The sequence below is a fragment of the Sapajus apella genome, unplaced genomic scaffold (assembly GCF_009761245.1).
Source record: "Sapajus apella isolate SASKATOON/1434 unplaced genomic scaffold, GSC_monkey_1.0 scaffold77, whole genome shotgun sequence".
Classification (NCBI taxonomy): Eukaryota; Metazoa; Chordata; class Mammalia; order Primates; family Cebidae; genus Sapajus; species Sapajus apella.
The window spans coordinates 625,685-741,184 of NW_022437017.1; the positions used below are offsets into that span (position 1 = coordinate 625,685).

Here is a 115,500-nt window from a genome sequence, read left to right on the forward strand (position 1 = left end):
AAAAAAAAAAAAAAAAAAAAAAAAAAAAAAATCAGCTAGGCATGGTAGTAGGACCCGTAGTCCCAGCTACTTGGGAAGCTAAGGCAGGAGAACGTCCTGAACCCAGGAGGCGGAGTTTGCAGTGAGCTGAGATGGCACCATTGCACTCCAGCCTGGGCGACAGAGTAAGACTCCGTCTCTTAAAAAAAAATGTTTTATAGAGGTGGAGTCTCACTCTGTCACCCAGGCTGGAGTGCAGTGGTGTGAACATAGTTCACTGAAGCCTTCGCCTTCTGGGCTCAAGTGATCCTCCCACCTCAGCCTCCAGAGTAGCTAGGACCACAGACGCCTGCCACCTCATCTGGCTTACTTAAAAAAAAAAAATTTTATAGAGACGAGGTCTCACCATGTCACCCAGAGTATCTTCCACACTTTATCCATGAAGAACTGAGACTAAAGAGGGTTAAGTAACTTACTCAAGGCCCCATGGTAGGTGGGTGGTCAAATATTGATCAAACTCCAGAAAACATGCACTTAACTCTGGGGCCAAATTTGCCATTCGTAATCACAGTTTATTGTGACCAAAGTTATGAAACAGGTGTCTGTCTTGTTTGTCTACCTCTCTCTCACACACTCGAACAGTCCAAATATCAATTTCCTAGGAAGAGATTGGCATGGAGTTCTTTTTTTTTTTTTTTTTTTTTTTTTTGACAGATTTTTGTACTGTCACCCAGGCTGGAGTGCAATGGTGCGATCCCGGCTCACTGCAACCTCCGCGCATCCCCACCCCGGGCTCATTCGATTCTCCTGCCTCAGCCTCCCAAGTAGCTGTGATTACAGGCGGGCACCGCCACACCCAGCTAGTTTTTTATATTTTTAGTAGAGACCCAGGTTTCACTATGTGGGCCACCTCATTGCTATTAAGCAGGTGGTGTTTTGGTTTTGTTTCAGTCAGTATGCTTATTGTCACCTGACATGTATTTGATGTTTTGTTATTGATTTGCTGCCTTTACTACTCCGTGAAAGCAGGGATTTTTTTTTTTTTTTTTGAGACAGCATCTGCCTCTGTTGCCTAGGGAGTGCAGTGGTGCAATCTCGTCTTACTGCAGCCTCTGCCTCCCGGGTTCAAGCAATTTCCTTCCTCAGCCTCCAGAGTAGCTGGGACTACAGGCACCTGTTACCACGCCCAACTAATTCTGTGTTTTTAGTAGAGATGGAGTTTCATCATGTTGGCCGGGATGGTCTCCATCTCTTTACCTCATGATCCGCCTGCCTAGGCCTCCCAAAGTGCTGGGATTACATGCGTGAGCCACCACTTCCGACCTTAATTTTTTTTTTTTTTTTTAAGACGGGGTTTCGCCATGTTGGTCAGGTTGGTCTTGAACTCCCTACCTCAGGGGATCCGTCCGCCTTGGCCTCCAAAGTGCTTGGATTACAGACGTGAGCCACTACGCCCAGCCCATACGACCTTAATTTTTGTATTGTTAGTTGAAATGGGATTTTGCTGTGTTGGCCAGGCTTGTCTTGAACTCTGACCTCAAATGATCCCCTGCCTCAGCCTCCCAAAGTGCTGGGATTACTGGCCTGAGTCACTGCAGTTGCCCAGGCAGGGATTTTTTTTTTTTTTTTTTTTTTTTTTTTTGAGATGGAGTTTCACTCTTGTTACCCAGGCTGGAGTGCAATGGCGCGATCTCGGCTCACCGCAACCTCCGCCTCCTGGGTTCAGGCAATTCTCCTGCCTCAACCTCCTGGGTAGCTGGGATTACAGGCACGCGCCACCATGCCCAGCTAATGTTTTGTATTTTTAGTAGAGACGGGGTTTCACCATGTTGACCAGGATGGTCTTGATCTCTTGACCTCATGATCCACCTGCCTTGACCTCCCAAAGTGCTGGGATTACAGGCTTGAGCCACCACGCCCGGCCCCCTTTTTTTTTTTTTTTAATAGAGTCTCACTCTGTCACCCAGGCTGGAGTGCAGTGGCACAGTCTTCGCTCACTACAACCTCCACCTCCCAGATTCAGGCAATTCCTCTGCCTCAGCCTCCCACTGGATTACAGGCGTGTGCCACCATACTGGATTAATTTTTGTATTTTTAGTAGAGATGGGATTTCACTATGTTGGCCAGGCTGGTCTTGAACTCCTGACCTCAAGTGATCCACTTGCCTCAGCCTCCCAAAGTTCCGGGATTACTGGTGTGAGCCACCGGGCCCAGCTCAAGAGAATAAAAATGTACACAGTGAATTTATTTTCCAAAAATTCATAAATGAAATATTACACATACACTCCAGCAGCACGGTCTAGCACTGTGCAAACACTCAACTGCTGATCGTTATAAGGATTATTATTGGTCAGCTTCAGTGGCTCGTCCTGGTAATCCCAGCACATTGGTGATACTTGAGGCTGGAGGATAGCTTAAGGACAGGAGTTCGAGACCAGCCTGGACAACATAGTGGGATCCTGCCTCTACAAAGAATTTTAAAAATTAGCCGGGTGCTGTGGGAAGACTGCTTCAGTACAGAGGCTGCAATGAGCTATGATTGTGCCCCTGCACTCCAGCCTGGGTGACAGGACAACACCCTGACTCAAAGAGAGAGAAAGAAAATAAAAATGTTTATTTCCAGGCTGGGAAAAGATGCTGATTTCCGCGATAAAATCAGTAGCTTACATTTTTTTGGAATGTTCGCTATGTGCCAGGCTAGATTTTACAGATGAGAAGTCTGAAGCTCAGATAAGGTAAGTCACCTGTCCAGGGCCACATAGCAAAAAAAAGTGTGTCTGATGCCAGAACGCGAGCCGTTCCAGCCCAGCTCCCTCCCCGGCCCCCAAGAGGCCTCAGACCCGGGGAGGGCCCCTGCCCCCTCCCGCCAGGCACTTATCTCTGCCGAAGCTGACTGCTGGCCCCGCCCCCTCGGGGGATCTGCCTCTTAGAGGCGCCTGGTGGGGAAGGGCCTGGTCAGCTGCGTCCGGTGGAGGCAGCTGCTGACCCAGCTGTGGACTGTGCCAAGGGCAGGAGACGGAGAGTCAGGAGTCCTGGGCTCTCGCGGAGGGGTATCATGGGCCACCTCGTGGCATCCCTGTGGCCCCAGGTCGGCTCCCTTTGTCTCCTGCTTGCTGGGGCCGCCTGTGCGTCCCCGCCCAACCTCCCGGACTCCAAGTTCGAGAACAAAGGTAAGGATGGAGCTGTGTGTGGAGCCCCCCCCCCCGCACCCCGCCACCAACCACTGGAGCCTGCAGGACCATGCTGGGATCTGAACTCTCACCCTAGGTCCTGGGGGCCAAGGACTGTTCCTGGACTTCCAGACCGGGTCCTGGGGGCCAAGCGGGCAGCTGGACCCTTAGACTGGGTCCTGGATGAATGGGAGCGGGGGTGAGGCATGCCAGCATCCAAAACTCCTGATCGCTTCCTGGGGGAGAGAGAGAGTGGGCTTAAGGTTCCCGTTTTACCTTTTCAGGGAGTCTGGGACATGCTACATCTTAAGGGGTAGACTTGGTGCTAAGGTCCCTGGGAGTTTGGGAACAAAGTCGACCCTCCGTAGGGGAGGAAGGACAAAGCCGGGGTCTGAGTTAGAGGGGCCGAGCCGCAGGTTACTGTAAACACGGTTTGCGTGAGGGCGCCAGATCACTTGCCCGGCCCAGTGGAGGGAGGGAGGCGGGGGACACGGTTGGCGCTATCGGTCGGCGGGGAGCCTGCTGGGGCCGATAGGGGGCCCGCCTCTCCGCACACACCCACCGGCGCGCGCACGTCCTGGGCTGGGGCGGGGCTGGCAGCGCCGAGCTCGAGGTCTTGAACGCCGCGCGCAGATCAGCTGGCCGCTGGATGGGCAGGTGTGCGCGAGTGGTGTTAGCGGGGGGCAGTGAGGCGAGCGACGCGCACCTGGGAATTAGGGCGGGCATCACCTCTGCAGACCCTTCCAGGGGCCCGCTTAGGGAGATGGCGGGGCAGGGCTTTTTTCTTATCAGGTCCGCCCAGGCAGCTGGAGGGCAGAGGAGGGGGCTGTCGCCCGAGGACAGAGCTCAGACCCCCATGCCTTCCCTTTGCTTCCCCTCCCCAGCGGCCTTGCTGGCGGCTCGCGGGTCCGAAGAGTTTCTGTGCTTCACCGAGCGGTTGGAGGACTTAGTGTGTTTCTGGGAGGAAGCGGCGAGCGCCGGGATGGGCCCGGACAACTACAGCTTCTCCTACCAGCTCGAGTGAGTCCGATCCCGAGGGCGCCTCCACGGGCGGAGGGAGCGGGTGGGGCAGAGCTCCCTGGAAGTCCTAGCCTCGAAGGTCGCCTGCTGTTTGAGGCCCGAAGGCGCCTCCAGTCGGGTTACTGGAGGGAGCCCTGTGGGTCCAGGGGTGGCACGCCCCCTATGGGCTGGGACGCGAACACTCCCGCGATCACCGCTGGAACGCGACCCCAAACATCAGGCTGGGATAACAACGCCTCCAAATCGAGGCTAAGGGGTTGCTTTGTCGGGGCTGGGACACCTCCTCGAGGTACTATCCAAAAGGAGGCCAGCAGTAGCTCATGCCTGTAATCCCAGCTCTTTGGGAGATCGACATGGGAGGATTGCTTGAGCCCAGGAGTTCAAGACTAGCCTGGGCAACATAGCGAGATCCCCATATCTTAAAAAAAAAAAAAAAAAAAAAAAAAAAAAGGCTGGGCACGGTGGCTCACGCTTGCTATTCCTGCATTTTGGGAGGCCTAGGCGGGCAGATCACCTGAGGTCTGGAATTCGAGACCAGCCTCACCAACATGGACAGACCTTGTCTCTACTAAAAATACAAAATAAGCCGGGTGTGGCGGCGCATGCCTGTAATCCCAGCTATTCGGGAGAGTGAGGCAGAAGACTCACTTGAACCCGGGAGGCGGAGGTTGCAGTGAGCCGAGATCACACCATTGCACTCCAGCCTGGGCAACAAGAGTGAAACTCCATCTCAAAAAAAAAAAAAAAAAAATCCGAGTCACAGCACCAAAAAAATGAATTAGCCGGGTGAGGTGGAGTATGCCTATGGTCCCAACTACTTGGGAGGCTGAGGTGGAAGGATCCCTTGAGCCCCAGAATTTGAGGTTGCAGTGAGCAGTAATCACACCACTGCACTCCAGCCTGGGCAACAAATCAAGACCTTGTCTCACACACAGACACACGGCCTCCCACAGGCCGGGCAACACAAACTTCCCGGTCCCCCCTTTCAACTTGTTCCCTTCTCTCCCGGGTCCCTGGGCGTACAGCAATGAGCCATGGAAGTGGTGTCGCCTGCACCAGGCTCCCACTGCACGAGGCACGGTGCGCTTCTGGTGTTCGCTGCCTAGAGCCGACACGTCGAGCTTCGTGCCTCTAGAATTGCGCGTCACAGTAGCCTCCTCCGGCGCTCTGCGATATCACCGTATCATCCACGTCAATGAAGTAGGTAAGTGCTCTGGGAATGGAGAAGTGGTCGGAGGAGAGGGGTCTGAATCCTCACCCACCTGACCAACCCCCATGCCTGCAGTGCTCCTGGATGCCCCCGTGGAGCTGGCAGCGCGGCTGGCTGATGAGGGCGGCCACGTGGTGTTGCGCTGGCTCCCGCCGCCTGGGGCACCCATGCCGTACCACATCCGCTACGAGGTGGACGTCTCGGCTGGCAGTGGCGCAGGGAGCGCGCAGAGGGTGAGGCCCACCCCTACGGCCCAGCCCCCAAAGCGCCTCTGACTACAGCCTGGCCCCGCCACTCCTCTCCTCCTCTCCGGATCGTGCCCAGTCTCCAAGGTGTCCCCTCCCGGGCCGGTCCCTGACATCCCACATCCCATTACCCTGGCGCTGAAGACCGTTCCAGGTCCACAGAAACTCCCCGTTTCCTAATATCCTCGCGATCCTGCTGAACCCCAACCCCTCTCGCCCTCCTGCCGGTAACCTTAGACCCCTTAGTAGCTCCCAGCTTTCTCTACGCACGCTAGCCCAGTTATTGAACAGCCCGAGTCCTGCCCTTGGTATCGGAGACCTCTCTGTCCCTGAGCTTTCTTGGGCTCCTCCCCGTACTCTTACTGGCCGCATTGCAATTCTTGGCCCCGTTTTGTCTTTCGCTGATTGGCTCGGTTCCACCAGGGCCCGCCCCCATGTTGTCTTTTCTGTCTGCCCCGCCCCGCTCTACCTGGCCCCGTCCCCAGGTGGAGATTTTGGAGGGCCGCACCGAGTGCGTGCTGAGCAATCTGCGGCGCCTGACGCGCTACACGTTTGCTGTCCGCGCGCGTATGGCTGAGCCGAGCTTCGGCGGCTTCTGGAGCGCCTGGTCCGAGCCTGTGTCGCTGCTGACGCCTACTGGTGAGGCTCCAGACCGGGGTGTAGGAGGAGGCAGGCGAACCACCGAGCAAGCCCTCCGCTCTGACCTCCTCCCTGCCTCTCAGACCTGGACCCCCTCATCCTGACGCTCTCCGTCATCCTCGTGCTCATCCTGGTGCTGCTGACAGTGCTCGCCCTGCTCTCCCACCGCCGGTGAGCTACCCATGCGGGCACCTGGCCCAGACTCCTCCCCACCCAGCAATCTTCTTTCACTATGGAAACCTAGGCCCAGAGAGAGAAACGCACTTGCCCAAGGTCAGGCAGTGACGTGAGAAGACACGTCAGTGGCAGGGCTGGGATGCATGCCAGACTAGACCCAGACTCTTCGTTAACATTTTCTGCTCTTGGGGACTTTCACCTCGTTTTCCTTCTACATCAGGAGCTGCCATTTCTTGGATACCTTTGCTAGTTCCTACCCCCATTGTCGTCACCTTTGTAAAATCAACTAGATGGATTTAGTGGAAGAATGTAAGCCCCTGAACGCCTCCCCACCCCTGTGGTCAAGCTCCTCAGCCACTACAATCAGACCAGCCATTCTGAGGTATTTGTAATTCCAAGCACATAAGGTGGTTTCACACCCCCAAGCTTTTGCCCATGCTGCTCCCTCTGGCTGGAATGCCCTTCTTGCCTTGTCTGCTAAGCAATCTTCTTTTTTTTTTTTTTGAGATGAAGTTTTGCTCTTGTTGCCCAGGCCGGAGTGCAATGGCATGATCTGGGCTCATTGTAACCTCTGCCTCCTGGGTTCAAGCGATTATCCTGTCTCAGCCTCCTGAGTAGCTGGGATTACAGGCGCTCGCCACCATGCTCAGCTTATTTTTGTATTCTTGATAGAGATGGGGTTTCACCATGTCGGCCAGACTGGTCTTGAACTCCTGACCTCAGGTGATCTGCCCACATCGGCCTCCCAAAGTGCTGAGATTACAGGGATGAGCCGCCTCACTCAGCCTCGCTAAGCAATCTCTATTTGTCTTTCATGGAACTGGTTATTTACTTGGTTGGAAAATACATACTGAGTGCCAAACATGTGCCAGGCACTGGAGAGAGAATGGAGAACAAGCCAGACCCTGACCACAAGCCCCTGACTTTGTGGATCACAGTCAACAAACAAGGGACCCAAAATATTTGATTGCAAATTGTAATGAGTGATATCACAGAAACAAACAGGGTGTGGGTCCATGACAGGATGGTCAGGGAAGGCCTCCAGGAGGAGGTAACATCAGAACAGAAGCCTGAAGGTTGGAAGGAAGCAGCCGCTTGAAAAGTGTGGAGGAAAAACAGCAAGTGCAAAGGCCCTGAGGTGGGAATGAGATTGGACATTGAGCCAGCTTCGAGAATTGCCATGTGGCTAGAGCAGTATGTAAGGGGGTGTGGCAGATGTTGAGATGAGGGAGGTGACAGGGGTCATATCATACAAGGCCTTCTGCAGGCATGTAGGGAGGAGTTTGGATTTTTTTTTTTTAGACAAAGTCTTGCACTGTCACTCAGATTGTAGTGCAGTGGTGCCATCTTGGCTCACTACAATCTCCACCTCCCGGGTTCAAGCAATTCTCCTGCCTCAACCTCCTGAGTAGCTGGGATTACAGGCATACGCCACCATGCCCAGCTAATTTTTTTGTATTTTTAGTAGAGATGGGGTTTCACCATGTTGGCCAGGATGGTCTGAATCTCCTGACCTCGTGATCCACCCACCTTGGCCTCCCAAAGTGCTGGGATTACAGGCGTGAGCCACCAAGCCTAGCCCTTTTTTTTTTTTTTTTTTTTTTTTTTTTTTTGAAACAGTTTTGCTCTTGTTGCCCAGGCTGGAGTGTAATGCCTGTCTCAGCAACCTCTACCTCCCAGGTTCAAGTGATTCTCCTGCCTCAACCACCTGAGTGGCTGGGATTACAGCCATGCATGCTTGGCTAATTTTGTAGTGTTAGTAGAGATGGGGGTTTCACCATGTTGGCCAGGCTGGTCTTGAACTCCTGACCTCTGGTGATGTGCCCACATCGGCCTCCCAAAGTGCTAGGATTACAGGTGTGAGCCACCGCACCCGCCTTGGATTTTATTCTGAATGCCTTCTCTTATTATCCCAGAAGGTAACATAATATTTATCCATAAAGTGACCTTGCGGACCTCCTAGAAAAGTCTGGGCCAGGGTTTTAGTTTATTTATTTATTTTAGAGATCGGGTCTCACTATGTTTCCCAGGCTGGTCTTGAATTCCTGGATTTAAGTGATCCTTCGGCCTTAACTTCCCAAAGTGATGGGATTACAGGTGTAAGCCATCACAGCTGGCCATGGCCAGGATTAAAGGGAGAATGATGTATACTGAATTCCTATGTACCCTTCAATACCCTGTTCCAGTTACCCTTTTGTAGGGTCTTGTTGATGATTTAGTCAAAACCGATGTCCCCCGGCCCTGATACACTCCTCTGCCTCCATTGTGATCACAAAGACCGGGAGTATCTATGCCCCTATGATTGGGAGTGGAGGGGGTATTGGTGAGTATTCAGTGAGTCATATCATGTAACTATTTCTTTGGCTTCAACAGGGCTTTGAAGCAGAAGATCTGGCCTGGCATCCCAAGCCCAGAGAGCGAGTTTGAAGGCCTCTTTACCACCCACAAGGGTAATTTCCAGGTAGGTGGCCTGGCTGTCCCCTCAGTGCCTGGGCTTCCCTGCTTCTTGCAGCCAAACTGCAGGCCTCTCTGAGCAGGTTGGTGCTATTTCTTCAGCTGTGGCTGTACCAGAATGACGGCTGTCTGTGGTGGAGCCCCTGCACCCCCTTCACAGAGGACCCACCTGTCTCCCTGGAAGTCCTCTCTGAGCGCTGCTGGGGGACCATGCAGCCAGTGGAGCCAGGGACAGATGATGAGGGTCCCCAGCTGGAGCCGGTGGGCAGTGAGCATGCCCAGGATACCTATCTGGTGCTGGACAAGTGGTTGCTGCCCCAGAGTCCTCCCAGTGAGGACCTCCCACGGCCTGATAGCAGTATGGATATAGTGGCCATGGATGAAAACTCAGAAGCATCCTCCTGCACATCTGCTTTACCCTTGAAGCCCAGCCCAGAGGGAGCTTCTGCTGCCAGTTTTGAGTACACCATCCTGGACCCCAGCTCCCAGCTCTTGCGTCCATGGGAACTGTGCCTTGAGCTGCCCCCTACCCCACCCCACCTAAAGTACCTCTACCTTGTGGTATCTGATTCTGGCATCTCAACTGACTATAGCTCAGGGGATTCCCAGGGAGCTCAAGGGGGCTCATCCGAGGGCCCCTCCTCCAACCCTTATGAGAACAGCCTCATCCCAGCCTCTGAGCCTCTGCCCCCCAGCTATGTGACTTGCTCTTAGGACACCAGCCTGCAGATGATCGGGGATCCACTATGATCCAGAGAGCCAGTGCAGACTCAAGACTTACTGAACAGGGATAGCAAGGCCTCTCTTAAGAGTAGGGGCATTGCTGATTTTGTCTGCCCAACCCATCCTGCTCAGGAAATCACAACCTTGCAGTATTTTCATTGTATTTTATTTTTTTGATACAGAGTCTTACTCTGTCTCCCAGGCTGGAGTGCAGTGGCGAAATCTCAGCTCACTACTACCTCTGACTCCTGGGTCAAGTGATTCTCCTGTGTCAGCCTCTCGAGCTGGGATTACAGGTGCCTGCTACCATGCCCGACTCATTTATTTTTTATTTTTTATTTTTTTTGAGATGGAGTTTTGCTCTTGTTACCCAGGCTGGAGTGCAATGGCGCGATCTCGGCTCACCGCAACCTCCGCCTCCTGGGTTCAGGCAATTCTCCTGACTCAGCCTCCTGAGTAGCTGGGATTACAGGCACGCGCCACCATGCCCAGCTGATTTTTTGTATTTTTAGTAGAGATGGGGTTTCACCATGTTGACCAGGATGGTCTCGATCTCTTGACCTCATGATCCACCCGCCTCGGCCTCCCAAAGTACTGGGATTACAGGCTTGAGCCACCGCGCCCGGCTTAATTTTTTTATTTTTAATAGAGATGAGGTTTCGCCATCTTGGCCAGGCTGGTCTTGAACTCCTTACCTTGGGATCAACCCGCCTCGGCCTACCAAAGTGCTGGGATTACAGGTATAAGCCACTGTGCCCAGCTGCAGTATTTTTAAATATGTATAGTTTTTTTTAAAAAAAATCTATCTATCTATCTATCTATACATATGTATGTAAGTTTTTCTACCATGATTTCTACAAATACCCTGTACACCCCATTTCCCCTGGGCATAGGCCATAGGGGTAGAAGTTAAAGTTCTTGAGCTTATTCTGAAGCTCTGGACCTGCAATCTGAATACTAATCATAACGTTAATAAAACAGTATGTTAAACAGCTCCTAAATCTTAGTGGCTTACCACATTAAGTGATTTCTCTCTCCTAACTCAGCTCAAATTGGCAGCCATCCATGGGATGAGTCAGAGGTTCAGACTCTTCTGGTCTGTGGCTCTACCTTCTCTTAGGGTATTTAGATGGATACCCTATTCTACATCCTGACAGTCAGCAAGGGAAGAGAAAGGGCAGCAATGACCCTCCATGGGCCATTTAAGGGATCTGGCCTGAAAATGGTCTTCCTCTTCTCCCACCTCATTGGCTGGAAACAGTCACACGACCACAATCACATGAAAGGCTGGGAAATGTAGTTTAGTTTTACACCCAGGAAGAGCAAAGCTGTTTAAGGGGCCTCTAGCTAGTCTCTGCCACTAATAATAATAACAATAATTCTGAATCAGGCCATGTACTCTGATGACACTTGGTGTCAACAAGTAACTCAATGGGAGTTTTGGTTTAATTTTTTTTTTTCTTCTGAGACAGGGTCTCCCTCTGTTGCATAGGCTGAAGCCCAGTGGCTCAAGCATGGTTCACTGCATCCTCGACTTCTTGGGCTTAGGCGATCCTTCTGCCTCAGCTTTTCAAGTAGCTAGGACTACTGGCATGTACCACTAAGCCTGGCTGATTTTTTTTTAGATGGAATCTCGTCTGTGTCACCCAGGCTGGAATGCAGTGGCTCAATCTCGGCTCACTGCAACCTCTACTTCCCAGGTTCAAGCAATTCTCTTGTCTCAGCCTCCAGAGTAGCTGGGATTACAGGCAGCTGCCACCATGTATGGCTAATTTTTGTATTTTTAGTAGAGACAGGGGTTCATCATGTTGGCCATGCTGGTCTCAAACTCCTGACCTCAGGTGATCTGCCTGCCATGGCCTCCCATAGTGCTGGGATTACAGGCGTGATTACAGGCACCTGGCTGATTTATTTTTAGACGGAGTCTCACTTTGTCGACCAGGCTGGAGTGCAGTGGCATGATCTCAGCTCACTGCAACCTCTGGCTCCCAGGTTGAAGCAATTCTCCTGCCCCAGCCTCCCGAGTAGCTGGGACTACAGGCGCGCACCAACACACCCAGCTAATTTTCTGTATTTTTAGTAGAGGTGGGTTTCGCCATGTTGGCCAGGCTGGTCTTGAGCTCTTGACCTCAGGTAATCTGCCTACCTCCGCCTCCCAAAGTGCTGGGATTACAGGTGTGAGCCACCGCACCCGGCTGATTTTTAAATTTTTTTATAGAGATGAGGCCTCACCATGTTTGTCTCAAACTCATGGGTTCAAATGATTCTCCTGCCTCGGCCTCCTAAAATGCTGGGATTACAGGCATGAGCCACCGCACCCAGCCTGAAACTCTTTTTATAAAGTTTAAAGTAACAAAACTAAACAATATATTGATTGGGTGCAATACGTAAAAGATAGTGCTATATTTTTAAAAGAGAAAAAGCATTTTACATTCTTTAGGTCTTTGGATCTGCACATGGCCATGGGAAACTGAAGCATAGAAACGTGGTCACCCACCAAAGCTCAGAGCTGGCCTGCAGAGCTTGAACCCTTGCCTGAGCTGGGGTCACCAGTCTGGGTGGGCCACGGAGCAATCATCATTTCTCCATCTGATCGGAAAGTCACCCACCACTCTGTTCTGGGGCCCAGTCCCCCTGGCTCCAGGCAGGCTCGGAGGCCATGCTCTCCTGGACCTGGTGCATCTGGCTGCAACCAGCACTGAGCAGGAAAATACCGCCGGAGCAGTGACAGGTGCAGGATGTCCCCACTATCTGCCTCCTGGGTCTGGAGGGCCACCATGAGCCCACAGTCCCGCCCAAGCCCAAGCCGGTGGCTGAAGTGGGCAGCTGTATCTAGAAGTAAGGCAGTGAGGTAGGCGGCTTTCTGGGGCTCCGGGTCTTCTGCTAGGTACTCTTCTAGTCCATCTAGTAGCAGAAGGGAGGGGGCTGGCCCCGGGGCCTCATGGGCAGAGCACAGGAGCCAGAAAAGCTCTCGGGTTGAGGATGGGTACTGGAAGCGGATCTTCTAGAAGGAGAAACAGAAGGGCCAGATTCAGCACAGGAAGCCAGACTCCCCGCAAGAGTAACCCTGCCTCCTCACATGCTTTTCCTTGCCTCCAGGATGAACCCGTTCAGAGCGGTTAAATATTCTTGTACTCGTCCCTTTTTCCAGCATTCATCACTGCCGAATATTAACTGAGGGCAAGACAATTTTGTTTGGTTTTGGCCAAATCTCTAGGGCAGTTTTTCCATGGAAAACCGCCTCCCAGCATACTCGGTCCGAGCCCATCCTTGATCCCAGCAGTAACCAACTCTGGTACAGAATGAACCCAGGCTTAGCTCCGCCCCTCAATCTAAAGCTCCCCATGGTCCCACCTCCCTTACGCACGCCTGACTCCGCCCCATCATGGCTGCCCCCGGCTCGCCTTTCCACGGTCCCCTCCATTGGCTTGTCTACCTGTCACTAAACGTTCCGGATCGACTCTACCATTGGCTAGAACACCTCTGCTCCCACCCCCACGGTTACTTGGAGTCGCATTGGGTCCAGAGCCGTTCCGGTCCCGCGAGGTAGGCTTTGAAACGGTCTCCGTGTCAGGAAGAGGACTGGGCCTTGGCCCTCCCCCGCCGCCTCTAGGGCCGCAGCAAATAGCAGCGTTGTTTTTCCAGATCCTGGTGCGCCGAGCAGCAGCAAAGGTGGTCCGGCGGCAGGCGTGTTCTCCTCCCTGGACCAGGCCGCGCCGCCCCTGCTTAGCACCCGCTTCAGCGTCTCCGCCATTCGCCGCGTACTCTGTCCAATTGATGGCGTGTTCCCAGCCTTAGTCCCGCCCAAGCCGAGGCCGCATCGGTTATCGTTTCTCTATTGGTCTAGGAGTCTGTCCATCAAAACTTGATTGACCTTGGCTAGCTCCGCCCCGGGTGAATGGGCAAATGGTTAGAACCTAGTGCTGAGGAATGGGTGCTTTCGAGGGAAATATGACCCTTCCCTGCGGGAGGCTGCTAGGGAAAGCAGCACGAACACTATTATTTTCAGCTAATCAGACAAATATAAGGGTTGAGGGTTGGAGGAGTAGACCGTAATGATTGACGTATTAAAGTCTCCTAGCCTCAGTTTGCTCTCCTGTAAAATGGGGCTTAGGATATCTCAGAGGAATATTGTGATTGGCAGGTATCTGTGTGTGGTTTTGATGATGCCATCCAATGACAGCTGAGTTGGAGAGGGGAATGAGCTGTGTGCTTGTCTTTCTGTGCAGCTGAGTATGGGCAGGAGTGTGTGTCTGGGGACACGGGCTCAGGGACACTCGTGTGCAAAACATCAGCAGCCATCCCTGAAAGTCTGTGAAATGAGGACTCTCAACTTACTTCCTCCCTGGCTAAGGGGTTTTGTGGGGCCTTCCTTGTGGTACGGGGGGAAGGCAGGACCGCCGGCCAAAGTAGAGGGCAGGAGAGACAAAAAGACAGGAGCTGGAAGACTGAGGGAGAGATACATACAGCAGGGACATTGTTGGTCTTGTTCACTTCTGTCTCTCCAGTAACCAGAATAGCACCTAGCACATTTGTAGGTTCTCAAATACACTGTCGTTAAATCAATGAAGAAAGGGAGGTGGGATTGATGAGAAACAGGAGAAAGGGAGGAACAAAGTGAATGATCGTGATCCCTGGCTGGATCTTCTCACCCAGACTTTGCCCCAGAGCTGCCACTCACGCCTGTGTTGCCCTGGCAACCTTGTCTCCTGGTAACTTCAAAGTGGTGCTGTTGCCTGGAGACCCAGGGGCAGGGAGAAAGTGAGATTTCCTGGGCTTTCTCTCTCCCTCTGGGACCAGAAAACAGCTCCACGACATCCCCCAACACACCCACTCACACAGCTGGGCACCCTCACACCCCTCTACACACACACACACACACACCATGGCATCTCTGAATATATTCTACTTTCAGAATCCTCATCACTCACATGCTCCAACCTTGCCCTATCCTGACACAAAGCATCCCATACAAACTATCACACATTCATCCCCCACACCCTTTCTCCTGCTCACACACACAACTATGCCATTGCCACTAACACACACACACACACACACACACACACACACACAGTGAGGCACACAGTGAGGCACACAGTGCGCTGTCAAACACACCACCTCAGCCCCCAGATATACAACCCATGAATCACCTCACATTGCAACACTCCAAATGCACAAACAGGCCAGGTATGGTGGCTCATGTCTATAATCCCAATGCTTTGGGAGGCCAAGGCAGGAGGATTGCTTGAGACCAAGAGTTCAAGACCAGCCTGGGCAATGTAGTGAGACCCCATCTCTACAAAAGACTTAAAAATTAGCCAGGTGTGGTGTCATGCACCTATAGTCCCAGCTACTCGGGAGACTGAGGTGGGAGGATTGCTTGAGCCCAAGGAAGTCAAAGCTGCCATGAGCCATGATTGCGCCACTGCACTCCAGCCTAGGTAACAGAGCAAAACCCTATCTCAACAGGAGCTCAAGACCAGCCTGGGCAAGATGGTGACACCCCATCTCTACTAAAAATACAAAAATTAGCCAGATGTGGAAGTGGGTGCCTGTAATCCTGGCTACTCGGGAGGCTGAGGCAGGAGAATCGCTTGAACCCAGGAGGCGGAGGTTGCAGTGAGCTGAGATTGTGCCACTGTACTCCAGCTTGGCAACAGAGCGAGGCTCCATCTCAGAAAAAAACAAAACAAACAACAACAACAACAAATGCACAAATACTCAGTAGTGACACCCACATCACAGAGTCCGGCACAGTTACACACATGGGAGCATGCCGAACATTGCCTCACTGCAAGTCCTTCGCACTTGAAGTTCTGGTGTGCATAGCAGTTAGCTTCCAGATATCCCTCTGGCTCTTTTTTTCCCCCCACTCTATTTAGGTCTTTGGTCAAATTATCACCTACTCAGGATTTCCCTGTCCACCTGCCCCAATTTGTCCACATTTCACTCTTTAACTGATTATCTGTTTTTGCCATTGCTGTTGTGTGGTTTTGTTTTTTTGAGACAGAGTCTCACTGTTCTGCCCAGGCTGGAGTGCAGCAGCAGTCTTGGCTCACTGCAACCTCTGCCTCCCAGGTTCAAGTGATTCTCCTGTCTCAACCTCCTGAGTAGCTGGGATTACAGGCACATGCCATCATGCCCAGCTAATTTTATTTTTAATTTTTTTTATTTTTATTTTTTTTTTGAGACGGAGTTTCGCTCTTGTTACCTAGGCTGGAGTGCAATGGCGCGATCTCGGCTCACCGCAACCTCCGCCTCCTGGGTTCAGGCAATTCTCCTGCCTCAGCCTCCTGAGTAGCTGGGATTACAGGCACGCGCCACCATGCCCAGCTAATTTTTTGTAGTTTTAGTAGAGACGGGGTTTCACCGTGTTGACCAGGATGGTCTCGATCTCTTGACCTCGTGATCCACCCGCCTCGGCCTCCCAAAGTACTGGGATTACAGGCGTGAGCCACCGCGCCTGGCTTTATTTTGTATTTTTAATAGAGATGGGGTTTCACCATGCTGACAGGCTGGTCTTGAACTCCTGACTTCAGGTGATCCTCCTGCCTTGGCCTCCCTAAATGCTTGGATTACAGGCGTGAGCCACCACGCCCAGCCTAAATGTTTTATATTTTAGAGACGGGGTTCTTGCTACATTGCCCAGGCTGATCTTAAACTCCTGGGTTGAAGCAATCCTCCTACCTTGACCTCCCATAGTGTTGGGATTACAGGTGTAAGCCACAGCGCCCTGCCGAGAAGCCTTTCTTTTCTTTGTTTGAGACAGAGTTTTGCTCTTGTTGCCCATGTTGGAGTGCAATGTTGCGAGCTCAGCTCACTGCAACCTCTGCCACCTGGTTCAAGCGATTCTCCTGCCTCAGTCTCCTGAGTAGCTGTGATTATAGGCATGCGCCATCACGTCCGGCTAATTTTTTGTATTTTTAGTAGGAACGGGGTTTTACCAGATTAGCCAGGCTGGTCTCGAACCCCTGACCTCAGGTGATCCGCCCAGCTTGGCCTCCCAGAGTGCTAGGATTACAGGCGTGAGCCACCGCGCCCGGCCGAGAAGTCTTTCGAATAAGCAAGTACAAGCCAGCCTGTGCTGTCTACCCAAGATTATCTGTATCACCATAGGAGTCGGTGCAAGGCCAGGACTGTTGTCACCACCCTCCTGAGCGGAACTGATTCTTCCCCCGCCTTTCCTATTCTTGGCCTGCCCTCCGCATCAGCTGCGCGGACAGGGCCCGCTGGTTCGGGTGGTGGCGCTGTCCATTGTGCTGAAGCTTCGCTTTCTTCCACTGCTCGCAGTGGAGGCAGCTTTTGTGTCAGGAGAGACCACGAGTCTCACGTGTAAGAGCTCTGGAAACAGGCGCCTTGGTCAATCAGGGGGCCCCATGGTGCTGTCTTTCCTCTGCCATTAGCTCTCTGATGCTCTTATCTCATCCCCCAGTAGCCCACTATCAGCTCCACCATCTCCCCAACCTCCCCACCATCTCCCCGACCTCTCCTGTCACCTCTTCACTCACCTTGTTTCCAGATACTACCCAGGCCACTTTGCTGTTCCCTGAACACAGAAAGCACGTTCCAACCTCAAGGACTTCGAACTTGCTCTCCCCTTTGCCTGGAAGACTCCCCACCCGACCTCCACCACATATTTGCATGGCTGCTTCCCTCGCTCCACTCCGAGTGTCATCTCAGAGAGAACTTTGATCACTTTCTTTAAATTGCAAACCATAGCCCATGCTTGGTGGCTCACGCCTGTAATCCCAGCATTTTGGGAGGCCAAAGTGGGAGGATTGCTTGAGCCCAGAAGTTCAAGACCAGCCTGGGGAACATAGCAAGATACTGTCTCTACTAACATTTTTTTTAAAACTAGCAGGCATGGTGGTGTGTGCCTGTAGTCCCAGCTGCTTGGGAGGATCGCTGGACTGTTGGATCACAGACGTTTAAGGCTGCAGTGAGCTGTGATTGTGTTGCTGTGCTCCACCGTTGCTCAGCCTGAGCAACAGAGCGAGACTCTCCCTATCTCTTAAAAAAAATTGCAAACCATGTCCCTATCCCTCAGTTGTCACATTGCCTTCCTTAGCTTGACTTTTCTCCTTATCATATATCAATATCTAACATATCAGTGATCCCTTACCTAAATCTATGATCCTGGAGTTTGAAATTCATAATTTTTCAGATTTTACAAAAGTAATATGGTGTAAATACTATGTGTTTCATATCCCTAGTGGGACCAGGAGTAACATTCCCAAATCACTGTATCTTCAGCAAAACACAAGAATATTCACATCCAGTGAAATAAATAAAAACTGTACATAATCTCAGGTCAGTTCAGTTTCGGTTTTGCCATAAATGAGTTGTGAAAATATTTTGGTTTTCAGACTTTATTTTGAGTTGGAGTCTCACTCTGTCACCCAGGCTGGAGTGCAGTGGCGTGATCTCAGCTCACTGCAACCTCCAACTCCTGGGTTCAAGCAATCCTCCTGCCTCAGCCTCCCGAGTACCTGGGATTACAGATGTGCGTCACCACGCCTAGCTAATTTTTGTATTTTCAGTAGAGATGGGGTTTCACCATGTTGGCTAGGCTGGTCTCGAACTCCTGACCTCAGGTGATCCACCCACCTTGGCCTCCCAAAGTGTTGGGATTACCGGCGTGAGCCACCTCGCCCAGCCTGGTTTTCAGACTTCTATAAAAATTTGGAATTGTGAATCTGTATATGGTTCATTTATTTTTATATTTATTTACTTAGAGACAGGGTCTCACTCTGTTGCCCAGACTACAGTGCAGTGGCATGATCACGGCTCACCATAGTCTCGAATTCCTGTGCTCACGTGATTCCCACCTCAGCCTCCTGAGTAGCTGAGACTACAGGTGCATGTCGCCATGCCCAGCTAATTTACATATATATATATTTGTACAGATGGGGGTCTCACTATGTTTCCCAGGTTGTTCTCCCACTCCTAAGCTCAAGCAGTCCTCCGGCCTTGGCCTCCCAAAGCATTGGGATTACAGGTGTGGCGACCTTGCTTATTGTCTTAATATTAGAATGCTCACATCCATGACAGCAGAGGTTTCTGACTGTTCTGTTTGCTGCTGTAACCTCCCACCTCCACAACCCCCACCCTGTGCCTAACTAAACAGCACCTATGCTTTGGTCTGAACCTTTGTGCCCCATTCCCATTCATATGTTGAAATCCTAGCCCACAGTCAAAGGAGGTGGGGGCCTTTTAAAGGTGATTAGGTCAAGCGTGGAGTCCTCATGAATGGGATTAGTGTTCTTATAGAAGAGGCCCCAGAGAGCTCCTCCAGCTTCTGCCATGTGAGACTAGAGTGAGTCTATGAGAAAGCAGGCCCTCACTGGCCACGGAATCTGCTGGGGCCTTGATCTTGTACTTCCCAGCCTCCAGAACTGTGAGCAGTAAACTTCTGTTAGGCCAGGCATGGTGGCTCATGCCTGTGTAATCCCAACACTTTGGGAGGCTGAAGTGGGTGAATTGCTTGAGCCCAGGAGTTCAAGACCAGCCTGGGCAACATGGCAAAACCCCATCTCTATTAAAAAAAATAAAAATAAATAAGAAATTTCTAGCCGGGTGTGGTGGCTCACGCCTGTAATCCCAGCACTTTGGGAGGCTGAGGCGGGTGGATCACGAGGTCAAGAGATCAAGACCATCCTGGTCAACATGGTGAAACCCCGTCTCTACTAAAAATACAAAAAATTAGCTGGGCATGGTGGTGCGTGCCTGTAGTCCCAGGTACTCAGGAGGCTGAGGCAGGAGAATTGCCTGAACCCAGGAGGCGGAGGTTGCGGTGAGCCAAGATCGTGCCATTGCACTCCAGCCTGGGTAACAAGAGCGAAACTCCGTCTCAAAAAAAAAAAAAAAAAGAAATTTCTGTTGTTTCGGCCGGACACGGTGGCTCACGCCTGTAATTCTAGCACTTTGGGAGGCTGAGGTGGGTGTATCACCTGAGGTCAGGAGGTCAAGACCAGCCTGGCCATTATGGTGAAACCCCATCTTTAAACAAAAAAAAAAAAAAGAAAGAAATTTCTAAGCCATCCTGTCCATGGCATTTTGTTACGGCAGCTGGAAAAGACTAAGACCATCTGGCACACAGTGGGGGTTCCACAGTGTTTGTGGAATGAATGAATGGGTTAATTAGTGAGAAGGGAAACAGACTCCCTTTTCCTGGGTGACTCTGGGTCCCAAATGCCCTGTCTGAAGCCCCCTCAGAGCCACGATTGTGGGAGGGGTCCTGTGGCTCTCTGACCCTTTGACCCTTTGAACATTCCCAGTATCTGCTGAGTTCTCAGGAGGGAATGGGTCTTGGGGTAATCTCATACTCAGCACCCCTGCTTTCATTCACGCAGTCAGGTGTTCAGTTTGGAGGTTTTTTTTTTTTTTTTTTTTTTTTTTGGAGACAGAGTCTCACTCTGTTGCCCAGGCAGTACAGTGGCCTGATCTTGGCTCATTGCAATCTCTGCCTCCCGGGTTCAAGCAATTCTCCTGCCTCAGCCTCCTGAGTAGCTAGGATTACAGGCATGCACCACCACACCCAGCTAATTTTTACATTCTTAGTAGAAATGGGATTTCATTTCATTACATTGGCCAGGCTGGTCTCAAACTCCTGACATCGTGATCCGCCCACCTGAGCCTCCCAAGTGCTGGAATTACAGTGGTGAGCCACCACACCTGGCCCTTGGCTTGGAGGTTATAAGTGCCCCTCAGCATCCCCCATCCCTCTCACGACCCCCAGGTCTCCTCACCCCATTCCCTGTGCCCTCTGTGCCCTGGCCTGAGACAAACAGCTCCTGACGTAGGTTTGTGTGCCTTGGTGGCTTGAGCAACTGTTTGCCTTTGACAGATGAAGACGCAAGGGCACAGAGAGGTGAATGAACTTTCCTGAGGCCACAGAGCCCAGAATGCTGAGCCAGGATTTCAGCCCAAGTTTGGAGCCCCATGAAACCATACTGCCTCTCCACAATCGTCCTTAGATACACTGCAGCAATACACCCACACCCAGCTCCACAGACATCTAGACCCACGATGAAAGTCCTCCGCACCCTCCCCCCACCACCCGGGGGAGGAAGGCAGGTGGCCAAACTTCTGTTACAAACAGGTCTTTATTAAAGAGGAGGAGGGGCAGGAAAGGGGGGCAGTGCCTCCTCTACCCACTGCCTTTGCCTGCCCAGGGTGAGGGAGCCCCTCTGCTCCACCCATGCCCCCCATGATGGCACATCTGTAATGAGGCTGAGGCATGGGGGACAGTGTGAAGAACAGGGGCAGGTTCCAAGAAAAAAAAGAAAAAACCCTTCCCACAGCCCTAATAAATAACAGAAGGGTTTCGGATGACCTGGGCATGGGCAAGGGGAGACACAGCACCCTGAACCCCAAAACCTCTGAAGTGGGGCAAGCCCTACTTAAGTAGGGGATTAGGAGGGACTGGGTGAGAGGTGGAGAGGCTGCACACATGGGAGGGACTAAGAGGAGAAGGGGTACCCCAAGGACCCTGCCATGGGGGAACCTGCCCCCCACCCTACAGCTGGGCTCGCTGATTCTGAGAGAAGACTCAGTGACAAACAATGACCTCATCTCCCTCCTCTCCTTTGCACATGCTCAGACACGGGCGGTCCCCCATTGACTGGAATCATGCCCACCCACTCTAGAAATTCCGGAAACCAAGTGCTCTTATTGGCTGTTCAAGTCGCTGAACACTGACTGCAGTTGCCCTCTTGCAGAAGGATTCTAAGAAGTGAGGGGAAGGCTCCCACTGGCTGGAGCCAACTCCTTTTGGTTGAAATTCTGAGTACCAGGGGTTCTCATTAGCCAGGCAATGGCCAATGGGGTCAGGCTTTGGCCCTTAAAAGAACAATAGTAGGGGCAAGGGCCCACCCTGCATTTCTGCCCCATCGGGATGTCCCAGAGGGCCAGAGAGGCAGGTGTCTCCCAAATGTCCTTCCAGCCATCTTCTAATGTCCGAGTCTGGCTGGCTTGGGGGGCAGGGGACTTTGGCACTCACGTGGCACACCCACACACACGCGTGGCAGGAAAGAAGGGACTGGGCAGATTCTGGGTGGGTGGTGGGGCCTCACAGCAGGTGGTCACGGCTGGCAAACAGGTAAGGGCTGAAGTTGTCCCGGTGGAACGGGGAGGGATAGAGTCCACTCAGGGTGTACAGGTCCCGCAGCAGGGGCGTGGGCAGCAGCAGCTTCCGGCCACGTCCACCACCCCCGCCTGGCCCCCCAGGTCCAGGGGAGGAAGGCGAGGGTCCCTGGCTGGGGGTGGGCGCTGGCAGGGGTAGGGGCAGGGGCAAGGGCGTCGGCTCAGACCTCAATCGAGGGCGGGGCACACGGGGCGACGAACACATGGCTGGGGCCCTGGAGGACACACAGCTGGGGATCAGGTGGCCACGGCGGGCGCAGTTCTGCGACTCTAGTGATCAGAAGTCAGAGATCAGGGGATCAAAAAACTTAGGAGGCGGTATAAAATCCTAGGTGAGACCTCCATCGCAGTGGCTGCCCACCTGGAAGTCCTCCTGTTTATCCCCCCACTTCCCCTATACTCACTGGATGGGGTGAGCCGTGCCGGTGTCGAATGTGGCCTGCAGACCTCGGGTTCCTGAGACAAAGAGACAGAGGGAAGGGGCTAGTGGCCCCCTGGGCCCTACCGGCCACAGTCACAAGGAGCTCATCAGGTGAAGACCCCCATGGAAAAGACAACCACAGTTCCCATGATTAACTGTGTCCCCTTGGGAAGAAGACAGGGGTGTACCCTTTCATTCTTTGAGGCTGTTCCTCCAGGACCATTTCCATAGAGATGGGCGATCCCTCCACTTCCTCATGGTTCGGAGACCCCCCCACCTCTTGCCTGACTCCCTTCCTGCCTCCTTGGGCCTCCTCCACCCAGCACCCTCTCCAGCCGGGAGCAGTCCCCGGCCCCCCTTACCTGGGCCACACTTAACTTTTCGAGGGGGCTGTCCATGGTGGGGGCTTGGCCCAGGTCCTCCCAGGGAGAGAGCCTTCTGCCAGAGGGTGGCCGGCTCTGAAAGTTGTGCACAACGCAGGTGACCTGGAACAGAGGGAGGGGAGTGCGTTGAGGCCTGGGGCCAGTCACATAGGAGCTATGTAAATACCATCCCCACTTTTCAGATATGGAAACTGAGGCTCAGGTTTTCAAAAACAGCTAATGCATAGTATGTGTCAGGCACTGCTCATTCCACTTTACTATGAGGTCAGTGCCATTATTTATCCCACAGAGCCCGGACTAGGGTAAAACAAGTGAGACCAAGTTGTGCGGGGCCAGGATTTCATTTCTTTCTTTTTTTCTTTCTTTCTTTCTTCTTTTCTTTTCTTTCTTTTCTTTTTGGAGACAGAGTCTCACTTCGTCACCAAGGCTAGAATACAATGGCATGATCTCAGCTAACTGCAACCTCCAACTCCCATGTTCAATCGATTCTCCTGCCTCTGCCTCCCAAGTAGCTGGGACTACAGGTGTGCCCCATGATGCCTGGCTATTTTTTTTTTTTTTTTTTTTTTTTTTTTTTTGAGACAGAGTCTCACTCTTTCACCCAGGCTGGAGTGAAGTGGCACGATCTTGGCTCACTGCAACCTCCCCCCGACAGGTTCAGGCAATTCTTCTGCCTCAGCCTTTCAAGCAGCTGGGACTACAGGCATGCACCACCATGCCCAGCTAATTTTTGTATTTTTAGTAGAGATGGGGTTTTGCCAGGTTGACCAGGCTGGTCTCGAACTCCTGGCCTCAAGGGATCCACCCACATCGGCCTCCCAGAGTGCTAGGATTACCGGCATGAGCTTCGAATAGTCTTTATTTAGAATTTTTGTATTCGTATATTGTGATAGTTTTTTATTAACTTTGATTTTTAAAAATGTTTTGTTAAAATATTATTAATCTTGATTTCTACGTGTTTGGGCACCCTCTTAAAATCTGCATTCAAGGCCTTGATCTTGGTATCTCATCTCACAGATGAGACTATCCAGGAAGGGTCAGGCTAAGGGACTGGCCCAAGGTCACATAGAATCCACACCCTTCTCCATCATGTCTTCCTGACTCTTGGGTTAGAGAACTGATGAAGGTCTTTTTTTTTTTTTCTGAGACAGAGTCTCACTCTGTTGCCCAGGCTGGAGTGCAGTGGTGCAATCTCGGCTCACTGCAACCTCTGCCTCCCGGGTTCAAGCGATTCTTCTGCCTCAGCCTCCTGAGTAGCTGGGATTACAGGCGCGAGCCACCACGCCCGGCTAATTTTTGTATTTTAAGTAGAGACAGGGTTTCACCATCTTGGCCAGGCTGGTCTAGAACTCCTGACCTCGTGATCTGCCCGCCTCAGCCTCCTAAAGTGCTGGGATTACAGGCGTGAGCCACCGCGCCCAGCTGATGAGGGTCTTTTGTGCTGGAAAGGTTGGGGAGGGGACTCACCAAAAAGGTGGCGATGGCCGCTCCTGTCAGGAAGCCAGCCAGCACGTCCGACCAGTGGTTTCGGTACTCGGCTACACGGACCACGCCCACCAGGAAGGCCGGGCACAGCAGGGCCAGGCAGAGCGAGGGTTTGACCAGGCGGGAGCCCTTCACGCGGAACACGAGAGTCACGTACATCTGCGGGGAGCCGGACTGGTCAGGGGACAAGCGGAGGCAAGTCGCCGAACTCAAGAGGAGGCTCCTTTCTGAGCTAGGGTGCATGGTCAGAGCGTTGGGGGGCTGGAGAGTGTGGCCAGGGGCTCCAGGGATGGAGTCATGGACCCTCAGTGGGCTTTTCCAGAAGTGTGACCAAAACGTTAAAGACGGGGGTCAGGGACTGAGGATGTAGCCTGCAGGGCTAGAAGGTGTGGCCAGAGCTCCCAAGGGCAGAGGACAAGGTCTGGGGCCTAGGTGACCCTGGTCCGGGGTCACAGATGGGAACAGACGCTTGCTAGGTTAGAGCGTGGCCACAGAACCAGAAGGTGGAGTCGGGGCTAAGGGGGCAGGTACAGGAGCTCTGGGAGGTGGAGCCCCTGACCGCCAGGGGACCACTAACAGGGTGGGAGCATCAACCCGGATGACAGATGAAGCAACAGGGGATGTGACCAGGAAAAAGCAGGGGACAGAGTTAGAAATCCCAGAGCAGTCAAAAGCAAGGAGCGTGGCCAGAGCTACAGGGGGCAGGAACAAGGCCCCCAGGAGAGGGGCAAGGACTCCAGGGGGCCGTCCCATCCACCTAGTCTCCCAGCTAATATATCTAGCGCCTGTAGCATCCTGAGGGCCTGGCTAGGCTCTAGGACTTCCGAGTCTTGCACATCAGGGACAGTGTCTCGATCCCATAGGGTGAAGCCAACAGCCTCCCTCACCAGCTCATTATTGGCTCAGGAGGCGGGACCAGAGGGGCGGGGTCAATAGACTGGCTGGGGGCGTGGCTAAGATCTGGGAGGAGGAGGAGCGAGAGCTTTCAAAAGGTCGGCTCCCGCGAGGGGGCGTGGAGGAACACAGGCTCCTGCCCTGGGGGCTTCCTGGCCCCCGGTAGCCATCCAGCCCGCACCCTCATTTCCGATCCCGAAGCTCCCAAGACTCACCGCCGTATAGGTGACCGCGTAGGCGCAGAGGGCCGCGTCCTTGCAGGGGAAGGCGCGGCGAGCAGCGGCCACGAGGCTGGGGCTGCCAGCACAGGCACCCTGGTCAGTGACAAAGCGGTCGGGACCTGGGCGATCCGGCGAAGGTGGCAGGCAGCCCAGGGCCGTGTAGTTGGGGCGGCACACGGACAGGAAGTGCGGCGTGGGGTTGCCGGTCACCACCTGCCCAGCGTTGGCGAAGATGGTTGTGGTGAAGAGGCCGAACGAGTAGACTCCTGGGGGTGGGATAGTGGAAGGGTTTATGCGCCGGGCCCTGATGCCCCCACTGGTTCCATTGGACCTCTTATCTCCCTTTTCCTGTAACTGCCATGAAAGCACACTTGGGACCCCGTAGCTGGGCCAACGTCCCCCTTCCTTTAGGACCACCAGGAAGGCACTCTGAGGCCTCCTTCCCCCAGGTACCCTCATTATCTGGCCCCTGTCTTTCTATGATTACAACTACGTCAGAGGCGGGTCTTTCCTTGTAGCCCCATTATAGCTGGGCTTGGACCTCCCCGCCAACACCATTACATCAGGATCCAGCCCGTGCCCGGGACGGCCAGGGAAAACCCTAATGGCATATCTGGGCCTCTTCCTGCCTGCCCCTAAACTGGCTACTACTGAGTTCATCACTCTCCTGGGGCCACTGAGAAGTTAGAGCTGGGTCTCCCACCCTCTGCCCCTGGGACCACAATTATGGGTAAGCTCTGCCCCTCCCCCTTTCCCGCAGCCACCACTTGTGTTTGGGACCCCATTTAAAGGAGTCAGAGTCTCATCTCCCTACCCAGGGGCCCGAGGGTGTTTGTCCTGTGCCTGTGTCTCTCTTTTGTGCCTGAGACTCTCCTTGTGGCATTTTGGGACCCTCTTCCCACAGTTGCCATCATGGTCGGGTTGGGCCCCACCCCCACCCCCACCCCCACCCATGTCCCTAGAACCTCTACTACATCTGGCCTGAGCCTAAGTCCCTCATGGCTTCCTGACATCTCCATCACGGCAATTCTAGGTCCTCTTCCTTCCCCCTGGAATTCCTTTTTTTTTTAACAGGTGGGGTCTTGCTCAGTCTCCCAAGTAACTGGGACCCCAAGCAACTGAGTCTGCATCTCAGCCTCCCAAGTAGCCGGGACTACAGGCATGTGCCCCCATGCCCAGCTTTTCCCTGGAATTTTTTTTTTCTTTTCTTTTCTTTTTTGAGGTAGAGTTTTGCTCTTGTTGCCCAGGTTAAAGTACAATGGCGCGATCTTGGCTCACTGCAGCTTCCACCTCCCAGGTTCAAGGATTACAGGCGCCCGCCACCATGTGCAGCTAATTTTTTGTGTTTTTATTAGAGACAGGATTTCACCATGTTGGCCAGGTTGGTCTCGAACTCCTGACCTCAGGTGATCACCTGCTTTGGCCTCCCAAAGTGCTGAGATTACAGGCATAAGCCACTGCACCTGGCCTGGAATTATGACTGTCAGGCCCACAACTCTTTGCTTCTATACCCACTTCCCACCATTACCATGGGGCTGACCCCAGGCTGTGTCTCTCACCCAGGAAGCGGACCAGCCTCCGCAGTGGGGGGCTGAAACGGCAGCAGGCCCCAGACACGATGGTGCTCTCTCCGATGACTGGGACGGCTGAAGGTGGTGTGGGGAAATAGGCACGTGCCAGCTCCCCCAGCAGGATCTGTGGACAAGATCAAAGTGGAGTCTTCCTGGCCTTCCAGCCCATCCCCTCCCCCACCCTCACCTGGCCCACCTGCCTCCTAGGAGGTCATTGTCTCACCGTGAGGGTGGGCCCTGCAGTGACCAGTGCGTAGATGAGAGCAGGAGGCACTCGGCTGGCAGCCTCAGGCCCTGGGTAGGGCTTGGCATAGGTACTGTCATAGCAGAAGAATCCCTGGGTGTGCACAGGGAAGGTGTCCGTGAACTCCAGGCGGTAAGCAAGCAGGATCACAATGCCCAGCAGCACCGACTGCCACCGAGCCAGGGCAGGGAGAGGCAGCAGAGAGAGAAGAGAGAGGGTCAGGGCCCCAGCTGAGGACACAGAGGCAGAGATACGAAGATGGAGAGACCTGGGTTAGACACAGAAGGTGGAAGACAGAGAGAGATGGAGACAAGGGGGAGAGAGACTGAAAGAGTTGGGGAAAGGAGGTAAGAGAACGGTCAGGGCTTAGGAGAAACGGAAAGAGGAGGAGGCAGAAACAGAGACAGGCCATGTGCAGCAGCTCGTGCCTGTAATCCCAGCACTTTGGGAGGCTGAGGCGGGAGGATCGCTTGAGCTCAGGAGTTTGAGATCAGCCTGGGCAACATAGCGTGACCTCATCTCTGCACATCTATAGTCCCAACTAGTTGAGACGCTGAGGAAGGAAGACTGCTTCAGCCCAGAAGGTTAAGGCTGCAGTGAAACATAATGGCACCACTGCACTCCAGCCTGGGTGACAGAGGGGGACCCTGTCTCAGAAAAAAGAAAGAAAGAAAAAGGAATGAAGAAAGACAGAAAGAAAGAAAATAAAGAAATAGGTGGCTCACGCCTATAATCCCCGGACTTTGGGAGGTTGAGGCAGGTGGATCACCTGAGGTCAGGAGTTTGAGACCAGCTGGCCAATATGGCAAAACCCTGTTTCTACTAAAGATACAACAATTAGCCAGGCATGGTGGTAGATGCCTGTAATCCCAGCTACTCGGGAGGCTGAGGCAGGAGAATCACTTGAACCTAGGAGGCAGAGGTTGCAGTGAGATCATGCCACTGACTCCAGCTTGGACGTAAGAGTGACTCTGTCTCAAAAGAAAGGAAGAAACAGAGAGAAAGGAAGTGAGGAAAGAAGAGGAGAAAAAGAGCAAGAGAAGAGAGAAGGGAAAGGAGAAGAGAAGGGAATTGTACAGAGAGGGAGAGAAGAGATGGGCATGGGGAGAGAGAATAGGGCCAAGGCTCAGATGAGAGACAGACAGCAGGTGGTGGAGAGACTCTCCCACAAGGAAGGAAATCAGAGGTTAGTAGGACTACTAGCAGCTACCACAGGTCTAACCCTAACTGTGGGCCGGAGGGTCATACCAAGCCTTGTCCATGAATTAATACATTTTACCTTTCCAATAGCCCTAGGAGCCCGAGTGCGGTGGCTCACACCTGTAATCCCAGCACTTTGGGAGGCTGAGGTGGGAGCATCACTTGAGGCCAGGAGTTCTAGACCATCCTGGCCAACATGTTGAAATCCCATCTCTACCAAAAACTACAAAATTAGCCAGGCGTGGTGGTGCACACCTATAGTCTCAGCTACTCAGGAGTCTAAGGTGGGAGAATTGCTTGAACTTGGGAGGCAGAGGTTGTAGTAAGCCAAGATTATGCCAGTGCACCCCAGCCTGGGTGACAGAGTGAGAGCCTATCTCAGAAAAAAAAAAAAAAGCCCTAGGAGATGGGATGCTGGTGATGCCCATTTTATGAATGAGGAAACTGAGGCTCAGGAGGGTACCTGCGGTGTCCAGCATCCTGCAGTGTCGATAGGGCAGAGGAGGATTGGACCCTGGGGAGTGGCACTTCTGAATCCAGGCTCATGATCACTTCTCAAGAGAAAGGGGACCGCAAGGGAGATCCCAGAGATGGAAAGTGGGTACAGATAGGAAGACAGAGGTTGGACAGAGACAGAGATAGGCACACCCTCTCTGGGAGAGGAATGGAGGTCCTCACCTCCACGAAGACAAAGCAGGGGATGATGGAGAAACTCCTCTTCAGATGCGGTCTCCCTCCCGCCATGGTGAAGGCCAGGCCTGCAGAGTGAGGAGGCAGTGGAAGTCCCAGGGCTGTGCCTAGGGGAAGGCTCAGGTCACTGGGACTCTGGCCCTATCCCTGAGTCCTTTGGCCACACCCCTGCCCCTGAAGATGGGTCCAGGGGAAGCCCTGACTCCACCCCTTGAGCCTTCTGGCCATGCCTCTGCAATCCAGGTCCCACCCTGTTGGTCCCAACCCTATTGGGGACACCCACCTCCCTTGAAAACACTCCCTGAGATTCTGGAGATTCTATAAGGGTCCCCTTCTTCTACAGCTGACAAGGGAGACTCTGGGCCAGTGGCTTTTAGGAGATGGTCCTTGAGAAGAGACTCTCCAGCCTCATGGGAACCCCTCCCACATGGCATTTAGAAGGGCCCCCAAGGCCAGGTACGATGGCTCACGCCTGTAATCCCAGCACTTTGGGAGACCCAGGCAGGTGGATTACCTGAGGTCAGGAGTTTAAGACCAGCCTGGCCAACATGGTGAAACCCCCTCTCTACTACAAATACAAAATTAGCCAGGCTTGGTGGCAGGCACCTGTAATCGCAGCTCCTTGGGAGGCTGAGGAAGGAGAATCATTTGCGCCCAGGAGGCAGAGGTTGCAGTGAGCCAAGATTGTGCCACTGCACTCCAGCCTGGGCAACAGAGTGAGACTCTGTCTCTTAAAAAAAAAAAAAAAAAAAAGAGTCCCCACTAATTTTTAGGGAACCCCATCCTCTTTCCCAAGGGGCCCCCATCCCTGCCAGGCCCTTCCCCTGAGTCCTTTCCTCCATGGCTCCACAGGGGCTCCTCTCTCTGTCCCCATGGGCTGTGGTGTTGGTGTCTGATTGGGCTGATAGCCAAGCCCTCCTTCTCTGCCAACTGCTTCTCCTTCCTTCCCCCTCTTCCCAGCCGGTCTGCCTCTCAGTTCTCTTCTTCCCTCCCCCAAGGCTACCCCCAGTCCCCAGCGCTTCAGGGCTCAACACAGTCACACCTGCTTACACCCATTCTCACCTGTGAAAGCGCCCTATGGCTTCCCCCAGGCTGCATCCACACCCGCAGACTCACAGCTGCTCCTGGTGGCCAGCAGGACAGGGATGGTCACCCCCATTGTGCAGATGTGGAAACTGAGGCCCAGGCAGGTGAGGGTAGGCACTCTGGGTCCAGCGCCCCAACCACGACACTCATTCTGTAGTGTGATATGGGGTGATGGTTGCCAGAAGTCCTAGAAACCCAGAGTCACCCATGCTGGCACCCCGAGGAAGCACAACCCAGCCACAGCCTCCATCCTACCCCCACCTCCCCCCCACACACACACAGCGTTCATCCATCCCATGGTAAAGACTGGGCACTAGCCAACTTCCAGGCAATGTGCTGGACGCCACTTTGCAGTGAACAAGACGGGGCCGCTCGTTCAGACAGGTGTCCAACACACACAACAAACGTCACTGCATACTCACAGTGGGCACACAGCCTGTCAAAGACACCCAAAAGATCAAACAAGTCCCCACCCCCCACCCCAGGCCAAACAGAGGGAAACACATCAGGAGACCCTACACACATCACAGTCCCACACAAGCCCTCACCCCGCCACAGTTAGGGACACACAGGCCTGCAACACATTTAAGAGTCACAGCAAAGAAAGAGTCACCGCACACAATGGGGGTCACAGAACCTATCACAGCGTCACACCCCCAATTACAAGGCACTCAGTGACAGCCACACACACACTAACAGTCTCTTATTCACACCGACAGTCATAGGGGAGAGACACGGTGCCATCCACAACCATAGCCACATGGCCACGGACCATGGCACAGACTCACAGCGCCACACAAGAAAGGCGCACGGCGCACAACCATAGACACACACACACAGACACACACACCATCAGAATAAGCACAGAGCAGTAGCCACACAATGACAGCCTTACTGTCATTGCACACAACCACACAGATGCCAAGACAGTCACACACAGAGACAGCAGCTACACGGGGGGCCAATGGCAGCCACAGCACAGCCACACACATACCATCCGAGTGACACCCACAACGACAGCAGCACAATGACAGTGACACACACCCGCGGACCTCCCGAAGCCGCACAATCCTGGTCGTGCAGCCACACGATGTCAGTTACACAACCACACACAGACACACAATGACAACCACACAATCACAGTTACCCACGGCCACCCTCACCACCGGCGCTGGGCTCCTCCGCCCGGGGTCTCCTCCCCCAGCTCCGTCCCCTCCCCCGCCCTCGCCGCCTCCCCTCCCCCGCCCCTCCCCGCGCTGGACCCGGAGGCACCCGACCCTCAGGAACCGGGGAACGAGGCCGGGGGTGGGAAGCCCACCAGAGGGGATGAGGGGCGCCCCCAGCCCCTCTCCTCACCGCGTCGAGGCCGCAGTCGCCTAAGACCCCGCTCCGCCTAGATGGCCCCGGCGCGGCGAGACGGACAGACTGCCGGCCCGGCTGGCAGGCGCCGAGACCGAGATGAGGTCGGCCGGGCCGGGCAGCGCCGCGCAGACTCCGAGGCGGAGGGAGGGGCGGGGCCTCCGGGCGCCTCCTTTGCATAGCCCCCCGTGAGGCGGGGCCTCATTAGCGGGGTGGGGCGGGGCCTCCTTGCTCTTGGGGGCGGGGCGTGTTAGCATCAATTGTAGGAAGGAAGCAAGAATGGATGTAAAGAAGGAAGACCCTGGGGTTGGAGAGGGCTCCAAGGGTACTAGAGGGAGGGGCTTCAGAGCATGTCCGTGCCCCTTGCTCTCTGGGCCTCAGTTTCCCCATTCACTAGGGACCCCTAGAAAGGAAGGCTCTATGGCCAGCGTGGAAGTCCGTCTGGCCCCTCGTATCTGGACAGAATGACTTCTTGCCTTGTCATGTATTAAATCTGGCTTCACCATGTCCCCTGATTCCAAGCCCACACATCCCAAAAGACCTCTGGGGTCTCTACACGCCGCCCCCGCAACACTGAAGAGTAAATTGGGAGGGCAGGGGGATTCCTAGCACAGGAAGCAGCAGGACTAACAGTCCAGGGCGAGAAGAGGGTCTCGGCTAGTTTATTTTCTCTCTGGAGGGGTCTTCAGGGAGAGCAGTCCCGGCTGCTCAAGCTGTGGAGACAGAGAGTGGGTCAGGGCCTGACCAGGTCCGGGGGACTCTGGGGCTGCAGGGCAGGGACCGAATGTCCAGATCGGGATCTGGGCCTGTCCCAAGGGTCTAGACTGGGAGTCCAGGGCTGGTCAGGAGGGGAATGGGTGGGTGGGGGGTGGGAAGAATCGGCACCGTGTGGGAAGGAACGACGGCTCTTGCTGAAAGGTGGCTGAGAGAGGTCCTCATCAGAGTCAGAGTCAGAGTCCCAGGAGGGGAGTGGACGGCTCAGGTACCGGTGCCCCCTGTGGCCTGCAGGAGGGACAGGTACCCTGAATAGGACCCTGAAGTAACCTCCAAATATATGCCGCCCTGTGTCCCTTCATAGTATACCTCACTGATCCTTAAACCACGACCCCCAAGTCCCTTGAATGTGATTCAATGTGACACCAAATTATGACTCCAATGACCCTTGAATTTCACCTGACTGACACCTTTTTTTGTGAGATGAGGTCTCGCTCTGTTGCCCAGGCTGGAGTACAGTGGAACGATCAGGGCTCACTGCAGCCTCAACCTCCCAGGCTCAAGAGATCCTCCTGCCTCAGCCTCCTGAGTAGCTAAGACTGCAGGCGTGCACCATCACCCAGTTAATTTTTAAATTTTTTGTAGAGATGGGGTCTCACTGTGTTTCTCAGGCTGGTCTCAAACTCCTGCACTCAAGCAACCCTCCCACCTCAGCCTCCCAAAATATTAGGATTATAGGCATGAGCCACTGCATGGGGTCCCCATGGACTCATATAAGATCCAAGTGACAGGGCCAGGCACGGTGGCTCACACCTGTAATCCCAGCACTTTGGGAGGCCGAGGCAGGCAGATCACGAGGTCAGGAGATCGACACTATCCTGGCTAACATGGTGAAACCCGGCCTCTATTAAAAATACAAAAAAATTAGCGGGGTGTGCTGGTACATGCCTGTAGTCCCAGCTACTCGGGAGGCTGAGGCAGGAGAATCATTTGAACCTGGGAGGCAGAGGTTGCAGTGAGCGGAGATCATGCCACTGGGTGACAGAGTGAGACTCTGCCTCAAAAAAAAAAAAAAAAAAAATCCAAGTGACACTGAATGTGACCATGAATGACTCCTGGATGAAAACTCCAGTGACTCCTTAATGTGACCCCAGAATATTACTTAATGTGACCCCAGAATATTACTTAATGTGACTACAGAATAACACCCAGCAGATGGATGTCACTCCCAAGTAGGCTCTCTGAACACAGCCCCCCCCCCCCAGTGAAGCTAGACAATGACCTCCCACCCCTGGACAATTCTCAGCCTCCCTCACCCCTGGGGCTTGAGGCCTTGGGATGAGCCCCCAAAGACATGGTGAGGCCGTCGATGGAGTTCTGCAGCACATGCACAGCAGACCTGCAGGAAGATGAGGAGCTGGGGGTTCTGGGAGATTCCAGACTGCTCAGGGAGTGGACAGCAGTAGGACCAAGGTTGGGGGTCATGGTGGGGTGAGTCCTAGGGGGTGAGGGAGCTCTGGACTCAAGTGGGCTCCAGGTTCTGGAAGTCACTGCCAGATCCCATTTGGGAAAGGGGTTCACACGAGGATCAGGGGTCAGACTGAGGGCTGGGCATCACCATATGTCACTCAGTTCCTTCTGAAGGTCATCCTTCCAGCAGCCACCGGCTCCCTGCAGTATCTCCTCAGTCTCCGGCCAGGCAGATGTCCCATAACCCTGCTGCTTCATCTTGGTCAGGATCTGAGGTGGGGGGGATTAGAGAATAGCAATCATAATAATAGTGACAGTAGTAAAAGGTGACTGTTACACAGCACTTCTTATATGCCAGGCTGCATTCAAGTGCTTAATTCTCAGCTAGCACAGACACCTGATCAGGTAGGGATGAGTGTTTGTTATTGTTATTGTTTGTTTTTTGAGACAGGGTCTCACTCTGTCACCCAGGCTGGAGTGCAGTGGTGCTGTCAGGGCTCACTGCAGCCTCAACCTCCCAGGCTCAAGTGATCGCCCCATCTCAGCCTTCTGAGTAGCTGGGTCTACAGGCACATGCCAACACACTCAGCTAGTTTTTTTTTTGTTTTTTTTTTTGGTAGAGACAGGGTTTCACCATGTTGCCCAGGCTGGTCTTGAACTCCTGGGCTCTAGCCGTCCACCCACCTCAGCCTCCCAAAGTGCTGAGATAACAGGCATAAGCCACCGTGTGCTCAACAGGATGAGGGTTTTTTTTTTTTGATATGGAGTTTCACTCCTGTCACCCAGGCTGGAGTGCAATGGGGCAATCTCGGCTCACTGCAACTTCTGCCTCCTGGGTTCAAGCAATTCTCCAGCCTCAGGTTCCTGAGTAGCTGGGATTACATATGCCACCACACCTGGCTAATTTTTGTATTTTTAGTAGAGACGGGGTTTCACCATGTTGGCCAGGCTGGTCTCGAACTCCTGACCTCAGGTGATCCGCCCACCTTGGCCTCCCAAAGTCCTGGGATTATAGGCATCGGCCAGGATGAGTTATTATTACACCCGTTATACAGATGAGGAAACTGAGGCTCAGAGAGGTTGAGTGACTTGCCCCACAGTAACACAGCAGTGAGGGGCAGAGCTCAGATTTGAACCCAGTCTTCAATCTGATGGCAGAGGCTGACCAAAATCCCCATCCCTCCCTCTCCCATTCCTCCCCAGGGTCCCCATCTCCTCCACTCACTTTGCGGCATTTCACCTGCGTTTTCTGCATTTTCTGAATGTTCACCAGGTTCTCTGAGATCTCATCCTCCTGGGCCTCTGTGGAGGGAGGGAGCTCAAGGGAACAGGGGCTAATGAAGGACCCCCCCTCCCCCGCCCCTGGCTGTGGCTCCAGGCACTCACGGAGCTTCTGATAGATGCAGGTCACCTCTTCCCGAACCAGTTCCAGCTCCTCCCACAGGAACTTCTTGCTGAGGGGACAGTGCAGCCTAGACCTACACTCGCTGCCTGGACCCTGACCGCCCATCCCCCCAAGTCTGTACCCTCCCCACACCTCCCTGTCCATTTCCCCCCTTTCTACAGCCCCTCTACCCTCATCCCCATCCTTTCCTTCTGATCCCCAGCCTCCCATTCTTTCAGCCTCTCCCAACCCACTCAGCCTCCTATCACCTGGCCTCCACCTCCCCACCTCCTGTCCCCCGACTTTCTACACTCCCAGCCTCCTGTCCTCTCAGCCTTCCCTGCCACCTCCCCTTTCTGATCCCCTGGCCTCCTTTCTCATCCCATCTCCAGCTTTCTGTCTTCCCTGCCTTCTGGCCTCTCAGTCTCCCGTTCCCCAACCCCCACCAGCCACCTGTCTCCCCTGAGCCTCTCATCCTCTCCTCTTTTATTTATTTTTTTTTGAGGTAGCTGGGATTACAGGCACCGGCCACCATACCCGACTAATTTTTGTATTTTTAGTAGAGATGGGCTTTCACCATGTTGGCCAGGCTGGTCTCAGGTGACCCACCCATCTTGGCCTTCCAAAGTGCTGGGATTACAGCCATGAGTCACCGCACCAGGCCTCATTCCCGCTTGTTGTCCCTCAGGCTTTCCATTATCCCCCAGTCTTCCTCACCCAGGCCTCTGCCATTTCCCTGATCCTGCCTCGGTTCCCCAGTTCCTGACCTCCCTTACCTTCCGGGGACTCCCTCCTGCCCTCCCACCATCACTCACCTGTCGTGGATCTCCTGGGCCAGCAGCTGCAGGCAGCGAGTGGTGCGGGCGCGCTGCACCTCCTCACTGTCACGCAGGGTCTTCTCCAGCCCCTGCAGGCCTTGGGCCAGGGCCCCATAAAGCTCCTGCTGGCCCTGCTCCAAAGAGGGGCCCGACTTGTGCCCCTCCTTCTCTCCCTGGTGGCCTGTGGGGCTCAGCACGTCTGTAGAGAGTGTGGGACCTTGACTGAGCCCTGATCCACCCTGAACCCGGCTTGTCCTAATCTTGGCCCAGAACCCAGACTCTCCCGATTTCTCTCACCCTGGCCTGGCCCAGCTGATCCCAACAGGACCAGCTTCCAGCCTGATTTTTTTTTTTTTTTTTTTTCTTGAGACAGAGTCTCACTTTGTTGTCCAGGCTGGAGTGCAGTAGTGTGATCTCAGCTCACTGCAACTCCTGCCTCCTGGGTTCAAGCAATTCTCTTTTCTCAGCCTCCTGAGTAGCTGGGACTACAGGCGCACACCACCATGCCCAGCTAATGTTTGTATTTTTAGTAGAGATGGGGTTTCACCATGTTGGTCAGGCTGGTCTCAATCTCCTGACCTCAGGTGATCCACCTGCCTTGGCCTCCCAATGTGCTGAGATTACAGGCATGAGCCTCTGAGCCTGGTTTTTTTTTTTTTTTTTTTTTTTTAGTAGAGATGGGGTTTCACCATGTTGTGCCGAGGCTGGTCTCGATCTCCTGACCTCAAGTGATCCACCCTCTTCGGCCTCCCAAAATGCTGGTTTTTTTTTTTCTTTTGAGATGGAGTTTGGTAACCCAGGCTGGAGTGCAGTGGCACAATCTCAGTTCACTGCAACCTCCACCTCCCAGGTCCTGGTTCAATCAATTCTCCTGCCTCAGCCTCCTGGTAGATGGGATTACAGGAGCGCACCACCATGCCCAGCTAATTTTGGTATTTTTAGTAGAGATGGGGCTTCACCATATTGGCCAGGCTGGTCTTGAACTCCTGACCTTGTGATCCACCCACCTCGGCCTCCCAAAGTGCTGGGATTACAGGTGTGAGCCACCACGCCCGGCCAGATGCTGGGATTACCAGCATGAGCCACCGTGCCTGGCCTTGCTTGACCTTATCTCTGGCCAGTCCTAACCTTCAAGCTGCTGAATCTTGATTTGCTGCAAGCAGCTCTCCTTCTCCAACATGGTCACTGAGTGGTTCAGGAACTCAAAAGCCTGGGGGAAAGAGGTCAACCTTGGGGTGACAGGAAGGAGGGGAGGGCAAGGAGAAACAGAGGTTGCTGGCAACAGGGCCAAGGTGGTTCACCTTGGTCTGGGCCTGTAGCTGGCTCTTGAGTGACTCAAGTTCACATCGCAGGAGCTTCTGGGAGTCAGGAATCATCACAATGGTTTTGGCTGTGGGCAGAGGAGAGGGTGGTGAGCCAGCACTGGGAGGGGTGGGGTCTGGGGCAAGGGCAGGGCAGAGGTCAGCAGAGGCTCAGAGTAGCAGTAGGGACAGTGGGTAAGATTTAGAACAGCAGCCCTGTGATCCTTGGGCAGGAGTGAATGGGTGACCTTGGCAGAGGGTCACCTGTTGCTGGGGCAGAGGGTAGAGCTAAGAACCAGCAGGTCTTCCCTACACAGTCTCATTCGGAAGGAGCTTTCTCACCTTTGACTTTGGAAGAGCTGGTCTCCAAGGGCTTCTAAGGAAGAGAAACAAGAGCAGAGTAGAAATTTGCCCCTGAGCTGCCTCCTTGTTCACCCCAACCCAGTTTGGAGGGCTGGACAAGAGTTGGATCTCCTCAGTTCTGGGTGTCCCAAACCACAAGTGCAGGCAAAGCTGCACTCCACGCATATTCATGCACCTCCCCCTTGGGCTACACATGTTCAGAAATGCAGCTGTGTGGCTGAGAGACGCTCACAGCCAAATCCCCATGGAAGACACACAACAACACTCTTTGCTTCCATTCATTCCGTCATCCCTTCATTTAAGACTTGCTTAATGAGGGCCTGCTGAGTGCTAGGCACTGTTCTAGGTGCTGAAGACACACAGTGGGTGTGTTCATGGGAGTCCCTCTGCCTTACAGCCCCTTCCCCAAGCCCCGCAGCGGTAGATTGCCGTGGTTTTCTGCATTGAAGGGGTTTCTTAGGTGGGGGTGACCTTAGCTACGTTGTGATGCCTCTTCAAAACGTCCTGGTCATTACGGCACTCCTTCTTCAGGTCTGGGTTGGGGAAGGGGGGAGCCCCATATGGTGGAGGCCCCGAGCCCACCACTGGCATCCAGTCTACACTCCTCACTATGTCCCCAGAAGCAGGGCGTCCCAAGGTCTCCCGCTGTGGGGTCCTGGACCAGTGAGCTGTACACTCCAGAGCCATGTCCAAGGAAGAGCCTAGGAGTGAGGGCTTCCTTGAGGGACAGTGCAGAGCACTCCTTGCATTCCCAGCCCCTCCCAGCATCCCCAGCCCTACAGCAGCCCCCCTGCCATGAACCCCAGTACTTCTCACACTTCGTGTTAGCAGGCAAACACACGCTGGAGGGTGAGAGAGGTGAGTAGAGGCAGGACACAGAGTAGTCAGGGTCCCGAGGTAGGCCGGCCAAAAGAGGGTCGCTGTGAGTAGGGAAGCAGTGGCTGCTTTGAGATAAATCCCCATGTCCCCACTGCCCCCAGACCCTCCCTGACATTCCAGAGATGTCTCAGCCCTAAACTCAAGGCTTCTCTGTTATGGTAGAAGCCAAAGCTGGATGAAACATCGTCCCAAAGTCAGGTATGGCCAAGCACGATGGCTCACACCTGTAATCCCAGCACTTTATGAGGCTAAGGCGGGAGGATCATTTGAGGTCAGGAGTTTGAGACCAACCTGGCCAACATGATGAAACCCTGTTTCTACTAAAAATACAAAAATTAGCCAGGCTTGCTGGTGGGTGTCTGTAATCCCAGCTACTTGGATGGCTGAGGCAGGAAAATTGCTTGAACCTAGGAGGCAGAGGTTGCAGTGAGCCGAGATTACACCACTGTGCTTCAGCCTGGGTAACAGAGCACCAGACTTGATCTCCAAAAAAAAAAAAAAAAAAAAAAAGATGATCCCAGCCCCAAGGTTTGGGCGGGGCAGTGAGAAGGACCCAGAATACCCCAAAGTAAAATATCAGGCCTCAGAAGAACCCAAAGAAAACAGGGATATTGACACTGGCTTAAAGGAAGGGATTTCCTGGCAGGGAACAGCATGTGCAAATGCTTGGAGGTGTGGAATCACATGCTCTATGCTGTTACATTCGTGATGGCTCAATCAAGGTCCAAGAAGAAGCAGCAGGAGGTTGGCAGAGCAGCTCAAGGAAGGCATTGATGGCAAAGCCAGGAGCTTGGACCTGGCCCCACAGGTAAATGCCAGCCATAGAGTGTGAGCAAGAGAGGCCGGGCATATCTATTCAATAAATGTTAGCTGAATTGGGGCCCAGGCCTATGCTAGAAAAGGCTGGGAACAGGAAAGAGCCGAGCTCTCGGTCTCATATCCAGCTCCCCTCCCCCTCCAGTATAGTCAGGGATGGCACAGATGGAGATAACTGGGGCAGGTCTGCCTGGAGACTTTCTAGGTGAAAGGCACCTTGCCCTGAGTCACACTCAGCCTGTTCCCCCAAATCCTCTAGAACTTTCTCTTTTGTCTCCCATGCCAGGCCTTCTGCCTGGTGTCCTTTCCCTGATTCAGTCTGCCTGGAAGACTCCTACACGTCCTTCAAAACCCTACTCAGGCTGGGTGCGGTGGCTCACGCCTGTAATCTCAGCACTTTGGGAGGTCGGGGTGGGAGGATCACCTGAGATCAGAAGTTTGAGATCAGCCTGACCAACATGGTGAAACCCCATCTCTACTAAAAGTACAAAATTAGCCAGGCGTGATGGCACACGCCTGTAATCCCAGCTACTTGGGAGGCTGAGGCAGGAGAATCACTTGAACACAGGAGGCAGAGGTTGCAGTGAACCAAGATCACGCCATTGCCTCCAGCCTGGGCAACAAGAGCGAAACTCTGTCTCAAACAAACGAACAAACAAAAACTACTCAGCATATCTTCTGTAAAATCTTCCTTAATCCTTTTTTAGGCTCCTATTTTATGAGCACCTAATTGAGTGCTGGGCATCCCTAAGCCCTCACTGGATCTTCACACCCACCCTGTGATGTACACATTTTTCTTCTGCCTGAAATGTCCTAAGCTGCCCCTCCAAGAGTCACTGCCTCAGGGAGGTCCTCACTTCCAGGGGCAGCAGAACATAGTGGTTAAGCAGGGAAACTCTACAGCTAGATGGCCTGGGTTCAAATCCTAGCTCTGTCCCTTCCAGCTGTGTAATGCTGGTGGCGTTCCTGAACCTCTCCATGCCTCAGTGTCTGCAACTATAAAAACGGGATGTTGGGGCCCTGCGCAGTGGCTCACGCCTGTAATCCCAGCACTTTGGGAGGCTGCGGCGGGCAGATCACGAGGTCAAGAGATTGAGACTATCTTGGCCAACATGGTGAAACCCCGTCTCTACTAAACATACAAAAATTATCTGGGCGTGTTGGCGGATGCCTGTAGTCCCAGCTATTCGGGAGGCTGAGGCAGGAGAATAGCTTGAACCCGGGAGGCAGAGGTTGCAGTGAGCCGAGATCGCGCCACTGCACTCCAGCCTGGCGACAGAGCGAGACTCCGTCTCAAAAAAAAAAGGGGGGGGCATGTCATAATATCCACCTTACTGGGCTGTTGTGATTAAATGAATTAATCCATGCCAGTGCGTGGTATACAGTAATGGGAATCTGTGTTTGCTCTGAAATGTCACGCTGAGAACCTGAGACTTAGGGACCGTAGGAAGCCTGGGAGGCTTGGAGGCGAAAAGGAGAGGCATTTGAGAACCAGCTCAGGTCCCCAATCGTGTCTCCTCTCTCCCCGCCCACCCCGGTTTTGCTTCCGCGTCCCTCTAGGGAAAATTATTTAGGGAAAGGGGCGGGGTCATCAACTTGGCCCCGCCCCCTGAATTGTGAATTCCGCACCCTCCCGGCTATAGACGCCCACCTACCACATACCACCTGTTCATGATCTCCCGTCAGGGACCGCGAAGCCAGGCCTCAGCTGTGATGCTGAAATTTGATCCCGCGGGGACACCATCGCATTAAAAAGCTCAAAGGCTGAAGTAGTCACAGAGAGGGGTGTGGCCGGCATTTTAGTTCCGCCCCTGCCGGAGTAGCCAAAGGCCTCATTGGCGCCTTCACGCTTAGTAGCCGTGGTGTAATTGGATAAAAGCCCGTGGAGGGGGCGGGATCCCAGGTGAGTTTCTACCAATCGATTAGTTAGTCCCCAAGAGGGCGGGACAGAAAGCTGCAGATTTACGATCCGATTGGTTTCGGGCTCAGCTGGGAGGCGGGACGAATTCTTGGTTGGGGGAAACCCACCAGGGGACACGGTGGAGGAGGGGTCACTGTCCACCCGGGGGCGGTGGAGTGAGGTAGCGAATTCAGCCCGTTTAGCCCCGGCGCCTCTGTTCTCGGAATCCGGGCCCTGTGGTTTGAGGTCCCTTTTCCTAACGGTGGGATTGGTGTCTTCGGGATGAGATTTGGGGTTTTCTCGGGGGCTTTGGGGAGCTTGACCTTACATCTCGGATTGTGTTATGAAAGGGGTGGTCTTGGCTGTCGGACCTGGATCCCTGCGGTGATATTTGGGAGTTAGTGGGGTGGTCTCTGAAAACCTAGGGTTATAAGCTGGAGCTGCTGGGGCTGAAATTTGGGGGACTCTGAAGTGGCATGGAGATTGAGGTCCAGACAGCCTGAGATCTTGAGCGCTGACATTTGGAGAGATGGGGTCGAGGGTTGCCTTTGGGCCCTGACTGCTTTGGGCCTTTCTCACTCTCATTCCGGGGCTGCTTTGCCAGAATCTCTGATGGATTGGCCTTTACCCTGTCCCTGAGCGGGCTCACAGGGTCTGAAGGCCACGCACGAGGCAAAGGTAAAGTTCTGAGCCACCCGGTGCCTCCTTCCCAGGGCTGCAAGATGGAGGAAGGCGGGAACCTGGGAGGCCTGATTAAGATGGTCCATCTACTGGTCTTGTCAGGTGCCTGGGGCATGCAAATGTGGGTGACCTTCGTCTCAGGTAGGGACCTTCAGCTTGGACATCATGGGTACCTGGAGTGGGGATGGAAATAAGAGGGGAATCTGGAGGTGCCCTAACATCCCTATGGCCCCCATATCCTGCAGGCTTCCTGCTTTTCCGAGGCCTTCCCCGACATACCTTCGGCCTAGTGCAGAGCAAACTCTTCCCTTTCTACTTCCACATCTCCATGGGCTGTGCCTTCATCAATCTCTGCATCTTGGCTCCACAGCACGCCTGGGCTCAGCTCACATTCTGGGAGGCCAGCCAGGTACGTGGGCTTGAACGCCACTACCCTCTGGAGACTTGTTCTCAAGACCCCAGTGAGCACCTATGGCTACACCTTTTCCAGAAAAAAAAAAAGTGCCCCTTCTTCCTGGTGGATACAAAGCTGGGCTCTTGATACCTTTGAGCAGTGCACAGCCTGTACAACAGTCCCTATTAGCCCTGTCTGCCCCCTCAGCATCTCTCTACTAGCTGCTGTTCCCTCTCTTCCTGCTGGCAGGGCCTGCTGCCAATCGGTGGTGACTCAGCTAAGCTAGGATATTAACCCCAGCTTATTGTTTAAAAACCAGCCCGACTGGGAATTTACGGTTTCCTACCCGCTTCCACACATTTTTCTGGCCACAAGGCAAGAAACCATCTCTGCATCTCAGATTTCTCGACTCTAGCCTTCCCCTGCCCGCATTATGTTCCACAGATGTGGGCAAGTGAGACCTGATAGGTTTTTCAAGAATAATCTCATAGAGACAGTAGGGGAATTATAGGTAACTAGAACTTCACAGACTGTTTTTTTCTTTCTTTTAATTATTTTAATGAAACAGGCTCAGAAGGTATTCAAAGATTTAAAAAAATAAAGATGGGGTTATAGCAACGTGAGAATGGCAAAAATATTTTTCTTAATTATGAAAATAGAGATGAGAGTCTTGCTGTGTTGTTCAGGTTGGTCTTGAACTCCTGGCCTCAAGTTATGCTTCCACCTTTATCTCCGAAAGCACCAGGATTACAGATTATGGGCATGAGCCACTATGCCTGCCTTCACATACTTTTTGGGGTTTTTTTGACTTGTTTGTGACAGGGTCTTGCTCTGTCTCTCAAGCTGGAGTGCAGTGGTGTGATCTTGGCTCACTGCAACCTCCGCCTCCTGGGTTCAAGCAATTCTCGTACCTCAGCCTCCTGAGTAGCTGGGATTAGAGGCAGGTGCCACCACGCCCAACTAATTTTTGTAATTTTAGTAGAGACAGGGTTTTGCCATGTTAGCCAGGCTGGTCTCAGACTCCTGACCTCAAGTGATCCACCCACCTCAGCCTCCCAAAGTGCTGGGACTATAGGCATTGAGCCACCATGCCCAGCCACTCAAAGACTTTTTATTCACTCTCTGTGGGTCCAGTGTCAGCTTCTGGGGTCTGGGCTGTGGCCATTGAGGCAAGAGATCCTACCCTGGGGACTTCCAGTCTCAGTATCAGAGGAGAGGAGGCTCGGGAGGTTTTGCAGGGGGTGGAGGAGGTGGGGATGGAGCCTTTCCTTCAGAGCTGCCAGTTTCAGAGTAGGAGAGCTGGAGCTCTGCTTTGGGGCCCTCAGTCTGGGTTCAAGGAAAGACAGGGAGGCAGGCTTTTGATCCAGTGCTGTCCCCACCCCCAGCCCTGTGCTGTTGAGAAGGGCCCTCCTTAGGGCCCCTCTGGCCTCCCAGGCATGGCTTACCTTCTCCTCTGCTGTCCCTGCCAGCTTTACCTGCTGTTCCTGAGCCTTACGCTGGCCACTGTCAACGCCCGCTGGCTGGAGCCCCGCACCACAGCTGCCATGTGGGCCCTGCAAACTGTGGAGAAGGAGCGGGGCCTGGGTGGGGAGGTACCAGGCAGCCACCAGGGCCCTGATCCCTACCGCCAGCTGCGAGAGAAGGACCCCAAGTACAGTGCTCTCCGCCAGAATTTCTTCCGCTACCATGGCCTGTCCTCTCTTTGCAATCTGGGCTGCGTCCTAAGCAATGGGCTCTGTCTTGCCGGCCTGGCCCTGGAAATAAGGAGCCTCTAGCATGGACCCTGCATGCCAATAAATGCTTCTTTGGAAATGGCTGCTGTCTTTTCTTTTCCCCGCCTCCATGAGAAGCAGGGGGACGGACAGGCAAGGGTAGAGCCGAGGGCCTCAGTTTCCCCATTCATGAAGCATGATGATTTGGAGTATCAGGCATTGCAGCCTGTAAGTCTCTCCTATAATGATGCCCATTTACTGAGCACCGGCTGTATACCAGACATGTTGTTAACCACTGATATATCATGTATTATTTGTTTTGTCTTTTTTTTTTTGAGATGGAGTTTTGCTCTTGTTGCCCAGGCTGGAGTGCAACGATGCAATCTCGGCTCACCGCAACCTCTGCTTCCTGAGTTCAAGTGATTCTTCTGCCTCAGCCTCCCAAGTAGCTGGGATTACAGGCACGTGCCACCATGCCTAGCTAGTTTTGTATTTTTAGTAGAGATGGCGTTTCTCTATGTTGGTCAGGTTGGTCTTGAACTCCCGACCTCAGGTGATCCACCCACCTCAGCCTCCCAAAGTGCTGGGATTACAGGCATAAGCCACTGCACCCGGCATTCTGTCTTGTTTTTAACGTAGGGTCTCACTCTGTCACCCAGTCAGGAGCGCAGTGGCATGATAGCTCACTGCAGCCTCCAACTCCTGAGCTCAAGCAATCCTCCCACCTCAACCTCCCAAGTAGCTGGGACTACTGGTACATGCCACCAGCCCCAGATGGTTCTGATCCAAGAGTACAATCATTTCTTACCCCAATGACATTGGGGTGGCCATGTGACTTGCTTTGACCAATGAAATGTGAGCAGAGGTGGCATGTACCCCTTCCAAGGAGAAGTGCTGCAAAACAGTGCATAATTTGCTGCATTTTCTCTCCACAAAACCACCATCATGGGAACCAAACCTTAGCTGTTGGGCCCATGAAGTCTTGGGGGTGCTTGTTACTAAGCATAACCCAGTGCCTCCTAACTAACCCACTTCATCCCCATTCATCCACGTGGCAGCTCTTGGGGCAGCTACTTTTGTTACCATAAGGCAGTGCGGGTTCAGAGGTTCAGCAAATTGAGTGAGGTGAAGTTGCTGGAATTCCAACACCAGCAAAGCCTGAGTATTTCACAGAGAGATCCAACCCACTTTATTTTTTTCTGTATTTAGAGATAAGGTCTTGCCTTGTCGCCCAGGCTGGAGGGCAGTGGCACAATCATAGCCTACTGAAGCCTCTCTCTCACAGGCTCAAGCAATCCTCCTGCCTCAGCCTCCTGACTAGCTAAGACTACATGTGTGTGTCACCATGGCCAGCTAGTTAAAAAAAATTTTTTGTAGATTCAGGATCTCTTTATATTGCCGAGGCTGGCCTTGAACCCTTGAGCTTAAGCAATCCTCCTGCCTCAGCCTCCCAAAGTTTGCTATCACAGGCATCAGACAACGTGCCTAGCCTCATTTACTTTTTAATTATTATTATTTTTTGAGGCAGAATATCGCTCTGTCGTCCAGGCTGGAGTGCAGTGGCACAATCTCAGCTCACTTTAACCTCCACCTCCCGGGCTCAAGCAATTCCCCTGCCTCAGCATCCTAAGTAGCTGGGATTACAAGCACGCACCACCATGCCCAGCTAATTTTGTATTTTTTATTTTGTAGAGTTGGTGTTTTTCTATGTTGGCTAGGGTGGTCTTGAACTCCTGAACTCAAGTGGTCCACCCGCCTCGGCCTTCCAAAGTGCTGGGATTGCAGGCATAAACCACTGAGCCCAGCTCTCATTTATTTTTATTTATTTATTTGAAACAGGGTCTTGCTCTGTTGCCAAGGCTGGAGTGCTGTGGCACAATTATGGCTCACTGCAGCCTCAATCTCTTCAGCTCAAGCAATCCTCCCATCTCAGCCTCCCAAGTAGCTGGGGTTACAGTCACACACCACCAAACCTGGCTAATTTTTGTTATTTTTAGTAGAGATGAGGTCTCCTTATGATGCCTAGGCTAGTCTCAAACTCCTGGCCTCAAGTGATTCTCCTGCCTCATCCTCCCAAACTGCTGGTACTACAGGCTACTGCGCCTGCCCTAGCCTACTTTAGGGCCGGCATTGCACTTGACAAACACTAACTCAGATCATAATCCTCCCACAACTCAGTGAGGTTGGGTACTCTTGCTGTGAGCTTTTTGACGGACGGGGAAATTAACGCTCTTCAAAGAGGTCAAGTAACGCCTCCAAAGTCACAAGATTACAAAGTGGTGGAACTGGGACTCGAACTAGGTCCCAGACTCCATGCTTTTAACAGCCGTGGGCATAGAAGGAGCTGTTTACACGCAGTTGGGAAAAATGAGATGCTGCTGGGCTAGGGCGGGCTCTAGACGCTCGGTGCAGCTTCCAGCCCCGCCCACCCGCTTTCGGCAAGCCCCGCCCAAGACTCGGCCCCGCTCGGTCCTCCCCCACCCCCCGCTCCGGGAACGGCCCCTCCTCTGCCTCCTGGGCGGAGCCCGCGCAGGATCCGGGTGGCTGCAGGCTGCGGGCTTCGGCGGCTGCGGGGCGGGGGTCTCGGCCAAGGCCAGGCCGCAGCGAGTCCACCGGCTGATTTCCTGCGGGCGGCGCCCCATACGAGAGGCAACTCCTGGGAAGAAGCGCAGCCCGCCCCGCCCCTCTACATTCGAGCAGGTCTGTGGGGTACAGGGGTTTGGGGGGAAGGGTGGGGGGCCTGGAGAACAAAGGCGGGGCTGCGGGAAACGCCTCTGCTCTCGCCCCCACCCAGCTGGGCACTTGGGAAGCGCTGATGGGGCGCGGGCGGGGCAGAGAGCCCGGCTGGGGACAGGCGTTGGGACCATATGGTGATGGGGGAAGTTCCCGAGCCACCTGCACTGGCTGGGGCGCCCCAAATCTAATGAAGGGGGAGACAGGCGAGCCCCCCGGGGCTAGGCATGAGGGAGGGTCGGCAGACGGTTAGAATGAGGCAGGACCGACTGACAGGGGAGCTGAGGCTGGGGGAGGTGGGGACCCCAGGCTTGAGGCCCTGCCCTGCGTGGGAAAAGGTTTCCTGCCTCTTCCCTTCCTCAGACTCGTTCTCCTGGAACACGGGGTGGGGCCAATTAGGTCCTCGTTTAAAGTGGAAAAAAGCCCCAAAGGCGGTTGAGAAATAGGTTTGCCAGGGTTTTCTCAGCCTCTGCCCAGCCTCTCTATGGGGTTCCTGCATCAGCCATAGACAACTGGGGAAACTGATGCCTGGGAGAGGTTATGAGGGTTGAGGGAGCACCCTGGACCTGGCTGAAGCAGCATGTTGGAGTGTGGGCAGATTCAAGCAGCCCAGGCCTGGGAGAGATTGCCTGGAAAGACCAGTGGTGCGCAGCGGTGGTCGTGGTGGTGGGGTTGTGTTAATGAGAGGGCTGGGATGGCTTCCTGGATGTAGGACCCTCATTCCTGCCTCCGTGGACTGGGGCTGGAGTGAGTCAGCCTTGGGCAGAAGGAGACAGGCCCAGCCCCTTTGACAAATAGAAAATGGCAGTACCCATTGAGGGGGTAGAACTGGCCTTTAAACCTGGGCTGTGTACATAGAAAACCCCTTCCCCCTGGAACTTAGAGAAGGGGTTATATTTGGCATAAGTTGGGGGAGGGCGGGTGCCCCAGTGGCTGACACCTGCCAAAGTCAACACCTAAGCCTTAATCGGGGGCTCTATCCAGCTTATCCAGTTGGCACGTCCTCCCCCCACCCCACCCTACCCCAGCTTACACCTGGGCCACACCAGCTGCACACGCTGGGGCAAAGTCCACACCTGCGCCTTCTCCAGAGTGTAGTTCTTCAGCGGCCAGAGCCCCTTACCCTCGGCCCTGAACTCGAACCCTTTGCCAGGCCTCTGGGTCTCCAGACAGGAAGGGTCTCCCCACCCTCCAGCCCAATAAAGACTCAATTATGCCATAGAGTGTAAAGATTAAACGGCAGTCACATTTTTGGTGCCCCAGCTGTATACCACACACTGTCTAATGACCGTTATGTGTGTTAATATCTTCCCACTGGAAGGAACATGACTGCCCGAGGGTGGACTTTTTCTTGTCACAGCTGCATCTCCACGGAGAACAGGACCTGGCACAGAGTAAGCATTTGTTGAATGAATAAAGAAACACATTTTAGATCGGGTGTGGTGGCTCGTGCCTGTAATCCCAGCACATTGGAAGGCTGAGGCCCAAGGATTGCTTAAGCAGAGGAGTTTGAAACCAGCGTGAGCAACATAGCGAGACCCCATCTCTACAAAAAAATATTTTTTAAGCTGAATCTGGTGGCTCACACCTGTAATCCCAGCACTTTGGGAGGCTGAGGTGGGCAGATCACAAGGTCAGGAATTCGAGACCAGCCTGACCAACATGGTGAAGCCTGTCTCTACTAAAAATACAAAAATTAGCTGGGCATGGTGGCGGGCACCTGCAATCCCAGCTACTCTGGAGTCTGAGGCAGGAGAATTGCTTGAACCTAGGAGGCGGAGGCTGCCGTGAGCCAAGATCGTGCCACTGCACTCCAGCCTGGTGACAGAGCAAGACTCTGTCTCAAAACAAAACAAAACTGATATGTATGTATGTATATATATATATATATATATATATTTCACGGATCATAGGAAACAATATATATTTTTTTTAATTAGCCCGATGTGGAGGCATGCCTGTATTCCCGGCTAATTGGGAGGCTGAGACAGGAATATTGCTTGAGCCCAGGAGGTCAAGGCTGCAGTGAGCTATGATAATGCCAGTGCCCTTCAGCCTCAGGCAACGGAGCGAGACCTTGTCTCTAAAAAAAAAGAAGAAAGAAACTCATTTTAGGCTCACAACCAACTACTCTTTCAGGAAGGGACTATGACAAACATCCCATTTTGCCGAAGAGGAAACTGCGGTCCAGAGGGAGCAAGTGATGCATCCAGCATCACGTGGCTTCCAAATGACTGAGCTGAGATTTGAATCCAGCCCTGGTGCATCCACAGGAGCTATTATTGGTGTTTGATTCCCCTGCAGGACGCCCGTCTCCCCTCTCCGAGTATTTCAGGCCTCCCTGTCCTAGGAGGCTCAGGCCAAGATGGCATCAGCTGGAGACCCCCCAGCAGGCCCACGGGATGCAGCAGATCAGAACTTTGACTATATGTTCAAACTGCTGCTGATCGGCAACAGCAGCGTGGGCAAGACGTCCTTTCTGTTCCGCTACGCGGATGACTCCTTCACGCCTGCCTTCGTCAGCACCGTGGGCATCGACTTCAAGGTCAAGACCGTCTACCGCCATGACAAGAGGATCAAGCTGCAGATCTGGGTAGGCCAGGAGGCTGGCTGTGGGTTGGGGGTGGGGTCCGTCCAGGGAAGTTCATTGGAGGGCTCTATTTTTTTTTTTTTTTCTGGAGGTGGAGTCTCTGTCACCCAGGCTGGACTACAGTGGTGGGATCTTGGCTCACTGCAACCTCTGTCTCCTGGGTTCAAGCAATCCACAGGAGCTATTATTGGTGTAACCTCCCATACACCTCCTACCTCAGCCACCTGAGTAGCTGGGATAATAGACGTGAGCCACCACACCCAGCTAATTTTTGTATTTTTAGTAGAAACAAGGTTTCACCATGTTGGCCAAGCTGGTCTCGAACTCCTGACCTCAGGTGATCCACCCACCTCGGCCTCCCAAAGTGCTGGGATTACAGGCATGAGCCCCTGCACCTGGCCTCACTGGAGAGTTCTTCTGGCTATGGGGAAGGTTCTCAAGTGAGGAGATGTAGCCCCGAGTTGGGATGTGTACTTAGGACAGGTGTGAAGAATGAGGGGGAATTATCTACTAGGTGAATTTATCAGGATGAGAGGTGAGAGAGGACATGCTCTGCCCTGGTCGAGGGGACTCTGAGGGAGACAGTATTGTTCCTGGGTCTGACTGGGAAGACGATACTAACCTAAAACATGTTTGAGGCCGGGCGCAGTGGCTCACGTCTGTAATCCCAGCACGTTGGGAGGCCGAGGTGGGTGGATCACAAGGTCAAGAAGTTGAGACCAGCCTGGCCAACATGGTGAAACCCCCATCTCTACTAAAAATACAAAAATTAGGCCGGGCGTGGTGGCTCAAGCCTGTAATCCCAGCACTTTGGGAGGCCGAGGCGGGTGGATCATGAGGTCAAGAGATCGAGACCATCCTAGTCAACATGGTGAAACCCCGTCTCTACTAAAAATACAAAAAATTAGCTGGGCATGGTGGCACGTGCCTGTAATCCTAGCTACTCAGGAGGCTGAGGCAGGAGAATTGCCTGAACCCAGGAGGCGGAGGCTGCGGTGAGCCGAGATCGCGCCATTGCACTCCAGCCTGGGTAACAAGAGCGAAACTCCGTCTCAAAAAAAAAAAAAAAAAAAAAAAAATTAGTTGGGCATGGTGGCACATGGCCGTAGTCCTAGCTACTCAGGAGCTACGCAGGAGAATTGTTTGAACCAAGGAGGTGGAGGTTGTAGTGAGCTGAGATCGCACCACTGTACGATCTCCAGCCTAGCGACAGAGTGAGACTCTGTTTAAAAAAAAAAAAGTTCAAATTACTGGTAATACTATGCATGGTGGCTCGCGCCTGTAATCCCAACACTTGGGAGGCCGAGGTGGAGGATCACTTGAGCCCAGGAGTTCCAGACCAGCCTCATAGTGAGACATAGTGAGATCTCATCTCTACAAAAAATGTAAAAATTAGCCCAGCATGGTAGCTCCTGCCTGTAGTCCCAGCTACTCAGGAGGCTGACGCGGGAGCATTGCTTGAGCCCAGGAGTTGAGGCTGCAGTGAACTATGACTGCACCACTGCACTCCAGCCTGGGTGACAGAGCAAGACCCCATTTATTAAAATAAAAAAAAAGAAAGGGCTGGGCACAGTGGCCCACACCTGTAATCCCAGCACTTTGGGAGGCTGAGGCGGGTGGATCACGAGGTCAGAGTTTTAGACCAGCCTGGTCAACATGGCGAAACCCCGTCTCTACTAGAAATACAAAAATTAGCCAGGCATGGTGGCACGCACCTATAGTCCCAGCTATTCATGAGGCTGAGGCAGAAGAATCGCTTGAACCTGGGAGGCGGAGGTTGTAGTGAGCAGAGATCATGCCACTGCACTCCAGCCTGGGTGACAGAGTGAGACTCCATCTCAAAAAAAAAAAAAAGTTCCCAGGGGCTGGTGACCAATGGGAAGGAGTTTTGGGTACCATCTTAGAGGGGACTCCTGGGATCCCCATTGAACCAGCCTGGTCTGCAGAGCTACACCCAGCCCCCTCTCCCAACTCAGTCGCTGGTAACAATCATGGTAGCAAGAGTACCAAGGTGCCCTATCAAGATGGTACCATCTGGCCCAGTGGGTTCTTACTTGCAGTTGTTAAGTTGGTTTTTTTTTTGGAGACGGAGTCTCACTCTGTCACCCAGGCTGGAGTGCAGTGGCGTGATCTAGGCTGACTGCAACCTCCTGGGTTCAACCAATTCTCCTGCCTCAGACTCCCGAGTAACTGAGACTACAGGTGCCTGCCACCACGCCTGGCTAATTTTTGTGTTTTTTTAGCAGAGACGGGACTTTATCATATTGGCCAGGTCTCGAATTCTGACCTTGTGATCCGCCCGCCACAGCCTTCCAAAGTGCTGGGATTACAGGCATGAGCCACCACACCTGGCTGAAGTTGGTTCTTAGAGTTGAGGTCAAAGGGGCTTATAAGTCTGTGACCCCTGAGACTTGGAACCCCTCAAGGGCAAGTCCAAGTCTCTTCCTCATCAGACTGGGGAGGTCCCTTGAGAATGAATCCATGCCTCCCCCATCAGACTGGGGCTATGAGGGCAGGGTCTGTGTATTCTCTATCAGACCGGAGGTTGTGCAAGCGGGTCTGTGTCTCCCCCATAAGACAGGGCTGTGAGCACAGGGCAGTGCCTCTCTCAGACAGGGGTGGACAGGGAAACAGGTTCCCAGCCAACTGTCACTGCCGTTTGTCCAGGACACAGCAGGCCAGGAGCGCTACCGTACCATCACCACAGCCTACTACCGGGGAGCCATGGGCTTCCTGCTCATGTATGACGTCGCCAACCAGGAATCCTTTGCCGCTGTACAGGACTGGTGAGTGCTTGCTGACCACGGACCCCTGATCTTTGCCCTCTCCTCTGACCCCTAACCCCCCCAGGCTGATGGCTCATGACTGGTAACTCTGCAGGGCCACGCAAATCAAGACCTACTCCTGGGACAATGCCCAGGTCATCCTGGTGGGGAACAAGTGTGACCTGGAGGACGAACGTGTTGTGCCTGCTGAGGATGGCCGGAGGCTCGCCGATGACCTGGGTTAGTGCCCAGCCTGGGCCACAGGCCCTGGGTCTCCCAGAACCAAACCCTCATCCCCATCCTCAGATTCAGGGTCCAACCCAGTCGCTGACCCTTTGAGGATCTGCCCAGGAAAATACCCATATGTACACCACCTTTGCTGTTTAATTTCAGGGGATCCATGCACAGGAACTCCCACTACCCCACTGCCTATGCCCGGGGAACCCAGCAAAACCATTTCTGGAAACTGATCCTATAGATATCCTCACTCATGTGGGATGTAGTGTGTATAGTGTGGCAGCAGTGTTAGTAAAAGTGAAATCAGCTGGGTGCAGTGGCTCACACCTATAATCCCAGCACTTTGGGAGGCTGAGGCAGGTGGATCACCTGAGGCCAGGAGTTCGAGACTAGCCTGGCCAACATGGTGAAACCACATCTCTACTAAAAATACAAAAAAAAATAAAAATAAAAAAGTTAGTAAAAGTGAAACCTATGATCCCTCCCTAGATGTCTCACAGTTGGGGAACCAAGTGGACATAAAGTATATTCACATAGTGGAATACTATGCAGCTGTGGAAAAGGATGAGGATGTTCTTTATTTTTATTTTTTGTAGAGACAGGGTCTTGCTATGTTGCCCAGCCTCCTGGCCTCAAGTCTCCCTCCTTGGCCTCCCAAAGTGCTGGGATTGCAGGGGCGAGCCACCACACCTGGCTGAGGGAATGTTCTTCATGGTTTGTTGTTGTTGTTGAGATGGAGTCTCACTCTTGAATATCTGGAATTACAGGTGCACGCATCATGCCTAACTAATTTTTGTATTTTCAGTAGAATGGGGTTTTGCCATGTTGGCCAGGCTGGTCTCGAACTCCTGACAGGTGATCCGCTCACCTTGGCCTCCCAAAGCTGGGATTACAGGCATGAGCCACCACACCCTGTCATTCTTTATGTTTTGATACGGTAATGTCTCTGTCGAAGCAGAAAAACCAAACAGCAAAATAGTGGATACGACTGCTTCCTTTAGTCCAGAGGTCAGCAAACCTTTTCTTAAAAGGCCAAATAGTAAATATTTTTGGCCACATGCTCTCTGTGGCAACTACTCAACTCTGCTTGAGAGCAACCACAGACGATGCATAAATGAATGGGTGTGACTGTTTGCCAATAAAACTTTATTTTATTTATTTTTTTAACCCCCACACCCACCAATAAAACTTTAATTGTGGCCAGGCGTGGTGGCTTACAACTGTAATCCCAACACTTTGGGGAGCTGAGGCAGATGGATCACCTGACTTCCAGAGTCAAGACCAGCTTGGCCAACATGGCAAAACTCTGTCTCTACTAAAAATACAAAAAACTTAGCGGGGCATAGTGGCAGATGCCTGTAATCCCAGCTACTCGGGAGGCTGTGGCAGGAGAATCAATTGAACCTGGAGGTTGCAGTGAGCCGAGATTGTGCCATTGTACTCTAGCCTGGGCAACAAGAGCAAAACTCTGTCTCCAAAAAAAAAAAAAAAAAAACAGGTCAGGCACGGTGGCTCACACCTGTAATCCTGGCACTTTGGGAGGCTGAGGCAGGTGGAGCACAAGGTCAGGAGTTCAAGACCAGCCTGGCCAACATGGTGAAACCCCGTCTCTACCAAAAAATACAAAAATTAGCTGGGTGTGGTGGCTCGTTCCCATAATCTTAACTACTTGGGAGGCTGAGGTAGGAGAATTGCTGGAACCGGGACCCAGGAGGCAGAGGTTGCAGTGAGCCGAGATTAAGCCACTGCACTCCAGCCTGGGCTACAGAGCGAGACTCCATCTCAAAAAAAAAAAAAAATGTTCAAATACATTCACAAGTAGAAATGAACGTATAATACACTTCCATAAAACCTGATTCAGCTTAATTAAATCTCAACATTTAATCAATCTGGAATCATCTATTCCTTCAAAATACTTTTCCTTTTTTCCTAGAGCATTGAGAAGCAAACCCTTGACATCCAGCCCTTTGTCTACGATCACTTCGCTATGTAACTCCAGCTGTTTTGTTGTCGTTGTTGTTGAAATAATAGAGACAGAGCTTCACCCTTTCACCCAGGCCGGAGTACAGTGGTGTGATCCCACCACTTTGGGAGTCTGAGGAGGGAGGATTGCTTGAGCCCAGGAGTTGGAGACCAGCCTGGGCAACATAGTGAGACCCCAACTCCACAAAATAAGTTCAAGGCTCTCTGCAGCCTCGGACTCCTGGGTTCAAGCGATCCTGTTGCCTCAGCCTCCCAGGTAGCTATGACTACTAGTATAAGCCAGCACACCGGCTAATTTTTAATTTTTTTGTAGAGACAAGGTCTCACCATGTTGCACTGGCGGGTCGTGAACTCCTGGGCTCAAGCACTTGGCCCACCTCAGCCTCCCAAAGTGTTGGGATTATAGGCATGAGCCACTGCACCTGGTTGGTTTTTACTTTTTTTTTTTTTTTTTTTTTTTGAGACAGAGTCTAGCTCTGTCACCCAGGCTGGAATGCAATGACTGGATTTTGGCTGACTGTAACCTCTGCCTCCCAGGTTCAAGTGATTCTCCTGCCTCAGTCTCCTGAGTAGCTGGGATTACAGGCATCTGCCACCACGCCTGGCTAGTTTTATGTATCTTTAGTAGAGATGAGTTTCAACATGTTGGCCAGGCTGATCTCAAACTCCTGACCTCATGATCCACCCACCTGGGCCTCCCGAAGTGCTGGGATTACAGGTATGAGCCACCACACCCGGCCCAGTTTTTACATTTTTAAGTGGTTGAAAAAAATGTCTTATGACATGTGAAACTTATATGAAATTCAAATTTGTATCTATAAATGAAGTTTTTCTGAGACACAGCTGTACCATTTACTTTTTTAATTTATTGTTTATGTTTTTGAGACAAGGTCTCTCTCTGGTGCTCAGGCTGGAGTGCAGTGGTACAATCATAGCTCAATGTAGCCTCCAACTCCTAGGTTCAAGCAACCCTCCCACCTCAGCCTCCCCAGTAGTTGGGACTACAAGTGTACTCCACACACTTGCCTAATTTAAAAAAAAAAAAAAATTGCCTGGGCGCGGTGGCTCACACCTGTAATCCCAGCACTTTGGGAGGCCGAGGTGGGTAGATCACCTGAGTTCAGGAGTTGGAGACCAGCCTGGCCAACATGGAAAAACCTCTTTCTACTAAAAATACAAAAATATTAGCTGGGCGTTTTGGTGGTCACCTATCATCCCAGCTACTCAGGAGGCTGAGGCAAGAGAATTGCTTAAACCTGGGAGTCGGAGGTTGCAGTGAGCCGAGATTTCATCACGCACTCTAGCCTGGGCAACAGAGGGGAACTCCATCTCAAAAAAAAAAAAAAAATGGCCAGGCATGGTGGCTCATGCCTGTAATCCCAGCACTTTGGGGGGCCAAGGTGGGTGGATCATTTCAGAAGATCAACATCACCCTGGCCAACATGGTGAAACCCGCCTCAACTAAAAACACAAAAAAAATTCTCCAGGAGTGGTGGGGAACGCCTGTAATCCCAGCTAGTCAGGAGGCTGAGGCAGGAGAGTGGTTTGAGCCCTGGAGGCAGAGGTTGCAGTGAGCTGAGATTGTGACATTGCACTACAGCCTGGGCAACAGAGTGAGATTCCGTCTCAAAAAAAAAAAAAATGTTTTTAAGAGATAGGTCTTGCCATGTTCCTGGGCTGATCTTGAACTCTTGGTCTTAAGCAATCCTCCCACCTTCGCCTCCCAAAGTGCTGGGATCACAGGAGTGAGCTCACGCCCGTTCCCAGCTGATGCCTATTTATTGATGCATTGTCTGTGGTTGCTTTTGTGCTTCAAGTGCAGAACTGAGTAATTGAGACAGAGACCATATGACCCAGAAAGCCTAAAATATTTATGATCTGGCCCTTGGCAGAGGAGGTTTGCTGACCTCTGAGCTATAACCATCCCTTTCCCCTTTTATTCTTGCCATTGCTTTGTTGGAGAAACTGGGTCTTTGTTGTATGGGGCGGGGCTCTGGAGCCCCAGGTAGCCTGGGAGTGGTGAAGTGGGTTATGCCTGCCACGGGCCAGAATACTTGTAGATGTTTCCCATACCTACTTGCAGATCGTATCTGGGATCTTGGGGTAAGGTGAGATTCTCACTTTCTGTTGTTATGTTTAACACATAATAGTACAGTCTGGGTGTGGCGGCTCATGCCTGTAATCCCAGCACTTTGGGAGGCTGAGGTGGGCAGATCACTTGACGTCAGGAGTTTGAGACCGGCCAACATAGTGAAACCCTGTTTCTACCAAAAATACAAAGATTAGCTGGGCGTGGTGGCACATGCCTGTACTCCCAGCTACTTGGAAAGCTGAGGTATAAGAATCATTTGAACCTGGGAGACAGAGGTTGCAATGAGCTGAGATTGCGCCACTGCACTCCAGCCTGGGTGATGGAGTGAGCCTGTGTCACATATCACATACACACAAAAAGAAGATTGGAGTACAAAGCAGGAGACAGAATTGATTCCTTTTTTTTTTTTTTGAGATGGAGTTTTGGTCTTGTCACCCAGGCTGGAGTGCTGTGGTACAATCTGGGCTCACTGCAACCTCTACCTCCCAGGGTCAAGCAATTCTGTTCAGCTGGGAATAGCTGGGATTACAGGCATAGGCCACCATGCCTGGCTAATTTTTTATTTTTAGTAGAGATGGGGTTTCACCATGTTGGTCAGGCTGGTCTCAAACTTGCAATCTCAGGTGATCTGCCTGCCTTGGCCTCCTAAAGTGCTAGGATTATAGGCATGAGCCACCACGCCTGACCTGATCCCAATTTTGTAGAACAAAGAAAGCCAGACACACATACATGTGCACACACCCATCCCCTACAAACCTAACCCCACCAGCGACATATTTATATAAAAAAAGACTAAAGGCTGGGCATGGTGGCTCTTGCTTGTAATCCAGGCACTTGAGGAGGTCAAGGCAGAAGGATCACTTGAGTCTAGGAGTTAGAGACCAGCGTGAGCAACGTGGTGAAATCTCGCCCCTATAAAAAATACCAAAAGTTGGCTGTGTGTGGTGGCACACAACTGTAGTCCCAGCTACTTGGAAGACTGAGGTGGGAGGATCACTTGAGCCTAAGAATCGAGGCTGCAGTGAGTTATGATCGTGCCACTGCACTCCAGCCTGGGCAACAGAGGGAGGCTCAGTCTCAAAAAGAGGAAAAAAAGGATGAGAAAAAAAAAAAGCTTGGTAGCTCATGCTTGTCATCCCAGCACTTTGGGAGGCTGAGGCCGGTGGATCATAAGGGCAAGAGATCGAGATCATCCAAAAATTAGCTGGGTGTGCTGGCACGTGCCCGTGGTCCCAGCTTCTCGGAAGACGGAGGTAGGAGAATCACTTGAATCCAGGATCCAGGGGTGGAGGCTGCAGTGAGCTGGGATCAAACCACTGCACTCTAGCCTGGCGACAAAGTGAGACTCCATGTCAGAAAAAAAAAAAAAAAAAAGATGAATAAAGACTAGAAAGCTAAATAGCAAAACACCAATAGTAATTGTTTCCATGTGATAAGACTACAAATGACTTTCATCTCGATCTCTGTACTTTTCTTTGTTTTTTACTTTTTTTCTTTTTTTTTTTTTTTTAAAGAGGGGGTTTCACCATGTTGGTCAGGCTGGTCTTGAACTCCCGACCTCAGGTGATCCACCCGCCTTGGCCTCCAAAGTGCTTAGATTACAGGCGTGAGCCACCACGCCCGGCCTTCCTTGTTTTTTCCTTTTCTTTTCTTTTCCTTCTGAGACAGTATCTCACTCTGTTGTCCAGGCTGGAGTGCAATGGCATGACCTTGGCTCTCTGCAGCCTCGACTTCCCTGGCTCAGGTCATCCTCCCACCTCAGCCTCCCAAGTAGGTGGGACTACAGGCGCATGCCACCACGCCTGGCTAATTTTTTTTCTTTCTTTTTTTAGACAGAGTCTCACTCTGTCACCAGGCTGGAGTGCAGTGGTGCAATCTTGGCTTGCTATAACCTCTGCCTCTTGGGTTCAAGCGATTGTTCTGCCTCAGCCTCCCAAATAGCTGGGATTACAGGCATGCACCACCATGCCCAGCTAATTTTTGTATTTTTAGTAGAGATGGGGTTTCACCATATTGGCCAGGCTGGTCTTGAACTCCTGACCTTGTGATTAGCCCACCTTGGCCTCCCAAAGTGCTAGGATTACAGATGTGAGCCACCACACCTGACACTTTTTTTTTTTTGAGACAGATTCTCCTTCTGTCACCCAGGCTGGGGTGCAGTGGTGCAGTCTCAGCTCACTGCAACCTCTGCTTCCCAGGTTCAAGTGATCCTCCTGCTTCAGCCTCTGAAGTAGCTGGGATCACAGGCGTGCACCACCATGCCCAGCTAATTTTTATATTTTTAGTATAGATGGGGTTTCACTATGTTAGCCAGGTTGGTCTTAAAGTCCAGACTTCATGCGATCTGCTTGCCTTGGCCTCCCAAGGGATTACAGGCACGAGCCACCATGCCTAACTTAATTTTTATATTTTCTTTACAGTCTGGGTCTTGCTATGTTGCCAGGCTAGTCTCAAACTCCTGAGCTCAGGTGATCCACCTGCCTCAGTCTCCCAAAGTACTGGGATTACAGGCTGTCTCAATACTTCCCTGTAGTTCTAGTTTCTCCAGTAAATTTCTCTAGTGAATAATATTTTTTTTTAAAAAAATCTTCCCTTTTTCTTTTTAAAATTTTTATTTATTTTAGATACAGGGTCTCCCTCCATATGTTACCCATGCTGGTCTTGAACTTTTGGGTTCAAGTGATTCTCCCGAGTAGTTGGGAATACAGGTGCACATCACCATGCCTGATTAATATCAGAAAAATAAGCACAGTGGCTCACACCTGTAATCCTGGCACTTTGGGAGGCTGAGGCAGGCGGATCATATGAGGTCAGGAGTTCAATACCAGCCTGGCAAAAATGGTAACACCCCGTTTCTACTGAAAATACAAAAATTAGCCTGGCATGGTGGTGTACGCCTGCAGTCCCAGCTACTTGGGAGGCTGAAGCAGGAGAATCACTTGAACCCAGGAGGCAGAGGTTGCAGTGAGCCGAGATTGCACCAGCGCACTCCAGCCTGGGCAACAAGAGTGAAAGCTAGTCTCAAAAAAAAGAAAAATAAAGAACACTGATTGTATGAGACAAGGCCACATGTGGATAGGGAAACCACCAAATCTGCCCAGGAAGTCAGTGGGGTGGCTTTGATATCTTTAGGCTCACAGTAGGAGATCTAAGTTCATGCCCTGCCTCTGCTATTCATCCATTTACCCATTCATTCATTCAATCATTCAGCAGACAGTTTCTTTTTCATTTTTTTTTCTTTTTTTCTTTTTTTTTGAGACGGAGTCTCGTTCTGTTGCCCAGGCTGGAGTGCAATGATGTAATCTTGGTTCACTGCAACCTCTGCCTCCCGGGTTCAAGCAATTCTCCTGCCTCAGCTTCTGGAGTAGCTGGGATTACAGGCGCCCACCACCATGCCTGGATAATTTTTGTATTTTTAGTAGAGATGGGGTTTCACCATGTTGGCCAGGCTGGTCTTGAACTCCTGACCTCATGATCCACCCACTTTGGCCTCCCAAAGTGCTGGGATTACAGGCGTAAGCCACCGCGCCCGGCCAGCAGACAGTTTCTAAGCAACCTCTCCATGTCAGGCACTGGGGTGCAGCCATGGACGGAAATCCTGCCTGCCTGGAGCTGGCTTTCTAGTAGCGGAGACGGATCATAAACGGATAATTAAACACCTGATTCATTATGATTCCATTTTGATAGTGCAGCATGATGCACAGGGAAGACAGGCCCACTTGCCCTGGGTCACGTGTAATGCAGCAGGTGTTTGAATTTCGGGCTTACCTTGGTAATGTGGCAGGTGGGGCTGCATGGAGATTCAGGGACAACTCGTCTCAGGCAGACCCTCAGGCAACCTTAAAAGGATACAGGGGCTGGGCACGGTGGCTCATGCCTGCAATGCCTGTGCTTTGGGAGGCCAAGTCAGGCAGATTACAGTCAGGAGATTGAGACCATCCTGGCTAACACGGTGAAACCCCGTCTCTACTAAAAATACAAAAAAAAAAAAAAAACAATTAGCCAGGCATGGTGGCACACACCTATAGTCCCAGCTACTTGGGAGGCTGAGGCAGGAAAATCGCTTGAACCCAGGAGGTGGAGGTTGCAGTGAGCTGAGATCACACCACTGCACTCAGCCTGGGCAACAGAGCAAAACTCCATCTCAAAAAAAAAAAGGATGCAAGAAGCCCAGTGTGGTGGCTCAAGATCAGCCTGCACAACATAGTGAGTGAGACCCCCACCTCTGCAAAATACAAATGTTAAAAATTAGCTGGGCATGGTGGGGCACACCTATAGCCTCAGCTACTCAGAGGCCAAGGCGGGAGGATCGCTTGAGCCCAGGAGGTTGAGGCTGCAATGAGCTGTGTTCACACCACTATACTCCAGCCCAGGCAATAGAGACCATTTCTCTTTTTTTTCTTTTTTGAGACAGAGTCTTGCTCTGGAGTGCAGTGGCGCGATCTCGGCTCACTGTAATCTCTGCCTCCTGGGTTCAAGCCATTCTTCTGCCTCAGCCTCCCAAGTAGCTGGGACTACAGGCATGCGCCACCACACCCAGCTAATTTTTGTATTTTTAGTAGAGATAGGGTTTCACTGTGTTGGCCAGGATGGTTTCCCTCTCTTGACTTCATGATCCACCTGCCTTGTCCTCCCAAAGTGCTGGGATTACAGGCGTGTGCCACCACCCCCGGCGAGAGACCAACCGTTGCTCTTTAAAAAAAGCAGTGAAAAATGTGACTTGATGGGTCTCCTGACCATGCCTTTCTGTGTAGCAGAAATTGGGTGGAGACTGAACTATAGCCACCTGTGGGAACTGCCATGGTTGCTGGGCAGCAGAACTCTTCATGTTCCCTCCTACCTAGATTGTTGCAGCCACTGCCTTGTGACAAAGAGATTCTTAGGATTGTTTAGGCCATGGCTGCGGCTGCAGGGCTTGGTTTTGTTTTGTTTTTGAGACAGGGTCTAGGCTGGGCGTAGTGGCTCACGCCTGTAATCCAAGCACTTTGGAGGCCAAGGCGGGCGGATCACCTGAGGTTGGGAGTTCAAGACCAGCCTGACCAACATGGTGAAACCTCGTCCTTAAAAAAAAAAAAAAAAAAAAAAAAGAGAGACAGGGTCTTGCTCCACTGCTCAGGCTGGGATGCCGTGGTACAGCCACGGCTCACTGCAGCCTTGACCTCCTGGGCTCAAGCGATTCTTCTGTCTCAACCTCACAAGTATCTGAGACTGCAGGTGAATGCCACCATGCCCATCTAATTTTTTTCTTTTTTTTGAAACAGAGTCTCATTCTGTCACCCAGGCTGAAGTGTAGTGGCATGATCTCAGCTCGCTGCAACCTCCACCTCCCATATTCAAGCACTTCTCCTGCCTCAGCCTCCCAAGTAGCTGGGATTATAGATGTGTGCCACCATGCCCAGCTAATTTTTTGTATTTTTAGTAAAGACAGAGTTTCACCACATTGGTCAGGCTGGTCTTAAACTACCAACCTCAAATGATCTGCCCTCCTCGGCCTCCTAAAGTGCTGGGATTATAGGCATGAGCCACCACGCCTGGCTGCCCATCTAATTTTTTAAACAATTTATTGTAGAGACACAGCCTTGCTATGTTGCCCAGGCTGGTCTTGAACTCCTGGCCTCAAGCGATCCTCCCACCTTAGCTTCCCTTAGTGATAGGATTACAGGCATAAACCCCTGCACCTGGCTTGTCACAGATTTTTATCATTGGTAGGATCATTGTTCCCATTTTACAGAGGAGCAAACTGAGGCTTGAAGTGGCAAAGGCACTGAGCCAAGATCCCACAGCAGGATAAAGGGCAGAATGAGGCTTATAACCCAGGTTTCTGTGATGCCACAGCTGATACTGTGCCCCTAGGGAGTCTCACAAGTGTCCCCACCTTAACTTTCATCCAGGTTTCGAATTCTTTGAAGCCAGCGCCAAGGAGAATGTCAATGTGAAGCAGGTCTTCGAGCGCCTGGTAGATGTCATCTGTGAGAAGATGAACGAGTCCCTGGAACCCAGCTCCAGCTCAGGCAGCAACGGGAAAGGGCCGGCCCTGGGGGATGCTCCAGCCCCCCAGCCCAGCAGCTGCAGCTGCTAGAGATGGCCCCAACCCCCCCTATCCCCCTCCTGCCTTGGCAGGGACTGTGATTGAGGCATGAGCCACAGTGGTTATTCTCAAGCTCAGGGCAATCCCTTCCCTCCTGTCAACTGCCCCCCAGCTCCTGCATGGCTCGCTCCTTCACTGCATCACCATGGCTGCCAGGATGCTCAGGCAGCCCCGGTGAGAGGCGGCAGACCGTGGGGACTCAGCCCGGCATGGCAGGCGGGGGTCCGGGGACATTGGCATGCTTGAGCTTGCTGCTTTTCAGGGTGCATTAAGGAAGGTGGCCATGGGCGACATGTCCCACCCCATCCGATGGAGGGGCATCCGTGGTGCCTTCTGGCTTAGAACCATTTTCCAGGTCTGTTCTGGGTTGGGCAGACTGATATTCCCAAGCCGGTGGAGGGCGATTCATCTTTTTCCTTGCACAGTGTGGGTTCTTGGAGTCCATCAAGGGAAGGCAGCGCCTCTTTCTCAGGTCCTGCAGGCTGGTCTCTGAGCCTGCCCCACAAACTTTCTGGACTCCACGGTGGGATGGTGATTTTGACCCCTGCATACCCTCTACTTGGAAAAGCAGCATTAAAGCAGCCTTTCCCCATTGTAGGAGGGACAGGGAGACAGATCCCCTCAACCCCGCATCCCCAGCTTCAGGGACCCCAGAAGTGCCTTCCAAGCTTCCCCCAAGATCCACGTTACCCACAACCCTGCCACTGTTTTGCTGTGTTCACTGCATCGCTGATCCTGAATTGAATTCTGGAACTATGGACCACATTCGATGGGGCAGAGACTCACCCAACCCCTAGCACTCCCGCTCTGGGCTTTCTGCCAGAAGTTAATTAACCTCAGAGCCGGCAGCCTGGGCCTTCCTGCTCAGGCCCTGTTTGACTGGTTGTGTTTTAAGCAAGTTCTTGCCCAATCATTCATCCTGCTAGAGAAGGAAATGAAGCAACGCACCCAGCCGCAGCAGGCAGTTGTCGGCGGCTTTCTGATACAAGCATCTGGGCTTCTCCCACTTGAGGGGGGCCCTTTGAGACGCGATGACCATTTCCCAATCCTTGTCATCGGCAGGGCTGGGGGATGTGACAATTTTTGCTAATGGAGGAGTCACTTCTTTTTTTTGAGACGGTCTCGCTCAGTCGCCCAGGCTGGAGTGCAGTGGTGCAACCATACCTCACTGCAGCCTCAAACTAGGGGTCGCTTCTAGGGGACGCTGGGGGTTGGGCGGAAGGGGCGAGGAGATAGGGTTGAGTAACCTGCTGCCACTGCTTGTACTTTCTGGACAGCCTGGGAGTGGCAGGCCCTTATGTGAATGGGGGCCACGGGCTGTGATCAGTGCCAGGGAGTCCATGAAGCTGGAGTCCTGGAGTCCCCACCTGCGGGGGCTTCTGCTCAGAGGTTATGTGTGCAGTGTGAAGATTTACATCTTGACCTCCAGTTCAGAGACACTTTCTGCCCATCAAATTCCAAACTCTGGTGGCACAGCACCTTTTTTTTTTTTTTTTTTCCCTCACCAACACTAACCAACACCCCTTAATAGGACCAGCACTGTGAGGATGGCTGAGCGGAGGTTTTATGTTCCCAGAGCCCCAACTTCATTTCGGAGGCTATGTCTCTCCTCCCAGTCCCTGCAGCCAAAATAACTTCCTGCAGCTTTCATGAGCTCAGCCTCTTCCCTGGGGTAGGTGTAAGGGGGAAAGCCTGGTTCCAGTTTAGGTTTATTTCTAGGGAGGCCCGGTTACTTCATACCAGAGGCGACCCTTAGAACTTTGGAGTGAGGGTACCTTGTTTTTCGTTTTTTGTTTTTTGAGACGGAGTTTCACTCTTGTTGCCCAGGCTGGAGTGCAGTGGCACGATCTCAGCTCACTGCAACCTCCACCTCGGGGATTCAAGCGATTCTCCTGCCTCAGCCTCCTGAGTAGCTAGAATTACAGGCACGTGCCAGCACACCCAGCTAAATTTTATATTTTTAGTAAAGAACGTGTTTCACCACGTTGGCGAGGCTGGTTTCAGACTCCTGACTTCAGGTGGTCCACTTGCCTCGGGCTCCTAAAGTGCTGGTATTACAGGGGTGAGCCATCACACCCAGCAGAGGGTATCTTTATACCAACAAATTAGATGACTGAGGTGAAATGGACAAATCCTATAAACACACAAAGTGAGGGTATCTGAGAATGTGGGCGGGAGACAAAGTTTTTTGGTTGCTTTAACACTAAAGTCAAACTAAAGCAGCTTCAAAAAGACTTCTTAAGATGCAATATGGACTGTTGAAGTTTTTTTTTTTTTGAGATGGAGTCTCGCTCTGCCGCCCAGGCAGAAATGCTGTGGCGTGATCTTGGCTCACTGCATCCTCCACTTCCTGGGTTCAAGCAATTCTTCTGTCTCCATCTCCTGAGTATCTGGTACTACAGGTACCTGCCACCACACCTGGCTAATTTTTGTATTTTTATTGGAGATAGGGTTTCACCATGTTGGCCAGGCTGGTTTTGTTGGCCAATTGTGTCTAAACTGCTGTCAAAAAAAAAAAAAAGTGGATCAGATTGTCTTGAATAGGGCAGAGCTGACCTGTCATCTCCTGTGTGATAAGAAAGTTTGGGCTACATCCTGCTCCTGACAGGGCCTCAGCTTTCTGTTTACATAAGATTTTTTCAAGAGTTCAACTTCAAGTAGCAGCTGAGAGGCTGCCTCAGGATTCTCGCAAAGACTGGGATTCATGTGGGAACATTTGTTTCTTTTAAAAATAAGGCAAATGTTACACTGAATGACTTTGGGAGTGAGGTTTAATTGGAGATGGTCTCTAGGTGAAATTGATGTTTTTGCAGATTACCTCTGGGGAATGGAGGTTTGTTGAGTTTACAGACACATTAAACCAAAGGCCATGGGAAAATCCCTCTCCAGCTCCAGGGATTGAAGCTAGGACCATCCACCTACCAGTGCCTTCCTTCTTAACACTCACTTTTAGCCGCTTGTGTTTCCATGGGCAGTTTTGGTGGGAAGTTGCCATGACCACAGCGGTTTGGAGTTCTGTTTTTTTCCTTCTTTTTGGGAGGACTCGGGGAAACTCCTCCCAAGATCACGTTCTAGCATCTTTCTCTCCTACTCCATTTAGAAAAAACAAGTAAAAGGTAAAATGTGGTCTCAGTGTGAAAGCGATAATTCCCCTACTGGCTCCTCCCTGACAATTCTGAATTACACTACTGAGCGGGCTCTGGCTGGTCATTTCTATCCTGGATGTGGTTCTGTGTAGCAATTCCTTGATGTCCAGTTTGGGAAGATGTGCTCTTTTCTCCACAAGAAAACATTAAATTTGTCATGCCCAAATGCAGTTGTGCTTTTACTTCCTTTAGTGAAATGATTTCTGGGACGGGGGTTGATTTGCAGCTAAGCAGATGTCAGTCAAGGGCTGTTCAAGACGTAGCGGAAACTCACCGGGCCTAGAGCTGCCTCTCAGTAGGTCCCATGCCCATCACGTTGACCTTGAAAAGATCTGCTATATGGGAGGTAGGGAGGACACTGTTTCCCTCAACTACGTCTAGTAAAAAGGTCAGTTCTCCCCACAGCAGCAAGAGGGCACCTGTGAGCACCTGAGGCAGAGTACATCTCTCCTCTGCCTAGAACCTTCAGTGGCTCCCACCTTACTTGGAGTAAATGCCGAAGTCCTTCCTGTGGCCCCCAGGGCCCTGCATGGTCTGACCCATCATCTCCCCCCTTGCCTCCCCACACTTGCTCTCTTCCAGCCACGCTGGCCTATTTGCTGCTATCTGAACATAGCAGGTTCCTCCCCCAAGGCTTGCACAAGTTCTTCCCTCTGCCTCGGCCTGGACGGCCCTGACCCCAGGTAGTCACAATTGATATGGTGAGGTTTTGTATCCCCATCCAGATCTCATCTTGAATTATAATCTCCATGATCCCCACACGTCAAGGGAGAGACCAGGTGGAGGTCATTGAATCACGGAGGCCATTCCCCCATGCTGTTCTCCTGATAGCAAATGAGTTCTCACGAGATCTGATGGTTTTATAAGGGGTTCTTCCACCTTCTCGCAGCTCTTCGTCTTCCTGCCGCCCTGTGAAGAAGGTGTTTTCTTCCCCTTTGCTTCCATGATAATTGTAAGTTTCCTGAGGCCTCCCCAGCTATGCTGAACTGTGAGTCAATGAAACTACCTCTTTTTTTTTTTTTTTTTTTTTTTAGAGTCATGCTCTGTTACCCAGGCCCGAGTGCCATGGCAAGATCTTGGCTCACTGCAACCTCTACCTCCCGGGTTTGAGCGATTCTCCTGCCTCAAGCCTCCTGAGTAGCTGGGATTACAAGCACATGCCACCATGCCTGGCTAGTTTTTGTATTTTTAGTAGAGATGGGGTTTCACCATGTTGACCAGGCTGGTCTTGAACTCCTGACCTCATGATCTGCCCACCTCAGGCTCCCAAAATGCTGGATTACAGGGGTGAGCCACTGTGCCGTGCCAAACCTCTTTCCTTTCTAAATTGCCCAGTCTCAGGCAGTTCTTTCTAGCAGTAGAAAAACAGACTAATGCAGCAATGCTCCCCTAACCTAACTTCCTCTTTTGGGCTGCCGTGCAAATCTCACTTTCTCACTGCCCCTCCCCTGATTTAGTTCTGCAGTCTCCCTCGTGGGCATTTTCTCTTTTTTTGGAGACAGGTTCTTGCTGTGTTGCCCTGGCTGGAGTGCAATGGTATAGTACCATTAGAATCACCTGGAGGCTTTAACAAACTACCTAATCCTGAACCACAGGTCCTGTTCCGATTTAATTGAACTGGGCTGTGACTTGAGCTTGGGGATGATCCAAGTGGTTTTTAAAATATCATCACGGGCTGGGCGCGGTGGCTCACACCTGTAATCTCAGCACTTTGGGAGGCTGAGGCGAGTTGATTACCTGAGTCGGCGGTTCAAGACCAGCCTGACCAACATGGAGAAACCCGTCTCTACTAAAAATACGAAAAATTACAGGCATATGCCTGTAACCCCAGCTACTTGGGAGGTTGAGGCAGGAGAATCGCTTGAACCCGGGAGGTGGATTCTAGTGGTACTGGAACTCCTGGGCTGAAAGGATCCTCCCACTTCAGCCTCCTGAGTTGCTGGGACCACAGGCATGTGCCACCATGCCCGGCTGATTGATTGAGTGATTGAGAGATGGGATCTTGCTATGTTGCCCAGGTTGGTCATGAACTCCCGGCTTCCAGCCATCCTCCCACCTTGGCCTCCCGAAGTGCTGGGATTGGCCAGATGTGGCGGCTCTTTCCTGTCACGCCAGCACTTTGGGAGGCTGAGGCGGGCAGATCATTTGAGGTCAGGAGTTTAAGACTAACCTGGCCAACAAGGCAAAACCCCGTCTCTACTAAAAATATAAAAATTAGCCAGACGTGTTGGCACATGCCTGTAATCCCAGCTACTCTGGAGGCTGAGGCAGAAGAATCGCTTGAATGTTGGGGGCAAAGGTTGCAGTGAGCCAAGATCATGCTGTTGTGCTCCAGACTGGGTGACAAGAGTGAAACTTGGTCTCAAAAAAAAAAAAAGAATCCTAAATGAGAGTAGGTTTGAAGAGTTTTTTGTTTGTTTTTGAAACAGTATCACAGTTTTACTCTTGTCAGTCTCAGCTCACCACAGCCTCCAGCCCCATGTTCAAGCGATTCTCCTGCCTCAGCCACCCGAGTAGCTAGGATTACAGGCACGTGCCACCACGCCTGGCTATTTGTTATATTTTTAGTAGAGACAAGGTTTCAGCATGTTGGCCAGGCTGGTCTCGAACTCCTTACCTCAAGTGATCCAGCCTCAGCCTCCCAAAATGCTGGGATTATAGGCATCAGCCACCAAGCCTGGGGTTTGGTTTGGTTTTGTTTTTTGTCTTGAGAGTGCCAGGCTAGAGTGCAGTGGCACGAGTTCAGCTCACTGCAACCTCGCAGGTTCAAGTGATTCTCCTGCCTCAGCCTCCTGAGCAGCTGGGACTACAGGCGCACACCACCACACCCAGCTAATTTTTGTATTTTTAGTAGAGATGGGGTTTTGCCATGTAGGTCAGGCTGGTCTTGAACTCCTGACCTCAAGTGATCTTCCCGCCCCCAGCCTCCCAAAGTGCTGGGATTACAGGCATGAGCCACCGCACCTGGACTATGGAGAGCTTCTGAGTTGATGAACACGTGGAGGTCATGGGAGGGTGGCAGCATCCCTCACCCCGAAAGGGTATGGAAGTGCTGCACCCCATCCCCCACACATTGACTGCCCTCTTTATCTCTTCCTTTTGGCTGTTCCTGAGTTGTCTCCTTTATAATAAGCCAGGAAGTAGTAAGTAAAACACTTTCCTGAGATGTGTGAGTCATTCTAACAAATTATGAAACCTGAAAGGGAGGGGGTTTGTGGGAACCCCCCTGACTTTATAGCCACGTTGGACAGAAGTATGGGTAACCTAGGAACTTGATGCTTGCTACTGACATCTGAAGTGAGAGCAGGCTCAGTTTTGTGGGACAGAGCCTACATACCAGCTCTGGGTAATTGATGTCAGGAATGAATTGTAGGAAACCCAATGGGTGTCTACACAGAATTGGAGAATTACTTGGTGTGGAAAACCCCACATATTTGGTGTCAGAAGTGTGGAGAAAAAAGTTTATTTCTGGCCGGGCGCAGTGGCTCACACCTGTAATCCCAGCACTTTGGGAGGCTGGGGCGGGAGGATCACTTGACATCAGGAGTTCAAGACCAGCCTGATCTACATGGCAAAACCCTGTCTCTACTAAAAATACAAAGATTAGCCGTGTGCAGTGGCAGGCACCTGTAATTCCAGCTACTCAGGAGGCTGAGGCAGGAGAGTCTCTTGAACCTGGGAGGTGGAGGTTGCAGTGAGCTGAGATCATGCCATTGTCCGTCAGCCTGGCAACAGAGCAACACTCTCTCTCTCAAAAAAAAAAAAAAAAAAAAAATGACAAAATTAGATAAACCACATTTTGCAACCTCTAATGAAAGAATTGATTCAGGATGGCTATGGTCATTGAATGAACCCCTGAGTTCCTTGATGCTCAGCTGTGACCATGACTTTATATATATATGTATGCATGTGTGTGTGTATATATCTATAATATTATTATTTGAGACGGAATTTGGCTCTTGTTGCCTAGGCTAGAGTGCAATGGTATGATCGCGGCTTATTGCAACCTCCACCTCCCGGGTTCAAGCGATTCTCCTGCCTCAACCTCCCAAGTAGCTGGGATTACAGGCATGTGCCACCACGTCCAGCTAATTTTTCGTATTTTTAGTAGAGACGGGTTTCTCCATGTTGGTCAGGCTGGTCTTGAACCGCCGACTCAGGTAATCAACTCGCCTCAGCCTCCCAAAGTGCTGAGATTACAGGTGTGAGCCACCGCGCCCAGCCCGTGATGATATCTTAAAAACCACTTGGATCATCCCCAAGCTCAAGTCACAGCCCAGTTCAATTAAATCGGAACAGGACCTGTGGTTCAGGATTAGGTAGTTTGTTAAAGCTTCCAGGTGACTCTAATCTACAGCCGGTGCTGGTAACTCATACTTTTCAGGAAATACAGGGACAAGAGGAACAGGGTAAATAAATGAAACCACAAAGAAAGCAGTAGACCCAGAACCTGTGGCACTCCTCAAGCATTTCACACACTCTCTCTTTTTTTTTTTTTTTTTTTCTGAGATGTAGTCTCACTCTGTCGTCCAGGCTCGAGTGCAGTGGTGCGTTCTCGGCTCACTGCAACCTCCACCTCCCAGCTTCAAGCAATTCTCCTTCCTCAGCCTCCAGAGTAGCTGGGATTACAGATGTGCGCCACCACACCTAATTATTATTATTTTTGTTTTTGAGTCGGAGTCTTGCTCTGTCGCCAGGTTAGAGTGCACGACCTTGGCTCACTGTAACCTCTGCCTCCTGGGTTCAAGCGATTCTCCTGCCTCAGCCTCCAAGTAGCTGGGATTACAGTTGCTAGCCACCATGCCCGGCTAATTTTTTTTTTTTTTTTTTTTTTTTAAAGACAGGGTTTCACTATGTTGGCCAGGCTGGTCCTGAACTCTTGACCTCATGATTCATCTGACTGTGCCTCCCAAAGTGCTGGGATTACAAGCATGAGCCACCAAGTCTGGCAGCATTTCACACTCTTTCTGCAACAAGTCAAAGGAAGGTGAGGTTAGCCAGGCAGGGTGGCTCACACCTGTAATCCCTGCACTTTGGGAAGCGGAGGCAGGTAGATCACCTGAAGTCAGCAGTTTGAGACCAGCTTGGCCAACATGGTGAAACCCCATGTCTACTAAAAAGTAAAATTAGCCAGGCATGGTGGCGGCAGGTGCCTATAATCTCAGGTACTCAGGAGGCTAAGGCAGGAGAATCGCTTGAACCCGGGAGGCAGAGGTTTCAGTGAGCCGAGATCACACCACTGCACTCCTGCCTGGGCAACAGACACTCAGTCTCAAAAAAAAAAAAAAAAAAAAAAAAAGAAAAGAAAACTTAGCCAGGCCAGGCGCCGTGGCAGGTGCTTGTAATCCCAACTACTTGGGAGGCTGAGGCAGGAGAACTGCTTGAACCCAGGAGGCGGAGGCTGCAGTGAGCCAAGATCCTGCCACTGCACTATAGCCTGGGTGACAGAGCAAGACTCTGTCTCTACAAAAAAAAAGAGTTGGGAGGAAGTTTCTGCGGGACAGGGGGAAGGGTACTCCGGAAAAGCCATTGCAGGGACCATCGCTATACCAGCAGCACGGGCTTCAGTTGTAGCCATCCCTTGCCATAACTTTTGAACTATATTTGGAAAAACACTGGCCAGGGCAAAAAAAAATTTTTTTTCCTCATGGTGAATAAGCAAGGGCAGATTCAACTTTCTAAGTACTATGAACATGTGGACATTAATAAGCATACACTTCTGGAAACAAGTCATAAAGAGCTGACTCTCAATCCAATAAACAATGCTCTTTCATTGAATATAAGGATTTTGAGTTGATACATGAGCAGTACGCAGCTGTCTTCACTGTAATTGGAGTTAATGACACTAAGAAGAAGATGGTTATTTACAGGCTGGGCATGGTGGCTCATGCCTGTAATCCTAGCACTTTGGGTGGCTGAGGCAGGTGGATCACCTGAGGTCAGGAGTTTGAGACCAGCCTGGCCAACATGGTGAAACTCTCTCTCTACTAAAAATACAAAAATTAGTCAGGCGTGGTGGCGGGCCCCTGCAATCCCAGCTACTCAGGAGGCTGAGGCAGAATTGCTTGAACCCAGAAGGTGGAGGTCGCAGTGAACTGAGATCATGCCATTGCACTCCAGCCTGGGCAACACAGCAAGACTCTCTCTTAAAAAATAAAACCTTGCACACACCAAGAGTAATTTACTAAACAGGAAAGTTGTATGAGAAAGACAGACGTAGCATCTCATTCAGGCATTTTGAGATAAAATCATCGACAAAAATAAAAGTAAGGAGAAAGGAGTCAGGCTGGACAGGGGTTTCCTGGGTCTTTTATTAACAATCTCCCTCCAGAAGCAGTGGGTGCCGCAGAGAAATAAAACTGAGACTGAATCTCCAGCAGCCAGGTGGGCCCAGGTGTCCCGTCTTCTCCAGCCCTGGGTGTCAGCCCAGCTTGATAAACAGCAGCAAAGTGGCAAGAATTCCTGGCAACTGAAATGGGCAAAGAAGAAAACATGGATCCAATGCTAGAGACCTCCAAACCAGAGTCTTGGTGGAGTTCTGGGGGCAGGAGGAGCATCCTGTTCTAGAAGGGTGAGGGGCAGGGGTTGCAGATGGCTGAAGAACCATCTGGGCTAAGCTGGAGCCCCTGTAGTTAAGAGAGGAGACAAAGTGCATCCATGTCCACTTCTTTTTTTTGAGAAGGATTCTGGTTCTATTGCCCAGGCTGGAGTGCAGTGGAACGATCTCAGCTGACTGCAACATCCACCTTCCAGGTTCAAGCAATTGTCCTGCCTCAGCCTCCTCGGTAGCTGGGATCACAGGCGCCCACCACCACACCTGGCTAATTTTGTTTGTGTGTGTGTGTGTGTTAGTCTCACACTGTTGCCCCAGCTGGAGTGCAGTGGCACAGTCTCGGTTCACTGCATTCCGGGTTCAAGAGGTTCTCCTGCCTCAGCCTCCCCAGTAGCTGGGATTACCACATCCAGCTTATTTTTTATATTTTTAGTAGAGACGGGGTTTCACCATGTTGGCCAGGTTGGTCTCAAGCTCCTGACCTCGTGATTCGCCAGCCTCGGCCTCCCAGAAGGCTGGGATTACAGGCATAAGCCACTGCACCTGGCCTAATTCTTGTATTTTTAGTAGCGACGGGGTTTCACCATGCTGGTCAGGCTGGTCTCGAACTCATGACCACGATATGCCCCACCTCAGCCTCCCAAAGTGCTGGGATTACAGGCATAAGCCACTGCACCCAGACAAGGATATACATTTTCTTTTTCCTTCATCAGTTGATGTACATTTGGGTTTTACCTACTTTTTTATTGTTATGAATAATCCTGCTGTGAGCATTCACAAAAAGGTTTTTGTGTGGATACATGTCTTCAATCATCTTGGATATAAACATGGGAGAGAAATTGCTGGGACAAATAATTCTATGTTTAACATTTTAGGAAGTGGCTTCACCATTTTACGATCTCACCAACAGTGTGTAAGGGTTCTAATATCGCCACGTCCTTGGCAATACTTGTTATTGTCTTTCTTTAGCCATCTGGTGGGATAAGTGTTTTTATTTGCATTTCCCTAATGATTAATGGTAGTAGAGCATTTTTGTGATTATTGGCCAGCTGTATCCCTTCTTTCGATAAAATCAAATCATTTGTCCATTTTAGTTGGGTTGTCTTTTTATTAAGATATAATAATTCTTTATATATTCTGGACACAAGTCCCATATAGTTAACCAAGATGCAAATTTTTTCCCAAGCCATGATTTGTCTTTTCGTTTTCTTCATAATGTCCTTTGAAACACGTTTTTCATTTTGACAATGTCCACTTATCAATATTTTGTTTTGTCACTTGTCCTTTTTGATATCAAGTTGAGGAAATTCCCTTCTATTCCTAGACTTTTGAGTTTGTTTTTTTTTTTAATCATGAAATGGTAAAGATTCTGTCAAATACTCTGCATTTATTGAGAGGACCATATGGTTTTTGTCCTTCATTCTATTAATATTGTATATTATATTAATATTCATATCTTTAACCAGCCTTTCCTTTCTGGGATACATCCCACTTGATCTTTTTATATATTGCTGGATTTAATCTGCTAGTATTTTGTTGAGGATTTTTGCATCTATATTCAAAAGAGACACTGGGCTGGGCTCGGTGGCTCACACCTGTAATCCCAGCACTTTGGGAGGCTGAGAGAGGCAGATCATTTGAGGTCAGGAGTTCCAGATCAGCCTGGCCAACAAGGCAAAACCCTGTCTCTACTAAAAATACAAAAATTAGCTGGTCAATGCCTGTAGTCCCAGCTGTGGAGACTGAGGCAGGGGAATTGTGTGAACCCAGGAGGTGGAGGTTGCAGTGAACTGAGGTTGTACCACTGCACTCCAGCCTGGATGACAGAGTGAGACACTGACCTGTAGTTTTACTTTCTTATGTCACTGTAATATCTTGTAATGGCATCATAGAATAAATTAGAAATGTGTCTTCCTTCTTTTTACTGGCAGAGTTTGTGGGGGAAATAATGATGTTAATTCTTCTCTCAAAGTTTGGTAGTATTTCCAGTGAGGATATCTGGACCTGATCTTTTCTTCGTGGGAAGTTTTTGGTTACTAATTTAATCTAATTACTTGTTGTAGATCTATTTAGATATTCTATTTTTTCATGAGTCAGTTTTGGTAGTTCGTGTTTATCTAGGAATTTGTCTATTTCATCTAGGGTATCTAATTTATTGCACACAGGTTCACGCTATTCCCTAATAGTTGCTTTCTTTCTGTAATATCAGTAGTGACGTCTCTCTTTCATTCCTCATTTTAATAATTTGAGTAATCTTTCCCTTTTTTTCCCCTTCAGTCTGAAGTTCTGTCAATTTTGTTTTGTGTACCTTTTTTTGAGACAGGGCATCGCTCTGTCATTCAGGATGGAGGGCAGTGACACAATCATGCCTCACTAGCCTCAATATCCCAGGCCCAAGTGATCCTCCCCCCTCATCCTCCCCCCTCATCCTCCCCCCCATCCTCCCCCCTCATCCTCCCCCCTCATCCTCCCAAATAGCTGGGACTACTAGCATGTGCCACCACACCTGGATAATTTCCTTATTTTTGTTTTTGTAGAGACAGGGGTCTCACTATGTTGCCCAGGCCGATTTTGAACTCCTGGGCTCAAGCAATCCTCCTACCTCAGCCTCTCAAAGTGCTAGAATTACAGGCTGAGCCATTACACTCAACCTTTTTTATCTTTTCAAATAATCAAATTTTGGTCTTACTGTTTTTCTCCATTTTACTTATTTTCACTCTGATCTTTAGTATCTTCCTTCTGCTTGCTTTGGGTTTAGTTTGCTCTTCTTTGTTTAGTTTATTTCTTTTTCTTTTCTTTTTTTTTTTAGTGTTGTATTTTGTTTGCTGCTATGTCCCAGTGACCAAAACAGTATTTGTCAGGTGCTTTTTTTTTTTTTTTTTTTTGACAGTGTTCACTCTTGTTGCCCAGTCTGGCATGCAATGCTGCAATCTCGGCCCTTCACAACCGCCGCCTCCTGGGTTCAAGCAATTCTTCTACCTCAGCCTCCTGAGTAGCTGGGACTACAGGTATGTGCTACCACTCCCAGGTAAGTTTGTATTTTTCATAGACACAGGGTTTCTCCAGGTTGGTCAGGCTGGTCTTGAACTCCTGACCTCAGCTGATCCACCCGCTTCAGCCTCCCGAAGTGCTGGGATTACAGGTGTGAGCCACCGCGTCTGGGCAGTCAGTGCTTAATAAAACAGCTCGATGTGCCCGAGGGAGGCTGGGTCTTACCTGTATCACTGCAGCTCCCAGAGAGCCCCCACTCAGGGTGAAGCTCTGAGTCTTGGTGATTTTCAGGAGTTTCTGGAAACAGCCCTGATGAAACAAACACCAAAACACAAGCAGGAGCTGGTTCGGGGCTCATGGACTGCATGAGCAGTCCATGTTGGGGTTGTCATCAACCCCAACTCACTGGGCCACTCAGATGCCTCTCAGATCCTTTGAGGAGAAGGGGACAGAGCCATGAGGGCCTTTGCTCCATCTCAATGGACTGCCACCTACTCCTACCACCTAGCATCGTCCCTGTCCTCATTCCCCCAGTAGAACATGCCGATGACTCCCTTCTGTTTGTCTGTGCTAAGGTTCCAGTGTACTGATTAAGTGTGGTTGGACACCCTCGATTATTACTAACTGTGTGACCTTGGAGAAGTCACTATACCTCTCTGAACACCATTTTCCCATCTATAAATGGTACTCCTTGGATCTATCTGCTTTACAAGAATTTTGAGAGGAGCAAAAGAATCAAAGGCCAGGCATGGTGGCTCATGTCTATAATCCCAGCACTTTGGGAAGCCAAGACAGGAGGATCACTTGAGCCCAGGATTTCAAGACCAGCAGCCTGGGTAACATAGTGAGACCCTATCTCTATAAAAAAAATTTAAATATTAGCCTGGCATGCAGCTGTAGTCCCAGCTACTTAGAGACTGAGGCAGGAGGATCGCTTCAGCCCAGCCAGTTGAGGCTGCAGTGAGAGCCATGATCATGTCACTGCACTCCTGCCTAGGGGACAGAGCAAGACCCTGTCTCAAAAATAAATAAATAGGCCAGGTGCGGTGGCTTATGCCTGTAATCTCAGCACTTTGGGAGATGAGGCAGGTGAATCACAAGGTCAAGACATCGAGACCATACTGGCGAACATGGTAAAACCCTGTCTCTACTAAAAATATAAAAATTAGCTGGGCATGGTGGTGTGCACCTGTAATCCCAGCTACTCGGGAGGCAGGAGAATCACTTGAACCCAGGAGTCAGAGGTTGCAGTGAGCCAAGATTGCACCACTGCACTCTAGCCTGGTGACAGATCGAGACTCCATCCGCAAATGAATAAATAAAGCTGGGCATGCCTGTAATCTCAGCACTTTGAGAGGCTGAGGCTGGCAGATTCCCTAAGCCCAGGAGTTCAAGATCAGCCTGGATAACATGGCAAAACCCCGTCTCTACAAAAAATACAAAAATTAGCCAGGTGTGGTGGTGTGCACCTGTAGTCCCAGATACTTGGGGGGCTGAGACGGAAGGATTGTTTGAGGCCAGGAGTTCAAGACCAGCCTGAGCAACATAGCAAGGCCCTGTCTCTCCAATAAATTGTCTAAAAAATTAGATGAGCAGTCAGGTGCAGTGGCTCATGCCTGTACTTCCAGTACTGTGGGAGGCCAAGGTGGGTGGATCACCTGAAGTTAAAGACCAACCTGATCAACATGGTGAAACCCCATCTCTACTAAAATTAAAAAATTAGCCGGGTGTGGTGGTACATGCCTGTGATCCCAGGTACTTGGGAGGCTGAGGCAGGAGAATCACTTGAACCTGGGACGCAGAGGTTGCAGTGAGCTGAGATCACACCACTGCACTCCAGATTGGGTGACAAGAGGGAAGCTCCATCTCAAAATAAGAAAGTCACCAGCCCTCAGGGATCTGTCAAGGCAACACACAAAATCTCCAGTTACCTTCTGGTGGATGACGTATGTGGACACGTTGCGTCCATCACAGGCCACGGTTCCGATGGATTTACAGCAACCCCTGGGGTAAGTGTGGCCTGTTGTCATTTCGAAGGAAGAGCCAGAAAAATCTGTGTAGTTCTTTACCCCACAGCACTTTAGCTATAGAGAGGAGAAGAAATACTTAGACAGTCCCTTTCAAATAAGAAAATAATGAAAACATCAGGAATCATGGTTCTCATGGCTACTGTCCAGTGTGGCCACAATATTCCAGAGACTGCTAAACATCCCTCATAACCACCCCAGCCCAGCTCAGAACCCTTCCTGGCTCCCATCTCACTCAGGGTAAAAGCTGAACTCCTAGCCTGGGAACCAGAGTGAGACCCCCATCTTGGCAAAAAATTTAAAAATTAGCCAGGCATAGTGGCAGACACCTGTAGTCCCAGCTACTCCAGAGGCTGAGGCTGGAGGATGGCTGGAGCCCAGGAGATCAAGGCTGTAGTGAGCTATGATCACACCACTGCATTCCAGCCTGGACAACACAGCAAGACCCTGTCTCTAAAAAGAAAAGAAGAAAAAAAAAAGCTGAACTCCTCAGTGGTCCATAAGGACCTGTGCAATCGGCCTGTCACCTCCCGCCCTTACCTGCTCCTAGTCTTCCCCTTTATTCATTCAGCTCCAGCCACGTTGGTTCCTTTGCTGTCCACAAACACAGCTAGCTCCTGGCTCAGAGCCTTTGCATGGGCTGTTTCCTCTTTCTGCAATGTCCTTCTAAATATCTGCATGGTTTTCCCCCTTATTTCATTCAGGTCTCTATCCAAATGTCCCTCCCCAGAAAGGCCTTCCATGAACCCCCTTTTCTTTTCAACAGAGTCTCGCTCTGTCGCCCAGGCTGGAGTGCAGTGGCACAATCTCAGCTCACTGCAGCCTCCGCCTCCCAGGTTCAAGCGAATCTCCTGCCTCAGCCTCCCAAGTAGCTGGGACTACAGGGGCCTGCCATCAACGCCAGGTTAATTTTTGTATTTTTAGTAGAGACCAGGTTTCACCATGTTGGCCAGGTTGTCCTCGCACTGCTGACCTCAAGTCATCCACCGCCTCGGCCTTGCAAAGTGCTCAGATTACAGGCGTGAGCCATTGTTCCCGGCCACCGTGAACCCTCTTCCTACATTAGCCACAGCTGGGGATGTGGGAAAAAGAAACAGGTTAGCCACAATCCCTGTATCAGCCAGCCTGGGCTAAGTTATGCAGAAGTAACAAACAGCTCCTCAATCTCAGTAGTTTGTTTGTTTGTTTGTTTGTTTTGAGACAGAGTTTTGCTCCTGTTGCCCAGGCTGGAGTACAGTGGCGAGATCTTGACTCACTACAACCTCTGCCTCCCGGGTTCAAGTGATTCTCCTGCCTCAGCCTCCCGAGTAGCTGGGATTACAGGCGCCTGCCACCATGCCCAGCTAATTTTTGTATTTTTGGTAGAGATAGGCTTTCACCATGTTGGCCAGGATGGTCTCAAACTCCTGACCTCAGGTGATCTGCCTGCTTTGGCCTCCAAAGTGCTGGGATTAAAGGTGTTAGCCACCGAGCCTGGCCATTTTTTTGTTTGTTTGTTTTTGTTTTTTTGAGATGGAGTCTCACTTTGTTGCCCAGACTGGAATGCAGTGGCCACAACCTCGGCTTGCTGCAGCCTCTGCCTCCCAGGCTCAAGTGATTCTCCCACCTCCACCTCCCGAGCAGCTGGAATTTCGGCACATACCCCCACACCTGGCTAATTTTTGTATTTTTAGTAGAAACAGGGTTTCGCCATGTTGGCCAGGCTGGTCTCAAACTCCCGAACCTCAGGTGATCCACCTGCCTCGGCCTCCCAAAGCACTGGATGACAGGTGTGAACCACCATGGCCGGCCTTCATTGTGTATCTTTTACCACTATTTTTTTTTTTTTTTTTTTTCTGGAAGCAAGTCTCACCTTCTCCATGACCAAATTCCACTGTGTAGAGTAGTCGTCTGGCTCATTGTAACCTCTGTAGTTCTTCCTCAGGGTCACGAAGCTGTGCTCCAAGGCCACATCTCGAACCTCACAGATGGGACAGGAAGTGATCAGTGCCCCAACTAGCTAGGGTGGCGCCGGTTCGTTGGCCAGGGTGCTGGAGGATAGCGTGGGGAGGTGGGGGCTTCCCTTGTGCTGCCTTTGTTTTTCCTACCCTCAGCTCATGGGTCTGTGCTAAAGGAAGACACTTGGAGGCTACTGTGCCCCCCAAGAGAGGGAAACAGGGAGACGTGTGGGTCTGGAGCCAAGGGTATCTCTCTGTACCCATCACACACAAATTTGAATCATGTGCTCTTTGGAATCGCCCACAGCCTGCTGCACCCACGATGGAGCTGAAACTCCATTAAATAATTGAATATCTTCTTCCACGGAATCTCTCTCTGCACAAAAGGAGCACATTTAATTTTCTGTTTTTTAAATAACGATTAAAAAAAAATCCTTTCGCAAAGCTATGATAGAGGCACGTGGTTTGAAATTGACAATGCACAGAAGGGCAGACCATGAAAAGTCTCTCTCCCACCCCTTCCTCCCAGCCAAAAAATTTCCTCCCTCCCACTCCATGCCAATGACTGTTAACTGTTTCCTGTGCCCCCAAAGAGATGTTCTATGTGTGTCAAAGCAAAGCATATTTTCACTATTTTTCCTCTTTGGTTTATGCTGCACTTGTTTTTTCTGCGTCTGGCTGCTCTCGACAAGAGTAGCAGGGGCTCTTGGTGGCCCGTAACCCTGTGGCCCTTGTCAGTTCTGTGCCCACTGCCCTGGCTCCCTAGTGCCAGCAAGTGAGGATTCTCTGGCCTCTGAGCCCACGTGCCCCCTGGGAGCAGCCCTCGATTCATGGTTGGATCAATACCCCAGCTCCCTCTCCACTGGAGTGGAATAACTTAAGTGCATGTTCTGTGCTGTGCCCAGTGTCCCCTTTTGTGGGCTTTCTTCCCTTACCTGCCTCATTTCCCATGTCCCCTGCAGGTGCTTTCTGAGATCACCTCCCAAATAAACCACATGCCTTGGAATTCTTGTTTCAGGGTCAGCCTCTGGGGAGGACAGCACTCTACGCTGGAGAACATTCCATTTGGTGCCCAGAGAGCTGCCTCCTTCCCTGCACCTGGGTGTTCAGGACTCCACTGTGTGGATGTGTTTTAACTGGCCTAAACCCTTGTTCATAGTTTCATATTCGCTAGGTCTTTGCAGTCTTTTCTCTCTCTCTTTCTGGACGGATGGATGGACAGATGGATGGATGGAAGGACGGACGGATGGACAGATGGAGTTCTGCTCTTGTTGCCCAGACTGGAGTGCAGTGGTGCAATCTCAGCTCACTGCAACCTCTGCCTCCTGGCTTCAAGCGATTCTCCTCCCTCAGCCTCCCGAGTAGCTGGGATTACAGGCATACACCATCAAGCCCAGCTAATTCTTTTTTAATTTTTAGTAGATATGGGGTTTCACCATGTTGGCCAGGCTGGTGTTGAACTCCTGACCTCAGGTGATTCACTTGCCTCAGCCTCCCAAAGTGCCAGGATTATGGGTGAGAGCCACCATGTCCAGTCCTCTTTGCAATCTTTCACATGCCCTGGCATGAATGTCATTCTGCACACCAGCAAGTGAGTCCTTGAATAATTCCCAGAGATGGGACTGCCGGGTCAAAGTGCTGAAGCTTTTGTCATTTGGGTGGATTTTGCTAAATTGTCCCTCTATTTTGAATATGTTTCAAAACCCCAATCAGTGTGCAAGCGCTTCCGATCACCTCCCCTTCTCCTGCCACCAAACACAAGAGAGATGGACTAAATGAACTCAGCAGGTTTCCTGAGGCCTTGGAGGGACAGGCCAAGGATTTCAGCTATCACTCCATCAAAGGAGGTACCTGTGATGGGCCCCTCCACCACTGGGTCCTCAAATCGATCGTGGGTGCCTGGCAGGGAGGGGTGGGTTTCTACTGGTTTTATATCTTTGCTTTTTTTTTGAAATGGAGCCTCATTCTGTCACCCACACTGGAGTGCGGGAGTACAGTCTCAGCTCACTGCAACCTCTGCCTCCCGGGTTCAAGTGATTCTCCTGCCTCAGCCTCCTGAGTAGCTGGGATAACAGGCATGTGCTATCACGCCTGGCTAATTTTTTTTTTTTTTTTTTTTGTACTTTTACTAGAGACAGGGTTTCACCATGTTGGTCAGGCTGGTCTCGAACTCCTGACCTCAGGTGATCCGCCCGCCTCAGCCTCCCAAAATGCTGGGATTACAAGCATGACCAACTGCCCCCAGCCTTGGCTCTGTATCTTTCTAATGCTGTGGGGAAGGAGCAGTGCTGTACTTACTACTGGAAAGAAAAGAAGGACCACGGTGGCAGCTGTGACTTCCACGATGAGAACAATGATCATTGACAGGATGCACTGAAAGACATGTGGGGTGGGGGGTGCTGGAAGCCTGCTCAGCCTCAGTCCGACCTTGCGCCCTGCAGGGGAGGGGCTGTCCCTGTCCTCCCGACGCACCACCCCAGGCCACCCTGGCCTCTCCAGTTTGAAAGAATTCGGCCGGGCACAGTGGCTCATGTTTGTAATCCCAGCACTTTAGGAGGCCGAGGCGGGCAGATCACAAAGTCAGGAGTTTGAGACCAGCCTGGTCAACATGGTGAAACCCCATCTCTACTGAAAATACAAAAATTAGATGGGCACAGTGGCGGGTACCTATAATCCCAGTTACTCGGAGGCTGAGGCAGGAGAATCGCTTGAACCCAGGAGGCGGAGTTTGCAGTGAGCTGAGATTACACCACTGCACTCCAGCCTGGGTGACAGAGACCCTGTCCCTAAAAAAAAAAAAAAAAAAAAGGGGACACCAAGCAACATTGTTTGCAACACGCACAGTAACAGTAAAAGATTTGTATGTGGGCTGGGCGCGGTGGCACACGCCTGTAATCCCAGCACTTTAGGAGGCCAAGGAAGGCAGATCACAAGGTCAGGAGATCAAGACCATCCCGGTAAAAATGGTGAAACCCCATCTCTACTAAAAATACAAAAATTAGCTGGGAGTGGTGGCGTGCACCTGTAGTCCCAGCTACTTGGGAGACTGAGGCAAGAGAATCGTTTGAACCCAGGAGGCAGAGTTTGTGGTGAGCCGAGATTGCGCCATTGCACTCCAGCCTGGGCAACAAGAGCGAAGCTCCATCTCAAAAAAAAAAAAAAAAAAGATTTGTACGGGAGGCAGTTCTGGGGTCTGTGTGCAGATGCAACTTACAAACAAGAGCATGCCTCTGCTCTCTTTGGTCGCTCCATACCACCCGGCACAGCCGAGCAGTATCGTGGCGCATCCCATCACCAGGCACAGAAAGCCCACGTGAAGCAGGTATGCAGTGGACACCCCAAGGACACTCGTCAGGGAGGTCCCTCCACATTTACCACCAATGCCCAGGCCGACGAGGATGATGCCAGACACCTGTAGAACAGAATCAGAAAGAAGAGTGATCTGTTAGCTGGAAACAAATAGAACTGGGTGAGTGCAGTGGCTCATGCCTGTAATCCCAGCACTTTGGGGGGTCAAGGCAAGAGTATCACTTGAGCCCAGGAGTTCAAGAGCAGCTTGGTGAGACCTCATCTGTCCCCCATAACCCCCACAAAAAAGTAGTCGGGCTTGGTGGTTTGTGCCTATAGTCTCAGCTACTCAGACGTCTGCAGGGGGAAGATCACTTGAACCCATGAGGTTGAGGCCACAGTGAGCTATGACTGTGCCGCTGTACTCCAGCCTGGATGACATGGCAAGACCCCATCTCAAATAAGATAGGCCGGCCACAGTGGCTTACGCCTGTAATCCCAAGACTTTGGGAGGCCAAAGTGGGCAGATCACCTGAGGTCAGGAGTTCAAGACCAGCCTGGCCAACAAGGTAAAACCTCGTCTCTACTAAAAACACAAAAATCAGCCAGGCATGGTGGTGTGCACCTGTAATCCCAGCTGCTCAGGAGGCTGAGGCAGGAGAATCGATTAAACCTGGGAGGCAGAGGTTGCAGGGAGCTAAGATCACGCCAGCCTGGACAACAGAGCAAGAGTCTGTCTAAAAATAAATATAAAATACAATGATGTCATAGGACAGGGCTTAGCAAATTTCTTTTTTCTGAAAAACCTAGATATCGTGGCCCCCGCAGGCCTTAAGGTATCTGTTGAAACTATGCAGTTCTGTTGGTGTAGCTCAAAAGCAGCTGTTCATAATCCACAAGAAAGTGGGCATGGCCACTTGTACGTAACATTTTATTATTTTTTTTTAAAATAGGGTTGGGGGTCTCGCTCTATTGCCATGCTGGTCTCGAACTCAAGGCTCAAGGAATCCGCCTGCCTCAGCCTTTCAAAGTGCTGGGATTACAGGTGTGAGCCGCTGCACCCGGCCTTAATTCTTTTTAAAATATTACAAGTGAAGAGACAAGGAATGATACTCCATCTCCTTCTCTTTCCTGGCAGCTTTTCCTTAGACTATGCTACAATGAAGACAATTACTTCTTCTTCTTTTTTTTTTTTTTAAAGTGAGACAGAATGAGACTCTGTCATCCAGGCTGGAGTGCAATGGCACGATCTCAGCTTACTGCCAACCTTTGCTGCCCGGGTTCAAGCAATTCTCATGCCTCAGCCTCCCAAGTAGCTGGGATTACAGGCACCCATCACCACATCCAGCCATTTTTTTTTTGTATTTTTAGTAGAGACGGGGTTTCACCATCTTGGCCAGGCTGGTCTTGAACTCCTGACTTCATGATCCCACCAGCCTCAGCCTCCCACAGTGCTTGGATTATAGGCGTGAGCCACCGTGCCTGGTCTGACAATTCTTTAGCAATGTACATTTCGGATTACTTTTATGGTAAGGAATAAAAATATCTTGACATATTTAAAAGTTCAAGAAAGTATCCCTTCCTTCTGACCTTCCCGAACAACTTTACCTGCTTCAGGATTTGACTTAGAGCCAAGCTCTTCCATCCCCCACCCGGACTCCCCCAGATCACGCTCGTTTGCGCTGGATTTCGCTGGTTCTGGGTTGACGGGAGGTCCCAGCGCTTCCTGCTCCTCCTCCTCCGTCTGCCCTACATCCCTCCTGCTTCTCTAGGGAACCACAGATCTCGATGCCAATTTGGATCAACTTATTTCTGTCTTTCGGGGAGCCGACCGTGGAGGAAGGGCTGCAACATACCAGGGGCCTGGATTGTGACATACTTACAGCCACGAAGCCATTGAGTAAAGATAACAGTTTCTTCAAGGAAGAGTAGGGAGTGTGGATTTCGGCCATGCTGGACAGACTGGGGCTCCCTGGATATTTAACTTAGCATCTTCCTGAACCTCGGGGCTACTGTTTCCCAAGATGATAGGGAGCTGAGATGGGGCACCAATGCTGACTGGCTCTGCCCCTCTCTGTCCTGGCTGCCTGTGGTTGTCCCAGACTGCCCAGCAGCTGCCCCCTGCCCTAGTTGCAAGCCCTTTATCACATCACAATTGGGTAGTGGAGCAAGGCCCAGGGTCCAGGGAACCAGGTGCCCCAAACTGCCCCCTGTTGGCTCCTCATCCTTCAAACAGGCCACACCAGGGAAAGAGAAAAGGCACCGGATGCTGCCCTGGTACCCTCCAGATGCCACTGGGATCCCGTGGGCATAGTGCCCAGCTCTGACCACTTGCACAGTTGACATTTCCTAGTAGACTGGAGGATCCAAGGGGGTACTTGGCTGTCCTATTAACAACTGTGCCCCTGCTGGGCGCAGTGGCTCACACCTGTAATCTCAGCACTTTGGGAGGCCAAGGTGGGCAAATCGCCTGAGGTCAGGAGTTTGAGACCAGCCTGGCCAACATGTTGAAAACCCATCTCTACTAAAAATACAAAATTAGCCAGGCATTGTGGTATGCGCCTATAATCCCTCAGGAGACTGAGGCAGGAGAATCGCTTGAACACAGGAGGTGGAGGTGGCAGTGAGCCAAGATCGTGTCATTGCACTCCATTGTAGGGAACAGAGTGAGACTGTCTCAAAAAAAAAAAAAAAAAAATACAGCTGTGCCCCCAAAGCCTGGCACTGCAATACTTAAGAAACCCATTCATGCCTGTAATCCCAGCACTTTGGGAGGCTGAGGCGGGCAGATCACAAGGTCGGGGGTTTGAGACCAGCCTGACCAATATGGTGAAACCCTGTCTCTGCTGAAAATACAAAAACCATGCTATCCAAATGTCACATTAAAAAAAAAAAAATCAGCCAGGCGTAGTGGCATGCACCTGTGGTCCCAGCTACGTGGAAGGCTGAGGCAGAAGAATTGCTTGAACCCAGGAGGCAGAAGTTGCACTGAGCTGAGATTGCACCACTCCAGCCTGGGCAACAGAGCGAAACTCCATGTCAAGAAAAAAAAAGAAACCCACGGAGAATGAATGAATGGATCTGGAGGCTCTGTGATGCAGGAATCTAGCTACGAGCCACCAGGCCCCACAATCCCCAGCCCCCAGTTGACCCATCCTTCAGACAGGGTCCAGAGAGGCCAAGGGACTTGCCTGAGGCCACACAGGAAGCAAGGCCAAGGTTAGGCTCTGAAGCCCCAAGAGTAACATGAAGGCAGGAACCTGTGAGGCAGAGAGTCCTGGAGCTGTGTGTTGTTGGTCACTGGGCTTTTCTTTTGAGACAGGATCTTGCTCCATTGCCCAGGCTGGAATCTAGTGGTGCAATGGCTCATTGCAGCCACAACCTCCCTGGCTCAAGTGATCTTCCCACCTTAGCCTCCCAAGTAGCAGGTCACTGAGCTTTTCTCCATGATGATAGATGTAGTTAGCATTTCAGGACCAAAAACGTGTATGTGGTCACTGAAGACCTCCAGGCCCAGAACCCGAAGTCCGTAGCCACTTTGTCCCACCCTCACCTCATGAGGGCCGCACTGCCCCACCCCAGCCCCTCTCTGTCCAGCCCTGCGCCGGGGCGTGTCTGGGTCCAGATCCTTCATGGATTGGGGGAAGGGGTATGGCTCAAATGGGAGAAATAGCTTACACTTTAATTAATTTAATGAATGTTGGTCAAATCACCTGCTTCCTGGAACATGGAGAACTAAGCACAATGTTCACAGAAGTGTGCTGTCTCCTCCTGGCCCATGGGCACCGTCACAGCCAGGAGTGTGTCCTTCCACAGCTTTCTTTTCTTTCTTTTTTTTTTTTTTTTTTTTTTTTGAGATGGAGTCTTGCACTGTCACCTGGGCTGGAGTGCAATAGCAAGATCTCAGTTCACTGCATCCTCCACCTCCCAGGTTCACACGATTCTCCTGCCTCAGCTTCCTGAGTAGGAGGGACTACAGGCATGCACCACTATACCCGGCTAATTTTTATATTTTTAGTAGAGACGGGGTTTCACTGTGTTAGGCTAGTCTCAAACTCTTGACCTCGTGATCCACCCACCTCGGCCTCCCAAAGTGCTGGGATTACAGGCGTGAGCCCCAGCCTCCACAGCTTTTTTTTTTTCTTTTTTTTGAGACGGAGTTTCACTCTTGTTACCCAGGCTGGAGTGCAATGGCGCGATCTCGGCTCACCGCAACCTCCACCTCCTGGGTTCAAGCAATTCTCCTGCCTCAGCCTCCCAAGTAGCTGGGACTACAGGTGTGCGCCACCATGCCCAGCTAATTTTTTTTTTGGTATTTTTAGTAGAGACGGGGTTTCACCATGTTGACCAGTATGGTCTCCATCTCTTGACCTCGTGATCCACCCGCCTCGGCCTCCCAAAGTGCTGGGATTATAGGCGTGAGCCACCGCGCCCGGCCCACAGCTTTCTTTAAGAGGTCATCTGAGGCCAGGCTCAGTGGCTCACACCTGTAATCCCAGCACTTTGGGAGCCCAAGAAGGGCAGATCATCTAAGGTCAGGAGTTCAAAACCAGACTAACCAACATGGAGAAACCCAGTCTTACTAAAAATACAAAATTAGCCTGGCATGGTGGCACATGCCTATAATCCCAGCTACTTGGGAGGCTGAAGCAGGAGAATTACTTGAACCCGGGAGGCGAAGGTTGCAGTGAGCCGTGAGCCGAGATCACGCCACTGCACCCCAGCCTGGGCAGCAAGAGCAAAACTCTGTCTCAAAAAACAAAAAAGAGGTCATTTGAAATAAGGAGCCTGAGAGCCAGGGGCTGAGGGCCTGGAAATGGGGGCACAAAAGAAGGTGATAAATAGGTATACAAGAGAGTGTGGGAAAATGTAGGGTGCAAAGGAGGGCTGGGAAATGGAGATGCAAAGGAGGGTGCAGGAAAGGGGGACGCAAAGGATGTGAGATGGAAACTTGGCAGCAAATGAGCATGGGAAAACAGGTTTAACGATGGTGGGAAAATAACGCTCAGCTACAAGACTGCAGGGTGAGTAGCAGAGGGCGCTGTAGACTTGGGAGCAGCTCCTGGAAGGAACTGGCCAGAGAGGAATCTGGGCCGGCTGCACGCGGCCACGCCCCTCGGCCGCCCCGTCCCTGGACCCTCCGGGCTTCACTCCAAAGCCGCATCTGCAGCCTCGCGCGTCCCCTGGCGGCGGCCAGTGGAAGGCCCTACGTGCCAGGGCTGGGCCGGGCCTCTCCCAGCCAAACACGTCCAGAGGTGCCCGGTACTCCAGGGACCCCGCCGCCCAGCCCGTCAGCGTCAGGAAATGAAGCAGAAATAGCGTCCCCTGCCCCAAATCCCTCCATCACACACACACGGAATCGATGCGAAGTGACAGAATTGTGCAGGAAACCTACGAATTGCAAATGCAAGACACCTGCGCTTTGTTTGTTGTTGAGACGCGGTCTCTCCATGTTGCCTAGGCTGACCTCCAACTCCTGGGTTCAAGCAATCCTCCTGCCTCAGCCTCCCCAAATGCTGGGATTACAGTGATGAACCACTGCCCCCCAGCAAGGGGAGATTTACTATCACTGTCAAAATAACAGAAGGGCCATTCCAATATATTCTTATCACGTGTTGAGACATTTATTTCTCTACATGCTTGGTCTCCCTTCTTATTTGTAGGGTATTACGATTTTTTAATTTTTAATTTTGTGGGCACCCAGTAGGTGTATATATTTACCAGGATGACATATAGTTTTTAAAAGCACAATTAACCAAAACATGGAATGTGTTGAATACAATCACACACACAATATTTATGTCAACGACCCATATTAGTCTACGAACTCTCCTTTTTTTCTTTTTTCCCTTAACTTTGGGATGGAGTCTTGCCCTGTCACCCAGGCTGGAGTGCAGTGGCGTGATCTCGGCTCACTGCAACCTCTGTCACCCAGGCTGGAGTGCAGTGATGTCATCTTGGCTCACTGCAACCTCTGTCACCCAGGATCAAGCAATTCTCCTGCCTCAGCCTCCCAAGTAACTGGGATTACAGGCACAACGTCACCATGCCCGGTTTATTTTTGTATTTTTGGTAAAGTCATGGTTTCAACATGTTGGCCAGGCTGGTCTTGGACTCCTGACCTCGTGATCCACCCGCCTCAGCCTCCCAAAGTGCTGGGATTACAGGGGTGAGCCACCCTGTCCGGCTTGAACTCTCCTTTTTAAATTCATGTGTTTGTTGTCAAGTGCAACAATTGGGTGTTGGGAGCACCGAGCAACAAAGAGCAAATGAACAAGACCTCAGCTCTGACCTCCCTTAAGGCCACCTGGTCGCTCGTTTATGTAAAATTTGCAGCAGAGATGTATTTGTTTACGCCTCACAAAACCAGCATCCATCCTTGACAAAGGGGCATTTTATGGTTTCAGGTATTTTAGTAGCAACTGATGGGGAAGGAGGCCAGTTAGAATCCAGCACCCAACAAAAAAGTCTGGGGCGCACAAAAGAAAGGTGCCAGTCCTTACAGAGGCCGATCCACATCCTTGGCATCAGTCACCCATTCTGGGAGTTCCCAGGTCGTGGACCTCAGCCCTCACTGAGGACAAACGCAGAAATGTCACCAAGTTTCGGCATCAGGGGCTGACATTGTGGCAGTAGAGGATCACAGTGGTAATCATTGCTACCAAATGAAAACAGCATTTCCACCATTAGGGATTTTTTTGTTTGGCTGGTTATTTTTTAACATTTTATTTGTTTCCCCATGTTTACATTCTGCCTTACGGTTCAAACTTTGTGCTCTGTATGGTGGGTCGGGAGGCACTGAGGGGTGAGCTGAAGACCCTTGTCAGGCTGGGTGCCATGGCTCACGTCTGTAATCCCTGCACTTTGGGAGGCTGAGGCTGTGGATCACTTGAGGTCAGGAGTTCGAGACCAGCCTGACCAACATGGCGAAACCCCACCTCTACTAAAAAAGCTACAAAATTAGCCAGGCACAGTAATTTATACCTATAATCCCAATACTTTGGGAGGCTGAGGCAGGCAGATCACAAGGAGATCGAGACCATCCTGGCCAAAATGGTGAAACGCTCTCTACTAAAAATACAAAAATTAGCTGGGCGTGGTGGTGCATGCCTGTAATCCTAGCTACTCTCGGGAGGCTGAAGCAGGAGAATTGCTTCAACCAGGAAGTCAGAGGTTGCGGTGAGCGGAGATCAGGACCCTGCACTCCAGTCTGAACAACAGAGTGAGACTCAGTCTCAAAAAAAATAAAAAATAAAAAATTAGCTGGGTGTGGTGATGGGCGCTTGTAATCCCAGCTACTTGGGAGGCTGAGGCAGGAGGATCACTTGAACCCAGGAGGCAGAGGTTGCAGTGAGCTGAGGTTGTGCCACTGCGCTCCAGCCTGGGCGACCCAGAGAGACGCTGTCTCAAAAAAAAAGAAGAAAGAAAAGCTCATAAATAGCTTTTGGAGATTTTATTACAGGCAGACCTGTAACAACTGCAAATGGACTTTTAAAACCTTCTGGGGAATATTTTTCCTTCTAGGAATTCCGACTACAGATTTATTCAATTGCACATAGGCCAAGAGCTGGCAGATTTTTCTGGAAAGACACAGAGAGTAAATATTTTCAGCTTTGCAGACCATACCATCTCTGTTGGGACTCTGCTATTGTAGCCATAGAAAATATGTAAATGGACAGTATGTAAATATATGTAAATGAACAAGTGTGACTGTGTCAAAATAAAATGTTATTTATAATATGAAATGGTTTTGTTATTTACAAAAAACGGGCAGCAGAATGTAGTTTTGCTAACGCCTGCTCTTAAGCCTAGCTTGACTTGTGGATAATTGGAAACAACTTAAATGCCCTTTTTTGTTTCTTTGGTTTTTGGGGGCTTTTTTGAGACGGAGTCTCACTCCATCACCCAGGCTGAGTGCAGTGGCTCGATCTCAGCTCACTACAACCTCCGCCTCCTGCGTTCAATCGATTCTTCTTCCTCGGCCTCCCCAGTAATTGGGACTACAGGAATGCCCCACCATGCCCAGCTAATTTTTGTATTTTTGGTAAAGACATGGTTTTACCATTTGGCCAGGCTGGTCTCGAACTCCTGACATAAGGTGATCCACCCTCTTCAGCCTCCCAAAATGCTGGGATTACAGGCGTGAGCCACCCCACCCAACTTTAAATGCTCTTTGAATGTATTAATAGCTGATTAAGATTGTCCAACTAGAAAAAAATGCTAAAAAGCTGGAAAAATTAATGCAGAATTCTTTTTTGTTTTTTTGGAGACAGAATCTCACGGTGTTGCTCAGGCTGGAGTGAAGCGATGTGGTCATCGTCCACTGTAGCTTCAATCTCCAGGGCTCAAGTGATCCTCCCACCTCCTGAGTAGCTGAGACTATAGGCACACTCCACCCTGCCGGCCTATTGCTTTTTCCTTTTTTGGTAGAGACAGGCTCTAGCAATGGTCTGGAACCCCTGGACTCAAGTGATGTGCCTGCCTTGGCCTCCCAAAATGCTGGAATTACAGGCATGAGCCACCACACCTGTTCAAATTCTTAACTAAAAGAATTGACAACAAGGGTCTGGCGTGGTGCATCATGCCTGTAATCCCAGCACTTTGGGAGGCCAAAGCAGGCGGATCACTTGAGGTCAGGAGCTCGAGATCAGCCTGACCAATATGGTGAAACCCCATCTCTACTAAAAATACAAAAAACTGGCCAGGCGTGGTGGCTCACACCTGTAATCCAAGCACTTTGGAGGCCAAGGCGGTGGATCACCTGAGGTCGGGAGTTCAAGACCAGCCTGACCAACATGGTGAAAAAAAAAAAATAGCTGGATGTGGTGTTGGGCACCTATAATCCCAGCTACTCAGGAGGCTGAGGCAGGAGAATCGCCTGAACCCAGGGGGCAGAGGTTGCAGTGAGCTGAGATCACGCCACTGCACTCCAGCCTGGGTGACAGAGCAAGACGCAATTTCAAAAAATAATGAAATAAATAAAATGGTTAAAATGACAAAATTGTAAGTTATGTACATTTTGCCACAATAAAAAAGATAAATATTGTAGAAGGAACAGGACTACAAGGCCTCCTGGTGGGAAGGAAGGGAAATAACTCGGCCCAGTACCTGTGAACGTTCTTGCAATTCCGATAGAACTTCACATCCAGCTCCAGTTACCTTGGGCCTTGTTGTGGGTTGAAGCAGATCACCACAAAACTCATATCCGCCTGGAGCCTCAGTTGTGACTTTATTTGAAAACAGGATCCTCAAATAAAAAAGAAAAAAGAAAACAGGATCTTTGCAGATGTCATTGGTTAAACATCTTGAGATGAAGTCAGCCTAGATTTAGGGGAGGTCCTAAATCCAATATCCGGTCAATATCTGATGTCTTTATAAGAGACAGGAGCAGGGTCAGGGGCGGTGGCTCCTGCCTGTAATCCCAGCACTTTGGGAGGGTGAGGCAGGTGGATTGAGGCCAGGAGATCAGCCTGGCTAACATGGCAAAACCCTGTCTCTACTGAAAATACAAAAAAATAGCTGGGCGTGGTGGTGGGCACCTGTAGTCCCAGCTACTTGGAAGGCTGAGGCACGAGAATCACTTGAACCCGGGAGGCAGAGGTTGCAGTGAGTCGAGATCGCGCCGTTGCACTCCAGCCTGGGTGACAGAGCAGAGTGAGACTCTGTTTCAAAAAAAAAAAAGGAGAGAGAGAAGGAGAGAAACAGGAGAGGAACACTTGGACACAGACAGAGGAGAGAAGGCCGCGAGATGGGGGTAGCAGTGATTGGAGTGATGTGGCCAGAAGCCAACGACTGCTAGGGACCGCCAGGGACCACCAGAAGTTGGAAGAGGCAAGGAAGGAAACTTCCCCAGAGGCTTCAGAGACAGCAGGGCTCTGTTGGCACCTTGATTCAGACTCTGGCCTCCAGAACAATGGAAGAATAAATTCTTAGGGGCTGGGTGCAGCGGCTCACACCTGTAATCCCAGCACTTTGGGAGGCCAAGGTGGGCGGATCACCTGAGATTAGGAGTTCGAGACCAGCCTGGCCAACAAGGTGAAACCCCGTCTCCATTAAAAATACAAAAATCAGCCGGGTGTGGTGTCACAGGTCTGTGATCCTAGCTACTCTGGAGGCTGAGGCAGAAGACTTGCTTGAACCTGGGAGGCAGAGGTTGCAGTGACCTGAGATTGCACCACTGCACTCCAGTCTGGGCGACAGAGGGAGACTCTGTCTCAAAAAAAGAATAAATTCTGGTTTTAAGCCAGCAAGCTGGTGGTGATTTGTTATGGCAGCTCCCAAGAATCTAACACAGACAGGAAGCAGTGGGTGGGCGATGACATATTTCAGCTGCCTGTGGGGGCTGAGAAACACAGCACGAGACTTGGGAAAAGGGTCCACATCCGGAGGAGAACTTTTCTTCCTTCTTTTAAAAATTATTTATTATTATTTTTTGAAAAGGTCTCACTCTATTGCCCAGGCTGGAGTACAGTGACGCCATTATAGCTCATTACACCCTCCACCTCCTGGGTTCGAGGGATCCTCCCAGCTCAGCCTCCCTAGAAGGTGGGACCACAGCCATGCCCCACCACACCCAGCTAATTTTTTTTTTTTTTTTTTTTTTTTTTTTTTGAGACAGAGTTTAGCTCTTGTTGCTCAGGCTAGAGTGCAGTGGCACAATCTCAGCTCACCACAGCCTCCGCCTCCCAGGTTCAAGCGATTCTCCTGCCTCAGCCTACAGAGTAGCTGAGATTACAGGCATGTGCCACTGCATCCAGCTAATTTTGTATTTTTAGTAGAGACGGGGTTTCTTCACGTTGGTCAGGCTGGTCTCGAACTCCTGACCTCACGTGATCCGCCCACCTCGGCCTCCCAAAGTGCTGGGATTACAGGTGTGAGCCACTGTGCCCATCTTAATTTTTTTATTATTATTTGTAGAGACAGGGTCTTCCTATGTTCCCTAAGCCCCCACCCCTGGCCCCTTTCTTCCTTAAGAAGAGACATAATGTTAAGATCTTGCTGGTGACTTTGACTTTAAAAAACTCAAGGTACAAGGCCAGGCGCAGAGGCTCACACCTGTAATCTCAGCACTTTTGAAGGCCAAGGTGGGAGGATCACTTGAGGCCAAGAGTTTGAGACCAGCCTGGCCAAACTGGTAAAACCCTGTCTCCACTAAAAATACAAAAATTAGCCGGGTCTTCTGGCAGGTGCCTGTAGTCCCAGTTATTTAGGGGACTGAGGCAGGAGAATTGCTTGAACTCAGGAGGTGGAGGTTGCGGTGAGCCGAGATCACGCCATTGCACTCCATCCTGAACAACATTGAGATTTGAACAATGTTATGCTCATTTTGTAGATGGGAAAGCTGAAGCCACAGCCTATAGATAAACAAAGACTTTTTTTTTTCTTTTTTTGAGACAGAGTTTTGTTCTTGTTGCCCAGGCTAGAGTGCAATGACGCAATCTCTGCTCACCGCAACCTCCGCCTCCTGGGTTCAAGCAATTCTCCTGCCTCAGCCTCCTAAGTAGCTGGGACTACAGGCACGCACCACCATGCCCAGCTAATTTTTGTATTTTTAGTAGAGATGAGGTTTCACCTTGTTGACCAGGATGGTCTCGATCTCTTGACCTAGTGATCCACCCGCCTCAGCCCTCCAAAGTGCTGGGATTATAGGTGTGACCCACTGCGCCCGGCCCCAAATTAATTCTTTTTTTTTTTTTCTTTTTTTTTTTTTGGAGACGGAGTTTCGCTCTTGTTACCCAGGCTGGAGTGCGATCTCGGCTCACCGCAACCTCCGCCTCCTGGGTTCAGGCAATTCTCCTGCCTCAGCTTCCTCAGTAGCTGGGATTACAGGCACACGCCACCATGCCCAGCTAATTTTTTGTAATTTTAGTAGAGACGGGGTTTCACCATGTTGACCAGGATGGTCTCGATCTCTTGACCTCGTGATCCACCCGCCTCGGCCTCCCAAAGTGCTGGGATTACAAGCGTGAGCCACCGCGCCCGGCCCCAAATTAATTCTTTATTGCCTAGTGCTGGGCACCAGGCCCTGGAGGCTGAGAGCCCAAGATTAAGCCAGATCAGCTCAGTAGTGATCCCAGGTGAGGACCCTATCCCAGCCTAGAAGATCAGTCACCACGAGACTAGCGAAAATGCAGATACAATGCAGGATGCGCTGCCTGGTGCTGTGTTATTCAATCTATATCCCCAAAGAGAAAAGCCCAGAAGGTTACATTCTTCAGTGATTTATGGTTCCACACTAACAACAATAATAGTAATAATGGGCCACGCGCAGTGGCTCACGCCTATAATCCCAGCACTTTGGAGGCTGAGGCAGGTGGATCACAAGGTCAAGCATTGGAGACCAGCCTGGCCAACATAGTGAAACCACATCTCTGCTAAAAATACAAAAAAATTAGCTGAGGGTGGTGGCAGGTGCCTGTAATCCCAGCTACTTGGGAGGCTGAGGCAGGAGAATTGCTTAAACCTGGGAGGCGGAGGTTGCAGTGAGCTGAGATCGTGCCACCACACTGCAGCCCGGAAGACAGTGCGGAACTCCATCTAAAAAATAACAGCAATTATGAAGGTAGGTACGGTGGCTCATGCCTGTAAATCCCAACCCTTTAGGAGGCCAAGGAGGGCAGATTCCTTGAGGCCAGCAGTTCCAGACCAGCATGGACAACATGAGGAAACATTGTCTCTACTAAAATTACAAAAAAAATTAGCCAGGCATGGTGACGCACTCCTGTGATCCCAGCTACGTAGGGAGGCTGAGGCATGAGAATTCCTTGAACCCAGGAAACAGAGGTTGCAATGACCCAAGATCACACCACTGCACTCCAGTCTGGGCAACAGAGCAAGACTGTCTCAAAAATAAAAACAATGGTAGCTTCCTTTCCAGCCCCGGTCGTGCAGCCGCCAAGATTAATGTCTAACAAGAACCAGACTGTCATTTATGAACAACTTGTTTTTTTTCTTTTTTTCGAGACAGAGTCTGGCTCTGTCGCCAGGCTGGAGTGCAATGGCGTGATCTCAGTTCACTGCAACTTCTGCCTCCCTGGTTCAAGCAATTGTCCTGCCTCAGCCTCCCAAGTAATTTTTTTTTGTTGTTGTTGTTTTTTTTTTTTGAGACGGAGTTTCGCTCTTGTTGCCCAGGCTGGAGTGCAATGGCGTGATCTCAGCTCACTGCAACCTCCGCCTCCTGGGTTCAGGCAATTCTCCTGCCTCAGCCTCCTAAGTAGCTGGGATTACAGGCACACGCCACCATGCCCAGCTGATTTTTTATATTTTTAGTAGAGACGGGGTTTCACCATGTTGACCAGGATGGTCTCGATCTCTTGACCTCGTGATCCACCCGCCTCGGCCTCCCAAAGTGCTGGGATTACAGGCTTGAGCCACCGCGCCCGGCCCTAATTTTTGTATTTTTTAGTAGAGACAGGGTTTCACCATGTTGGTCAGGATGGTCTTGATCTCCTGACCTTGTGATCCACCCACCTCGACCTCCCAACAACTTTTTTTTTTTTTTTGAGACAGAGTCTCTAGCCTCTGTTGCCAGGCTAGTGCGCAGTGGCAGTATCTCAGCTTACTGCAACTTCCGCATACCAGGTTCAAGCAATTCCCCTGCGCAGCCTCTCGAGTAGGTGAGACTACAGGCATGTGCCACCACGCCTGGCTAAGTTTTTGTATTTTAGAAGAGACGAGGTTTCACCCTGTTGGCCAGGATGGTCTCAATCTCCTGACCTCATGATCCACCTGCCTCACCCTCCCAAAGTGCAGGGATTACCGGCGTGAGCCACCGCGCCTGGCCTTGTGAACTCCTTTTAAGGAGGGAGTCACGGTGGCCAGCAGGGATGTCCACGTGCCTAAGCACCCGGAGCTGACAGACAAGAACGTGCCCAACCTTCATGACATGAAGGCCGTGCAGTCTCTCAAGTTCCGAGGCTACGTGAAGGAACCGTTTGCCTGGGGACATGTCTGCTGGTACCTTACCAATGAGGGCACCCAGTATCTCTGTGACTACTTCATCTGCCCCTGGAGATCGTGCCTGCCACCCTATGCCACAGCCATCCAGAGACTGGCAGGCTTCGGCCTAAAGGTCTGGAGGTGAGTGACCTGCAAGACTAAGAGGGGAAGCCGACAGAGATACCTACAGGCAGAGTGCCATGCCCCCTGGAGCTGACAAGAAAGTCGAGGCTGGGGCTGGGTCAGCAACCGAATTTCAGTTTAGAGGCGAGTTTGGTTATAGACAAGGTCAGCCACCTCAATAAAATTGGAGAGGATATTTTGCATTAAACTTGTAGCCAAAAAATAAGAATAGTAATAATGGCACGGGCTGGGCATGGTGGCTCACGCCTGTAATCCCAGCACTTTGGAAAGCCAAGGTGGAAGGATCACCTGAGCTCAGGTATTCAAGACGAGCCTGGGCAACATAGCAAGACCCTGTCTCTACAAAAAATACAATCAGCTGGGTATCACCTATAGTCTCAGCTACTTGAGAGGCGAAGTAGGAGGATCACTTGAGCCCAGGAGGTGGAGGCAGCAATGAGCCATGTTTGTGCCACTGTACTCCAGGCCGGGTGCAGTGACTCACACCTGTAATCCCAGCACTTTGGGAGGCCGAGGCAGGTGGATCATTTGAGGTCGGCAGTTCGAGACCAGCCTGACCAAAATGGAGAAACCGTGTCTCTACTAAAAATACAAAATTAGCCAGGTACCGAGGCCAGCTGGCTGTACAGACCCGCGCCCAGGTGGCGCTGAAGGAATTAAGGAGCAGCCGCCCAGATAGAACAGCTAAGTGGGACTGTCCAGGGGCCAACAGCCTTCCGAGCTGAGAACCTCAGGGGCTGACGGCATTCCGGACTGAGGGCCTGGAGCAGACACTGACCCATGTGGTTACACTCTCTGAATAGGTGATTATTATTAACAAACAGGTGTCCTGTGTTTTCTCATAGAAGCAAGATAAACCAGGTAGGCAGCAGGTGCCTGTTTACCACAGATCAAGGACAAACTACAGAGTATTCTCCACAAGGGAGCCCGGGCGCAGGGTCCTATCCTATGCTTAAAGAATTGTTTCAACCCATGTGTGATATACATATACTGTTTAGCTACTTTAGAATGCCCCAAGCAGTTTTCCACTTGACAGGGGGTGGGGGCTGGGGGGGCGGCCAGGTTTTCCTTGCCATCGTTCTTCTCAGAAAACAATATAATTTTATCATACAGTCCGCATTTCTCAACAGCCGGGAATGGTGGTGTGCACCTATAGTCCCAGCCCCTCAGGAGGCTGAGGCAGGAGAATCGCTTGAACCCAGGAGACGGAGGTTGCGGTGAGCCGAGATCCCACCACTGCACTCCAGCCTGGGCGACAGAGTGAGACTCCGTCTCAAAAAAAAAAGAAAAGAAAATCCAAAGTCAGAGACAGCAAGGGGTAGAAGCAACATTTGAACTCAGGGCCTCAGTCTTAAACACCGTATTTTGGGATACACCAGTCTTGTCTTTTTCCTCATAGTATTTACATACAATCATATTTTGAATCCACCACAGCCTTGGAAGTTCAATGGTGTGGAAAAGCCATCCCAATATGGTGCTAGTGGACACAGCAATTTCCAGTGTTGTACATTCAGGACAATTCCATCTCTTTGAAAAACTCACACAGGTACCTGTTCCAAAGAGAACAATGGCAAGAAGATAATCCACAAAAGTGCCAGCATTGGTGGGCAATGCTGTAATCCCAGCTACTCAGGAGACTGAGGCATGAATTGCTTGAACCCAGGAGGCGGAGGTTGCAGTGAGCCGAGATTGCGCCACTGCACTCCAGCCTGGGCAACAGAGTAAGACTCCAACTCAAAAAAAAAAAACACAAAGACTTATTTTGGCCTTTGCTTTGAGCTTTTTTTTTTCTCTTTTTTTTTTTTTTTTTTGAGACAGGGTCTCTCCGTCTCCCAGGCTGGAGTGCAGTTGTGCAGTCATAGCTCACTGTAGCTCAAAGTCCCAGAGTTTTTAATAGAGACAGTGTTTCACCATGTTGGCCAGGCTGGTCTCGAACTCCTGGACTCAAGCAATCCACCCATCTTAGCCACCACACCCGACCTTACAATTGTTTTTAAAGGCTGACCCAGAGCAGGAGCTCAAGCTGAATTACAAGTGCTGTCCGAAGCTGAGGCCTCTGCATTCTTGGGAGGGCTTACTTGCTGTCTCAGCGGATGCTCCCTGCGAGCCTGGCGGGAAGGGTGGGGAGACACTGGGAACCAGGATCTCAACTTGGACCAGGGCAAATGAGAGATAATTTGGGGAAAAAAACAGCTCTGACCTGAAACTTAGCCAGGCCCTCATGGTTCACAGAAAACAACCCACCCAGCACAGGAATTCTAGCAGGCCGGGTCCACGCTGTGTTCTAGGCTTCTCTTTCTCTTTTAGAAGATCAGGGAGATTTGGTGTATGAATTTCTTCTTTTTTGAAACAGTCTCCCTCTGTCGCCCAGGCTGGAGTGCAGTGGCGCGGTATCGGTTCACTGCAACCTTCGCTTCCCGGTTTCAAGCGATTCTCCTGCCTCAGCCTCCTGAGTAGCTGGGATTACAGGCGCCTGCCACCATGCCTGGCTAACTTTTTGTATTTTTAGTAGAGATGGGGTTTCACTATGTTGACCTGGCTGGTCTTGAACTCCCGACCTCGTGATGTGCCCGCCTTGGCCTCCCAAAGTGCTAGGATTACAGGCGTGAGCCACTGCACCAGTTGGTGTATGAATTTCTTGAAGCCTTTACTTCATGCCAGGTGCTAGAATGATCTGGAATCCTCAAATCCATGCTTAGAGGTAGGTGCTATTGTCATGCCCACTTTACAGATGAAGCTTGCCTGTCATCCCAGCACTTTGGGAGGCCAAGGACGGCTGATCACCTGAAGTCAGGAGTTCAAGATCAGCCTGGCCAACATGGCAAAACCCTGTCTCTACAGAAAATAGAAAAATTAGCTTGGCACCGAGGTGAATGCCTATAATCCCAGCTACTCAGGAGACTGAGACAGAGAATTGCTTCAACCTGGGAGGTGGACGTTGCTGTGAGCCGAGATTGTGCTGCTGCACTCCAGCCTGTGCAGCAGGGCAAGACTCCGTCTCAAAAAATAAAAATCAGATAAGGCTCACTGCTTGAAACAGAAGCCCAGATTTGAAGATGGGTCTCCTGACTCCAAGGTCTGTGATTTTTTTCTCATGGGTGACATCCGCTCATTCACTAATTCATTCAGTTTTTCATTCAATAAGCATCCATTGAGCACCTACTGTATGCCAATTGTCATGCCAATAAAGACAGAGGTAATCCCTGCCATCTTGCATTCAAATCTTTTTTAATTTCTTTTTTTTTTTTTTTTTTTTGAGACGGAGTTTTGCTCTTGTTGCCCAGGCTAGAGTGCAGTGGCATAATCTCGGCTCACCTCTGCCACAACCTCTGCCTCCCAGATTCAAGTGATTCTCCTGCCTCAGCCTCCCTAGTAGCTGGGATTACAGGCATGCACCACCATACCTAGCGAATTTTATATTTTTGGTAGAGACGGGGGTTTCTCCATGTTGGTCAGGCTGGTCTTGAACTCCCAACCTCAAGTGATCTGTCCACCTCTTTTTTTTTTTTTTTTATTAAGGCAAGGTCTCAATGTGTTGCTGAGGCTGGAATGCAGTGGCGTGATCCTGGCTCACTACAGCCTCAGCCTCCCCAGTTTCAAGTGATCCTCCCACCGCAGCCTCCTGAGTAGCTGGGACTACAGGCATGTGCCACCATGCCCAGCTAATTTTTAGAGGTGTGGTTTTTTTGTTTGTTTTGTTTTGTAGAGATGGGGTTTCACCATGTTTCCCAGACTCACCATGAGTCTGATGTATTCTCAAACTCCTGGGCTCAAGCGATTATCCCGCCTTGACCTCCCAAAGTGCTGGGATTATAGGCGCATGCCACTGCACTGGGAATTGGCCTATTATTATTATTATTTAAGCAATCTATGTCTTTTCTACATTGGTTTGTTCACTGTGTGTCTTGAGTGCTTCGTATGTAATAGGAGCTCAGTAAAGACCCATAGAATCTTCATTAAAGCCTCAATGAAGTGAGGAAATCCTGACGTCTGGAGTCTAAAATCCTGAGAACCTGCCCCAGCTCTGCGTCTCAGTAGCTGTGCCACCTTGGGCCCGTCACTGGGCCTTATAGGTAAAATTGGTTCAAGAAGTGTTTTCGGCCGGGCACGGTGGCTCACGCCTGTAATCCCAGCACTTGAGGAGGCTGAGGTGGGTGGATCACCTGAGGTCAGGAGTTCGAGACCAGCCTGACCAATATGGTGAAACCTCATCTTTAAAAAAAAAAAAAAAGGGGCCAGGCGTGGTGGCTCACGCCTGTAATCCCAGCACTTTGGGAGGCCGAGGCGGGTGGATCACGAGGTCAAGAGATCGAGACCATCCTGGTCAACATGGTGAAACTCCATCTCTACTAAAAATACAAAAATTTAGCTGGCATGGTGGCACGTGCCTGTAATCCCAGCTACACAGGAGGCTGAGGCAGGAGAATTGCCTGAACCCAGGAGGCGGAGGTTGCGGTGAGCCAAGATCGCGCCATTGCACTCCAGCCTGGGTAATAAGAGTGAAACTCTGTCTCAAAAAAAAAAAAAAAAAGTGTTTTCACACAAGGACACAAAAAAATCAGAATTACCCCACTGGTAGGAATGTCAACTGGGGTAGCAGCTTTGGAAAACAGTCTGACAGCTTCTCAAGAGGTTACACATAGCGCTGGGGGCAGTGGCTCACGCCTGTAATCGCAGCACTTTGGGAGGCCAAAGTGGGTGAATCACCTGAGGTCAGGAGTTTGAGACCAGCCTGGCCAACATGGTGAAACCTCGTCTCTACTAAAAATACAAAAATTAGCCAGCTTGGTGAAGGGGACCTGTAATTCCAGCTACTCGGGAGGCTGAGGCAGGAGAATTGCTTGAACCCAGGAGGTGGAGGTTGCTGTGGGTTGAGATTGCACCACTGCACTCCAGCCTGGGCGACAGAGTAACTCTTGCCTCAAACACAAAAAAAAAAAAAAAAAAAAAGGAATGAATGGCCACACGCCACTCAGGCCTGTGATCCCAATGCTTTGGGAGGCTGAGGTAGGAGGATCGTTTGAGCATAAGAGTTCAAGGCCAGCCTGAGCAACATAGGGAGATTCCAGGTGGCTCACCCCTGTAATCCCGGCACTTTGGGAGGCCGAGGTGGGCAGATCACCTGAGGTCAGGAGTTTGAGACCAGCCTGACCAACATGGAGAAACCCCGTCTCTACTAAAATTACAAAAAAAGTGCCGGGCATCGTAGGAGGGGGGTGCCTGTAATCCCAGCTACTTGGGAGGCCGAGGCTGGAGAATTGCTTGAACCTGGGAGGGGGAGGTTGTAGAGAACCAAGATCATGCCATTGCACTCCAGCCTGGGCAACAAGAGCAAAAGTCCATCTCAAAAAAATTTTTTTTTAATTTAAAGGAATGATACAGACGAATCTTACAAACCTGAAGCTATGTGAAAGAAGCCAGACAAGAACAACAGCTATTGTATGACTGCACTCATGTGACGGTCCAGGCTAGCAGATTCCTAGTTGCTTAGGGCTGAGGCACAGGGACAAGGGGAGGGGGAATGAGAGCTTAAGGCTGTCAGGCTGCTTTTCGAGGAGATGGGAGCATTCCAGAATAGAGTGGGTGATGATTGTACAACTCTGAATACAGGAAAAACCATTGAATTGTACACTTTGAATACGTGAATTCTATACTAGGTTGACTATATCTCAGTAAAGCTGTTTTTAACAAAAAGAAAAGTTTTTGCCTCTAGGCTGAGAGTGAGGAGAAGCTGCAAGCCAAACCTCGCCCCAAAGCCAGTTGTCCATCCATGAGGCTAAATGTGCAACCCAGGGGCTCAACCTGAAATTAAGAGTAAACTGGCCGGGCACAGTCACTTACGCCTGTCATCCCAGCAGTTTGGGAGGCCGAGGTGGGCAGATCACCTGAGGTTGGGAATTCAAGACCAGCCTGACCAACATGGTGAAACCCTGTCTCTACTAAAAATACAAGATTAGCCGGGCATGGTGGTGCATGCCTGTAATCCCAGCTAGTCAGGAGACTGAGGCAGGAGAATCCCTTGAACCCGGGAGGCGGAGGTTGCGGTGAGCTGAGATTGCGCCATTGTACTCCAGCCTGGGCAACAAGAGCCAAACTCCATTTCAAAAAAAAGAAAAAAGAGAGTAAACCTGGCCAGTTTCGGTGTCTCACACCTGTAATCCCAGCACTTTGGGAGGCCGAGGTGAATGAATCACTTGAGGTCAGGAGTTTGAGACCAGCCTGGCCAACATGGTGAAACCCCATCTCTACTAAAAATACAAAAATTAGCTGGGTGTGGTGGCGTGGGCCTGTAATCCCAGCTACTCAGGAGGCTGAGTCAGAAGAATCACTTGAACCTGGGAGGCAGAGGTTGCAGCAAGCCAAGATCATGCGATTGTACTCCTGGCTGGGTGACAGATCGAGACTCTGTCTCAAAAATAAAAATAAATAATTAGCCAGGTGTGGTGGCACATATCTGTAGTCCCTGCTACTTGGGAGGCTGAGGAGGGAGGATCGCTTGAGCCCAGGAGTTTGAGGCTGCAGTGAGCTATGATTATGCCACTGCTCTCCAGCCTGGGTGACAGAGTAAGACCCTATCTCTAAGACAATAGCAACAAAAATGCTGAATGAAATACAGGAAGCATGCTTATAAGTGATCAGCTAAGTTTACAAAAAAAGTAAGAGAAATCTCCAAGGGACACAGAGGAAGGGAAGTTTCTGAGGCTCTGACTCCCTTAAGGGATTTTCTGGGAACTCCATTCTAGGAAATCAAATGAAAGTAGTCCCTGGGATTCCTGGAAGCAGTAAGAGCAAATCTTCCCTGAAAAAACAGACCCTCAGTCAGGGCCCTCAGGATTCTTGACTGTTTGATCAAAGTCAAAATCATTAAACATGCAAGAACATAGGCCACCATGAGTGAGAGTCAGCTGAAAAAATAAACAGTAGAATTAGGTCCCCCCAAGACATCTGGCATTGGAACTAGTAGTGATACATTATTTTAAATATTTTCAATCCTTCTTCTTCTTCTCTCTCTCTCTTTTTTTTTTTTTTGACAGAGTCTTACTCTGTTGCCCAGGCTGGAGTGCAGTGGTACGATCTTGACTCTTTGCAACCTCTACCTCCTGGGTTCAAGTGATTCTCATGCCTCAGTCTCCCGAATAGTTGAGATTACAGGCACATGCTGCCATTCCTGGCTAATTTTTTTTTGTTTTTCTGTAGAGATGGGGTTTCACCAGGTTGGCCAGGCTGGTCTTGAATACCTGACCTCAAATGACCCACCTGCCTTGGCCTCCCAAAGCGCTGGGATTACAGGCATGAGCCACTGCACCCAGCCAGGTCTACCTACTTATGAAGGGCAACCTGCTTGCTCATGGTCTTACTGATTTAGACCAGGGTCAGTGCTGGGATTACTGTTGTGAGCCACTGTGCCCGGCCTTTGTGTTTTTTGTTTGTTTTGGAGACAGAGTCTTCCTCTGTCACCCAGGCTGGAGTGCAATGGCACAATCTCAGTTCACTGCAATCTCTGGCTTCCAGGTTCAAACAATTATCATGCCTCAGCCTCCCGAATAGCTGGGACTACAGGCATGTGCCACCATGCCCAGTTAATTTTTGTATTTGTAGTAGAGATAGGGTTTCACTACACTGGCCAGGCTGGTCTCGAACTCCTAACTTCAAGTGATCCACCTGCCTCAGCCTCCCAAAGTGCTGGGATTGCAGTCCTGAGCCACTGTGCCCAGCTACTGTGCCCAGCCAGGCTGATTTTTAATTTTTTTTTTTTTTGAGATGAGGGTTTTTTTGTTTTGTTTTGTTTTGTTGAGATAGGGTCTTGCTCTGTTGTCCAGGCTGTAGTGCAGTAGTGTGAACACGGCTCACTGCAGCCTTTCTCTCCTAGGGTCAAGCAATCCTCCCACCTCAGCCTCCTGACTAGCTGGGACCACAGGTGCATGCCACCACACCTGGCTAATTTTTAAATTTTTTGTAGAAATGGGGTATTGTGGCCAGGCACAGTGGCTCACACCTGTAATCCCAGCACTTTAGGAGGCTGAGGTGGGCAGATCATCTTAGGTCAGAAGTTCAAGACCAGCCTGGCCAATATGGGGAACCTGAGGTTGGGAGTTCGAGACCAGCCTGACCAATATGAAGAAACCCCTGTCTCTACTAAACATACAAAATTAGCTGGGCGTGGTGGTACATGCCTGTTATTCCTGCTACTGGGGAGGCTGAGGCAGGAGAATTGCTTGAACCTGGGAAGTGGAGGTTGTGGTGAGCTGAGATCGTGCCATTGCACTCCAGCCTGGGCAACAAGAGCGAAACTCCATCTCAAAAAAAACAAAGAGAAAAGATGGGGAGGTATGGGCACAGAGACAGGCATGAAAGGAATACTGTGTGAAGACACAGTAACAAGGCAACTGGCTCTGAGCCAAGGAGAGAGACCTCAGAAAGAACCAACCCAGCTGACACCTTGTTGTAAATCCACCCTCCAGAACTGTGAGCTGCCCTGTTGTATAAGCTGCCACGTCTGTGGTGCTTGGTCCTGACAGCCTTAGCAAACTCATACATGTCCCCTCTTCCGAGCTGGTACTTCCCAGCATCACCACCTCCCAGACTAAGTACTTGTACTGAATCCTTGTCTCAGTGATGGCTTCCAGGGAACCCAAACTAAGACAAGGCCACCCCAGGGTGCAAAAGGTGGCATGGGGAAAGAAGAGAGTCTCACGGGAGCACTGTCACGCAGAGAAAGGAGAGGAGAGGTCTCGAGGGAAGTAGAGCCAGACCTCAGTGACCGAAGCTACCGTATTTGCTCCCAGAACCCATGAGAAAAACTTAACAGTGTGGTGGTGGTGTGGAATCCCACAATAGGAACCTTTTCTGTGGTTTTGAGCCACAAAAGAAAGTTGTAGCTCATTGGTTCACGGCCACAAAGGAAATGGTTTCCAGTTGGGTGATGGTTTGCTTTTGTTGCTGGGGGGGAATCTAACCTCAACGTTCCTGCTGCATCCTGGGCAATGGGCTCCTTCTGGCATGTTCTCTCTCCTGTTTTTCAAGTTTACTTTTTTTTTGTCTTTTTTTTTTTTTTTTGAGATGGAGTCTAGCTCTGTCACCCAGGCTGGAGTGCTGTGGCACAATCCCAGCCTCAGTGCAACCTCCAGCTCCTGGGTCCAAGTGATTCTCATGCCTCAGCCTCCTGAGTAGCTGGGATTACAGGCATGTGCCACCACACTTGGCCTATTTATTTTTTTATAGATGGGATCTCACTATGTTGCCTAGGCTGGTCTCAAACTCCTGACCTCAAGCCATTCCTCCAGCCTCACCCTCTTGAGGCACTGGGATTACAGGTGTGAGCAACCACACTCAGCCTTGCCTAGCTCACATATAGGTTTTTTGTGGTTTTTACTTATTTGTTTGTTTGCTTGTTTTTGAGACACAGTCTGGCTCTGTCGCCCAGGCTGGAGTGAGGTGGTGTCATCTCAGCTCAGTACAGCCTCCACCTCTCAGGTTCAATTCAGATGAATTCTGAATGTGCAGCCTGGGCTGGGCAGAGCACAATCTAGAAATTTCATGCACAATCTGGAAGAGTTAGGGAGAGAAGGAGGGGAGAAAGGAGGGGGCATGTGGAAACTGGAAGATTCAGCAATTAACAATTGCCCACGCCTCCCTCGGAATGCTTTCTGCTTCTCCCAATCATTCACTCAGAAAGCACTTACTGAGCACGCACTGTGCTCCAGGCTGTGTGTGGGGCACTAGAGATAGAGTGAGGCACAAGAAACCACATAGCCAGCTGGGTGCAGTGGCTCACGCCCATAATCCCAACAGTTTAGGAGGCTGATGCAGGAGGATCACTTGAGGCCAGGAGTTTGAAACCAGCCTGGGCAACATAGTGAGACTCTGGCCTCAACGAAGAAAACGAAAAATAATAAAATTAGCCAGATGTGTTAGCATGCCTATGGTCCCAGATACTTGGCAGGTTGAGGCAAGAGGACTGCTTGAGCCTGGGAGTTTGAGGCCAGCCTGGGCAACATAGCAAGACCCCATCTCTACAAAAATAAAAATAAAGTAGCTGATCATGTGATGTGCATCTGTAGTCCCAGCTACTTGGGAGGCTGAGGTGGGCTGATTACTTGAGGTCAGGAGTTTGAGACCAGCCTGGCTAACATTGTAAAACCCCATCTCTACTAAAAATACAAAAATTAGCCGGGAGTGGTGGCGTGCACCTGCAACCCCAGTGGTTCACGCCCATAATCCCAGCTGCCAGGGAGGCTGAGGCAGGAGAATCACTTGAACCCAAGAGGCAGAGGTTATGGCTCTCCAAGATCGTGCCACTGCACTCCAGCCTGGGTGACAGAGCAAGACCCCATCAAAGAAAGAAAGAAAAAGACAGACAGACAGAGACAGAGAGAGAGAAGGGAGGGAGGAACTTTGCAAAGTGGGCTGGCTGCAGTTTGTACAGTGGGTCACCCTATTGTCTCAGCAGGAATGACTGGGATTTACAAGGATAAATAACCACATTCCCAGATTGTCACAGACCCATTTCCCCTGCAAATGTCTCTCTCTCTATATAAACACAGCAAAATTTCCTTCCGGAGAGATGTACAGTTCTATGAACTTTAACACCTGTCCAGATTCATGGGGCCACCAGGGCCATCAGACACAGCTGTCGCATCCCCCCGAAGCTCCCTGGAGCTGCCCCTCTGTCATCAGCCCCTCCCCCCAGCCACAGGCAGGCACGAATCCGTCTGCCGTCTCACACTGTAGTTTTGCCTTTTGAGAATGTGACATAACTGGAACATACACTATGGGGACTTTTGAGTCTGGCCTCTTTCAGGCAGCATCATGGATTTGAGACTCATCCAAGTACTTGCCTGTCTCAATAGTTTGCTCATTTCTGTTGCTGAAGAATATTCCATTGTAGGGAAAGACGCTGGTTTGTTTCACGTTCACCCACTGAGGGACAACGCCATTGTTTCAAGCCACGGGTGATGATGAATAAAGCTGCTATCAACATTCATGCGCAGGCTTTTCTTCTGTTTTTATTTTTTTAGAGACAGGGTGCCCTCTGTCACCCAGGCTGGAGGGCAGTTGGTGTGATCATAGCTCACTGCAGCCTTGAACTCCAGGCTCAAGGAAGCCTCCTCCCTTGGCCTTCCAAAGCTCTAGGATTACAGGCGTGAAGCACTCTTTTGAGGCTTTCAAATTATTAATTTATTTTTTGGAGATGGGGTCTTGCTATGTTGCCCAGGTTGGAGTACAGTGGTACAATCATAACTCATGTAACCTTGAACTCCCGGCCTCAAGTGATCCTCCCACCTCAGCCTCCCAAATAGTCATGCCCAGCTCATGTACAGGTTTTTTGCTTGTTTGCTTCTTTGCTTTTGAGACAGAGTCTTGCTCTGTCGCCCAGGCTGGAGTGCAGTGGCACCATCTCAGCTCACTACAACCTCCACTTCTTGGGTTCAAGCTATTCTCGTGCCTCAACCTCCTGAGTAGCTGGGACTACAGGCACCCGCCACCACCCCCAGCTAATTTTTGTTTTTTTAGTAGAGATAGGGTTTCACCATGTTGTCCAGGCTGGTCTCAAACTCCTGGCCACAAGTGATCCACTCACCTCAGCCTCCCAAAGTGCTGGGATTACAGACATGTGCCACCGCACCCAGCTGTATACAGGTTTTTGTGAATATCCATTTTCTTTTTTCTTTTTCTTTTTTTTTTTTTTTTTTTGTTGTGAATATCCATTTTTATTTCTCTTAGGTCAATACCCAGGAGTGGGGTTGCTGGGTCATAGAGTGCTTGCATGGAGAGTGTTTTAAGAACCACCATTTTCTTAAACCCTTAGGGGGTCAGAGTTCCGTACAAAAAAAAAAAAGAACCGCAGATCATGAGGTCAGGAGCTGAGACCAGCCTGGCCAACATAGTGAAACCTCGTCTCTAACAAAAATACAAAAATCAGCCAGGCATGGTGGCGCATGCCTATACTCCCAGCTACTTGGGAGGCTGACACAGAAGAATTGCTTGAACCTGGGAGGCGGAGGTTGCAATGAGCAAGATCGCACCACTGCGCTCCAGCCTGGGAAACAGAGCGGGATTCTCTCTCAAAAAAAAAAAAAAAAAAATGTATCAAGATTGGATCATCAACTATAACAAATGTTCAGCAGGTTGCAAGGTGTTAACAGGAGAAATTGTAGGAAGGGTGGAAACTCTCCACCATCTGCTCTATCTGCTGTCATTTATACTACTCTGAGCAGTACATCTATTAGTTAAAAAAAGAAAAGCATCCCTCCTGCTTGTCCCCCAGTCCCACCAGTTTCTTGGAAGACTGAAGAGAATGTCTGGAAAATCAGGGAAATACAGATATATACATTTTTCCAAATATTTTACACAAAAGCTGGCCTCAGCCAGGTGTGATGGCGCACGCCTGTAATCCCAACATTTTGGGAGGCTGAGGCAGGAGAATCGCTTGAGGCCAGGAGTTTGAGACCAGGCTGGGAAACAAAGTGAGACACCGTCTCTAAAAATAAAATATTTTAAAATGAAGTGAGGTCCTGGGACAATGTACATGTCAAGCGTCCAGTGGCTGGGCCATCTGTTCAAAGAAAAACAGGAAGCCTGTGGCCTGCCCCTCTGGCCTGTCTAGGCCCAGCTTTTGTCTTTGTGACTTAACTTTCAAAGGCGGGCCTGGACACCCTGGGTTGGCCTCCAGCTTCCTTCCCCGGCTCCGGAAACTGCAGGAAAAAAAACAATTCAACATGTCAGCGTCTCCCCCAGTTTTGTGCTCTGCAGACGCCACCTCACTGGCCCCATCACCACCCTATTAGTGCAGCACTGAGGTTACAGCACCCACTTTGCAGATGAGGAAACTGAGGCCCAGAGGGGTCCAGGTGACTCGGTCCTGCTGTGTGGCCAAGTCAGAACTTGAATCCAGGTCTCTCTGGACTCCAAATCCTGCTCATGACTGTTCCTGCTATGAGTTCATCACTGACTGCAACACACCCATTCATTCACTCATCCATTCATTCACTCATCCATTCATTCACTCAAGTAATTCACCAATTGCCAAAATGCATCTGAAAAACCAGGGGAGAGATTCCCTGATGTGGGTTCGAGTCCTACAACTCCAGTGTTGTGTGATGTTTTTTGTTTTTGTTTTGAGATGGAGTCTTGCTCTGTCACCCAGGCTGCAGTGCAGTGGCGCGATCATGGCTCACTGCAGCCTCTACCTGCCAGGTTCAAGCGATTATCCTGCCTCAGCCCCCCAAGTAGCTGGGACTACAGGCACCCACCACCATGCCTGGCTAATTTTGTATTTTTAGCTAATTCTGTACAAAGGGTTTCACCATATTGGCCAGGCTGGTTGCAAAGTCCTGATCTCAGGTGATCCGCCCTCCTCGGCCTCCCAAAGTGCTGGGATTACAGGCGTGAGCCACGGCGCCCAGCTCCCCAGTGTTGTGTGGTTTGAGGCTGGTGGCTGCTCTTCTCTCGGCCTGTTTCCTGCACTTGCAGGATGGTGACTGGGGATGATGATTCCACCTCCCGGGGTGAGTCGGCGCCTACAGATGGTAGGTGCTTCGTGGATGCCTGTTGCGTGGATGCCCCTTGTATGTTATTCCCCCCACCCAACCTGACCTGCTTGCTTCGCTCCTCAATTCTCCACGTAGCAGAAGGCTCCTCTGCCTATGGGCAGGATGGGCCCACCATTCCCACCACAGGCACCAGGGGCCAGTGGGCAGCCTCACTCAACCTCCCTCTTCCCCACCCCCCAACACCTCTCAGTTTGGGAGGCCCAGGCAGACTCCCTCTCCATGAGGCAGACTCTCCTTTCCCTGCCGTACGACTGGTTGCTCCCGCCACACTGATGGTAACAACACTGGACACCAGGGGACAGAGAAGCACTGAGGTCCTCTGGTCGGTGGGGCCCTGTACTACTCTGGCTCACTCCTTCTCTTATTGAGCACCTACAGTATGCACAGCCCTGTCCTGGGTGCTGGGGACACAGCAGTGTATAAGGCAGAGAGGCCAGGCACAGTGGTGGCTCATGCCCGCAATTCCAGCACTTTGGGAGGCTAAGGCGGGAGGATTGCTTGAGTCCAGGAGTTCGAGGCTGCAGTGAGCCTCGATCATGTCACGGCACTCCAGCCTGGGTGACGGAGCAAGAGCCTGTCTCAAAAAAAAAAAAAAAGAAAAGCTTGGGCAACATAGCGAGACCCCATCTCCACAAACAATTTTAAAACTACCTGAGCATGGTGGCATGATGCCCCTGTGGTCCCAGCTACTCAGAAGGCTGAGGCAGGAGGATCCCCTGAGCCCAGGAGATCAAGGTTGCAATGAGCTATGATTGCATCACAACACTCCAACCTGAGCGACAGAGCAAGACTTCATCTCGAGAAACAAACAAAAAGAGCAAAAACAAAAAGATATTTATGGAGTACCTACTAAATGTCAGGTGCTAGGAACCCCACAGGGACAGGTAACCCAGCAACTGGGATATGACGGGGGCCTCCGTGGGGGAGGCAGCGGGCAGAGGCAGGGATGTCCAAGCTGAGATTTAAGGGACAAAGAAGGGTGCAGACAGATGAGCAGTGGGTGGCACAGTCTTCCAGGCGGAGGGAGCAGCACTAGCGGTGTGGGTGAGGGAGATGGTTTTCGGTCCCTGTCTCACTCTCACGTGCAGATGGACTCCCTGCTCATCCACCAGTCAGTCCATCTGCCCAGCACCCACCGACTTCCCGCCTCCCCGGTATCCTCACCCCATCCAGCCTACCATCCCCGGCCGGGACCAGCACCGTCCCTCCTCCCTCATCCACCAGCTCCAGCCTCATGCCCAGAACATGTCTCTGTGCAGCAGAGCAGAGGAGGCCAAAGTCCCCCGCCGCCACGCTCAGCCTCTATTTGAGCAGCTGTCAGGGGCACCCCAGCCGCACCCAGCTGAGTCAGGGCTGATAGTGCCCTGGAGAGAAATATCCGCCCCAGTCAGGTCTGGCAGGCACTGGGGCGGGGACTGGGCTCGAGGAAGCTGGGGTAGGCCTTTGATCGGAGGGATCTTTAAAGCAGTGTTTCCAACAAGGCAGGGCATGGAGTCACTGAGCTCAAAGCCCCCTTGGGCTTAGAGGGGAGATCAGCCCAACAAGGGCCTGAAGTTTGCTGCTCCAGGGTTCAACCTACCTCCCAATGTCTGTGTCTCAAGCCGTGACCGACCGTGAACTCTCAGGGAGCCAACAGGGAAACTCGGGCTCAGAGAAGTTGAGCCATTTACCCCGAGTCACACAGCCAGGTCCGATGGAGACCCAGTGAGACTTCAGAGATAACTGCTTTGGGGTCAGGCTCCCTGGATCCAAATCTGATCTGACACTGATTCACTAGGCTAAGTTAGGTCGAGTCCCTGATGTGGGTCCGAGTCCTACAACTCCAGTGCTGTGTGATGTTTTTTGTTTTTGTTTTGAGATGGAGTCTTGCTCTGTCACCCAGGCTGGAGTACAGTGGCACTCCAAATCCGATCTGACACTGACTCACTAGGCTAAATTAGGGCGAGTCCCCTCTCTGGGTGTTCCTCAGTTTCCTTATCTGTAAAAGGAGGCTAATGGCAGCACCCATATATGGGAAAGGGAACAGGACATGCAAAGGTCCTTGGGTAGAGCTGTGTCCTGGTATTGAGAGAAGCATCTAGGAGGCCGAGACGGCTGGAGTGGATCGAAAGAGGGAAAGAAAGGGAGGAGGCAAGGCTGATCGTACGGGGCCTTGTGGGTTGTGGAAGGACTTTGTTTTTTGTTTGTTGGTTGGTTGGTTGTTTTGTTGCTGTTGTTGTTTTGAGACAGTCTCGCTCTGTCGCCCAGGCTAGAGTGCAGTGGTGCGATCTCGGCTCACTGCAACCTCTGTCTCCTGGGTTCAAGCAATTCCCTGCCTCAGCTTCCCAAGTAGCTGAGACTATAGGCAAGCCCACCACACCTGGCTAATTTTTGTATTTTTAGTAGAGATGGGGTTTCACTGTATTCACACTGGTCTCGAACTCCTGACCTTGTGATCCACCCGCCTTGGCCTTCCATAGTGCTGGGATTACAGGCGTGAGCCACCACAGCTTGTTGTTGTCATTTTGAGACAGTGTCTCACTCTTTTGCCCAGGGCAGGGGCACAATCTCAGCTCACTGAAACCTCTGCCTCCCAGGTTTAAGCGATTCTCATGCCTCAGCCTCCCTTGTACCTCAGATTACAGGTGCATGCCACCGTGCCTGGCTAATTTTAGTATTTTTAGTAGAGATGGGGGTTTCACCATGATGGCCAGGCTGGTCTTGAACTCCTGACCTCAAGTAATTCACCAGCCTTGGCCTCCCAAAGCGCTGGGATTACAGGCGTGAGCCGCCACGCCCGGCGGGTTGTAGGAGGACTTAGGCTTTGACCCTGAGTGAGGTGGGAGCCACGGAAGGTTCTGAACAGAGGGGGGACCTGATATGCAGGTGTTCCCAGGCTCTTTCTGGCCACTGATGCAGGAACAAGCTGAGGGGAAGATGAGCAAGGGAGCTGGGAGACCAGATATAAAGGGGGCTGGACTGGAACTGGGCTGAGAAATGTGCAAATCTTCACTCATCTGTGTGTTTCCTGCCCAGCCCAGCTCCCAGCAGCCTGAGAGGCAAGGCGGGGACTTTAGCCAAGAGACTTCAGGGTGACACTGGGTGGGGCACAGCAGGGAGTGATGGGTGGAGTTCCACCTGGTGTCTCCCAGGCCAAAGTGGCTGGACCACTCCGAGCAGGTATGTGGGCTGTGTGCACAGGTCACATGCCAGGTGGTGAGCAGCCACACTGCAGCCTGACTAGTAGGATGCTCTCCTGGGTCTGAGTGGCAGGGTTTGGGGATTCCCCTACAATCCAGGCCTCCTTCCTATGGGTTCAAGGACTGACATGGATTCACTGGTCAGCAAGGCAAGAAACTGTGTCTCAGGGCGGACGAGGTGGCTCATACCTGTAATCCTGGCACTTTGGGAGGCCAAGACAGGTGGATCACCTGAGGTCAGGAGTTCAAGACCATCCTGGCCATCATGGTGAAACCCCCCTCTACTAAAAGTGCAAAAATTAACCAGGCGTGTTGGCGGGCACCTGTAATCCCAGCTACTTGGGAGGCTGAGGCAGGTAAATCGCTTGAACCCAGGAGACGGAGGTTGTAGTGAGCTGAGATCGTGCCATTGCACTCCAGCCTGGGAGAGAGAGTGAGACTCTGTCTCAAAAAACAAACAAACAAACAAAAAACCCCCACAAAACTCTGTCTCTCTGGGCCTCAGTTTCCTAATCTGTAAATAGAGCATATAAATCGGCCAGGCGCAGTGGCTCATGTCTATAACCTCAGCACTTTGGGAGGCCGAGGTGGGTGGATCACCTGAGGTCAAGAGCTCGAGAGCAGCCTGGCCAACATGGTAAAACGCCATCTCTACTAAAAATACAAAAAGTTAGTCAGGTGTGGTGGCGAGTGCCTGTAATCCCAGCTACTCGGGAGGCTGAGGCAGAAGAATCACTTGAACCCAGGAGGCAGAGGTTGCAGTGAGCCAAGATTACACTATTGCACTCCTGCTTGGGCAACAAGAACGAACCTCTGTCTCAAAAAAAAAAAAAAAAAAAAAAAAAAAAAAAAGGCTGGGCATGGTGGCTCACGCCTGTAATCACAGCACTTTGGGAGGCCGAGGTGGGTGGATCACAAGGTGAAGAGATCAAGACCATCCTGGCCAACATGGTGAAACCCCGTCTCTACTAATACAAAAATTAGCTGGGCATACTGCCACATGCCTGTTAGTCACAGCTACTCAGAAGGCTGAGGCAGGAGAATCGCTTGAACCCCGGAGGCAGAGACTGCAGTGAGCCAAGATCTTGCTATTGTACTCCAGCCTGGGCAACAAGAGCGAAACTCCGCCTCAAACAAACAAAGCAAAAAACAAAAATAGAGGTTATAGTGCCAGCAACCCATAGTCGGAAGGAGAACAGCACATGCAGAGACCCTGAGGTAGAGCCACGGCCTGGTGTGATTCAGCCTCAAATTCTCCCTGGGGCATTTGCTGAGCAGGGAAGGAAGGGCTGTCCAGAAGGACCTGGCAGTGCAGAGGCATCCAGGTGGGAAAGGGGTGAGCCCCTCCAGGGGGTCGTGTGGGCTGGACAGTTCTCTAAAAATGCCGCACAGGTGCCGGGAGAGAGGCCAGCGGGGAGCGATTTGAGACAGATGATTAACCAAGACATCCCCACCTCTTCCTATTGGTGGAGGCAGCCCGGCCAGTCCAGACTCCCAGACTGGCTCACTCAGGTCCCACCACCCAGACCTGGGTCACAACTCCTGGCACCCCAGTGCCTAGCCAGGCTCCTCTGCCTCCCATGCTCTAGACTGGGAACATGGCCCATGCAGGCCCCAGAGACCCCTGGGAGTCACTCTGAGCAAGCACCTGAACACCTCTGTGCCTCAGTTTACTCATCTGTAAAATGGAGGAAAACGATAATTTCTTCTGCATGTGTGAACTGCAGGCTAGACGCAATGACAGCTTTTTTTTTTTTTTTTTTTTTTTTTGAGACAGGGTCTCGCTCTGTCACCCAGGCACAATCACAGCTCACTGTAGCCTCGACCTCTCAGGCTCAAGCAATCCTCCCGCCTCGGTCTCCCGAGTAGCTGGGATTATAGGCACACAGCACCATGCCTGATTCCTTTTTGTATTTTTTGTGGACACGGGGTCTCATTATGTTGCCCCGGCTGGTCTCCAGCTCCTGGGCTCAAACAATCCTCCTGCCTTGGCCTCCCAAAGTGCTGGGATTACAGGGGTGGGCCACCACCCACGACCACGATTATATTTACGGGTATGATTATGAGATATGCAAACGTCGTTAGTGTTTTCCAGCCAGTAGTCAGAGAGCTAAAGAGCGCCCCCACCAGATCCCGGGAACCTGCAGCCCACTCAGCCTGGGTCCCAGGGCCTCCCCTCCCTCCCTCCCTCCTTAGCCTCAGTTTCCCCAGCCTTGTTCCTGGGGTGAACAGAGCGACCCCCCTTAAACCCCGAGAGCCCGGGTCTCAGTGCGTCCCTTCCCTCCCTCCCCCCTCAGGCTCAGTTTCTCCAGCCCAGCTCCTGGGGTGGAAAGAGCGCCCCCGCCAGCCTGGGAGTCCGGGGCCCACCCAGTCTGGGTCCCTGCACCTCCTCTCCCCCACTTCCCTCCTCAGCGTCAGTTTCCCCAGCCCTTCTCCTAGGGAGGAAAGAGCGTCCGCCGCAGTCCGGAGTCTCAGTTTCCCCAGTCCTTCTCCTAGGGTGGAAAGA

The 115,500-nt window shown here is 51.2% G+C and overlaps 7 protein-coding genes across 18 annotated transcripts; 3 read left to right on the top strand and 4 right to left on the bottom strand.

Annotated features, from left to right (window-relative positions):
* The first annotated feature begins 2,890 nt into the window (after positions 1-2,890).
* EPOR (erythropoietin receptor) lies at positions 2,891-9,860 on the top strand. Of its 2 annotated transcripts, none has more exons than XM_032251706.1 (8): positions 2,891-3,149; positions 4,034-4,169; positions 5,195-5,373; positions 5,455-5,612; positions 6,110-6,263; positions 6,347-6,434; positions 8,814-8,901; positions 8,997-9,860. In XM_032251706.1, exons 1-8 carry the CDS (start codon positions 3,035-3,037, stop codon positions 9,606-9,608), a joined length of 1,530 nt encoding a protein of 509 aa, XP_032107597.1. In that variant the 5' UTR covers positions 2,891-3,034; the 3' UTR covers positions 9,609-9,860. The 2 variants fall into 2 exon arrangements, with proteins under 2 accessions (XP_032107597.1, XP_032107598.1); XM_032251707.1 differs by lacking the exon at positions 2,891-3,149 and adding an exon at positions 3,705-3,806.
* Positions 9,861-11,987: 2,127 nt separating this feature from the next.
* Positions 11,988-13,401, bottom strand: SWSAP1 (SWIM-type zinc finger 7 associated protein 1). The gene is made up of 2 exons (XM_032251708.1): positions 13,123-13,401; positions 11,988-12,621 (listed from the first exon to the last, which is right to left on the bottom strand). The coding sequence occupies exons 1-2, from the start codon at positions 13,369-13,371 to the stop codon at positions 12,121-12,123; spliced, it is 750 nt and encodes a 249-aa protein (XP_032107599.1). The 5' UTR covers positions 13,372-13,401; the 3' UTR covers positions 11,988-12,120.
* A 7,305-nt stretch (positions 13,402-20,706) lies between these two features.
* On the bottom strand, positions 20,707-31,493 carry PLPPR2 (phospholipid phosphatase related 2). Of its 2 annotated transcripts, none has more exons than XM_032251716.1 (10): positions 31,316-31,493; positions 29,936-30,110; positions 28,862-28,941; positions 26,963-27,151; positions 26,728-26,863; positions 25,163-25,434; positions 24,036-24,212; positions 22,564-22,670; positions 22,169-22,220; positions 20,707-22,034 (listed from the first exon to the last, which is right to left on the bottom strand). In XM_032251716.1, the coding sequence occupies exons 3-10, from the start codon at positions 28,925-28,927 to the stop codon at positions 22,002-22,004; spliced, it is 1,032 nt and encodes a 343-aa protein (XP_032107607.1). In that variant the 5' UTR covers positions 28,928-28,941; positions 29,936-30,110; positions 31,316-31,493; the 3' UTR covers positions 20,707-22,001. The 2 variants fall into 2 exon arrangements, with proteins under 2 accessions (XP_032107607.1, XP_032107606.1); XM_032251715.1 differs by having other exon boundaries at positions 22,548-22,670.
* Positions 31,494-31,800: 307 nt separating this feature from the next.
* Positions 31,801-40,849, bottom strand: CCDC159 (coiled-coil domain containing 159). Of its 5 annotated transcripts, XM_032251711.1 has the most exons (13): positions 40,719-40,833; positions 38,185-38,288; positions 37,840-38,069; positions 37,348-37,381; positions 37,006-37,094; positions 36,833-36,914; positions 35,702-35,903; positions 34,889-34,956; positions 34,728-34,804; positions 33,651-33,772; positions 33,349-33,431; positions 32,204-32,320; positions 31,801-32,031 (listed from the first exon to the last, which is right to left on the bottom strand). In XM_032251711.1, the coding sequence occupies exons 1-13, from the start codon at positions 40,721-40,723 to the stop codon at positions 32,027-32,029; spliced, it is 1,218 nt and encodes a 405-aa protein (XP_032107602.1). In that variant the 5' UTR covers positions 40,724-40,833; the 3' UTR covers positions 31,801-32,026. The 5 variants fall into 5 exon arrangements, with proteins under 5 accessions (XP_032107602.1, XP_032107600.1, XP_032107601.1 ...); XM_032251709.1 differs by having other exon boundaries at positions 31,801-32,320; positions 40,719-40,836; XM_032251710.1 differs by lacking the exon at positions 38,185-38,288 and having other exon boundaries at positions 31,801-32,320; positions 40,726-40,849.
* Positions 40,850-41,033: 184 nt separating this feature from the next.
* Positions 41,034-43,852, top strand: TMEM205 (transmembrane protein 205). 4 transcript variants are annotated; one of them, XM_032251719.1, is made up of 4 exons: positions 41,034-41,144; positions 41,677-41,785; positions 41,890-42,053; positions 43,508-43,852. In XM_032251719.1, the coding sequence occupies exons 2-4, from the start codon at positions 41,686-41,688 to the stop codon at positions 43,811-43,813; spliced, it is 570 nt and encodes a 189-aa protein (XP_032107610.1). In that variant the 5' UTR covers positions 41,034-41,144; positions 41,677-41,685; the 3' UTR covers positions 43,814-43,852. The 4 variants fall into 4 exon arrangements, with proteins under 4 accessions (XP_032107610.1, XP_032107608.1, XP_032107609.1 ...); XM_032251717.1 differs by having other exon boundaries at positions 41,058-41,225; XM_032251718.1 differs by having other exon boundaries at positions 41,081-41,225; positions 41,568-41,785.
* A 2,384-nt stretch (positions 43,853-46,236) lies between these two features.
* Positions 46,237-65,566, top strand: RAB3D (RAB3D, member RAS oncogene family). 2 transcript variants are annotated; one of them, XM_032251722.1, is made up of 5 exons: positions 46,237-46,450; positions 48,788-49,076; positions 51,741-51,859; positions 51,954-52,078; positions 62,042-65,566. In XM_032251722.1, the coding sequence occupies exons 2-5, from the start codon at positions 48,849-48,851 to the stop codon at positions 62,227-62,229; spliced, it is 660 nt and encodes a 219-aa protein (XP_032107613.1). In that variant the 5' UTR covers positions 46,237-46,450; positions 48,788-48,848; the 3' UTR covers positions 62,230-65,566. The 2 variants fall into 2 exon arrangements, with proteins under 2 accessions (XP_032107613.1, XP_032107612.1); XM_032251721.1 differs by having other exon boundaries at positions 46,253-46,450; positions 48,623-49,076.
* Positions 65,567-71,673: 6,107 nt separating this feature from the next.
* TSPAN16 (tetraspanin 16) lies at positions 71,674-84,269 on the bottom strand. Of its 2 annotated transcripts, XM_032251723.1 has the most exons (7): positions 84,064-84,269; positions 82,107-82,304; positions 81,191-81,265; positions 78,808-78,915; positions 76,860-77,012; positions 75,154-75,237; positions 71,674-71,853 (listed from the first exon to the last, which is right to left on the bottom strand). In XM_032251723.1, the coding sequence occupies exons 1-7, from the start codon at positions 84,130-84,132 to the stop codon at positions 71,806-71,808; spliced, it is 735 nt and encodes a 244-aa protein (XP_032107614.1). In that variant the 5' UTR covers positions 84,133-84,269; the 3' UTR covers positions 71,674-71,805. The 2 variants fall into 2 exon arrangements, with proteins under 2 accessions (XP_032107614.1, XP_032107616.1); XM_032251725.1 differs by lacking the exon at positions 81,191-81,265.
* Positions 84,270-115,500: the final 31,231 nt, after the last annotated feature.

Bases quoted from the DNA above. Each gene is read 5' to 3' on its own strand.
- EPOR (XM_032251706.1), top strand. From the start codon at position 3,035: ATGGGCCACCTCGTGGCATCCCTGTGGCCCCAGGTCGGCTCCCTTTGT. The intron at 5,374-5,454 runs GTAAGTGCTCTG...CCATGCCTGCAG, and splicing joins CATCCACGTCAATGAAGTAG to TGCTCCTGGATGCCCCCGTG. The intron at 6,264-6,346 runs GTGAGGCTCCAG...CCTGCCTCTCAG, and splicing joins GTCGCTGCTGACGCCTACTG to ACCTGGACCCCCTCATCCTG.
- SWSAP1 (XM_032251708.1), bottom strand. From the start codon at position 13,371: ATGGCGGAGACGCTGAAGCGGGTGCTAAGCAGGGGCGGCGCGGCCTGG. The intron at 12,622-13,122 runs GTAACCGTGGGG...TTCTCCTTCTAG, and splicing joins TGGACCCAATGCGACTCCAA to AAGATCCGCTTCCAGTACCC.
- PLPPR2 (XM_032251715.1), bottom strand. From the start codon at position 28,927: ATGGCGGGAGGGAGACCGCATCTGAAGAGGAGTTTCTCCATCATCCCC. The intron at 27,152-28,861 runs GTGAGGACCTCC...GCTCGGTGGCAG, and splicing joins CCTGCTTTGTCTTCGTGGAG to TCGGTGCTGCTGGGCATTGT. The intron at 22,035-22,168 runs GTGAGTATAGGG...TCTGATCACTAG, and splicing joins GGCACGGCTCACCCCATCCA to AGTCGCAGAACTGCGCCCGC.
- CCDC159 (XM_032251709.1), bottom strand. The intron at 37,095-37,347 runs GTGAGAAAGCTC...CTCTGCCCACAG, and splicing joins CAGCTCTTCCAAAGTCAAAG to CCAAAACCATTGTGATGATT. The intron at 32,321-33,348 runs GTGAGGGAGGCT...TCCCTCCTGCAG, and splicing joins CAAGGCCTCAAGCCCCAGGG to GCCACAGGGGGCACCGGTAC.
- TMEM205 (XM_032251719.1), top strand. From the start codon at position 41,686: ATGGAGGAAGGCGGGAACCTGGGAGGCCTGATTAAGATGGTCCATCTA. The intron at 41,786-41,889 runs GTAGGGACCTTC...CATATCCTGCAG, and splicing joins GTGGGTGACCTTCGTCTCAG to GCTTCCTGCTTTTCCGAGGC. The intron at 42,054-43,507 runs GTACGTGGGCTT...TGTCCCTGCCAG, and splicing joins CATTCTGGGAGGCCAGCCAG to CTTTACCTGCTGTTCCTGAG.
- RAB3D (XM_032251722.1), top strand. From the start codon at position 48,849: ATGGCATCAGCTGGAGACCCCCCAGCAGGCCCACGGGATGCAGCAGAT. The intron at 49,077-51,740 runs GTAGGCCAGGAG...CCGTTTGTCCAG, and splicing joins GGATCAAGCTGCAGATCTGG to GACACAGCAGGCCAGGAGCG. The intron at 51,860-51,953 runs GTGAGTGCTTGC...GTAACTCTGCAG, and splicing joins TTTGCCGCTGTACAGGACTG to GGCCACGCAAATCAAGACCT.
- TSPAN16 (XM_032251723.1), bottom strand. From the start codon at position 84,132: ATGGCCGAAATCCACACTCCCTACTCTTCCTTGAAGAAACTGTTATCT. The intron at 82,305-84,063 runs GTAAGTATGTCA...TCTGTTCTACAG, and splicing joins TACTCAATGGCTTCGTGGCT to GTGTCTGGCATCATCCTCGT. The intron at 77,013-78,807 runs GTGAGACTTGCT...TCCTCTCTATAG, and splicing joins GGAATTTGGTCATGGAGAAG to CTAAAGTGCTGTGGGGTAAA.